This window comes from Schistocerca serialis, chromosome 2, assembly GCF_023864345.2.
Source record: "Schistocerca serialis cubense isolate TAMUIC-IGC-003099 chromosome 2, iqSchSeri2.2, whole genome shotgun sequence".
NCBI lineage: Eukaryota > Metazoa > Arthropoda > Insecta > Orthoptera > Acrididae > Schistocerca > Schistocerca serialis.
The window spans coordinates 700,142,963-700,287,141 of NC_064639.1; positions in this window are offsets into that span (position 1 = coordinate 700,142,963).

Here is a 144,179-nt window from a genome sequence, read left to right on the forward strand (position 1 = left end):
CTTGACCATCGACCTCGTGTAAGTAGGAACGTGATTCATCCGATCATGCAACAAGTTTCCATTGATCCAAGTCCTAATTACGATGATCCCGTGCTCACTGAAATAGTAGTTGACGATGTTATTGGGGCGACAATGGAACACGCCGGGGTCGTCTGCTACGTCCCTCTATGATCAACAGTGTGCCCTGAACGCTTTGCTCCGCAACACCTTCTTCAGGTGTACTGCAGATCGCTACCTATCCCCACTTTGCAGAGAGGTCAAGCCTTCTACCTCCACGTTCTGCAGCAAGGCTAGAACGTCCGACACCCCTGTCGCCTACTTGTGGCTTAACATCACTCAAGCAATTTTCATAGATGCTCGCGACAGCATCACGCGAACAGCTGACCAGCTTCTCCATTTGCGAGATGCTCGTTCCAAGGTGTGAGACCATAGCCATCTGTCCTTTGTCAAAGTAACGTAAGTCAACGGTTTCCCCGATTTGAGGCCAGTATCGTCGCTGGAATGGTTTCCCATTCATCACTGCTCCATGTACACACTTTTGTCTCGCGTCACGTGGTCGTAGCGCATCCAGGCTGCACACGGCTTATATACACGCTCGGCAGGCCATTTTACTTTGCGTGGCAGAGGAAGCTTCTCGTACAGCTATCTGATCCTCCCTTCTCAGCTCCATTCACGAATGGTGCGGGGAAGTATTAACTGTCGCTAAACCTCCGTATCCTCGCCTTTTATCATTGTCATCATTTTGCAAGGTGTACGGGGTGGTTCCGTGATGATGTCACAAACTTTCAGGGATGATGGAGAAGGCTAAATGTATCAGTATGAGGTAATGGCCCTGATGCAGGAACGACTGCGTCGTAAGTGATAAGCGAAATCGTTCTGATACTGCTGACAGGGGAAAACATGTATCGGTTCTCGTGTCGCTAAAAATGTAAGGTAAGCTACTTTCAGAGGTGGCAGTACCGACCAAAACAAACACGGGCACAAAATTTCATGCCTTAAGAGCTACGACAACGCGTTCATCTTCGATACTGTGAAACACATCTCCTCTACTACAAGCTCTTTGCTTTCCATACTTTTGGAAGAGGTTATATGGACCAAATCAAGAGAAAAATTTCCAGTAAATATTGGCTCTAAAATGCATACCTTAAGAGCTATGGGCATTTGTTCAGTACTTTCGCTGTAGCGTAGTTAAACCTCTAAAAGCTGCCAACCCTACAATCTTAGAGACAACAGCACCTGCAGATGTATTCCACTGACAGAGGTTTTAGAAGGATTTTCCCTTATGACTTTAGACTCAGTCGTTTCTGGACCAGGGTTCCTAGCCTCAGATGGATACATACATGTTTAAATGTGTGTGAATTTCTAAGGGAGCAAACTGCTAAGGTCATCGGTCACTGGACTTACACACTACTTAAACTAACTTATGCCACGAACAACACACACACCCATACTCGAGGGAGGACTCAAACCTCCGGGGGGAAGGGCCGCGGAGTCAGTGACATGGCGCCTCTAACCGCGCGGCCACTCCGCGCGGCAGATGGATACATTTACCCTTCTCCATCGTCTCCGAATGTTTGCATCATCATCACGGAATCACCTTCTGAAATGAAGTGATAAATTGTCCGACTCTTCCCCGAATGTATTCTATCGGAATTTCAATACCAAATTTCTCAGTGATGTAAAAGGCCTTTCTAGTTCCATCTGCCAGTGGAGTGTGTTGAGCACCTCTGTAACGCTCTCGTGTCGATTAATCCATCCCGTAGCAAAACTCGCCGCTCGCCGCTCTCCGTTGGGTCATGCCTATCTCTCTGGTTAATCCAACATCCTAGGAGTCCCAGACGATTGAGCAGTCTATCGAACAAGTGTTTCGTAAGTCATTCCCGTTGTAGATGAAGTTCCTGAAGATTCTTCCTATCGATATCAGACTGGTTTATGATTTGTGCTGTTTGTTTTATTTAGTCATTCCACGTTAGGTCGCTTCGGCAAGTTAATCCTAGGTATATTATTATCGTTACTGTTTCCAGTGATTAGTTACCAACAGTACAATTGTAGGGTAGTGGATTTATTCCCCCGTTTACGAGTATATTATATTTATTTATATGCACGGTCAACTGCCAGTCCATGCACTATTCATAAATCCTCTGCAGTGAGATGTTGGCATAATGTTTCAGCGAAAGAATGTAGGTTCATCAGCGCTCCATCAAACTTTTCTTGCAGTATCATATCTCCCATCTCAACTGCGTCTACTTCCTTTATCCTTTCTAAAATTTTATATTTAATTTTGTTCACCTTGTGAGCCTTTCCACATATTCCTTATACTTTGACCCTACTTTATTTGCTTTTCATGGGCCTGTCATCTAGGCTCATAATATTCTTTTCTTACCTGATCTGTGAACACGCTTTTCTCCAAATGTATCTTTAATTTTCTTAAAGACGGCATATGTCTTGCCCCTACTCATGTGTGCCCTCACAGATTTGCATTTCTCCCAAAGCCATTAGATTGTTTTGCACTTTTCCTCACAAATTTCATAAACGACTGTATTCTATTTTACTTGCTTTATTTGCTGTATTGTAACATGTTCTTCTTTCGGCGATTAAATTCCATATGTCGTGTGTTATTCAGGGACGTCTGCTGGTCGTTGTCTTTTCTCAGAATTGATCCCATGCTATAATCATTATTTCATTTCTCATAGCTACCCATTCGTCTTGAAGTACATTCTTCTTCCCTGTCTCAGTCAATCGTTTCCTAAAGCCACCTTTGAAACTCTGAACAACCAGTTCAAATGGCTGTAAGCACTAAAGGACTTAACATATGAGGTCATCAGTCCCCTAGACTTAAAACTACTTAAATCTAAGAAACCTAAGGACATCACACACATCCATGCCCGAGGCAGGATTCGAACCTGCGACCGTAGCAGCAGCGGGGTTACGGACTGAAGCGCCTAGAACCGCTCAGCCACATCTGAACAACCTGTGTTTCTTTCAAAATACTCCGATCTCACCTTTTAATAAATTTTGTTCTCCGCCCACATTTTCATCTGGAAATGTTTTTCAGTTTAAAATCTCGTATCGAAATCTGTGCTATACCATTACAGAATGATTAACTAAAACACTATGACCACGGCTAACAACGAGAATGAAAGCTTCCTGGTAACGCTGCAGGCACGCAACGCGCTGGGTAAGCGTACAGAGTGCTCAGGAACAGTCTTAAAAGCTTGTAAGGACGTTTTAGAGAATGTTGTGTTCAGAAATAATTGTTCAGAAAAAAAATCGATTCGTTGCAAGGTTTCAGAGTTAATTAGCATTGAAGTTAGCCAATCAGGGCGTTGCACGCGTAAATTCAAGCGACCGCCCAGATACAATTGCTGTCACTTGTTCTCATAACGTAGATGACAGTGCAAGAGACTGATCAGCATTTGATGCTGCTTCGATCCTTACTACTGTCCTACATCCAATTTTTGTATCCCTCTCTTGTTCGGTGTAATGAAACCTAACCAAGAACACCTTTGGCGACATTGTCTCTGGTGGACCGCTTGAATCTGCAGGTACAACGTCCTGATTGGCTAACTTCAGTACTCATTAATTCAGAAACGGCGCGAATTATTTTAACAATCATTTCTTAGCACAACGTACTCCGCAACAGCCTTACAAGCTCACAGACTGTTTCTGACCACCGTGTATAAACGGAGCAGAGACGAATGGGGAAAATCTCAAGCGATGATAGGGGGCACAAACGAGGGAATCCACAGCCATGGGAAACTTTGACAAAGGACTGATTGTCATGCCCCGGTGCCTGGGAATGAGCATCTCGAAAATGGCGGAAGTTTTTTGTGTGTTCGCGTGCTGCTATCATGAGCATTTATAGAAAGTGGTTAAAGGGCGATGAAACCACGAGCAGGCGACAGGTTCTTATACATCTATGCTCCATCACAGAACGTGGAGATCGGAGAGATGCACCTTCTGTTAATAATGTTGGGCAGCAGTTGTGGCCGATCTGATGTCTGAGTACAATGCTGATGCTGGTAAAAGTGTTTTGGAAAACACCAGTCAGTGAACATTGTTAATCATGTAGTCACTTACAATTACAGAGGGCACGAGATCGTGCAGACTGGCCCACGGGTCAACGGACTCGCGTCGCATGATCGGATGAATAACGATTCTCGTTACATCAGGTCGACGGTAGTGTGTAGGTACGCGGTCGCCCAGGCTAACGGATACTCGAAGTATGCACCACGCCAGGGACAAGGTCCAGTAGAGGCAGTATTATCCAATGCGGGACATTTACCAGGGCATCCATGGAACCTATGACAGAAATCGATTATACATGATAGCTTTGCTGTGTAAAATTCATCTTGGACGCTGTCGGGCACAGGCCCATCGCTCACACACCATCACCCAGTAATTCGGGGAACTGTGTGACTTAGACATCTAGTACTAAATATCTCCGGAAAATTGCAGATGCCTTGTCCATCCACGCAATGTAGAATTGTCGCTGCACTGCTTGCCACATGTGGGCACATGCTATTAAGCTGATGATCGAAAATGTTTAAGGTTATCATTGTATAATCTGTCCGAAACCCTGCTTTGTTTCCAGGTCTCTTCAGGTGTACAACCTTTTTCCTCTTCTATAAATCAAGTGCTACCAATGACTAAACTGTACTCTGAGAAAATTTCTTCCATTCAAATTCCCATTTCATTCCTTTCCTCCAACCTACTTCCTCCTATTAAATCTCTTCCTTCCTTTTTATACTACTGAATTACAGGCCCATCACCACAGTTATATTTTTGTCTCCCTCAATGATCTAATATTTGTTTTCATTTCATCGCACCTTTCACCAATATCTTTGCCGTCCTGGGAACTACAAAACACACATACACACATCAAAAATAGTTTCTCATCGTCCCGGTTCCCAGAACTCCTGATGATGGACGCTGATTGTGGATATTGTATCACAGATACAGTCCCTTTGACTGTTCAGAGATGTCACTAAACCTGCCCGAAGACGTAAACAAGCATGCGTGTGCAGCGCCTATTACACGGAGGGGGACCGACACGCGATCAATTCCAGTCATTCCACCAGGAAAGAGGTACATTTCTCGTGTTGTCTGTACTTCAACCATGCCTAGACGGTCAATACGGCAGTCCGATCGCGTCCGCATTGTTACATTGAGGAAGGGCTCCCAACATGGAAAGTGTCCAGGCATCTCGGAGTGAACCAAAGCGATGTGGTTCGGACATGGAGAAGATACAGAGAGACAGGAAATGTCAGTGACATGCCTCGCTCAGGCTGCCCAAGCGCTATTATTGCAATGGATGACTGCTACCTACGCATTATGGCTCGGAGGAACCCTGACAGCAACGCCACCATGTTGAATAATGCTTTTCGTGCAGCCGCAGGACGTTATTTTACGACTCAAACTGTGCATAATAGGCTGCATGATGCTTAACGTCACGCCTGACGTCCATGGTAAGGTGCATCTTTGCAACCACGACAGCATGCAGAGCGGTACAGATGGGCCCAACAACATGCCGAATGGACCGCTCAGGATTGGCATAAAGCGTTCTCTTTGCCGATGAGTGTCGCATATACCTTCAACCAGACAATTGTCGGAGACGTGTTTGGAGGCATCCCTGTCAGGCTGAGCGCCTTACACACACTGTCGAGCGAGTGCAACAAGTTGGAGGTTCCCTGCTGTTTTGGAGCACTATAAGGGGCCAACGTACGCCGCTGGTGGTCATGGAATGCGCCATAACGGCTGTACGATACGTGAATGCCATCCTCCGACCGATAGTGTAACCACATCGGCAGCATATTAGCAGGACATTCGTCTTCATGGACGACAACTCGGACCCTCATCGTGCACATCTTGTGAATGACTTCCTTCTGGATAACGACATCGCTCGACTAGAGTGGCCAACATGTTCTCCAGACATGAACCCTATCGAAAATGCCTGGGATAGACTGAAAAGAGCTTTTTATGGACGACGTGACCCACCAACCGCTCTCAGGGATCTACGCCGATTCGCCGTTGAGGAGTGGGACAATCTGGACCAACAGTGCCTTGATGAAGTTGTGGATAGTATGCCACGACGAATACGTGCATGCATCAATGCAAGAGGACGTGCTATTGGATATAGGAAGTACCGGTGTATACAGCAGTCTTGACCAGCACCTCTGTATGGTGGTACAACATGCAATGTGTGGTTTTCATGAGCAATAAAAAGGGCGGAAATGATGTTTATGTTCATCTCTGTTCCAGTTTTCTGTATAGGTTCCGGAAGTCTCGGAACCGAGGTGTTGCAAAACTTTTTTTGATTTGTGTACTTGTACTACTGTGATGGGTCTTGGTTTTACAGTAATAGTTTACAAATTTGGATTTCTTAGTTTTCTAGAATAAAAAAGATCCGAAAAGAAAGTGTATTCTGAATATAGAAAACTGGAAAGAAAGATTACTGGAGCAGAATATGTTTGGTTATATCTAGTTACAGCCATATAAGCTGAAAGCCAGTTGGAAAAGATAGGTAAATTAATTCTAGAAGTTATAGTACATATAATTCGCAGATAGCGTAGGTCATTTACATTCGTAGATACGGAAGACTGTGTTACTGAGGAAACTGATTAGCATCGGGTCTATGAGTTCAGTGAATCTAGTTTCTCCTAAGAAAATTCTGTCTGACAATAAATTTGTCATATGGACTTTCTGTTGTAATATAATTCGTTGTATGAAGGGACTATAAAGAATCGTGTTACACATATTGCAGTGTATAATTCTTCAAGTTTTCGAAGATTATTGTGGAGTCTATACATATTTTGCGACGGTCAATTGTGCGAGACAACACATTTGATGTATTAAACTTGAGATCGTGAAACGAAAGTACACGGTTGTCGTATCTCATTTTGCTACGCAGAGAAGATCCCCTAACGAACATAAATCACTTTCCTGTGCATGGATCAGCGGTGGTGTCGGACTATTCTAATTGTCCTGCTACTCCTAGAAACAACCGTTCTGTAAAAGTCGATATCAAAGTCCGCTGCTGTAAAAGTCTCGAGTTATTTGGGTTTGTTAGGGAAGTGATCTGCAATCCGCAGTGTATGCGGCCGTATCTGCGGTTCACTGCGCCGGTTGGTGGTTGTCCAGCGCTCCCTGGTAGAAGCTAGCTGCTTCGAAAATCTGTTCAAATGGTTCAAATGGCTCTGAGCACCATGGGACTTAACTGCTGAGGTCATCAGTCCCCTAGAACTTAGAACTACTTAAACCTAACTAACCTAAGGAAATCACAAATGTCCATGCCCGAGGCAGGATTCGAACCTGCGACCGTAGCGGTCGCGCGGTTCCAGACTGAAGCGCCTAGAACCACTCGGCCACTGCGACCGGCGAGAGTCTGTCTGTAAAAACAAACAAAGACTAATTGTTTGAGAGTCAGGTCACATACAACGGTGAAAAGGAGCTCTCTAAATGACGTAGCTGTATTGCATGCGATGTATGGATAGCCATTGCCAACCTCAGCACTGTATTCTGCCTGTTTACACATCTCTGTATTTGAATATAGATATATGTAAACAGGCAGAATACCGTGCTGCGGTCGGCAACGCCACCATACGACTCCAACCAAGTATCTGGCGCATTTGTTACACCGCCTACTGCTGTTACAATATCAGTTTTCCAAGATTTAAGTGAGTTTGAACGTGATGTTATAGTCGGCACACGAGCTATGGGACACAGCATCTCCGAGGAAGCGATGAAGTGGAGATTTTTCCGTAAGACCATTTCACCAGTGTACGGTGAATATCAGAAATCCGATAAAACATCGAATCTTCGATGTTGCTGCCGCCGGAAAAAGATCCTGCAAGAACGGGACTAACGATGTTTGAAGAGAATCGTTCAACGTGACGGAAAACAAAAGTCTAGTATTATTTAATTATTTTCGGAGCGGTGAAGACATAATATCAGAGTTATCAGGTACAAACTGTCGGTATACGGACAGATGCAGATAATTTCACAGGGGTTTGCCTCAAGTTGCTACATAATCTTGACTTATTTAGTTTCATAATCGAAAACATACCTTTGACACAAATACATCGATCGAAATATTGGAGCACTGTAGCAGCCTCATTCTGGAGACTTGGAAATTCTACCTGAGGAATATATTTAGATATCCTGGACAGTCTTAACGTAGATAGATCTGACATTAAAACCAGAACTACTCTGAAGATCAATCAGTTACATCTGCACACCGCAAGAGCGCTTTCAATTTAAAAAGGCAAATGGTCTTGAAAGCAGCTTGGAAGAAGGTGTAAGACTGACAGTATTCTCAAAACCCTTATAAAACTATGCTTGTAATTCTTGCAAGGCCACAATGAATTCTTCAGACCTCGTGTTTTCTTGAATTCCAGTGATCTTAAGGAACTGGACTGTGTTTGTCAGGTTACATCCCTTCTACGAAGTGAAGCATCCCCATCAAATCATAAACAAGTTTGTTTGCAATGTCTTACTGCAAGCAGTGTGTAGTCAGGTCCACTTAACATAGGAAGTCGGCAATCCATTCCAGATGCTCTAATTTTCGTTCCTGCCATCCTTTTTCCTTCATAATTTCAACAATTGAGAGTTATGAATCGAAATATCGTTGCAGGCATGCCCCTTGACTTAACCTAAGTGCTTTGCAGTAATATATAAAGTCTCCACACTCTTTGTTCTGTTCCGTTGAAAACTGTTGCAACTGACATTGGAATAATCCGTGCGACTTCAGAGATTTTATTATTCGTACTACCAACGTGCTCCAGGCCCGTAAATTCGGCACAACTAAATCTTTTAATTCTTGCTGCATGGTATTGTAGTGTTTCATAGCAAATACGCAGTGCCTGTCGCTTATGCGAATTGAGAATTCTCATTCGTCTCTTCTGTCATTCCCATTCGTTTTAAATGATTTTGATGATAGACTGCTAGAGTGCTCCCTTTTGTACAAGCAGCTACTGTACCTTTGAACCTGTTTCATATCACAAAAAATAGAGAAGGGTAAATGACGCGGACAACACAGTTCCGCCAAACTCAAAAAGTTATTCCGACCGAAAAATGCCGCAACGCAGTGCTAAATGAAATGTTGGGCTGTTTTAAGTATTTCGGAGAAAGAACGAGCAAAGCCGAGTGACAGACCGTGCCTTGTTCCGTCCGAAGTCCGCCCACGCTGCTGTCGTGAAGTTCGACGCGCTGTGGCCTCCCCTGCACTACAGCTTTCTCGCGCGAACACAGTCTGCAGTCTACAAATGTTATCTCAAAACAGAAATCATTTTATTAATCTATAGGATATTGCACATGGAGTAATAGCGCAGGTTTTTTTTTAGTTTTACAAAGTAATAAAATGTTAGACGTTTGAAACAAAGATTTAATGTAGTCACTTGTTTGTGGTCACTTTTTCTTCAATGGTTAGTAAATAAACTGAAATAAAAAACATAGGCTGTTACTCCTTGTGGAATTTGAGATGTTGTACTTTCACACTGCCACAACACGTCACATAAAACACTGATCTGAGCAATGAAAGAGGCGAAGAGCCATTTATTTGCTTATGTAGGCTATAATATTTAACTACGCATTGTAATGATGTATTTTGACTATTTACAAGATGAAATGAATCAAGCGCCACTGACGCGCCTAAGAAACTATAGACTTATGTAAAAACATCGATATTAAAGACAGACTCTGAAGACATCTGAATATCTCCTGTATAATACGGACGCACCATTACATAAGCGTCATTATAAGATTTGTAATTTGTTTAGATCTACAGAGATATACTGTTATTTTGTTGCATGTGAGACTAGTATGTGTGAAAACCGCAGAGTGGTTAATGAATGAAGATTTATACGTGATTTAAAAACTTTCCAACCACTCAGGCTCTGTCATTGTTATTGACGTAAGTGTTAACATGTCATATGTATTTTACATTCAAGCTCGTAATTATAGTATCAATTACTCGAAATTTGTGTTTGCTTTGGTTGTTGGAAAACCTTAATAATTTGCTTTCTATGTGCCAAGATTTTTTTCACAGAGCCAACCATGTCCGAAGTGTCATTGTGTGGGCAGAACAGTTGAGGCCGACGTTAACATACTACTTATATTCCCCCCTTGTAATATTCTTTGACCTCAGTTTTAAACTGGCACTTAGGTACATTTCCAGCACGAGTGATGTCCGAGGATTTCTTAGCAAGCTTCACTTCTCAAATCGCACATCGCTCACACAAAGCCTCGCTGTTTTACAGTGGTACGTGGCACTTTCTAAACGGGACAGAGAGCCACACAAGTATTTGTTGCTTCCCCTTCTCAATCTGATGATTAATAATAATAATAATAATAACAACCATATTTCCGCCTGCTGTGTGGAGAGCGAGAACTCCTACTGGATTCTCGTGATCCACACGTAATTCCAGTGATGTTGTAGTTGTACACGGTACATGCCTTCATGTAAATTGTGAAAATCACAAATTGCCCAAAGAATATTCAGCCAGATTTCAAAGAGATTAAGGAACCAGGTTTTAAATTGTAGGACATTTCCAGGGGCATATGTGGACTCTGACCACAATCTATTGGTTATGAACTGTAGATTAAAACTGAAGAAATTGCAAAAACGTGGGACTTTAAGGAGATGGGACCTGGATAAACTGAGTAAACCAGAGGTTGTACAGAGTTTCAGGGACAGCATAAGGGAACAATTGATAGGAATGGGGGAAAGACATACTGTAGAAGACGAATATGTAGCTCTGAGGGATGAAGTAGTGAAGGCAGCAGAGGATCAAGTAGGTAAAAGACGAGGGCAAGTATAAATCCTTGGGTAACAGAAAAAATATTGAATTTCATTGATGAAAGGAGAAAATATAAAAATGCAGTAAATGAAGCAGACAAAAAGGAATACAAACGTCTCAAAAATGAGATCGACACGAAGTGCAAAATGGCTAAGCAGGCATGGCTAGAGGACAAATGTAAGGATGTAGAAGCTTATCTCACTAGGGGTAAGACCTTTCGAGAAAAGAGAGCCACTTGTATGAATATCAAGAGGTCAGTTGGAAACCCAGTTCTAAGCAAAGAGGGGACATCAGAAAGGTGTAAGGAGTATATAGAGGGTCTATATAAGGGCGATGTACTTCAGGACAATATTATGGAAATGGAAGAGGATGTAGATGAAAATGAAATGGGAGATACGATACTGCGTGAAGAGTTTGACAGATCACTGAAAGACCTGAGTCGAAACGGGGCTCTGGGAATAGACAACATTCCATTAGAACTACTGACGGCCTTGGGAGAGCCAGTCCAGACAAAACTCTATCATCTGGTGATCAAGATGTACACGACAGGCAAAATACCCTCAGACTTCAAGAAGAATATAATAATTCCAATCCCAAAGAAAGCAGGTGTTGACAGATGTGAAAATTATCGAACTATCAGTTTAATAAGCCACAGCTGCAAAATACTAACACGAATTATTTACAGACGGATGGAAAAACTTGTAGAAGCCGACCCCGGGGAAGATCAGTTAGGATTCCGTAGAAATGTTGGAACACGTGAGGCTATACTGACCTTACTACTTATTTTAGAAAAAAGATTAAGGAAAGGCAAACCTACGTTTCTAGCATTTGTAGACTTAGAGAAAGCTTTTGACAATGTTGACTGGAATACTCTCTTTCAAATTTTAAAGGTGGCAGGGATAAAGTACAGGGAGCGAAAGGCTATTTAAAATTTGTACAGAAACCAGATGGCAGTTATAAGAGTCGAGGGGCATGAAAGGGAAGCAGTGGTTGGGAAGGGAGTGAGACAGCGTTGTAGCCTCTCCCCGATGTTATTCAATCTGTATATTGAGCAAGCAGTAAAGGAAACAAAAGAAAAGTTTGGAGTAGGTATTAAACTTCATGGAGAAGAAATAAAAACTTTGAGGTTCAACGATGACATTGTAATTCTGTCAGAGACAGCAAAGGACTTGGAAGAGCAGTTGAACGGAATGGACAGTGTCTTGAAAGGAGGATATAAGATGAACATCAACATAAGTATAACGAGGATAATGGAATGTAGTCGAATTAAGTCGGGTGATGCTGAGGGAATTAGATTAGGAAATGAGACACTTAAAGTAGTAAAGGAGATTTGCTATTTGTGGATCAAAATAACTGATGATGGTCGAAGTAGAGAGGATATAAAATGTGGACTGGCAATGGCAAGGAAAGCGTTTCTGAAGTAGAGAAATTTGTTTACATCGAGTATAGATTTAAGTGTCAGGAAGTCGTTTCTGAAAGTATTTGTATGGAGTGTAGCCATGTATGGAAGTGAAACATGGACAATAAATAGTTTGGACAAGAAGAGAATAGACGCTTTCGAAATGTGGTGCTACAGAATAATGTTGAAGATTAGGTGGGTAGATCACATAAGTAATGAGGAGGTATTGAATAGGATTGGGGAGAAGAGAAGTTTGTGGCCCAACTTGACTAGAAGAAGGGATCGGTTGGTAGGACATGTCCTGAGGCATCAGGGGATCACAAATTGAGCATTGGAGGGCAGCGTGGAGGGTAAAAATCGTGGAGGGAGACCAAGAGAAGAATACACTAAGGAGATTCAGAAGGATGTAGGTTGCAGTAGGTACTGGGAGATGAAGGAGCTTGCACAGGATAGATTAGCATGGAGAGCTGCATCAAACCAGTGTCAGGACTAAAGACCACAACAACAACAACAACAACATCTTTATTAGTGTGCTCACAATCCACTCCATCTGCTTGACATGAATCTCAAGTTGATAGAATGCTGACTGATAAGCATATCTATGTGCTGTTACTCCGAACACAATATGCTATGGATTAAGAAAATTGTTTTCTTTTTGATTTCAGATAAGATTTGCAGGCTGCCGGATTTCCATCACGGTCACTCCTCACTTTGCGTAGAGCTACTTTTAACTCGTCAGATTGGGGTTAAATAATGACTGAATTTCTGCTATGTTTGGTCGGTATCTGATTTTTTCTTTTCAAATTGTTTCCCAGATAACATCCGGAGTTTTATTGATAGGAAACAAAGTGAAATGACAGAAATAGAATCACTACAATAAAAGTAAACAGTGTAATAAAATTCATGTACATAAAGAAAAATATTGCTTCAGTGAGTCCACTTAGGAATGAAGTGTTATTCTTTTACACTTTAGACCATAATCAGAAAAATTAGTACAATCGTAGATGACGCAAGCTTGCATTTTTACAAAAAACACGTCCCACAAGAGCTAATGCTTGAGCAACTGACATGGCAGAAGTTGATTTCAAGTTTCAGACATCACGACAACACCCCCTATTATAACTTCCTTACCCAAACCGTCAGCCATTGTTAAGACCATACAACCTACGCAAATCTTTGAAAAAGTTGCTTTGGATGAAAAAAGTCAATCTATGTCGAAGCCTAAAAATTCTATACAGTCACTAGAAACCAGCAGACACAGAGACCAACATATTAACTACACTACACGAGGTGGTAGTGCATACTACCTAGAGCCACCTGCTCGACTTGGGTGTCAGATAGCACTCCGTCTTCAGGCCACAAGTGGCCCATCGGGACAAGCCGACCGCCGTGTCATCCTCAGCTGATAATGCGGATAGGTCGTTATGATGGTTTTCTTTGACCGGAGCCGCTACTATTCGGTCGAGCAGTTCCTCAGTTGGCATCACGAGGCTGAGTGCACCCCGAAAAATGGCAACAGCGCGTGGCGGCCACGATGGCCACCCATCCAATTGCCCTCCACGCCCGACAGTGCTTAACTTCGGTGATCTGACGGGAACCGGTGAATCCACTGCGGCAAGGCCGCTGCTCTTGTGTGTCATATAAGCAACGATAAATGGCACCGAGCACTCGGTAAACGATTGTTTGTGACTGGGCGCCGTCGACACCCCTCCCGACAGCATACATGTCAATGGCTCATAAAGACACCACTGACAATGAGACTCCAAAAAGCTACATCTGGGCAGAAGATGCAGAAGTTGAATCAAAAATTCAAATCTGGAAGCGATTTCACAATTCACGGTTATAATTTTTCTACACTTCAGCACACTGGCTGTTTCGTTTTGTTTAGTACGACTCCTTATATCAGGGCCTGCCATGGCGTGCCGAACTTCACGTGTCCAGCGTGTGCGGGCCGCAGGCGGGCCGAGGCCTTGCCTGTCACACGGCGTTGCTCTGTCCGTCTCGCAAGTGTCCCGGACAGCACGGCGTTCCACTTACCGCTGTGGTACGGCATTCTGCGATCGGTGCAGGTCTCTGAGTTCGGCAGAATCGTGGTATCAGCGCTCTTTACCCTTCATCATTTGTTCGTGGTTTAAGGACGCTCTCATGTCCAGTGGCTAATTCCACAAAAAATGGGAATGACAGAAGAGAGGCGTGAGAACTCTCAATTCGCATAAGCGACAGGTGCTACTTCCTTGCATGAAGCTACGTTATAGTACCATGCAGAAAGAATTTGAACTTTTAGGTAACATTGAAATTAAAAAGTTACAACGATCGACACGTGGGATTCACTATTCTGAACATCAAGAAGCACTTTGTGCTAAACTTGGAGGCACAGGTTACTTGAAGAAACTGATGATACAAATAGTAACATCTGTGAAGCTGCACCCATTATTCGATTTTCAGCTGCAACAGTTTTCAGTGGAAATCAACAAAGAGTATGGGAGAACCGTATATCACTGAAAAGTACATTGGTTAAGACAAAGTGTAACACGCCAGGGGGTGCAATGCGTGGGGTGGTACCTTTAAACTGTTTGTCGTTTCGGACTGTTGCTTGCCCGTGCGCCCTGTACACTCCATGTACCTGATAATCCCGAGACGGTCGTACTGTTCCACACTGCTGCTGGCTTGCGTGAAATTATCTATCAAAACATGCAAGCGGGTTTAGGGGAGCCACTCAACGTCAAGCACAACACTGTCCTACGTCTGGTATGAACATCTATATTCTGAGACGATAAGGAATCACAGGTTGCACTGTTTGCATTCTAAGTCGTAAATGTTTATCCCAATTAACAATCTTGATGATTATCTGTCCACAATATCACTCGAGACGAGCGTACGCGTAACCGACACGACGCTGGTGATTGTTGATGATGCGGAAGCCGAATGATCGATCGAAAGTTCTTACGCTCGTCACGCATACACAGATATTTGGTAATAGTCCTCCTTGACACTAGTAATGATATAACACTGTTCGTAAAGTTAATTTTTTAGTTTCTTAGTTCTCACTTGTACGGGCGTCCGCGTAACCGTCCCGGCGCGGCTGATTGTTGACAAATGCGGAACGCGAGGACCGAACACACTTTCTCACGCTCGCTACAACACACTAGCACTTGACTGCACTCTTTTATGGTAACTAATTTTTACTGATTCACATTAGTTCATTCCGGGAGACCGAAGACGGCGCGGATGATCGATGCTGTGCGACACGCAACGAGAGGATACATAAATACATTATTGACGGCACTGCTCATTTTCAATTACTTCTTGACACACTTTCCATATATCATCACTTTACTGTAATAGCACTTGTAGCAACACTTCAACTTCCATGCTAACAATGCCTCTCACATGCAGAGCTACCCACTACACAACATAACACTTCCGTGTCCCGCGCTTGACTCTACAGACGCGGCTACCCGCAAAGATACTCCACAACTAAGCCAGCGTTATGACAATACGCTTACAAAAGGGCATGTCTGGAACGATTTAGATCACGCTATTGCACAATTTACCAAGGAAAAGGAGTGCGGAAGCGAAAATTGGAACATCGAAAAAGGATTGCAGACTTCACATTTTGCGTGGACTTGACTGCACACCGACCACTGTAAGACACTGCCAGGTAGCTTCTTTCTAATTTGATGGAGAGACATTTAAAAAGAAAATCTGACAAAGACAATCAAGTTCTGCAAGCTTACTGGTGTTCAATAAATCGCAAGGTTTGAAGATTTCATTGAGGCTTTGCAAGAATTATGACGATAGTTTTATAAAAGTTTTGAAGACACTATCACACATCTGTTTCCGAGTGGTTTTCGAGGCCATTTGCTATTTCATTTGAAAGCACCCCTGAGCATGTGGGAATGTATCTGATTGACCTGAAAAGTAATTCCACTTTTAAGTACAAATCTTTTTTTTTACGTTAAAACTGTCCAATTAGACGTAATTGATTTTATCAGGTATATTTTAAAGGTCTCCATAATGAGATTGCAAAAATTCTACAATATTTCGATCGACATATTTGTGTGAAGGACACTTGCTCCATAATGAAACTAAGTAAGTTACGACTGCGTGGAAACTTGAGTGCGGAACTCTGTGAAATTGTCTGCGTCTGTCAGTATGTTGGCCATCCGTACCCGATGAAAATTACATTGTTTCTTTATGGAACCTAAAATAATTAATTAATCCTGAAAACCTATTTTAATTGTGATCTATGTTGTTGAGAAATGTGAAACATAAAACCAAGTTGTACACAGTACGACTGTACTGCCGTTTAAATTCGGTGAGTTCGCGGCGTTCCACTGTACCCCTCCCCTCGCTAAGACAGCGTGCGTGGCGGTGGGGGAAACGTGAAGTGAAAGTGAGCGCTTTGGCACTCGGGCCTGGGTATGACCCCCAAGCCCAACCTTGGTCACCCTTGCTTTACATCGTTTGTGTTTTACTTTCGAGAAAATGTACGGATTAAAACAATCATATTAATCTGAAAATGTGAAGTCACTACTAAAAATGCATAAATAAACCACCTCCATCAACTCTACATCTAAATCTACATCTACATGGATACGCTGAAAAACACATGTAACTGCCTAGCAGAGGGTTCATCCAACAAACTTGACGATAATTCTCTGTTATTCCAGTCTCGTACAGCGTGAGGAAAAAACCAATATATATATCCTTCTGTCCGAGGTCTGATTTCCCTTGTTTTATTATGATGAACGTTTCTCCCTATGTACGTCGGCGTCAACAAGATATTTTCTCATTCGGCGGAGAGAAATGGTGGCTGAAATTTCGTGAGAAGATTTTGCCACAATGAAAAACGCTTTTGTTTTAATGATGTCCACCTCAAATCCTGTATTATTTTAGTGACATCCTCTTCCCTATTTCGCGATAATACAAAACGTGCTGCGCTTCTTCGAAATTTCTCGATGTACTCTGTTAATACTATCTGGTAAGGATCCCACACGGCGCAGCAGTATTCTAAAAGAGGACGGACAAGCGTAGTGTAGGTAGTCACTTTAGTAGATCTGTTGCAGTTTCTAAGTGTCCTGTCAATAAAACGCAGTCTTTCGTTAGAATTCCCCACAATACTTTCTATGCGCCCCTTTCTATTTAAGTTGTTGAATTTATGGCATCTAGATTTGACTGATTTATTGTGTAACCAAAGTTAAACGAATTCCTTTTAGCACTCATGTGGGTGACCTAACACTTTTCGTTATTTAGAGTCAACTGCCAATTTTTTCACCATACAGATATCTTTGCTAAATCGTTTTACAATTTGTTCTGATCTTCTGATGACTTTACTAGTCGATAAATGACAGCACCACGTGCAAACAACCTAAGATGGCTTCTCAGATTTTCTCCTAAATCATTTATATATATGAGGAACAGCAAAGGGTCTATAACACTGCCTTGGGCAATGCCAGAAATCAAGTTTGTTTTGCTCGATGACTTTCCTTCAACTACTACGAACTGTGACCTCTATGACGGGAAATCACGAATCCAGTCACATAACTGAAACGGTATTCTATAAGCACGCAATTTGACTGCAAGCCGCTTGTGAGGTACAGTGTCAAAAGGCTTCTGGAAATATAAAGGTATGGAATTAATTTGAAATCCATTGTCAACAGAACTCTACACTTCATGTGAGTAAAGAGCAAGTTGTCTTTCACAAGTACGATGTTTTGTAAATCCGTGTTGACTATGTGTAAATAGACTGTTCTGTTAGAGGTAATTCATAAAGTTCGAACACAATACGTGTTCCAGAATCCTTTGCATATTAACCTTAATGATATGGGCATGTAATTTAGTGGATTGCTCCTACTACCTTTGTGAGTATTGGTCTAACCTGTGCAACTTTCCAGTCTTTAGCTGCGGATCCTTCGTCGAGCGAACGGTTGTGCGTATATGATTGTTAAATACGGACCTACTATATCAGCATATACTTAACGGAACATAACTGAAATACAGTCTGGACCGGAAGACTTGCTTTTGTTAAGTGAGTTAAGTTGCTTCATTACTCCTAGGATATCTACTTCTACGTTACTCATGTTGGCAGCTGTTCGTGATTCAAATTCTGGACTATTTACTTCTTCTTCTCTTGTGATGGCATTTCGGTAGGCTGAGTTAGTAACACTGCCTTGGCAGCACTGTCGTCTATAGTATCGCGCAGAGAAGGTACTGATTGTGTGTTGCCTCTAGCATACTTCACAAACGACCAGAATCTCTTTGGATTTTCTGCCAGGTTTCGAGACAAAAATAAAATTCGGTGTCGAAATTATTGTAAGCATTTGGCATTGTACTCCATTTTCTCGTTGTTTCTGCGACAATGCTCTGACCCGTTTTGTTTATCAAAGAGGATCAGCTCCGCCGTTTGTTAATTTATTTGGTATAAATCTCTCATTTGCTGTCGGTATTATTTCTTATATTCAAGCCACCTCTGGTCTACACTTACATATTTGATTTGGAAGGAGTGGAAATTATCTGTCAGGAAGGTGTCAAGTGAATTTTATCTGTATTTTGAATAGGTGTATTTTTCGTTTATTTTTGGAGGATTAGGAGGTTACAATATTTAGTCTTGCTAAGACAGTCCTGTGTTCACTATTCCCTGTATCCGGTTTGATGCTTGTTATTCGCTCAGGATTATATTTTGCTAAGATTTTGCGTTCTTTTAGATTTGCTATGCTTTCTTCGTTGTTTCGGAAACCGTGCTCTGACCCGTTTTGTCTACCAAGGGGTGTCAGGTCCGTCGTTAGTTAATTTATTTTGTACATCTGTATCAATTGATAGTATTTCTTTGAATTCGAGTCACAAATGAGCTACACTGACAGTATTAATTTGGAATGAAAGGAGTTCTTCTCTCTGGAAGCCATCAAGTGAAGTTTTAACTGCTCATTTGAGTAGATATATTTTTCGATTTTTTTTAGAAGATTTTGGATTTATAACATTCAATCTCGCTCGACAACCCTGTATTCACTAATCCCCGTATCTCTTTTGATGCTCGTTATTAGCTCGGGAGTATTTGTTGCTATGGGGTCAAGTACGTTTTCACAACCGTTTACTATTCGCGTGGACTCATGAACTAACGGCTCGAAATAATTTTCAGAGAATGTATTTACATAATTTCGGATGATGTTTTATGCTTACCTCCGGATTAAACATGTTTCCGCCTACATAACGATGATACATTAAAGTCACCACCAAATGTAATTGTGTGAGTCGGGTACGTGTTTGAGATTAAACTCAAATTTTCTCTGAACCGTTCAGCAAGTGTATCATCTGAATTGGGAAGTCAGTAAAAGGATCCGATTATTATTTTATTCCGTTTACTAAGAATGACCTCTGTCCATATTAACTCATGGGAAATATCTACTTCAATTTCACAACAAGATAATCTAGTGCTAACAGCAACAAACACCCCATCGCCAACGGTTTTTAACCTATCCTTTCGGAACACTGTAAGATTTTTCGCAAAAATTTCGCCCGAACTTATCTCCAGCTTTAGCCAGCTTTCAGTGCACCAAACATAAAAACTGTACGTAGCTTAGACGTATGTTGTAGAATTTTGATGCAGTCTTCAGTTGAAACACGCGAGTGTAAGATTCCTTCTAGATGTTAAAAAAAACGAAAGCGTATTATAAAACTTTAAAATTAGCGTATTTAATCGTTTTTACCAGACTTGACGTAATATTATTAGAGGAAGTCACAAATGCAGGTATAGAAAAGATACCGGGCTGTTGCACTCACCGAAATGTACACCCGGAAATTAAATATGGAACTGGACCCGTGATTTTAGTGGAACTGGAGCTAGATGTTGCACGTGTAACCTACGTAACTACTGGCAGAGCGACTGCGCCTTGTTAACGTCCTTGCGCCCTCAGCACAGAGCAAACAAGCTCGAGATCGTTTCTTCAGTAGAGAAGTCTGCAAACTGCTTCAAAGCCACAATAAGCGAGCCATCGAAGGAGACGACTTTAGCTGTATGCCGTCTGAGGAAGACCAGAAACAAAAAGCATACAAATGTCGCGATCTGCAAACTTTGGTGGACAGATTGCACGTGGCATACAAGTGCCGACAGCTCCTCCTACACGACACAGAGTTCACCTTCCAGTACCCACAAAGGCGAAGCAGAATCGACCATTTCTAGGTATCACAATGGTGTTCCCGAGAAACATCCCACTGTCGTATATTACCAGCTAGTACCTCAGATCACTGCCCACACTTCTGTCGTGTATACGTTCCTAGCACTATAAATACCGCGAGCATGGAGTCTGCACAGTAAACATTCGACGTCATCAAGACGCTAATTTCCACAATTTGATTTTCTGTTCGTGGGAACAGACTTTTTTTTTTAAAAAAAAGAGTGACATATGGCAGCTCTCTGAAGTGGTGGACTTTTTGTGCGAATCTGGCCATACGACAAACTATTACCAACGGCAGCGAAGAAAAAGCTTTTCGCGGAGATACACTTAAGGGTTGCACATGCAATGCCTGCGAGACGTACTAAAGACCCAAGCAGAAGCAAACACAGTTATGTTGACACAAAATAGAGACGGCCAAAGCAAAACTGATACACGATAGAGTTGTTTAAAAAAACTATCGCAGTCTTCTAAAAAAAAAACAACTTTTCGTAGCCGCATTAGTTGTCGTTAGTTCCTTTATGAAAGGATCGTACACAATTACTGTTGGTTTCAGGATCTTTTAATCGCACCCCTAGGTGCATACATAGCAAATTTAACATTGGTTCCTTAAAAATACACGGTCTCCCAACGTCCGGATGGCGTTCGAATGGCTAGAACCGCCTAAATTGAACGGTTACGAGAACTTCGGGGACCGGTATTTTTAACGAACCTATGTGTAATTACTTACGTATTCTCCTGAGGATGCGATTAATCATAGCGAAACCGGTTTTGCATGAGGTGACTACTAACAGCCAACGCGGCTAACAAAAGTTTCTTAGACGGTTTTAATAGTTTTTCAAAAACTTTTTAAAAACATTTAGGTATCTAAACTGTAGGTGCCCAAACCGTAAAATCAAGTGAAACTATTCCATGTCAAACAATCGGATACGTAAGGGACGAGACTTAGAAGTGTATCGCTCAGTTCTTTTGACGAAGAAGACAAATGGATATACCACTTAGATCGCGAGAGAATGAGGCAATGACGGAAGAAAATCAAGAAGCTACGCAAACAGAACTGGGGAAACATCGAGACACTGTATGGTGTTAAATATTAAATACAGCAGTAATTTCCAGAAATCTTCCGGTGGAAGACCTATGAGAAGGAGGCGATTGCTCGTCTCCTTCGGGGCATGCCACCGATCCATTATGGACACGGGCAGGCTTCAACTCAAAGAAAGTTTCATTGGCGTGACTTTCACCAAGTACTGAAGGCTAATCTAAAACGAAAGTCACCCGGTACTGACAGCCTTCCAGTGGAATCGTACGTAGAATTCTATGTCAAAATACACTCCTGGAAATTGAAATAAGAACACCGTGAATTCATTGTCCCAGGAAGGGGAAACTTTATTGACACATTCCTGGGGTCATATACATCACATCATCACACTGACAGAACCACAGGCACATAGACACAGGCAACAGAACATGCACAATGTCGGCACTAGTACAGTGTATATCCACCTTTCGCAGCAATGCAGGCTGCTATTCTCCCATGGAGACGATCGTAGAGACGCTGGATGTAGTCCTGTGGAACGGCTTGCCATGCCATTTCCACCTGGCGCCTCAGTTGGACCAGCGTTCGTGCTTGACGTGCAGACCGCGTGAGACGACGCTTCATCCAGTCTCAAACATGCTCAATGGGGGACAGATCCGGAGATCTTGCTGGCCAGGGTAGTTGACTTACACCTTCTAGAGCACGTTGGGTGGCACGGGATACAAGCGGACGTGCATTGTCCTGTTGGAACAGCAAGTTCCCTTGCCGGTCTAGGAATGGTAGAACGATGGGTTCGATGACGGTTTGGATGTACCGTGCACTATTCAGTGTCTCCTCGACGATCACCAGTGGTGTACGGCCAGTGTAGGAGATCGCTCCCCACACCATGATGCCGGGTGTTGGCCCTGTGTGCCTCGGTCGTATGCAGTCCTGATTGTGGCGCTCACCTGCACGGCGCCAAACACGCATACGACCATCATTGGCACCAAGGCAGAAGCGACTCTCATCGCTGAAGACGACACGTTTCCATTCGTCCCTCCATTCACGCCTGTCGCGACACCACTGGAGGCGGGCTGCACGATGTTGGGGCGTGAGCGGAAGACGGCCTAACGGTGTGCGGGACCGTAGTCCAGCTTCATGGAGACGGTTGCGAATGGTCCTCGCCGATACCCCAGGAGCAACAGTGTCCCTAATTTGCTGGGAAGTGGCGGTGCGGTCCCCTACGGCACTGCGTAGGATCCTACGGTCTTGGCGTGCATCCGTGCGTCGCTGCGGTCTGGTCCCAGGTCGACGGGCACGTGCACCTTCCGCCGACCACTGGCGACAACATCGATGTACTGTGGAGACCTCACGCCCCACGTGTTGGGCAATTCGGCGGTACGTCCACCCGGCCTCCCGCATGCCCACTATACGCCCTCGCTCAAAGTCCGTCAACTGCACATACTGTTCACGTCCACGCTGTCGCGGTTTGCTACCAGTGTTAAAGACTGCGATGGAGCTCCGTATGCCACGGCAAACTGGCTGACACTGACGGCGGCGGTGCAAAAATGCTGCGCAGCTAGCGCCATTCGACGGCCAACACCGCGGTTCCTGGTGTGTCCGCTGTGCCGTGCGTGTGATCATTGCTTGTACAGCCCTCTCGCAGTGTCCGGAGCAAGTATGGTGGGTCTGACACACCGGTGTCAATGTGTTCTTTTTTCCATTTCCAGGAGTGTAAGTACGAAACACAAAAATTTCTGTCCTTCACATTTCTAAATTGCGACTGTAAAACCGTAGCCCCATGCTTTTCCCGACGTCTCAAGACTGCCATCAATAAAATCAACAAATACGAGCGAGGCTTGTGCTCTACTCATTAATACGCAAAATTTTCCTCATCCTGCACGGGTCTGAGTGAGGGAAACTCACGCACAGGCTCTACCTTACGCAGATGATGTGGGGATATTTATTACGGATTTCCATGACTTTGACAAACAAAAGTAGGATTTAAACAGATAATAAGAGCATCATTTATAGAGATAAACCGTACGAAAACTGCGCTCATACCCGTAGGAAGAGAAAAAAATTCTAGCAGCCTTGGTAAGTGATAAAAGAGACTCATAAAATCCCGTATATGTCCTACCAAATGTTTAACAAATGGCTGCTTAAAACTGCCGAACAATATTATATTCTTCCAGAGCACTAACCAAAGGAAACGCAACGAGGAACCTAACATTGACAGAGAAGTTAAATTTAGGAAACCTATATTTAATATCAGAATCTCGATTTATGGCCCAAATTCTAAACCTACCCAAAGAAATGGGTCTAGCTGTAATACAAGTGGTCTCCAGGCTACTGTGGCGTCGAGAAATATTTAGAGTTGCATACACCATATGCGCTCTAAAACCAGAGGCGGAACGACTCGGCCTAATCTATTTGTATGTCAAAGTGCTCTGCTCTGCTGATACAGAGGAGATACAAAATCAAAGAAAACCCCCACCCAGTCCGCCAGCGGTCTTGTTCCACAAAAACAGACCAGATTCCGAACCTGCGTCAGTGTACCACACAAAGATTACATTTACAGTCGGCTACATGCGACATTACTATACACAGTAGAGCTGCAGGACATGAAGTTTCCTCACTCTCTTAAAGGAGACTGCAAAGAAAGTATATCACACAACCAGATGCACTCCATTCAAGAATACCATTGAGTGCAAAATTTCCACAATAGCGGTGGAACATCGTATGGCAAAAGTTCTCAGAGCAGTCACTGGAAGTCTGCAACATGTGGTACGAGGTTATTAACAGGATGATCCGACCAGTGAAGAACTAGCGGGCATACACCTCATGAAGACAGACACCTGCGGCAGATACAGTGAATCGGACACTCTGTAGCAAATTATGCGATGAACAGTCGCACACCGGAGTTTAGAAAACTAGGATACTAACACTCAGTCTTATAGACAGAATTGCGCCGAAGTAGTTCGCCGCAATGAGAATACGGGCACCAGACTTTATAAACCCTACATTGCCTGCAAGAGATGTGCCGTCACATAGATAGTCGCCCACACAGCGCACTCCATCTTCCACCTGCGACACACTGAGAAATTACAGTTTCTAACTTGTCTACGGGACCAACATGAGAAAACAAGGAAAATGTCAAAACATTTAGTGAATTTTTGATTCATTGCATTAGACCCAGTCTGTAGAACAACTGAAACTTTGTTGAACGACGGTAATCAGGCCGGTCAACATACTGTTTGACAACAAGAACAAACCGACGGGAGCTTATCAACAACAAGACACAGCAAAAAATTGCATGCAGACTTGGGAAGGAAGGAAGCTGGACGAACGAGTCACCCCTTTACACGAAATCGTCCCCTCAGTAACATCCAGTACAAAGAACTGTATCAAGTGTCAGTTTATTTCCGGTATATAATGTTATACTATGCAGGTGCGGCTGATTGATTTCATTGTTTAGGAATTCTGAGAGCGGGCAAAACACAATCTGTGTTCCCTACATGGAAATCAGCATTGTAATCCGTATTGGAATCTAAAAACCAAGCAACAATGTAACCACAGGAAGACTGCCTGAGCACACAGATCGAGGAATTAAAAATCAGCAAGAAGCAGCGCGAATACGGTGCACATATGTTTTTCGTCTTGGAAAAGAAGTTCAGTATTATTTCAAAGCAGTAGACTGGAAAAGACCATATGTGCACTGGTTCCGTCAAAGCAGTGGCTGCTCCAGCGCGAGAATACTCGCGGCTACACAGCTAGTGTGCTGGCTGATATGACAATGGATAGGTGCACTCACCAGATCTGTTTCCCTGTCTTCCATTTTCCATAGAATGAAAAGGAACCACAGTAGGGAACTTTCTTAGAACCTGAAGAGGTTTAACAAATATCGCTGGCGGAATTAAGCAGCATATCTTCAGAAGGATTTGCAAATTGTTTCCATCATTAGATGAGACTTCAGGATACATGCATTGCGTCAGATGGACCATATTTTGAGTATGATGTTTTATACAGGTTTGTCTAATACAAAATGTGTAACTGAATATCCTTGTAACAGTTTAGTGCCAACATGTATTATCCAGAAAACTACGGACATTGCGGTATTTTACGTTTTCGACTCGTACCTATACAAGTACCATAGGCCTGGAAACCTTCCTCAATAAAACAATTTAGAAAATTACTTACATCGTTACCTTGTCAAAAGTCAATCTGTCTTCCACAATACCCAGAGCTAACCAAATTTTCCAACAATTTTGGCACTACTATCCACAGATGACTATGAAGACCGTCTAGGCATCAGGAAATAACGCCCTACTCCAGTTCGATATTATTAGAAGCTCTCTTTAAATGCAGTGTGATATTCTTTAATACTAAAGACGATATAGCCATTTATACACGGATTTCTACTAAAAGCGACTGCCTTTTATTAACAGAATCTGGTATGCTAATTACTCGCCCGCAGGACAGACTGAAATTTGCATTAATTGTAAATTCCTAACCGTCGTGTAATCAAATTTCCTCCGTGTGTAAAGGGATTTGCAGTCTGCTTCCCCGGTAGTGAACAAACTGATTTCCTTTGCCGCACCCAGACGGAAAGTATATTCTTCAAAGCAAAATCTAACTACATTTACATACGAAACTACGTGTTTCACTGTTGACGCGGATCTCCATAATACAACCTGTACTCGCTGTAACTAACAAAACAAGGCCATAAGTCTGTTACAGCTAACTAAATATACTTCTTTAGGGGAAGTTGAAACGAAATGAAATATACATATGACTGAAATGTATTTAGTAACACAAATTATTAAATGACCGTACACAAATGGTTATAATCATTAAAGTCTAGCATCTATGAATTTATGAATTCAGTACGGTATGTAGAATTTGGAATCTGTAAATGTTGTGGCTTATAATTAGAGAACGCCAGTTAAAGATCCTGGGAAATCTTCAGTCAGGTAAATTGGTTTCAGTTAGCACAGGAGCACCACATGTTACTGTGATAAACTACAAGGTACTTAAAAATAAGAGATCTTATTTCTCAAGCCTATCTGTTCTTTATGAATAAAGACAAAAACTTGAACTTAGGCATAAGACTACTTTTTTTTGTTTTTGTTTTCTGTGGAACCATTAGCTTTTACAAATGTATCTCTTTTCATGCATGCCTGTATAAGGTTGAGGTACTTTTTACTGTAGGGTTTAAGATCAAAGTTTTCATTTACCATTCGCATATGTTTAATGCGTGTTCCACACACACGACGTACACCTAAATGATAGTATGCGGCGCGCCAGTTGTTGGAATGGGAGGCACACACACGGAGTCTTCCACGAAGTCTCATAAGAAAGGCAGATATACGGAGTTTTCCATATAGCGTCATAAAAAAGGCATATACTAGTACCATGGGATTAGGCAAACGTGAAGACTGAAGATGAAACGTGGTATCAGTATTCAGTACACTCCTTAGGGCCAGTGCGTCGCCAAGGCAGTGCACTGTTACAAAACGCTCTTGCATGCAGACACCATTGCGTTTGGTCGCGTCGATATATGAAATTTTCTGTATGTTCTCGCAAATTTGAATCGAAAAGAAAATATTTGTACTAGTTAAAAATATGAAATTTCGTTGCTCTGACGCAGAACGGAGTTTCTGCGGAGATTAGGACACGCAAAAACAAATACAATATATGTCTAAGAAACAGAGTTTTTTTCAAAGTTACGAGAAGTTAAAACCACTTTTCGTACTGTAGGTACCTTACTCTTAAATAATAGATTGTTTAACACTTCTGTCTATCCCATAACTTTATGTGTCTTATGGATCACTCTTACATTAGAAAACCACCAGCTACACGCTAGTGGGAACGGTTGTTGTTGTCGTCGTCAGTCTGAAGACTGGTGTGATGCACCTCTCCAAGCTAGTCAACTTTCTGCAACGCTTTTTATATCTGTACAGCTGGTCTCCTTCTACGATTCCTATCTGCATTATTCCTCCCCATTACCAAAGTAATATTCCTTGAGACCTCGGATTGTGGTCTATCAACGAAGCATATAAAATATTAAATCATTTCGTTGATTTATTTACTTTTCTTGCTCTCTTTAAATAATGCTTCACACGGTGGTTCGCAGCAAATCTAGACCATTTATATGTTACGTTTTTCACTTCTGAGTGCTACATGATAGTGCAGACATTGTAGGGGTTCTACATGCTATTATTTCTTCGTTTGTTGATTGTCCTCGGTGTCGACGTACTGCATTGTTACACTGGCTGAGAAATGGGGTTTGCAATTTGGACGCTAACTACGGTAAATAATGTAGCTGAGTGATACACAGTTACGATTCACAGTACTTTACTGTCACTGTTCACTACCCCCACAATAATACACAGTTATTTGGCCGGTGAACTGTTGTTTAGCTATCCATTAGCCTTATTAACAGTTAGCAAGTGAACCTCCACATACTGCTACAATAGTTTACCATTGAACATCTACGAGCAGTGAAACCTAGTGACAAAGTTCACAGTTCCTGAAGAATAATCAGGTATGTATGGAACAGACACTGTTACTGTTTTTACACACAGCCTAATTGTTTAACACTCATTCCATTGTTCTTGTTGTTCAAACAAGCACAGATTACATGTCTGAAACTCGGCTGTGGACTGACTGTCTCGGAACCAAAAATCGGGCCCTTATATATCATCAGAATAATAGGTACTGAAACTACACATTGTTCAAAGTTTAATTTACAGAAATTACAATTAAAACTTAACTCTTTAAATTACTTGTATACATCGAAAAATTCTGTCTTTTTAAGTTTTTACTGCTCCAAGAGGTAAGCCGAATTATTAGTTTAAGTCATGAAATTAACAATACGAGTATGCAAACAATACTTTGCAAAAACTGTTAATTACTTCCGCATTAATTAGGGGCTATCTCTAACATTTTTGTGAAGAGAGTCAAATGTTTGCAATTATTACAGAATTTGTATTTGTTTATATGGTAATAGTAGAATTTACTGATTTCACTCTATAACAGAAGATACTAACTAAGAATAGTCGAAATAAATTAGAAGATTTATTACATACATACTGCTAAGCACTAAATTAGATCTGGTGTTATATTCTTTAAAACTGAGTGCCAGCCTTGCTCTATTATGAAACTTTAGATTATACTCACGTATGTTAATGGTAATTAGTTCAAAAATGAAGGAAAAAAAAAACGAATTTAAGTAGGCAGATGACAAAACAAGAGGGGAATTAAAAGTATCTCAGCTTGCTTCGTCACATCACCCCCTCATTGGACTGATCAGATAAATATTGCAAATAGCTAATAGGGCGATTCAATGACCACAAGTGACACCACAAACTGGGTATAAAATCTAGACACAAAAAAATTTACATAAGAAATCTTATCAAAACTACAGTATACGTTTTTTTTAAATTTATACTTATACTAACTGGCCATATGATAATCCTCACGCAAAATATTTACATGCAATGTATTGTACATTTACACAAAAATTCTACAAGTTACACTTTCATTAAAATCTAGGCATCTTCGTCATAAGCGATGAACTTTTGGGTAAACAAAGATTACATTAGAAGATTCGTATCACTTTTTATAAGTCCTGTCTTGCTTAACAAAAATTAATCCTCATGTGTAGCAAAGAAGTTAAATTCCACTGCATATTGCAGTTCATGTTTCGAAAAAAAATTCACTTGCTCAATGTTTAGTATTTATCACAAGCACTTTAGCTTTCTGAATGAGCTTTAACATATTTTCTCACCAAGCCGTCCATGCCTTCAACAGGTCCAAGTGGCAGATAGTTAGGAAATGCACTGTGATCATTTCCCTTGGAGGCGGTTCTCCTGCGCCACAGTACATGACAATATGATATAAAATGTCCTACTTTAGTACACTTACTTTTTTCTTCTAACTTAAGTCTCAGAAGAATGTTTTGCTAATGGCAAATGATAGTCGTTACTTCATAAATGTATACATTACATAGTTCTTATAACATTACAATACTTAGCACTAAAATTGACTATAGTGTGAAAGGTGTGGCTAGTCAATTTCAAAATCTAGTTCACCTTACACTACAAAACTTTACTTTAAGTCATAATTGTCTGTGACTGTTAACCTTGAAAGACTTTTGTTTCTTCCCCACTTGCAAAATATCACCTAAAATATGTACATTATCTCTAGTAAAAACTATAGATATTCGGTAGTATTTATTTACTAATCATTACATTATGAAAAAAGAATAGTCACCATTGCAAAGCTTAATTACTATTCAAATCAAAATTAAGGGGATGAAAGGTGTATCAAATCATAGCTGTATTTCTCTACTCAACTCTGAACACTACTCTTATTCAACTAAAAAATTACAGCCTCACCAAACCCCAAAATGTTGCCAAACAGCTGACCTGTCAGAAATATTCACTTCAGTCTAGCACAACAGTTATCAGATAATCAGCAAAATTATTGTTCTTCATCCCAGTGTTACCACTTCAAGCTCGTAATTCCTCAGAACACAAAAAGAAGTTATCTGATAACATATAGGTCCAATGATGCATCATTATATGACTTGTAAATATTGCTCTTTCTGTTAATCTCTCACTTTAGCTGCAGTGTCATGAATTGCACAGTATAAACAGTTTCTAATGTGGCCCAGTTGAAAATTTAGATCTTCAACACAGTTATACCACATTTGTTTGTATACAATCATCTTTTACATTAATCATGTCTCTTAGTATCATTATTTCATTTACATTTCTTACCTTGTTAGGTAGTGGAGTGCATTTTCAAAAAAAATCGCTACTGCAGAGACAGGCTCCCTAACCATTAAGACCTTAACATTATTCATAATTTTATTATTTTATTACTGTTTCACTATCTAATAAATAAACAGCTGCCCTGCTTATCTAACGCAAAATTGACTCTACTGAAAACACTTCACAGTAGTAGATCCTCATGCTAAGGCAAACTTAACTCTCATCACAGATCAGACGAAATTATCACATAGAAAAAATATTATTTCACTGTATTCTAGTCTGAAGGGTGATATACATACAAACTGTGTGTTATTTCCACACACATTACTCCAGGCGACTATGTTTGAAGTTGCAATTCCTTTATGGTAGGACAGGATGTACCATGACAGATAGTTATCTCCATGTAGTGAGTGCACAGAACATAAAAAAATCTATTATACCACAATTAATATTAAGATGTCATATTTATGATGGTTTTTTATTGCATATTGCCGCTGCTACTACAACCATGAGCTGATTACAACAGATGCTACGTATCCTCCACATATGCTGACACCTTTCATTTTCTGTTTACCTCACCTCTTTGTTTGACCGAAATTCTTTTTAATCATTGTACCAGTTGACTTTCTTCCATCCTCTTATGATTCTATTACTAATAATTAACACAATATATATATATATATATATATATATATATATATAAAACACTAGAGAAACCTTTTCTACAATATTTCATACTAAATCATCCAGCTGTACAAATCATGTGACAGTCAAGAAACAATGTTTCAGATGCGTTTATAAACTACAGAGAGGGTAGGAGAAGAGTTTAAATGCCTCAAGAAACACGAAAAATGAGACAGACAACTGGGGTAACCATTATCACCACATAATGAATCCATCACAGAATGTTGAACCCCTACTTGCGAATTGCACAAGAAATTAGTCCCAAGCACTACATCACTGCTGAAATTTTGAATCACCAACAAATTGCACTCTGACAGCTGTTCTGCCAATTTCACAATTAATAGTACTTCTCGTGTCACACACGGTACTAGCTTACCAGTAGCACTAATAATTCTTATTCCAGAAACATGCATTACTATTATACCCTCAGTGTTCTTAATAGATTCCAAATTTGCCTGTGAAATACCATTCAGATCACTACCACTTTCCAGTAAACGCTTAACGTGTATACATTGTACACTTGCTGTTATTACAGGGTGATACACTTCCTTTTTGTTTACCATATGATCTAGTTCATACATCAAATACTCATTAAACTTTTTCCTGGAAAAACTATCATCCTGCTCATAAAATTGATTATCAGACACAGTAAAATGACAGATAGCATGGTCCTCTTCCTTATTACCACTATTAAACTTTAACTCTTCATTAGGGCTAACATTATCCTAATTTATTCTTTCCTTACTTAATACACAGTACTCATTATCAATTATAAATTCAAACATCTCATACGTATCACTAATGGAATCGTCATTGCTATCATCATTACACTTATAGTCAGTATTAGACACACTTTCACTTACGCTATGCTCTAGATTTGGTACCTCTTCCACTCTTTTCCTCTATTTCAGTCAATTTTGAATCTACAATTACACTTACATTTTCCAGTTTTTGCTCTACTATTACTGCACACTTGGTTTGTACCTCAGTTTCTGAATCATTTTAATCTGATCGATGTGTTTTTCAAGTTTAACCCTATTTTTAGCACACTGTTTCTCGTAAACCTCAACCTTCATACTATTGTCATCACAAAGTTTCTCTCTCTCTTCTATACCTTTACTACTCAATGTTACTCTCTCATTAGTGTTATCACAATCTTTCTTTAGACTATTTTCTCACATCTTCATACTACTTCCCATTCTATTGGTAATACTCCCAATTTGCCTCTACATCGCTTCCACCTCTCCGTATGTCAGAAAATTTTGCCCTTGACGATTCTCGCTATTAGATTCCTTCTTTCTGTCCATTCCGCTCACCTCACCATACACTGTAGATGATGCTTTTATCATTTCATCTACAATACGACTTTCGTCCCCATCATTCAACGTTACATTCATATCAGATTTATAATTACTAGCGTCTACAGAACCAGTTGCAATTACGTCCTTCTATTGATTTAACAACTTAACCTCTACAGCTTTGTCCTCAGTTTTGTTCGTTAAGGTCACTCATTATTCGTCACTTAATAGAAAACAGCTTTTGCAATGAATTACCTTATTTTTAATTACTCGTCTTCTGCCGCTCTGCAGCCGCTGTTGTTGCAGTTGTCATCTCGATTTTTCGTCTGCTGCGCGTTGTAATTCTCTCGGTGAAGCGTCTTGTCTATCTCGGTCAGCTGTATCCACCTGTGCGCTGGTTGGCTGCTCCTGTACTCAATGGCTGCTTCCATAGAACCCGCTCGCTGATTGGCTGCTGCACCTTCTTCGTTGTAAACCGCTGTTGATTTCACTATTCAAAGTTCACAAGTCCTTGTTTATTGCGGTTACGTACAATAATCTTCACCCGCAAGAGCACCACCTGTAGCGGTTCCACCTGCTTTATTTCCTCGTTTGTTGATTGTCCTCGGTATCGACGTACTGCGTTGCTAACTGGCTGAAAAATTGGGTTTGTAATTTGGACACTGACTACGGTAAATAATGTAGCCGACAGATACGCAGTTACGTTTCACAGTACTTTAGTGTCACTGTTCACTACTCCCTTATAATTCAGTTATGTGGCCAGTGCACCGTTGTTTAACTTTCGTAAGCCTCATTAATACTTAGCAGGCGAACCTCCACATACTGCTACAATGGTTTACTGTTGAACATCTACGAGCAGTAAAACCTAACCACAAAGTTCACAGTTCTTGAAAAAAAATCTGGTATGTATGGAGCAGATATTCTCACCGTTTTTACACACAGCCTAGTGGTTTAACACTTATTCCACAGTTAATCTGGAGCATTGTTGTTGTTCTAACCAGCTCAGATTACTCGTCTGAAACTCGGCGTTGACTGACTGTCTCGCGACCTAAACTCGGGCCATTATATATCATCACAACAAAAGGTACTGAAACTACACATTGTTCGAAGTTTAATTTACAGAAATTACAATTAAAACTTAATTCATTAAATTACAGTACACATCGAATAATTCCGTCTTTTTAACAGTTGCTTCTACTGCAATAGTTAAGCCAAATTATTTGTTTAAATTACGAAATTAACATATATAATTACAGAAACAATATTTAGACAAAATTTTTAATTACTTTCGACTTATTGAAGGCTGGCTTTGCTAACATGTTATCGAAGAGAGCCAAAGAGATACATTAAGATGACTAGTATTTAGTCTTCCAAATGTCTACAATTATTACAATTTAAATTTGTTTGTATGTTAACAATAGAAGTTAAGTTACCAGACAATTACTGATCTCACCCTATAACAATACATACTAACTAGGAATAGTAGAAATAAAATAGAAAATCAATTAATACATAAAACTAAGCACAAAATTAGATCTGGTTTTATATTCTTTAAAATTGAGTGCCAGCCTTTCTCTGTTATGAAATTCAGATACACATATGTCAATGGTAATTAGTTCAGAAATTAAAAGACAAATTTAAGCAGGCAGATGGCAAAACAAGAGGGGAATTAAAAATATCTGAGCTTGTTTCGTCTCAATATCGGTGTGCGTTTGGGACGCACCAAGCAGAATTGCCCGCCGTGCTTAGCATCATGTGGCACTAAGCGCTACAGTGCCTGCTGCGCTGAGACGTTATCATCGCGGGTTCGTCTTCACTTATTGCCACCAATAAGTTATTAAAATACACTACATTTGAATTTTTTTTTATTGTTGAAGTTCCTAAACCTAGATAACATTACAAAGGAGCACATTTCAGTGTTTTCTTTGTTTTTTATGTACGAAGACTATCCAGAAAGTAACACACATTTTGAAACAAAAAGTTAGCAATAGAGATCAATCAAATTTTACTATAGACATTTTAAAAGTACACTCTTAAGGTATTTTTCTAGGTAATAGGTGTTCAAATTGAGGCAAAAGTTTTTCAGTACTCTCTGCGTAGAAATCTACCACCTTGCTACTGAAACTACTGGTTTTTACCGGCATGCAATGCGGCGTCTGTAGCACAGTGTTGTGTAGCGAGCCATGTATTCGTTGCGGAAAGAGGTGATAGTCATTCGCTGCCAAATCCAGACTGTGTGGTAGACGAGCAAACACCGTAGGCCCTGTCGGTTCGATTGTCCATGTTATCCTGGAAAACCAAAAGTTTTGCACTGAGTTTCCCCCGATGCTTTTTTCGTATCGTCCGGCTTAACTTTATCAGTGTTTGACAATACCTCACTGAGTTAACTGCTGCGCCTCGTTCAAGGAAGTCAACGACAATCACTCCCTTGGAGTCCCAAAACACAGCAACCACGTCCTATCTTGCTGACAACTTTTGCAAACACTTCCTGGTTTCTTGGGAGATGTTGTGTGTACCCATTCCGTCGACTGCCTTTATGTTTCACAACTGACGCGCTTCACCTAGGTCTTGTCCCCACGTACAATACGATCAACAGCTTTGTTACCACTTTCCTCTTAATGTTCGAGGAAAGTCAGTGGTAGCCAGCCTGTTCTTTGTGGTCTTCCGTTAGGATTTTGGGAAACCATCTCGCACAAAATATGTGATAAGCAAGCTTCTTCAGCACAGTTTCATGCCCCAAACTCCACGAAATTTGGCGAAAATGTTGTGAAAGCTCTGTAATCATGTAACGACGAATTTCACGAAATTGGTAGTTGATTTTCATCACCAGTTTTGACAGTCACAAGGCTAGGCCTACTACTGTGATCCTCGTTGTGAACAATGGTATGGACTATTAAAAAGAAAAAAAAAATCTGTGCACCGTTGCCTCACTCGGCTTCCACCGATTATTCCTGTTCCGTACACATCACAAATGTCACGATAAATTACTGCTGGTTTGCAGTTTTTTCCAACAAAAACCTAATCACAGAACGAATCTCATAATTGGTCACAAACGTTGCGATTTTCTATGGCAGCGCACATTTGAATACGTTTCAGAAAGCAAATTCGTAGGGACACAGAACATAGGCTACCACCACAGCTGGATGCATTCTGAGTGTACGAACGTTAAAGATGGCGCCTGCAGGCCCACGCACTGCCGCAATGGACCAAAATTTCTGTTACCTTGTGGACAGCCCTCGTATTTTGGAACAATATACATCAAACAGTCCCACATCATTATGTTTGCAGCAGTGACGCTATTCTTTGTTTTTTTGTTTTTACTGCATTTGGTCCCTACAGGTCCTTGTTGTTTTACTGACGATTCGACGGCGCTTGGAATGTGCCTTTCTCGAAGCTGCAATGTCTCATCAACTGCTTCTGATGCTTTTTTAGTGCCATGAGTGATAATGTTACGAATTCGCTGAGATGAAATTCGGTGACTGAAGTATTCTTTCCGGTATGAACTTCCTGAATAACGTGGAAATTAGCACGAACATGACTAAGGGAGTAAGACAGGGATGTAGTTTTTCTATGCGTAGAAAAAACAATAATGGAAGCAAAAGAAAGTTTTAAGCGCGGAATTTAAATTCAAGGTGAAATGGTATCAGTGATATGGTTCGCTGATGACATTGCTATCCTCAGTGACAACGGAGAAGAATTACAGGATCTGCTGAATGGAATGAAGAGTCTAATGAGTGCAGATACCGACTGAGAGTAAATCGAAGGAAGACGAAAGTAATGAGAAGTAGCTGAAATGAGAACAGCAAGAAACTTAACGTCAGGTTTGATGGTCACGAAGTAGATGAAGTTAAGGAATTCTGCTACCTAGACAGCAAAATAACCATTGACGAATGGACCAGGGAGGACATCAAAAGCAGACTAACACTGGCGAAAAGGGCATCCCTAGCTAAGAGAAGCCTACTAGTCTCAAATATAGGCCTTAACTTGAGGAAGAAACTTCTGACAATGTACCTTTAGAGCACAGCATTGTATGGTAGTGAAACATGGACTGTGGTGGAACCGAGAAAAAAGAGAGTCGAAGCATCTGAGACGTGGTGCTATAGACGAATGTTGAATATTAAGTAGACTGATAAGGTAAAGACTGAGGAGGTTCTGCAGAGAATCAGCGAGGACAAGAATACGTGGAAAACACTGACAAGAAGAAGGGACACGTGGACAGAACATCTGTTAAGACATGATGCAATAAGTTCCATGGCACTAGAGGGAGCTGTAGGGAGTGAAACCTGTAAAGGGAGATAGAGACTGGAATACATAGAACAAAAAAATGGGGGCGTAGGTTGCTACTCTGAAATGGAGAGATTGGCACAGGAGAATAATTCGTGGCGGGCCGCCTCAGACTAGTCAAAATTCTGACGAGAATTTTTTTTGATCATTTAAGTGCTTTACGAACACATTCCGCTGAGCTAATTTGAATATCGTGTTTGACAACTGCACTCACATACTCGCTGTAGTCCAGCGAAATTTTGTGAGAGACATTTTTTATCGCTGGCATGTGAGGAGTCGCGCTGTCAAGCCCGAGTGCGCGAATTTCGCTTCACCCTGTATACGTTGCCAGTAGCTGAAGGGTTACTGGCTGCTGTATTTCTTCTGTTTCTTTTTTCTTTGTAACTTTCACACTCCCTGACGCGGGACCCTTTGATCACAGAGTAGTAGCATGCTCACGAGCGCATTCCCCTGTTCTGTCAACTGAGAGGGCGTGATCGCCAAGCGCGCTCTGTGCAGAGCCCGGAAGTCGGGCATCACAAGGGAGGAGGTGGCTCAAAACGCGGCCTACGGACGTCAGTATTCGTCATGTTCACACCGACAGCATTTTGCTGACAGACGTGAATGTGGAAGTAGGAGGGCAGGAGGTGGCCGAAATGGACTGGAAGCACACGATGCGGTGTGGTCCACGCTCCTGTGTGTCCGATGCGAAAACATACTGGCACCTAGTGAACATTCCACAACTAAAATCACAATAGAAATTGGGTGAAGCATGATAGCTGTGCTGTTATCACATGAAAGATCTCGACGAGACAGAACAGATAATCCTACGCTGATCTTCGTAGTACAAATGGATTAGGAGAGTCATAAAGAGTACGTATTATGGTTATTTAAGAAAACTAATAACCTTTATATTATTAACGGTGCAAAGCTGAACGACGGCTCAAAGTAAGAGCAATGCAACACGTAATGCCGCTACAGTACCAAATGGCAGAAATTAGAATTTATGTTTAAGTTATTGGTATTGTCCACATTTTGAATAAAATTCGAATAAAAACGTTGTTAACGTAAATAAGAAATTAGAAAACCGCTGCAACATGGTAAAGTAAAGGTAAAAGACAATTTGATTGGGATGCGGCAATCTATATTGCAATCCCTCTGCCTCGAGAAAAACGATAATAAGGCGCATCCAAAATAGCCTTATACGTTATTTGAACAAAAGTACCCGAGCACTCCTATGTAATGCAGAATTGACCACTAGATGTCACAGGAGGCAGAGCCACCAGAATAAAGGGATACGGTGGGTATTATGTTGTTTGTAAGAAACAGTGACAGCAAAATGTATCTTTCAGGAGTACTCAGTGACTTCGAACGGGGACGAGTTCTTGGACGTCACCTGCGTAACCAAAGCTTCAGGGACATTTCAATCCTTGTAATGCTTCCCGAGTCGTCTGCTGACGATATGATTTTGGAGTGAAGCTCCGTAGGAACAATCACAGATAGTGGTCGTGCGGTAGCGTTCTCGCTTCCCACGCACGGGTTCCCGGGTTCGATTCCCGGCGGGGTCAGGGATTTTCTCTGCCTCGTGATGGCTGGGTGTTGTGTGATGTCCTTAGGTTAGTTAGGTTTAAGTAGTTCTAAGTTCTAGGGGACTGCTGACCATAGATGGTAAGTCCCATAGTGCTCAGAGCCATTTGAACCAACAATCACAGATAAACAAAGACGGGTAGACCTCGTGTAGGCTTGGGTAGATCGAACATGGTGGAGGGTGATTGTAATAAAATGCACGAATTGAGCAGAAGGAATCACTCCTGAGTTCGAAAGTATCACCAGCAGTCCAAATAGCGCCACTGCTGTGCGAAGGGAGCTACAAATGGCGGGGTACTACGGCCGAGCAGCTACCCACAGGCCACACATTCGTGCAGCCAGTGTTAAGCGACGTTTAGGATGACGTAAAGAGCGACACCACGGACAGTGGGTGACTCGAATCGGATGATTTGGAATGATGAATCACGCTAGATCCGTATCAATCTGATGGAAGGGTTTACATTTGGTAAATGCCTGCCTGTAGAACATTATACAGGGTGTCCCAGCTATCTTGTCCACCCAAAATATCTCTGGAACAATAACAGCTATTGGAAAACGACTTTCACTGGTATCAGTGTAGGGCTGGGGCCCATGAATGTACATATTTGGAAACATTCTAAAACGAAAGCATATGTGTTTTTTAACACAAACGTATCTTTTTTTAAATGGACCTCCTATATTTTTTCTTCAGCAATCCATAGCATGACAAAGCACATACACAATGGCGTTGATTGCATCGCAATATTCCCATTACATCCCGAGATATTGAGACGCGAAGTTGACGCTTGAAACACCCGACATGCGCTGCTAGCGCACGTCCTGAGGCTCAGGCGTGAACCCCATGCTGCCCGTAATCGCGAGGTGATCGAAATGCGTAATCACACTTCCATACTTATCAAGAGGTCCGAAACGAATAATACGGTCTGCTGCCATCCTGCATTAACGTCGTACATTCCAGCAGGTATTTATCCCATAGGCTAGGGGTGATGTGGTTCTGTAACATATCTGTGTACCGCAACGTTAGTCACAAAGTTAACTTCGCTTATCGTTAATCCGTTACTAAAAAGGTAATGCCGTTCAACGTTAAAACTTTACTTTACTGTAGATCTAGTGCAAGTGACAGTTAATCATTCACTCGTAATAGTAAAATTCATGTTGATGGTTTTAGTGAAACGAGCAAGTGGACTAAAAGTTTTACCGTTGTTTAGGTAAAAATGTTTTGATTTGGGAAGTTCAGGTAGAACACTGAAGATGAATGTAAACATGTTTAACCAATTAGTTTTATTATCACGTAATTATCAATGTTATGTTAATCTAATGCGTTAAATGACAAATTGTTGCAAACAAATGTTTCTTAACATCACTGGGTAAAATGGCCCTTTTTAGAAACTTCCACTGTGATACCAGCACTACATACTAAACATAGCGTTCACATCTAATGCTCAAAGTGATGCCCATTGGCTTGCACACATAGGGTCACTCTGCGGTTGAAGGATGCCCTACTTCGTGCTACTGTTTCCTCTTTGATGGCTGTACAAGCATCAATAATGCGTTGCTTAATGTCCTCTGGTGTTGTTGGTTCATGTTGGTAAACAGCATCCTTCACTGCTCCCTAAAGAAAATAATCCAGCGGTGTAAGGTCCGGAGATCGGGCAGGCCACCTAACTGGGCCACCTCGTCCAATCCACCTACCAGGGAACTAACGGTTCAGAAGTCGTCGTGCTCGTAAGGCGTTATCTGCAGGGCGTCCGTCATGCTGATACCACATGACCATTCTCCGGTTCAGAGGTACGGTGTTCAAGATAACAGGAAGATTGTGTCGTATAAATCTGGAGTATTGTCTGCCATTTTGGATGCCATTTATAAAGAAAGGTCCGATAATGGTATCTCCAATAATCCCACACCAAACATTAACTTTCCACGGACGTTGATTCTCTACCTGACGGAGCCATTTTGGATTGTCTGAGGACCAATAATGCATATTCCTCATATTGACAATTCCGTTGTTGGAGAACGATGCCTCGTTGGTAAAGAGAACATCTGCAAAAAAATTTGGATTAATCAGAAGTTTTTGCTGAGCCCACCGACAAAATGTTACCCTACTGCGGAAGTCATTTCCATGAAGATCCTGGTGTAAATGAACGTGGTAAGGATGAAATTTATGACGTTTAAGAATACGCTGTGCACTTGATTTCGACACACCAACTTCACGTTCAATTTGACGTGTGCTGATTTGAGGATTCACAGCTATGGTAACGAGCACAGCAACTTCAGCACGTTCATCTGTGCGTGTTCTAGGACGACGTCGAGGTCCTGGATTTAAGCTTCCCGTTTCACTTAGACGAGATGTGAGACGACCAAACATCCGGCGCGAAGGCGATGCCTTGGCCTTGTCAGGGAATCGTCTTCTGTACAGTCGTCCTGCCTGAACAGCATTTCGTCCACCTACAACAGGGTACAGGACAGGTATGTAGAGTAGGGTAGAAAACAGACATATTAACTTAATAATCATAATGTTCGCTAACAGTACTATCAACAAAAAAGCAATCTCATAACGTATTTCCCGTCAACGTACTTTCTCCATAGATCAGCAGCATTTCTACCATATCTTCATGTGTGTACATTATACTGTACAGTATAAGTTCCACAACACATCGTTTATTCACAATGTGTACTACCTCCGTGCCGTCACTAGATTACTCTGATGCACGACTACACTGGCAAGCGGTGTACTGCACGCCAAAGCAACAACAAGTGGGATGCTCGGAGGGTGGTGGAGTACAGGAGTTTGCATGGGTCGCAAATCATAAACAAGGCGAAGTGGTAACTGTGGCAGTAGTGGGAACTACGTTGGACACTTGACTAGGTAGAGCCAGGCCCTGCGCGACAGGCACAATGGGTCATATAACGCAAATGGTTCAAATGGCTCTGAGCACTATGGGACTTAACACCTATGGTCATCAGTCCCCTAGAACTTAGAACTACTTAAACCGAGCTAACCTAAGGACAGCACACAACACCCAGTCATCACGAGGCAGAGAAAATCCCTGACCCCGCCGGGAATCGAACCCGGGAACCCGGGCGTGGGAAGCGAGAACGCTACCGCACGACCACGGGCTGCGGACTCATATAACGCATTAGATAAACCTTATTTTGGGTGTGCAGGATAAATAAGACAAACTGACGGGTGTACATCGATCTGTACTGGTAGATACGTAGATACGTAAAACGTGCAAGAGGGAAACCATTATGTGCTTATGGAGTTGATGGCAGCAGGCCGTATTATTCGTTTCGGACCTCTTCATAAGTATGGAGGTGTGATTACACATTTCAATCACATCGCGATTACGGGCAACATGGGGTTCACGCCTGAGCCTCAGGACGTGCGCTAGCAGCGCATGTCGGGTGTTTCAAGCGTCAACTTCGCGTCTCAATATCTCGGGATGTGATGGGAATATTGCGATGCAATCAACTCCATTGTGTATGTGCTTTGTCATGCTATGGATTGCTGAAGAAAAAATATAGGAGGTCAATTTAAAAAAAAATAAGTTTGTGCTAAAAAACACATATGCTTTCGTTTTAGAATGTTTCCAAATATGTACATTCATGGGCCCCAGCCCTACATTGATACCGGTGAAAGTCGTTTTCCAATAGCTGGTATTGTTCCACAGATATTTTGGGTGGACAAGATAGCTGGGACACCCTGTATATCATTCTGGTTAATGCCAACAATGAAGCATTTAGGAGTTGGTGCTACGGTAGGCGAGTATTTTCACGTCTACATCTACGTCTACATCATTACTCTGTAATTCAGAATTAATTGTCCGACAGAGGGCTTGTTGAACCACCTTCAAACTATTTCTCAACCGTTTCACTCTCGAAGAGTGCGTGGGAAAAAAACGAACACTCAAATCTTTCCGTGCGAGCGAAGATTTCTCTTACTTTGTTACAATGATCATTTCTCTGCATGTATGTGGGCGACAAAAAAATATTTTCACACTCTCTAGAGAAACCTGGTAATTGAAATTTGGTTACAAAACTAACTGCCCTTCTTTCAACTTTTTCTATGTACTCCGTCAATCCCGTCTGATGCGGATCCCACTCCACACAGAAATATTCCAAAAGAGAGCGGATAAGCGTAGTGTAATCCGTTTCTTGAGAGACCTGTTGTGTTTTCTAAGCGTTCTGCCTGTAAAGTGTAGTCATTGTTTTGCTTTTCACACAATATTATCTATGTAATCGTTCCACTTTAAGTTATTCGTGATTGTAATCTCTAAGTATTCTGATGAATTTTCAGCCTTTGGTTGGTGTCGTTTATCGCATAACCGAAATTTAGCGGATTCCTTGTAGTTCTCGTGCGAATGAGTTCACATTTTGTGTTGCTTGAAGTCGATTACCACTTTTCGCACCGTACCGTTGTCTTTAACCAGCAGTAAATAAACCAAACTCCGTATTTTCGTCTTTGTTCTTACAGAGGTAACCAGTTTCGGCATTTCATTATGCCATCATCAGGCCCTCAATGATGACACAGTGTCTGAGCTTGTATCGCCAGAGAAAGTATCATGCGGACGCGAACAAGCAGCCGCATCAGCGAATGTAACACGGCTGTACGCTCGTAAACATTCTGAGGACAAGGAGAGAAACCGGAGAGAAAGCTTTTCGTGAACGTTAATGTCTACAATGCGGGGCAACAGCACAGATAAATTTGCTGCACCGCAAGGTCAGCGGTTGTCAGAAGAATGAATAAATGACGCAATCTCACAATCGACGATGATGTGTTTTAGGCCCTAATGTGCTCAGATCCTTATTTGTAAGTGCTGTATTGTATATTGTCATTTCTCACTTGATTTTACTGGTGTCTCGTAAGTTGCATTCACCAGTAAAACTGAGGGAAGTAGGCCTACGGTAGTCGGCCAGTATGCAAGATACCTAAGAAAGAAGTCGAAAACATCAGTTATGGGGTCCCAATGGATACTAACTTATGTTTTACTAGTGAATATCGCTTGAGTTTGCAGTGTTAATCACTTCGTTAATTCGTCTGAAAATGAACGGGTGCCAGTAAGGTTACAGGAAGCAGCAGTCAGTGTCACTTATCAGATATGTGGTTGGTCGCCTCTGTCTTCTCTGGGGCGATAATACCTATCCAAGCTGAACTATTCTGGCGGGTACGTTTCTAACGGATGGAAATATCCATGGAGTGGTATCTCCACATCTGGCTACCATAGCGCACATATCGGGTTCATTGAAAACATGAATTGCATAGAAAGTCTTGCTGCAGTACAGTACAGAAAGTAATTGAAGGAAATACACTATGAGACGAACAAAAATGACTCTTTTACTCAAAGACAATTACTACCCTGCAATCACCGCGGTTCATAATGGTCCCTGTAAGCTATAAAAGGCGGGACTTGGTTTCCTTATAGACTGTGTTACGCTCTGCTACTTGCATCTATGCTGGCCTCAAGGTTATTAAGGGGTTGCTGAGGTTCGGCGTTCCGTACCTCCACCACCGCTGTTGACAACTGCTGGACAGCCGCAGCTGCGTGTGGGCGTGCTAAAACACGTCTGCCCAATGCATTCTACACATGCCCTATGAAATTTAAGTTAGGGAACGGGCAAGTCAGTCAATTCGCGAAATATTCTCTTTCCTAAGAGTTCCTCCACCTGCAATGTTCGACGAGGTCACAAGTTGTGATCCAGAAAAAGAAAGTCAAGGTCGAAAGGTAACTAGACGATGTACATGGGGAAGCAGTACAAAGTCACAATTACGCTGAACAGTTAGTGCACCGTGTTCAAAGACTGAGGTCAGCACGCCCATGGAACATTATGCCTCCCCACACCAGAACTCCTGAACCATCATAATCAGCATCTTCGACAATTATCTTGGGTGGATAACGTGTTCTCGCTGCTCACCATACGTGGGTACTTCCAGCTTTGTCGAAAATAATCATTTTGAAGACCCAGCTGTTATGGTGCGGGGAAGCATAACACTGCACAAACGTACTAGCCTCCCAATCTTTGAAGACACCGTACTCAAGGGTAAACGTTGTTGTGACACTGTACTATTTCTCTGAGTAAGTATTTTCATGGAAATACTCGGCACTGGTTTCATTTCTCTGGATGACAATGCGTTCAAATGGCTCTGAGCACTATGGGACTCAACTGCTGTTGTCATAAGTCCCCTAGAACTTAGAACTACTTAAACCTAACTAACCTAAGGACATCACACACATCCATGCCCGAGGCAGGATTCGAACCTGCGACCGTAGCGGTCGTGCGGTTCCAGACTGTAGCGCCTTTAACCGCTCGGCCACTCCGGCCGGCAGAAGACAATGCGTGACCGCATCGCACAGCGCAGGTGAAAGAGATTTTGAAAGGGGAGGATTATCGGGGAATGGACTGGTCTGCCCGTCCCCCTGACTTAAATCCCATCTCACTGTGTGGGAATGCCTTAGAAAGAAGTATTTTACTAGGTCTACAACTTTGCTTCCGCCGTTTTTTCTCGAAGTTCGGGGCTTTATTGTGAAAAACTTACAATAAAATTATGATTCATAGTATTGCCCATCGCTGGCTACTACATACTCCCATCTTTCGGATAGCATACGAATCCAGTGGCGGAAGAACTGGGCGTCTTTTGTGGGGATCCATGAATCGATTGAATTTGGCACTTGAGCATATGGTCGGAAGTGCTGCTCAGCCAGACTGTATGCCGCAGATTGAAAAAGGTGGTAGTCAGAGGGAGCAACGTATGAAGAATACGTCTCCATGTATATTTTGACGTGTTTTGAGACATGGGATCGAGCACTGACCTGCTGCAAAATTACCTTTAGGTGTCTATCGCTGTACTGTGGCCGTTTGTGTTTCAGTGCTGGGCTCGAACGCATCAATTGCTTTCGATAATGATGTCCTGTGACTGTCTTCGTCTGTTTCAATAGCTACGAGAACGTTCTGTCTTTCAAAGCCGTGCCGGTCTTCGACATCAAAATCACCGTTCTTAAGGTGTTGAAAACATTCTGTGCACGTTCTTTCACTAATAGTTCCCTCACCATTGGTCATTTTAAGAGCCACAGCCGCAGATTTCTTCATGTTAAAGCAGAAAATTAAAACTTCCCGCAAATGGCCAGAAACGGGTACGTAAGTTGACGTACTTCATCGAGAATAACCTCATGATTCAATCACAAATCGACTAATATTTTTATGGCATTATGTTTACAGGAGCCTAAACTTCTTGTAATACAAATTTGACCAACCACCTGAACCCCACTTGCCGCTACTGTCGTCTGTTGCAAAACGGCGGGAGCAAAGTTGTAGACGTAATAGCATATCTACATGTACAATCGACCATCCATCTGTTATCAACTGCACTAGCTGAGGAATGGGACCCTACCACTAGAACTCTTTACTATATATGTGTCAAGTGTGGGAGGCTGTTGAAGAGCCTTCATTGCCGTCCGACAATACCTTTCACCACGGACAACATGGTAGCCGACGACCTTCACTTAACGCCCGGGAGCAGCGCCCTTTGCGAGGAGTTTTCAGTGCTAACAGACAGGCAACAATGCGTGAAATAACTGCAGAAATCAATGAGACGTACAACGAACGTATCATTGAGGACCATCCGGCGAGCTGTGGCGTTAATGGGCTATGGCAGCAGACGACCAACGCGAGTACATTTGATAACAGTCCACCTGCAGTGCCTCTCCTGTGCTGGTGGCCACATTGATTGGGCCTCAGACGTCTTGAAAACCGTTTCCTGTCAGATGAGTCCCAATTTCCGTTGGTAAGAGCTGATGGTAGGGTTCAAGTGCGTCGCAGATCCCACGAAACCATGGACCCAAGCTGTCAACAAGTGACTGTGCAAGCCGGCGGTGGCTCCACATTGGTGTGGGCTGTGTTTACATATAATGGGTTAGGCCCTCTGGTCCAACTGAACCGATCGGTGAGTGGAAATAGTTAAGATCGGCTACTTGGAGACCATTTGCAGCCATTCAGGGACGTCTTGTTCCCAAACAACGATGGAACTTTTATGGATAACTGTGCACCTTGTCAACGAGCCACAGTTCTTTGCTAGATGTAAATTAAAGAGGATCACAGCTGTCAGCTGCAGCGAAACATTACGCGGAATCAGCAGCGACGAGGGAAATGTGTAACGGACCGGGATTCGAAGCCACGCATCCAAACTCATACAATTCTTTGCTACTGGTTTGAAGAATATTTTGGACAGTTCGAAGGAACCACTTGGCAGCACATAACGCCTGAAGAGAATCTCATCGGACATCTAAGCGACGTAATCGAGAGGTCATTTGGTGCACAGAATCCTGCATCCGCAACACTTTCACAGTTATCGAAGTCTATGGAGACAGGGGACTTCCAATGACTTTTCCGCGGCCATCATCACAGTCCATAAAATTTTTCTAGGTTTGTGACCGCACTGTCAATATGTAAAACTACTGAAGTTTCGGTCACTGCTGCAAGTGACTTTCTACAGAGTGTGTTTGTTTACTGATACTATGTTTCTTGTATACCTGCAGACGTGATTGTTATCTAATTCTGATTCTCTGTTAAGAATGAAGGGGAGGGATGTTAGAAGTTATTCATTGGTTTTTTATTGTTTCTTTTCATTGGTGGGAACCCGGCGTTTTGATTGGTGTTTGCGTTACTGCTTGTGACTACTCAAAATGGTGGTGGTGGTGGTTAGTGTTTAACGTCCCGTCGACAACGAGGTCATTAGAGACGGAGCGCAAGCTCGGGTTAGGGAAGGATTGGGAAGGAAATCGGCCGTGCCCTTTCAAAGGAACCATCCCGGCATTTGCCTGAAACGATTTAGGGAAATCACGGAAAATCTAAATCAGGATGGCCGGAGACAGGATTGAACCGTCGTCCTCCCGAATGCGAGTCCAGTGTGCTAACCACAGCGCGTCAATACCTATGAACCTGCGGCCGTTGCGGTCTCCCGCGCGCCTGTGTGTATTGCTTCACGTGGCCTGTCGTCCCGTAACGCATTCAGACAGCCATGACGTCGGACGTCGGACGTCGGTTCAAAGTGGTTCAAATGGCTCTGAGCACTATGGGACTGCTGAGATCATGTCCCCTAGAGCTTAGAACTACTTAAACCTAACTAAGCTAAGGACATCACACACATCCATGCCCGAGGCAGGATTAGAACCTGCGACCGTAGCGGTCGGGCGGTTCCAGACTGTATCGCCTAGAACCGCACGGCCACACCGGCCGGCTGGGAAGTCAGTACCCGTCTTCTCTGTTCATGTTGGCGGATGGCTTGGCTATTTCTGTTGTCTCTCTAATCTTCCTCCTGAAAGCAAGAGGCTGTATAGCCAGTACGCGAACTTCACCAAAATCATTCTGTTTGCTGCACTCACCCTGGTGTTCTGCCACCGCTGACTTGGTGTGTTGTCTTAGATGGATACATCTTTTGTGTTCAGATATCCGTGTGCTGATGGGTCGCCCCGTCTCGCCTACATACACTAATCCACATTCGCACCTTATTTCGTGAACTGCCCGCTACGGTCGCAGGTTCGAATCCTGCCTTAGGCATGGATGTGTATGATGTCCTTAGGTCAGTTAGGTCTAAGTAGTTCTAAGTTCTAGGGGACTGATGACCTCAGATGTTAAGTCCCATAGTGCTCAGAGCCGTCTGAAGCATTTTGTAATGTTTTGGAAATTATTCTAGCAGTAAACATTTGCATTAGTCTCAAAGTAATTCTTTGAGAGGTGGAAGCCAATGTTATCAGTAAGAAACACTCCCATGATCACACGTCTCTTGATGTCCATGGAACACAAGACTAACAACAAGTTTTTTAGTTTTTTTTTTTGTTTAAATCAAGTAATCTCTTTTCGATGTTGAAAATTTTCTCCCCAGCAAAATCTCACTATCTTCCAAAGTAACAACAGTTTCGTTACAACATTGAACACACGCTAATAGAGCGATATTTTGTGCTTTCGTCTGCTCTTCTCTATTGGCTACATTCTTTGTCGCCATGGTTTTCTCATTCAGCAGTAAACGAAAACAGTCTGAAGAAATTCACTTGAAACAGTGATCGTAACGTCGGTAGTTTTACGTATTGACAATGCAGTAACAAACCCTAAAAAAATGGCCGGCCCGAGTGGCCAAGCGGTTCTAGGCGCTACAGTCTGGAACCGCGCGACCGCTACGGACGCAGGTTCGAACTCTGCCTAGGGCATGGATGTTTGTGATGTCCTTAGGTTAGTTAGGTTTAAGTAGTTCTAAGTTCTAGGGGACTGATGACCTTAGATGTTAAGTCCCATAGTGCTCAGAGCCATTTGAACCATTTTTGAACCCTAAAAATTGTTGTTGACCGATTCCAATGACTTGTTGAGTCCATGCCACGTCGGGTTGCTGCACTACGCCAGGTAAAAGGAGTACAGACAAGATATCAGGAGGTACCCGATGACTGTTTTCACGAGAGTGTATGAAATGCTCTTTCTTTAAAAGTGCTGGATGTAATTGTTGCCTTGGCCTCACCAACACGAGCGTGAATCGTTATGGGGAAGGCCGTGATTTGCAATACGTTTCCGGTGTTGACAGAGAACCGCGGTCCTTAATTGGCCCCGTTGCCGCGGTATCGGACACGGCGGCCCGTGTTTAGCCCAGAGGGAGCGGCAGCGGTCGCGCTGTCCGGCAGAGCCTGGAGCTGGCTGCTGCCGCCGCCGCCGTAATGGCCGGCCGCGCGTCCATTAGGGCCGGCGCGGCGGGGCCCGGCCAGGGCGGCTAACCTTGTTACTGCGCCTCGGACGCCCCTGGCCGGCCTGCAGTCGGCAAAGAGCGGACCGCGGCCCGCCGCGCTCCCCAGCCTCCACCACCCACTGCGGGCCGCTCCCAGCTAACTTCGGTAATTTGCGCTCCAGGTACACAACCTACACACGACTTCCGGAATCTGCAATGCGCTACCCACCCTCCACACCTCCCTGCGAGGTCACTGGTCTAGGCTACTTGCTTCACGTTCCCGGGGTCAAGGATGCAATTTCCAATGTATCGGCACGAGCTTCTGCCCAGAGACGCTATGCAACAACGTTAACTGGGAATTCAGTTCAGTCACACTGTAACGGGACATCCCCCACTAGCATTACTTCACATCTACAGTTGTTTTTCGAATTTTGGACATGTCAATATTATATCAGTTACTTCTCTGAAAACTTTCATATCATTTTATACACATTATGTTATATTTCAAGGTAAAATTTATGAAAAGGGATTACTTTATAAAATATTTTAGTTTTGATGTCATACTCGTTAAGTATTAGTTCTGAATGTACAGTTAAAATTACTTTTTTTTACAAACATTTGAAATTACGAATTATTAGCACACATATAATTTCTATTATTAATTACACCTGTTCAGTTCACATTGTTTATTTCTGAATTCATTATGAAATAATAATCTAAATTAATAATGTAACGAAAATTGGTTGGAATTTATTTGTTAAGAAAAATTGTAAACCGTTAGGAATATTGTTATTTCGGCAGAGTGTGAGAGTTGTAAGCTTGCCACTGATGTGATCGGACGTATTCTTGGTACAAACAATGTAATTTCGGCTTTTTTAATGTGAGAAATCAAAATACTGTATGATATACTAAAATGTGAGACTATCAGTAGAATATATGCTTACGTAAAAAAGTCTCCAACAACAACTTCCAATCTATTTAGTTCAGAAATGTGAGACTATCAGCAGAAAATATGTTTACGTTAAAAATTCTCCAACAATAATTTCCAATCTATTAAGTTTAGACCAGCAGTGACCACCTTACTTTAGAATTTCGCCTTCAAGAATGAGACCTCTAGAAAAGAAGAACTGGAGGCATCTCAACATGACTAGCTATGTAAACTTCCAAATTAATTCTAATCTTTGCTCCTCTCAAACCTTCATAAAGGACTTTGCTTATTAATTACTTGGACTGGCCACTGTTTAGTGTGAAGAATAGATGGAAGAAGGAAGGAGGGGGAGATTACAACATACCAACTGAGCTTGTAAGTATACTGATAGCTATTACAATTGCAACAGCAGGAAGGATAGCAAAAATTTGAAAAGTGCTTTTGCCTGTATACAGTACAGCAGAAAGAATATGAGGGATGTCCACAAAGTAGAACAGCATTCCCTTTCTCAGCTGAAAGCAGTACAACGAATGTGAAATGTTACACTTGTATTACTTTAACTCTCCTGACTGAGTGCACCAAGTTTCCGTCAACTCCGACAGATAGCATAGGTGCAGGACAGTTTCAAAATTGTAGTGGGAAGAAGTAGAAGGCACTGTATTAAAGCTCGGCGAGAACTTTCCAAGTGATTTATTGTTTCCAACTACAGTGCCCTCGTTACTGTTGGTCTGTGTCACAGGGCCCCACATTGCAACACAATGCTGTGTCGTGCCAGCCTTGGACAGCTGCAGAATTGTGACGGAGTCAGGATGCTCTGACAGCTGGCTCAGGGGTCTGCATCCCTGCCAACTCAGCACTGCTCGGGGTGACCCGCAGGTGGCCAGCTGCTGCTTCTTCTCACCGGCATGGCGGGGATCACGGCGACGACAGGTGCTGGCATCCAAATCTGTGGCCCCCGCCTCGGAATGCCTCAAGCGTGTGTTAGAAGCCAGGACAACTGCGCGCAGTAGCCAGCCCTGGAATGGCCCGCTTCTGGCTGGCTGTCTACAGACCTTGCATCAGCCCCAGGGGGTTGAACCACGACCTGCTGTGGACTGGAACGCTGGCGCCCCATCTGCTGCTGTGTGTAGCCAGTGGCGTGACACACCCCAGCATCCAGGAGAGCTGCCACACTTAAATGAATCTCATTAGAAAATTGCACCTATTTATACTTCGCTTTGCGCCTCTGTTTTGCCAAGTGTACCGCTTCATGTCATGTACTCATAACACGCTAGGTTGGCCAGTGGGCCACTTCTGCCTGCGACTTGCGACATACAAAACAGCTATGTATAGTTTTTCAGCACTTTGAACGCCCTGTGGCCTATATTCTACTTCGCAACTGTTGGTATGCTTAATTAATTGCAATCTGGCCTGCACCTGTCTGTAACTTGTGCTCTGAATACTGCACAAAACTAACTTTTCCTATCCTAAACGGTGATGCCGCTACAAAATGGTGTCTGTAGGTCATGTACGTTACCAGCAACGTGCTGTCATTTCATTTCTCACTGCAGAGAAAGAACCCACAAGGTATATTCACAAACGCTTTTGCCAAGTCTGTGGGCCATCTGCTATCGACAGGTAGTTGCTGGGTATGGAGGGTGAATTCATCAGAAGGCGGTTCAGCAGAGCTTCAAAATTTGCAGTGGTCAGGGAGACCATCCACGGCTGTCACATTTGACATGTGCAGCGATCTGATGTTGTGATTTGCGAGGACAGACGCATTACGACTCGATAGTTGGTGCTGCATCTGTCAATCAGCAATGGAAGTGTGGGTGTAATTATCCAGTGTCTTAGATATTCAAAAGTGTGTTCAAGATGGGTCCAGCGGTGTCTAACGATGGACCACGAAAATATCATTTGTCTTAATTTGTTGCAACGTTTTGAAGCTGAGGGGGAGGCCTTCTTATTCCAGACTATAACAAGTAATGAAACCTGGGTTCACCATTTTGAGCCCAGGTCAAGGATTGGTATCGAAAGGGCATACACGCCCTTGTTTCGCGCTGGAGGAAGCCCATATAATGGGATGGAGATTACGTGGGAAAATACAGTGTGTAGGTGAAAAAACATTCTTTTGTGTGTGTAATTCTCATTATGTTCAATAGAGATTTGTTGAAGAAAAAATACGGTGCTTTACTTTCTGTGCAACCCTTCTACGTGATACATAGGGTGAAACGTCTGAGATGTCAAAAGATTATTATGTTATATTTATTAAATTAATGTATTGATCTCGGAGTAATTTTCTGTAACGTATGTAAAAATCATGAGAGTTAACAATGACTGACCATACTCTGGGGGCTAAGACAACAACGTGTAGTTCACAGCCCAACACCAGATGTCACAAACAAATTTTACTGGGGGGGGGGGGGGGGAGGGGGCACAAGCAAGCGTGCTCAGTGTATCTCGATTGTAAATGAAAACTGTCGTTACGCCACAGCAATGGGCTCAGTATGTTATATGGTATACGAAATTCTCGAATGTCGTAGAGAACCTCATGTTTCATACACCTGTACGACTTTATCAGCACATTATTTTCTGCAGAGGAAAACGTTCGTGCCGTCGGTTACCTTGAAATGGACGAGCAGTATGTGGTCCTCCAATTACAACGAGATGGGATACTAGACATTGGGCTCTCATAGTGGAGTAACAGTTAAACCAAATATTCCTCGACCGCTGATGTGGGCATGGCCTTCTAATAACCCGACTTAACGCCAGCAGATATTGCTAACGCTACAACTCAACAGTCTATGCTCAGAAAACACAGAATCTGGCCAAGTTACGGAGGCAGATTACAGCGGCCATTCAACAAATCACTCTAGAAATGCAGCGAACACATAGCACAACATGGACACGAGATATGGTATGTGCCTCTTTCGTGAATGGCGTAGACTTTGAGTGCTAATGTTCTGTAACTGAAACTTCGCACACAATGTTCGGGCTCTCTCCTACACATGGGTGTATCACTAACCATCAATAAAATTACCTTGTTTGTTGTATATAGTGGTGCACTATTCTCATATCTCAAGCAGATCACCATGTGTTTCGTAGATTTGGGGGAAAGTACTGTGTGTAATTTAGTCCATAGTGTCGTGAGCGCTGGCAGCTTCGACTGCTCTAACGTGGTGGGATATGGAACGTAACAGATCTTGGTGACAGGTACATCATCCCATGCTGCCTCAACTCTGTGCCATGGTAGTCAGCGAGTAGTGGCGTGTCAGTTTACTGGCAACAAATGTTTTCATTCATTGATAGTTCTGGAGTATACGATAGGGAGAGGGGGGTGGAGGGCAATAGTCAGACATTCTCTTTCTCCAGGTAGGCCAGGACAGGACCCATAAATGCAGCCTTGCGTTATTTTGTTGAAAGATAACCACAAAGGGACCTCGAAGATAAAGAACAGCCATTAGGCTTAACATCTACATCTACATACATACTCCGCAATCCACCATAAGGTGCGTGGCGAAGGGTTCCTCGTACCAAAACTAGCATCTTCTCTCCCTGTTCCACTCCCAAACAGAACGAGGGAAAAATGACTGCCTATATGCCTCTGTACGAGCCCTAATCTCTCTTATCTTATCTTTGTTGTCTTTCCGCGAAATGTAAGTTGGCGGCAGTAAAATTGTACTGCAGTCAGCCTCAAATGCTGGTACTCTAAATATCCTCAGTAGCGATTCACGAAAAGAACGCCTCCTTTCCTCTAGAGACTCCCACCCAAGTTCCTGAACCATTTCCGTAACACTCGCATGATTATCAAACCTACCAGTAACAAATCTAGCAGCCCACCTCTGAATTGCTTCTATGTCCTCCCTCAATCCGACCTGATATGGATCCCAAACACTCGAGCAGCACTCAAGAATAGGTCGTATTAGTGTTTTACAAGCGGTCTCCTTCACAGATGAACCACATCTTCCAAAAATTCTACCAATGAACCGAAGACTACTATCCGCCTTCCCCACAACTGCCATTACATGCTTGTCCCACTTCATATCGCCCAAATATTTAATCGACGTGACTGGGTCAAGCGCTACACTGCTAATGGAGTATTCAAACATTACGGGATTCTTTTTCTTATTCATCTGCATTAATTTACTTTTATCTATATTTAGAGTTAGCTGCCATTCTTTGCACCAATCAGAAATCCTGTCCAAGTCATCTTGTATCCTCCTACAGTCACTCAACGACTACAGCTTCCCGTACACCACAGCATCATCAGCAAACAGCCACACGTTGCTATCCGCCCTACCCGAAAGATCATTTATGTAGGTAGAAAACAACAGCGGACCTACCACATTTCCCTGGGGCAATACAGATGATACCCTCACCTCCGATGAACACACCATCGAGGACAACGTACTGGGTTCTATTACTTAAGAAGTCTTCGAGCCACTCACATATCTGGGAACCAATTCCATATGCTCGAACCTTAGTTAGGAGTCTGCAGTGGGGCACAGAGTCAAACGCTTTCCGGAAGTCAAGGAATATGGCATCCGTCTGATACCTTTCATCCATGGTTCGCAAGACATAATGTGAAAAAAGGACAAGTTGCGTTTCGTAGGAGCGATGCTTGCTAAAGCCGAGCTGATGCATGGATAGCAACTTCTGTGTCTCAAGGAAATTCATTATATTCGAACTGAGAATATGTTCGAGAATCCTGCAACAAATCGATGTTAAGGATATTCGTCTGTAATTTTGAGGATCCGTCCTTCTACCCTTCTTATATACAGGAGTCCCCTGCGCTTTTTTTCAGTCGCTCGGGACTTAACGTTGGGCAAGAGATTCGCGATAAATGCAAGCTAAGTAAGGAGCCAATGCAGTAGAGTACTCTCTGTAAAATCGAATTGGAATCCCATCAGGACCCGGCGATTTATTTATTTTCTACCCATTCAGCTGATTCACAACCCCAGGGATGTCTATCAGTATGTCCTCCATACGGGAATCTGTACGAGACTCAAACGGCGGTATGTTTGTACGATCTTCCTGCGTGAAAGATTTCTCAAATGCTAAATTTAAAATTTTAGCTTTCGTTTTGCTGTCTTCCGTTGCCAGGCCAGACTGATCAGTGAGTGACTCGATGGAAGCCTTCGAACCGCTTACCGATTTTACGTAAGACCAGAATTTCCTCGGGTTTTCAGCAAGATCTTTTGCTAAGGTATGACGGTGGTAGTGGTTGAATGCTTCGCGCATCGCTCTTTTTACAGCAGCACGAATCTCTACTAACTTTTGCCTTTCCTCATTCTCCCGATCTTTCTTGTACCGTGAGTGTCCTTTCCTTTCCGGAAACGTTTACTTAACAACTAAGCGCTCTCTTACCTTTCTAAGTTGGCAAAGCCTCAATAATTAGCGACCATTTCCGACTCTACAGAAGTGTTTACAGCCATTGTAACAGCTGTGCTTTCTTTTCTCATGGAACAGCATCCGATACCCCATTTAAGCTCTTCTTTTTAGCACTGGTGAACCATCATCATTAGCGCTACTTTCAGCAGTGCTTGGGCCAACAAACTCCATGGCCTGGTGGCAGAGTGTCGCACACCAGCTTTCTACAAACTGTGGCCGACATTCCACAACTTTCTTGGACAACCAAACATTATGAGTGAAGACAGAGTGTTGTGAATGAAACTACAAAAAGGACAACTTTGTTTCCGCAGCTTTTTCCCCAACATTTGAGGCCTAAAAAAAAAAAAAAAAAAACAGATTGGTTACACATGTATCATTCAAAGTATTTTCCATCGCTGGCCACTACCTGCTCCCATCTTTCGGGCAGTGTACGAATCCTGCGTCGAAAAAGTTGTTCTTAGTTTGAGCTATCTACGAATCGATCTAATTTGTGACTTCTTCAAGAGATCAGAAATTTTGGTCAGCCAGGCCATTCATCATTGATCTAAACTGGAGATAGTCAGAGGGAGCAATGTCTGGTGAATACGGCGGGTAGGGAAGGACTTCCAATTTTAACCTTTCCAAGTACGTTTTGACCTCTTTTGCAACGTCGGGTTGAGCGTTGTCGGGCTGAAAAATCACTTTATCGTGCCTCTCGCTGTATTGCGGCCGTTTTTCTTTTAATGCTCTGCTCAAACGCAGTAATTGCGTTAGATAACGAGCACCTGTGATTGTTTCACTTGGTTTTATGTCCTCGTAGTACACAACGCCCACCAAATGCAGAGCATCATCTTGGAGTCGTGAATATTTGGTTTGGCCGTCGACACGGAAGCATGGCCGGGATATTCCCATTATTTTTTAAGTTTAGGGTTATCGTAATGAACTCATTTTTCGTCCCGGTCACAACGCGGTGCAGAAATCCCTTCCGTTTTTGCCTCTGAAGCAACTATCCACAAACGCCGTTCAACGTCTCATGGTTTCAGCTTACACGGGACCGAAGTTCCTTCTTTCTAATTCATGCCCATAGCCCTGAGACGTTTCGAAATGGCTTGCTATGTTTCTCCCACTAATCGTGCCAATTCTTCTTGAGTTTGACGTGAGTCTTCACTCAGCAATATCTCCAGTTCTTCATCTTCGAAAACATTCTCTCTTCCACCACTACGCCGGTCTACGACGTTAAAGTCACTGTTTTTGAAACGTTGAAACCACTCACAACACATTCTTTCACTAATAGCGTCCTTACCATACGTACTTGAGAGCATTCGATGAGACTCAGCCGCTGTTTCTTTCATATTGAAATAAAACAGTAACACCTCCCGCAAATGACGAGAATAAGGCTCGTAAACTGACGTTTTCAATCAAGAACAACTTTATGATGCAGACACAAATCGACTAATGTTTGAATGAGGTTATGTTGACCGAGGTCCAAGCTAACTGCCTGACGTCTGCGATCTCTTTCTTTCGACCGCTACTAACCGTTGTCGCCACCTATCGGCAAACGGCGGAAGCAAAGTTGTACACCTTGTAGTTTCTTAACGTTAAAATTATATTTTGCACCATGGAAAATATTAAGTACAATAAGTAATTAAGGTACACAACATTACAGGTCTTTAGCGCCATGCACATGTAATATAAGGAAAGGCATGCAATAATCTTCCTTGAATTTATAAGGTCAATTGTATTAGTGACATTGTCCGTACAGTGAAATGTAAATATTCACGGCCAAATATGTCACACACATTAAGATATTCTTGAGCATTACGCCACGGTTTAGTGAACTGCTTGGAGTAACACAACAGGTCGTCCCTTTCAGTCAGCAGCAAGCCAGGGTGGTAGTTGGATCTTCATAGAAGCTACAACGTCTCCTCGAAAATTCATTCGTGTGAGGGGCAAAACATTTGATTTCTCCAAGAAAAACATTTGGCTGCAGTGTGATAGCCACTGATATTTTATAAGTGATCGTTCATGCTAAAAAGTTCGATCTATTTTAACAACTGCAACTGATAATTGAAGGGCGATGCACATTCTAAGGAAAAACAAAACTACGCACCACGAAGGAATCATCCGAATGGGACAGAAATCGGTAGATGCGCTGTACACGACGGAAGGCCAAGACGTAACTGGAGACCTCACGGATAGCGGTGGGATATCATCCTCACTGTCGCCCACCATATGGCCGGACAACCAGGAGAGACGTTCTGGGTGGATTTTTTTTTTTTTTTTCGTAGCAGCATCTCTTTGGTTGTCATCCGCGACACCACAGTAGTACGTCGACTATATTCTACGCTCATTTTTGTTGCCCTTCGTGATCAGCCATCCTGAGCTTACATTTCAGTAAGATAATGCCCACCCCCAAACGACGAAATATTCTACAGATTTTTTTTGTGCTTGTCGAACCCTTCCTTGGCCAACAAGGTCGCCAGATCCCTTCCCACTTGAGAAAGTTTGGAGTATTATGGGTAGGGCCCTCCAACCACCTAGGGATTTCGACGATCTATTGCGCCAATCGGACAGAATTTGACACGACATCTCTCAGCAGCACATGGAACAACTTTGCCAATCGGTGCCAAGCCGAATAACTGCTTGGTTAAGAGCCAGAGATATACCAACGCGATACTGCCTTTCTCAATTAGTGAAACTCTTTCTCGTGCATAAATCATCACATTTTCCGGAAACTGTAATCATTTGTTTCTCTGTAAATGTGCGTCACAGCTACCAACTTCAGTCTCACTCGGATAATTCTTCGGTTGCGTCTTTCTTTTCATTTTTGACGAAAGTTACACCACGCAGAGAGAAGTTACCACAACGGTTCATAACAGTCAGAACAGTCAGAATGAGGAGTTCTATGTGCCATAGAAGACGGGGTATTGTACTTCCATTCACATCAAAAGTCTCGAATAACTTCCGACGTGTAAAGTATGGATGACAGTTTTCGTTATCTGGAGCAGCTACTAATCTGTCAAGTAGATTCAAAACTGGCATCATAAGGCTGAGTGCGTCCCGTTCCAGTCCTCCGGCAATGGAAACATCCCTGGCAGTACTTTCAACATTGCAACACAATCAGCAATCGTGATAATCTAATATACAAGAAACTATTTCGAGACCACGCTCTCTTAGACAATCTATAGTTTCAGGTATATCTTCTAAAGAAGGCTCAATTATTTGGGCTGAAACCTACGTAAAGGTTGGTTTCATTACAGCAGTCGAGGCTGATAGTTTCTTATATATCTCTGGCAGTACTGGGAATCGAATCCGGATCCTCCGCAAGACAGTCAGCTGCGCTAACTGCTCAGCAATGGAGGCGGGCTGACAATGGCTAGAGTGTGGTGTGCTGACCTACACTCCTCCATATCGCCTCCAGTGGCACCACTGGCAGAGGGTGACACGGCGATATTTCGGTTCCGATGAGTCCGTTACACAGAGAGTTTTAATACATGGGAGACGGTCTCGTTTTCTTGGGAGACGTCATCCGACGCCAGGAAAAGTCTGCTTCTTTGAATAAATGTGATCACCTGAAGTAGATTAACAACGTTTGAGACTCATTTACCGCATCGTTGTGCTCCTAGGACCTATTAGAAATCAGAAGTTATCGAAATTAGATCCGAAAAATTTGGAGAGTTATGACGTTAATGATGTGAAGTACGATTTCAGAATTTATAAGAAACTGTCTGTGTCCGGTTGATTATGAAGCAATAAATAAAGTCCTTGTGCAGTTATGTGTCTCTATTTTCTAAGATAATATATCCAAATTAATATAATAAAAAGCTAAATCCGGAAACTGTAGCTTCGAATTTGAAACTGAATATTACACGTTGCATTTAAGTATCACCACTGGATGTTGTGCGATAAAGTACAGTTTTCCAAGTGATGTTAAACAACCTACACTCTAGGAAAATGACGAAACGCCTCTTAATATAAGTCGAGGAGAGACGTTGGCTGCACTATACAATTTACCATCGCTTCTGGAGTCAACAGTTTCCTTTATTGCTGACTTTGAAAGCTGAAGGCACTATAGACCATTGCTTGCAAAAGGGGATCTGATGAGAGAGGATAGTCCTTTATGCTTTAGTGAAAGCCGTGTACACCCACTGCAAGGAACTTTGAGAACTTCCATACTTGTCCACCCAACAGCGTCATCTGCAAATTACTGATAACAGCTGTGTGCTTGTGTGCGACTCCGCATGAATAGGTGGTTTAGATTTATAGTGAACTCACCTTCCGTGCTGAAAGCACGTCTGAACCAAAAAGATAAGAGATAAAGCATAAGTACGTGCATCATTCAAAGTCTGCTTCGTTATCTGATTCTTATTAAGCGAAACTGCACTGTAGCACCAAATCTGAGGCATTCATGTCACGAAAGAGTTACATGTATCACTTTTAACATAAAAAATTAACAGCTTCTTTTCTAATGCACTTATTGTGAAGACAATTTCACCTCATTAAATATCATGTGATATATAATAGATAATTATAAGGTGAACTATACCATATTATTACTGATAGACAAAGTTCCATAGTGAGTCTCATATTTGCGACTAGCATGTTTCTTGAAACCGTATTCATAATAGATGTCTTAATGCATTCAGCAAATTTAACCAACCTCCCACTCCTGTCTTTTCCTTCATCTATTCCATATTTATCTATAAATGAATCATCTTACTTGTACTTTCCAAGTTCGGCATTAAAGTCACCAATTATTAATTTAGCTATCCCTTTTTCTTTGAAAACGATTGTACCTCCTCTTCAGCTATTTGGATTTTATACCTTTCTGGTATTTTTAGAACCAAACGTGGAATTCTGCCTGAAATTCCCTCTAGTACTGCTGTTTTGTCTACTATGATTATTTTTTACTAAAAATCTGCCTCCATTGAGTTTGCCATTTGGTTCACCACAGATGTCCTGAATTCAGTTGAAGACAGTCTTCACCGTTACCACCTACATCACTTAATCAATGCTCCAGTTATTTTACTCTCTTCCATTTCCTATTCTATTTCTGTCAATCTGTAGTTTCCCGATAGCGAACAACACTGTAAGTGCTTATTTGAATGCATTTCTTTTGTCGTTTTCAACATTCTGGATTTTGTGATACTAATGCAACTCCCAACCCGAGATTCAAATGTGGGGTTAGTTTATTTTTACTTTACTGTCGTTTGTTATGACCAAAAGGTGAGAAGCAGAAGCGCCACATTTGCTTCAGAACGGATTGCCGCTCTAATTTTCCAGATTACCCCTAATGTGGAGTACAGACGCCTCTGGTCGGCCGCTCCTCTGGAGTACACAAACCGCCTATGTTGCTAGTTTCGTTCCTCAGCGGGTGTTTCATTTCGTCGGTGCCAACCATATCTGGCAGAATTTCCTCGATCCGCCACCTACGTTGGCGGCCGATGGGCGACTAGCAGCACCGCACGAGAAAGAGGGATTTCAAGAAACAATTCACAGAAAATTAAAAGAATGTGAAATAGAAAAAGTAACAAATGTACTGGTACTGATCTAAACAGCTGAAGAAGTGGATGGCCTGCGCATATCTCAAAATGAACCGAAGAAGAGGAAAAATAAAACGATAACTATAATCGACAGGAGAAGAAAAATGAAAGTAAAAATAGACAAGTTAAGTTAGAATATACAGAACTGTGCAAAGCTCTGAGAAACAGCGTTAAAGAAAATATCAAGAAGTATGAAGAAGATACGCTAAAAGCCAGTCCTGACAATAAACATGGTTTAAAGATGGCCAAGTGGAAGTTTATGGTAAGAAAGAATCATGTAATAGCGTTAGGTACACATCAAGGGCGAATTACAGATAAGAAATAAATACTCGAATACATTGGGAATTTTTACAGTAACTTGTACATTATGGTAAATAATGATACCTTGATCCTTGACACGTTGGATGCTTCTGTATCCCATATCCCCGAAGTGCTCCCCTCAGAGGTCAAACATGCGACAGATAAGATGAACAAGAACTGCTGCCAGGTAGTGATGACTTGTCAGTCGATATTTTGAAGCTCGTTGATCAGGAATCTCCAAAACATGTATCTAAAACATTTTCAAGTGATCTGTAGAGAGGTAAAATACTAAGAGACAGGAATAAAGCCAAAATAACAGTAAAATATTAGTAAGGTAGTATCAAAGACATAAAGAACTATCGCCCTAGAAAACATTTTGTCCACTCTGTAGGAAGTTTGTACAAGAATTTTGACTACCAGTTTAAAGACTCTGGCTCAACCTACTGAGCAAGCTGCGTTCCACTCGTGATTTACCACAATTGACTATATCCTACCCGCAAAAGTTAGTAGAGCAAGTCTCTTTGTCTCGCCTTTACAGACTTTGGAAAGCATCCTCTTCGGTCAGGCACTTTGCTGTGTCCGGGGTTTTGACTGAACAGGGAATAGAACAGGGCTATATTAAAGTCTTATACAACACCTACAAAACCTCCAAAGCATTTATGAGTGTTGTTGAAGAAGCCAATATATTTCCCATTGAAATGGGTGTAAAATACTTGAAAACTATTTTTCAGCAGTCCTAGAGAAAGAAGTGTCTAAACTGAGTTGGAAAACAATGGGAATTCTAGTGCTGAAAGAGAGATGAAATAACCTGAGGACATTAATTGGACTGTTAGAAAACCAACAGTAATCCAATGAGGAATGGAGTTATCAGTGTTTAGCTACACAAAGAAAGACGGAAAGAAAGCAATTCGTATCAGACCTAAAACAAAGGTCTGTGACATAATGGAAAGAGTGAATATCTTGAAATTGCAGTGGGATGGTTATGTCACTGGCGCAAAAGAGGCTGATGGTACAAAAAGAACATGATTTCAGCCCACAAAAGACCAAATACCAATTTGAAGACAGATGAGATAAGAATAACAGTCGGATTGTGTAGGCAAGGGGGAGCTCTAGATCGGTTGAAATGGAAAGAACCTGCTGGAATCCTAGGTTGCACGTCGCAACGGAATTCACAGATAAGCACTTACTTCTAATACACAGTCACCGAGTCCTTTTATCTGACAACCATTGCGCGAGTTGGAGAAATGGCTAGCACACTGGATTCGCATTCGGGAGGATGACACTTCAGACCCGCGTCCGGCCATCCAGATTTAAGTTTTTCGTGATTTCCCTAAATCACTCCTGCCAAATGCCGGGATGGTTCCTTCCAAGAAGCACGGCCGATTTCCTTCCCCATCCTTGACACAGTCTGAGCTTGTGCTCCGTCTCTAATGACCTCGATGTCGACGTGAGTTGTACCTAGGCTGATGAGCGCATTGACTAAGTGTAATAGCTGAGCATAATTTTGGCGAAACTCTTATTTGCAACCGAAGTAATGACTGTTTCTTAGGATTCCTCTAGGTATCAGAGATACTGCTCATAATGTGGTGGTGTGACCATCTCAAACATTAGCTACCACTCAGCAACAATCTCTATGTACTTAGCTCCTAAGCTTAACTGAACTGTCGCATACAAAATACATATGCCATCTATTTCAGTGTTAACAGAACTTGCTCTATGCGACTCTGAATCGGATCATTTGTCAACTGCCGGTCATGGTCAGCCTTTACAGTAGAGATGAATGTTGTATCTAGAGAATAGTCTAGCTAGGAATACATGATGTAGGTTTCGCCAGTTCTTCAGTATAGTAACTGGTTTTAAAATCGCACGAAGAAACGCGAAATAAACGCCCCCACAAGGGCTTTCCGCCATTTTCTACAGTTTTTGTTATTACTAGTCATGAGGTTATCTTTCTTGCACCATTTTTATATTTTTCGCGTTCTGCACATGTATGTGTTATATAATATGTTACAGTTGTTAATTCTCCAGGTAAAGAGTTTTATGGTGAGCTAAATGCTGTGTACTACGAGAAATGTTTATATAACACATGGAAAATTTAACTATACATACTTTGTAGGTCGTGCACCTTTTGGTACTTTGAAACGGAAGGTCTATTACCTTCGATACTTACAAATGAAGAGAGTTTCTTTAAACTCTCAAAAGTTTCATGTGTCTTTAAATTAAAATCTGTCCTATTTTATAACAGATTTTCTTTCAAAATTTGTTTTAACTCTGTTTTTGATAATACCTCTCTTTAATTTGATTTCACTCACAGACTAATGGAGTGCAGCAGTGGTAATACACTGCGGTGACAAAAGTCATGGGATAGTGTTATACGCAGACACAGATGGCGACAGTATCGCATACACGTGGTACATAAGGACAGTGCACTGGCGGTGCTGTCACTTCGGGAGAAGAGCTTTCCGACGTGATTACGCCAGCACGACGGGAATTAACAGACACTGAACACGGAATGACAAACGGAGCTAGACGCACGGCAGATATAAACTCGGAAATTTTCAGCGACTTCAGTACTCCGAGATCCACAGTGCCAACAGTGTGCCTGGAATATCAGAATTAAGGCAGTGAAACTCACTACGAACAACGCAGTGGCCGGCTGACTCCACTTAACAACCAAGAGCAGTGGCATTTGTGTAGGGTTGTTTATTCTGACAGAGAAGCAACACTGCATGAAATAACCGCAGAATCAATGTGGGACGTACGACGAACATATCCTTTAGGACAGTACGGCGATATTTGTCATTAATCGGCTATGGCAGCAGTTGACCGACGCGCGTTCATTTGCTAACAACATGGCATCGCCTGCAGCGCCTAGTATGTGCCGTAATGGGCCGGTGACCACATCGGTTGGACTCTAGACGACTGTAAAATCGTAGACTGGACAGATGAGTTCGTAATGCATTTGGTAAAGGTAAAGGTTCGAGTGTGACACAGATCCACGAAACCGTGAACCAAGTTAACAACAAGCCACTGTGCAAGCTGCTGGTGATTCCATAAAGGCGTGGGCTGTGTTTATACGGAATGAACAGGGACCTCTTGTCCCACTGAACGGATTATTGACTGTAAGTGGTTATGCTAGGCTACTTGGAGACCATTTGCAGCCATTCATGGACTTCATGTTCCCAAGCAACACTGGAATTTTTACGGGTGACAAAGCACTATATCACCGGGCCACATTTGTTCGCTATTAGTGTGCAGGACATTGTGGACCATTCGAGCGAATGAATTGGCCACTGAGATCGGCCGCCATGAATCGTATCTAGCGATTTAGGGGACATAATACAGAGTTTAGTTCGCACGCAAAATCCTGGACCGGCAACGCTTCTGCAATTACTGACGGTTATAGAGGCAGCAGGGGTCACTATTTCTGCAGGGGACGTCACATGGTTGGTTTAGTCCATGACACATCTTGCTGCTGCATTAAACCTGGCAAACGGAGGTCGGACACGATATTAGGAGGTTTCCCATGATTTTTATCACCTAAATGCAAAAAGCGAATACCATAATTTAAAAATGGAATAACGTAATATATTAAAGTTCTACTTCAGGGTGAAATCCTGAAATTTTTATCAATGTAAAACACTCCCTTTATCAACCAAACTATTCCTCTGGATACCATGTCCTGTTGTCATCCTTTCCTGCCACTGGGAAAAGAAACTGAACACACTGCCAGACGATGGTGTCCACAGCTGCATAGCCATGGTTCGTGTCATTCATTGTTTCTTCGAATTGCGCGGCTCCACGGCGCTATCTGCAGCGCTCGTTCCTTATAGCTTAACTGCGGCTCCCTGCGTACTGTTAATCCTGCCATACCCATGGCATAACGAGAGGGGCATGATATCCACAACAGACCAGGCGCCACCTCCAGAGTCGTCAGCTGGTATCACCATAGTTCCCGGCGGAGGCTGTAGTAGTCGTTGCCGCATCGCTTGCTCCACTTCCCAACACTGCAAGTCCAGCCGCTTCCGCAAACAACCTCGGCCTTCGACTCAACCTCAGACACCCTGCGAGTTATCGTCCAGCGACATGCTGCAGTTTTCACGGCCGCTCCACCGCAGGAGATGTTGATCATTCGTAGTGCAGCAGGTTATTGACTTTCCTCCATGCAACAAACACCACCTCAGCTCAGCTTCCTAGCTGACGACCAAACACCGCCGCTCAGTGGCGCCGAATCCCCAAAACGTTGCCACAGCCCCGAAAAATGAGTTTTCGATTCTGGGAATTTGGAGGGGTGAGTTGGATAGGGGAAGGATTGGTGTACCTCAGCTCAAAAGGATAGGTCCCTACCTCCCATGCTTGTCGAACTAAGTCAGGTCAAAGGCGACCTTGGTCGACAGCACACGCATCGCTGTGACAACTAGGCAAATTTAAGCTCAGGTACTGAGTGGATATTTACGTAGTGAAGTGAAAATCTTCAGTTCTACAAGATGGAAATGATTATTACTGGTATGTAGAACATTTCCATACACTAACGTAGTCCAAATCTCATGGTTATCCGATTTATATTATATCTTTTTCGACACTTGTACAAAACGCCCATGCTTTGCCGAACTGCATTTTCAAAGGGAGCAAAAGTAGCATATACCACAATATATCTACATCTACATTTATTCTCCGCAAGCCACCCAACGGTGTGTGGCGGAGGGCACTTTACGTGCCACTGTCATTACCTCCCTTTCCTGTTCCAGTCGCGTATCGTTCGCGGGAAGAACGACTGTCTGAAAGCCTCCGTGCGCGCTCTAATCTCTCTAATTTTACATTCGTGATCTCCTCGGGAGGTATAAGTAGGGGGAAGCAATATATTCGGTACCTCATCCAGAAACGAACCCTCTCGAAACCTGGCGAGCAAGCTACACCGCGATGCAGAGCGCCTATCTTGTAGAGTCTGCCAATTGAGTTTGTTAAACATCTCCGTAACGCTATCACGGTTACCAAATAACCCTGTGACGAAACGCGCCGCTCTTCTTTGGATCTTCTCTATCTCCTCCGTCAACCCGATATGGTACGGATCCCACACTGATGAGCAATACTCAAGTATAGGTCGAACGAGTGTTTTGTAAGCCACCTCCTTTGTTGATGGACTACATTTTCTAAGGACTCTCCCAATGAATCTCAACCTGGTACCCGCCTTACCAACAATTAATTTTATATGATCATTCCACTTCAAATCGTTCCGCACGCATACTCCCAGATATTTTACAGAAGTTACTGCTACCAGTGTTTGTTCCGCTATCATATACTCATACAATAAAGGATCCTTCTTTCTATGTATTCGCAATACATTACATTTGTCTATGTTAAGGGTCAGTTGCCACTCCCTGCACCAAGTGCCTATCCGCTGCAGATCTTCCTGCATTTCGCTACAATTTTCTAATGCTGCAACTTCTCTGTATACTACAGCATCATCCGCGAAAAGCCGCATGGGACTTCCAACACTATCTACTAGGTCATTTATATATATTGTGAAAAGCAATGGTCCCATAACACTCCCCTGTGGCACGCCAGAGGTTACTTTAACGTCTGTAGACGTCTCTCCATTGATAACAACATGCTGTGTTCTGTTTGCTAAAAACTCTTCAATCCAGCCACACAGCTGGTCTGATATTCCGTAGGCTCTTACTTTGTTCATCAGGCGACAGTGCGGAACTGTATCGAACGCCTTCCGGAAGTCAAGAAAAATAGTATCTACCTGGGAGCCTGTATCTAATATTTTCTGGGTCTCATGAACAAATAAAGCGAGTTGGGTCTCACACGATCGCTGTTTCCGGAATCCATGTTGATTCCTACGTAGTAGATTCTGGGTTTCCAAAAACGACATGATACTCAAGCAAAAAACATGTTCTAAAATTCTACAACAGATCGACGTCAGAGATATAGGTCTATAGTTTTGCGCATCTGCTCGACGACCCTTCTTGAAGACTGGGACTACCTGTGCTCTTTTCCAATCATTTGGAACCTTCCGTTCCTCTAGAGACTTGCGGTACACGGCTGTTAGAAGGAGGGCAAGTTCTTTCGCGTACTCTCTGTAGAATCGAATTGGTATCCCTTCAGGTCCAGCGGACTTTCCTCTGTTGAGTGATTCCAGTTGCTTTTCTATTCCTTGGACACTTATTTCGATGTCAGCCATTTTTTCGTTTGTGCGAGGATTTAGAGAAGGAACTGCAGTGCGGTCTTCGTTTGTGAAACAGCTTTGAAAAAAGGTGTTTAGTATTTCAGCTTTACGCGTGTCATCCCCTGTTTCAATGCCATCATTATCCCGGAGTGTCTGGATATGCTGTTTCAAGCCACTTACTGATTTAACGTAAGACCAGAACTTCCTAGGATTTTCTGTCAAGTCGGTACATAGAATTTTACTTTCGAATTCACTGAACGCTTCACGCATAGCCCTCCTTACGCTAACTTTGACATCGTTTAGCTTCTGTTTGTCTGAGAGGTTTTGGCTGCGTTTAAACTTAGAGTGAAGCTCTCTTTGCTTTCGCAGTAGTTTCCTAACTTTGTTGTTGTACCACGGTGGGTTTTTCCCGTCCCTCACAGTTTTACTCGGCACGTACCTGTTTAAAACGCATTTTACGATTGCCTTGAACTTTTTCCATAAACACTCAACATTGCCAGTGTCGGAACAGAAATTTTCGTTTTGATCTGTTAGGTAGTCTAAAATCTGCCTTCTATTACTCTTGCTAAACAGATAAACCTTCCTCCCTTTTTTATATTCCTATTAACTTCCATATTCAGATATGCTGCAACGGCCTTATGATCACTGATTCCCTGTTCTGTACATACAGAATCGAAAAGTTCGGGTCTGTTTGTTATCAGTAGGTCCAAGATGTTATCTCCACGAGTCGGTATACCGCGGAATTATAACTCTCAGACTATAGAATGGTCGGTACCTGATGGAATTGACAAGAATCAGCTTCCTAAATCTGCCTATTCTCTTGTGTGATGGATGTTCCCTCGGGCCCGATATGTTATGAAATGTTGAAAGACTTGCAAGCAATATTGGAGAATGGAAACTGCTTGTTAACCTACAGCTACTCTTTGGAAGACATAGTGTGTGAAGAGAACGAATGTGTGACAGACGAGTGGCGTCTTATCATTCAGAGTTGCTTCCACGATAGAAACTTTGTCTCCTCAAACCTTGCTGATATATTCGACAGTCGGATGTACTATGTGAATCTACAGTAAATCAACGACAATGATGTTGACGTATAATTCTGTACAACATTACCGTTGCTTCACAGGGTTTTCCAAAAATGTTGCGACATACATGGAGGGGTTGTAGAGGGTATCTTGAGGAACAAATCGAAGATAGGAACCCGTGTCTGGAACCGTCATCCAACGAAGCTACAGGGCGTCGAAGTTGTAGGCTCCGGTGCCTACTATTAGGGGATTCCTTCGGCAACAAATGCGACTTTGTACGCTGACGTATTGTAGACGGAACGTTTTGCAATGTTTTATGTTATTCAGTGATTGCGACTGATTACCAAGATAGTCAGTGGAGAAGATGGAGCTAGCTGCAGCATGCCTTGGTGAACGATGGTTACGGTCACGGATTTCCACCAGCAGTTTATTTTTCTTCTACATACCGGAAAACATTCGAGATTTTAGAGAGTTAGAGAGTTTCTGGATGAGGTATCGAATATATTGCTTCCCCCTACTTATAACTCCCGAGGAGATCACGAATGTAAAATTAGAGAGATTAGAGCGCGCACGGAGGCTTTCAGACAGTCGTTCTTCCCGCGAACCATACGCGACTGGAACAGGAAAGGGAGGTAATGACAGTGGCACGTAAAGTGCCCTCCGCCACACACCGTTGTGTGGCTTGCGGAGTATAGATGTAGATGTAGATGTAGATGAAGTAAAAACCCGTATACGAAACAATTATCCACCGAGGCAACAGAGCATCACATTCTACGCAGCAGCTAGCTCCATCTTTACCACTGGCGATCGTGGAATCAGTCGCGATCATTGAATAAGGAACGACGTTGCGAAACGTTCTTCCTCTAGCTATTTAGCATTCTAAGTCACGTTTGCTGCCAGAGGGGTGGCCTAGTGGCAGGCGCCTGCAACTTCGGTGCTTTGTGTCGTCATTGAATGACATTTCCGGCCATGGGTTCCTATCCTCCATTTGTTCATCACGACTCGCTTTACAACCCTCCTAAGTTTCCAGAACATTTCGGGGATACTTTGTCTATGGCAGTGATCTGCGATTCTTTACAGTTACACCGGCATATTCACTGAAGTAGAGTTTAGAATAAGATTTTCTGTTAATATATATATATATATATATATATATATATATATATATATATATATATATATATAAAAGGGGCTGGTGCAGAAGTAGTAGCCTTACCTATTGTGAGTAAACATTGCTTTATTGACTGTCTCGAGTGTCAGAAGTAGAATCATCTACGATTATCAGATACTGGTATTAGACGCGTATCCGACGCGTATCCGACGCGTATCCGACGACAGCGAAATGATGATTGATAAATTTTCGAAACTGTGTGGACGGTGCAGATGGGGCGGAGGGCATTACACACGACATTCTTTATGGAGCCATTCTAAAATTTACTGCGGTTTCTCAGTGCAGACGTGGGTGGGATGAATGAGGCCGACGAGATAGGAATCACAAACGAGGGCAGCGACACCTCGTTCGGCTGCGGGGAGCGTCCAGCCGCCGGCCACACGTCTGGCGCCGCTCAAGGGGCGACGTCGCGGCGGAGAGCCGATAAGGCTGTGAGGACGTGCCCAGAGTCGAAACGCCGGCCGGCGAGGCGCAGACTGGACCTCACCCCAACGTTCCCCGCAGCGCTGTGGTACGCAGTCGTCTCCAGCTGCCCTTGGCTGTCTCATCTCGATACACGGGCTGCTGGTGCTGCAGATGAGGCGTGGCCCGTTCGCAACACAGGGCATGCCTAATTGCGTGTCGTGTAATCTCGATAACTAGGCAGCCAACGCGTTAGGTACGATATTCGTATTTTATGATTACGGACATGAGCATTTCGACAGATATGTATATTGGCCAGCATTGCAACTTATGCTGAAAAGATAATAAAGGAATTTAAAAGAGTAATCGAATTATTACACAGGAAGAAAAAATGTTCAAATGTGTGTGAAATCCTCTGGGACTTAATTGCTAGGGTCATCATCCCTAAGCTTACACACTACTTAACGTAAATTATACTAAGGACAAACACACACACCCGTGCCCGAGGGAGGACTCGAACCTCCGCCAGGACCAGCCGCACAGTCCGTGACTGCAGCGCCCTAGACCGCTCGGCTAATCCCGCGCGGCTACACAGGAAACAAATACCAGTTCTACGATTTGAAGGCGATATGGCCCTTCTGGACTTACCAAAGGCAGAAGTACACAAAGTTTCTAACGACATGGATATCAAATACAGCATTTGGAATTAGTTGAGGTTCGTCGAAGTAAAGATTATGATGAAAATTAGTAGCAATAAGAAAGACTAATCTGTTACCATGAAAATGGGTAATGACGTAGAAGTAAAAGAAGTGAAATAAATCATACACTTTGAAAGTCAGAATTTGTAGCGATGTCAAAAGAGAAATAACAGCTGAATTCCAAAAGAAGGATTCTCAACAACTTATAAGGAGAAAACAGTTAGTGAAAATATACATTGTAGTTTGAAAGTGAATCGTGAGGCACAGGAACGCTAAACAAGAAGAAACATGAAGAGTTTTCAAAGCTGATAGAGGAATGTTAAGGTTTAGTGGACTGGTAAAGTATGAAGTGAACAAGTTGTGAGCGTGTGGATGCTATTCTATCATTCTGCGCAACAGATTAATCTGAGATGTACCCTTTACCCTGTGGCTCCTGTAAGATGCAATTTCCACCCACCCACACTACTACAGAAGTCAGACAGACGCTTCTAAAGTTCTAAAGAGAAATGCCTGAAAAACTTTCAGCAATAAATATCTTCTGGAGTCGTCCGCTGTAAGGAAATGACACAAAAATTCACAACATTTCTTACGTAACTAGTTGGATATTTGGGTACTGGAGTAGTGCTAGTTAGTGTAAGAAAAACATGAAACTAACGAAAATTATTATTTATTTTGAAAAAATTCTGAGAAATCACAATGGCACTTTTAGTTATGAACTGAACAGGTTACTTCCAGGTTCTTTTTGGGATGTGAAGTTACCTCTTAGGGATAGGATTCCCTAATGAAATTTCTATACAAAGTTTAAGATTGTTATTGATTTGGCAGAATGGCTGAGAGCTGCGCCTACTCAACTTGAATAATTATCCGTTAGAATGTTGCTAGGTATGGTCGAGGCTGTCGTGTGTGAAATGCAGTGAAGTGTACTGTTGTGGAGGAAATATTGGGATCGCAAGAGCTGTAGTGCACAATACCATAAGCTGCAATGACTGCTGTCTGTGCCCCTTGCTGCTGACAAATGAGATAACTCTCGTTCTATCTGGATTTACTTTCGCCAACCAAATTCTCCCTACGCCTTGACGAAGTCAAGGGCTGCTATTCGCCCCTAGTCCAACTGTTGGCGTGGTACACCAGTCAGATAACCAGTCCACCGCGATGCCACTCAAAAATCCACTTGCAGGCATTTAATTATAACTCTGTCCGTTCGCACCGCACAATAAGTGTGGTGGCCAACACAGTGAACAACGCTTAATCACAAGGACTCAATATAGTCGCACTCCGATTCGCTCTCAACAGAGGTGCTCTCCCAGTGAAGTACTGAGGAGAGACTTGTTCCTCGCTCTTTGAGTACATGTATGAGCGCACACGCTCTCGTTATTTGATCTCGCTCCAACAGCGACAACGGAACAGCCCCTCTCCATGCCAGACGTGAAGGGCTATACCTTTTGGTCTCTTCCATTACTCCTTCCGTCTGCCAATCAGCATTGCTCTTCTAAACTGGGAGAATGACGTTTCGTTTTTAAGTGACCAATCCAGAAATCTGTAACATCGGCGTTTGGCGTTTGCTGTTCCCCTGTGAAAACCTCTGAAACTGCATGCTATGTTTGTAAAGAATGCATAGGCTGGGCGCTACCACACAATGTAGCGGAATTTGCTTTTAAGCCAAACACGGGGTCGTTCTCCCTTTCACTCGGGCAAACGCTGTCTGCTCTACGGGCGGTCGCCAGCTGACCTAGATAGGTTGACTCATCCTCTGAAGGGACCTGAACTAAAGCTTTTGTGACAGTCATGTCTTGAATGTGTGTGTGTACGCCAGCCTCGAGTATTTCAATCTCGGTGCACACTTCCGATTTATTTGTTATTTGCATATCGTTTACATGAATTCATACAACATTGAGTTTATCTTGTCGACTTTGGGTTCGAATGAAGCGTCTTAATGTGCGAAATATGATTGTGAGGACGGAATATGTAAGCAATGAAGGTCAGGAGACCACGATGTCTTACAAGGTGGCAAAAAGCAGTAGACCAGGAATGAAGTCAGTGGAAAATTGTCACTGGAAAAGAAAGCTAATCTAGGACGAGTTTTATTAGGTCACCAACGAACTGTTTAATTTTATTTGGAATAGGAGAGGGGTAAATAGGTCATTCTTGATCAAACCTAGAATATTCAAAACAGATTACAAAAAATGTTGAGTGTAGTACCTATGGTTGCTTGAAGACAGCTAGTTCTAAGGATACTTTAAGTTATTCAAAAGATGATGACGAATAGTAAAAAATTCTTTTACTTTTATCAACGTGTTAATCCTAAAGATTTCTACTGGGATATTTTCATTGGATTCATGATAGAATACGTAACACAAGTTGGTGCTCCTAATGCAATTTAGTGGCCCCCAATGTACAACACTTTTCTAATTTACAAAAATTAAGGCCTTGAGATTTCGAATAGTTTTACTCAGTGCTCCATCTGCTCCTCTCATCCTTCTCTCCATATGTGCTACGCTCAACTTCGTCGACATATTGAAATTGTTATCTTAATCTTCAATGGGTCTCCTTCCGTAGGACTATGCGAAATGACAGTAGAATGGTGAAATTTTCCTTGTATGTCATAGTACGTTATAAGAAATCTTAAATTTTTCCCATCCTTCTGCTCACAGATCAGCTTCCAACAAGAGATTTTCTCACAGTGCTGGGGCACATACCAACTTCTTGATGCCATAGTGTTTTCCAGCGAACGTTTCTTTTTTATTGTTTCATTATGTTTTTCCGTATATATATTCCTTCATCTTATCTTGTCGCTTTGTCCGTCCACATAAATGCTAACATTCCGCAGCAAGACATCTCCAAAACGTTTTTATTTTTCTTCTTCAGTTTTCCCGTGCTTCCATATGATACCGTTTCGCTTATGGAAAGCTGTGAAGAGTTTTCGCGTATTTCATCGAAAATACAATTCAGTCTGAGAGAATTTTCGATTAAAGAAATCTTTATTCTCCAGCTTTAGTCTCCATCTGATTACTTCCTTGCTTCAGTTAACATATATACTTTTCCTTCCACAACTGTATTATTCTGTCAGTCTTAAACTGTCCCCCCCCATTTTTATCAAAATCGGTGGTCCATGTTCTACAACCCTCTATCAATTTCGTCTTAGTAAAATATACACTCCATTCAACATATTTTATATGTTCTCACTGCTGTAGGTGAGGAGATCTATCAAGCAGGTCTTTTCTTACATAGATATTTGTCTACATTTCGTTTTAATACCTGTCTAAAATTTTGCAACATTGCGTCTGTTTGGTTTTAGCCATGGACATTGTCTGCAGTAACCGTATACCGTACTACCGTCTTACATACTTATTGACAGTCGTTACAATGCACGATTAATTACCACCAATACAGCGTACGAATCCATCCTGCGTTATTTTCATATTCAAATTTTGAGACTAAATAACTACCTAGTCACAGTAAAGTACAAAAAATGGAGTTTTATTTCCTTTCTTCTCGTGCTCCAGTGTCATCCCCTGAGATCCATATAGTGTTGTGCTTATAAAAGGAACGTATATGAAACTACTCGTAACATGAGCCAGGTGCATGCAAACTAATATCCTTCAGTAAATAATACTAATATATGGACTTTATTTGCTTACAATATTGGATTGTAAGTATGCATTGTAAGTGATGGTCACTCCTTTAAATGTGCGTAAAGAAATTCTGTGATTTCACGAGTTAGAAGAAAAGAAACTGTTGAAACTACAGAGTATTTGTTGACAGCATATACATTCAACTGCGAAAACAAACTTCCACAGCAGGGGAAGAATTACTGTGGCAAATGCGCAAACACAACCGTAATAAACATACACGATAAAACATTTTAAAGGAGTGGTAGAAAATTGCACCTTTGAAAATTGATGCATAAAAATAGGAATAGCTCAACTCACATATTTCGCCTGGGAACATCAAAGCGCACATCAAAGGTGCTGGATAGATTGATGGAGAGCTTGAAACAAATCATTTCATCTATCAGTATGACTATAATTTCAAACGATCAAGCTGGTCCATAACAAATATCTATTTAAAAATGGGAGTGAGTTAATTTACCTTAGTTTACTTGATAATTCAAAACTGAGTGAGAGCAACACACAAGATAAGCTTGAATTGATGTTCACCAAGAGCTGTGAGAGGTGAAGCGAAGATTGCACATCAGTGTTACCCTTTGGTCATCTCTTAAATCTTCCGCTTTGTATTTAACTTTCCCTTGCGTCCCATCCGCAATATCTGTGTACTCAGTGATACGTCAGGCGATGTAAGTACTTCGGCCAACTGTGTTGCCTCTGTGGTATCGTGTTCCCATCTGATCGGCGACGTTAAGCGCTGTCGGGCTTGGTTAGCACTTCTGTAGGCAGCCGTCCGGGTCTGCCGAACGCTGTCGGCTAGGAGTGCGGTGTGCTAACCACTTGCCACTCCATATTCGCGTACGGTGACGCCTATGGCCTGAGGATCACTGGATGGTCCGTCTGTACCGTTGGGCCTCCAAGGCCTGTTCGGACGTAGTTTAGTTTTGGGTAAAACTGTTTCGAACAAGTAAGTATGACAAAAATAATGTTCTCACTGTAACAGCTCTAGAGCAGTTTCCTCTCTTCCAGATTGACTCTGTCGATACCGGCCACACTTTTAATGAATCGCTCGATACCATTCTTGTCAATACTCGCGCAATTCTCGGCTTTTGCAGGACGCTGCTTTTTATTGTTTTTAATCATTATATGTATTCACAAAGCGTTTTGGATAGTTATGGAAACATTCAGTGTGCTTTTGTACGAAAACAGGCGCATGCTGAAAAACTAGTCATCCCTATATTCAATTCAGAGAGAATTGGATAGAAAATAATTATTAATTTCAACAGAAGTTACATTTTATGATAATACCTGAACTTCTATTTGTCTAATGTACAAAATTAGGCCCACGTCCTCGCTAACATTAGTTGATGGGAGATCACCGAGCTTAAGCGCTGTGCGGCTTGGTTACCACTTGGATGGGTGATAACGCGGGTCTGCCGAGCGCTGTTGCTCAGCGGGCTGCACTCAGCCCTTGTAAGGCCAATTGAAGAGCTACTTGGCTGAAAAGTAGTTGCTCTGCTTACGAAAATGATAACTGCCGATAGAGCGGTGTGCTGAGCACATGCTCCTCCGAACCGTACCGTGTGATGCCTATCGGTTGAGGATGACACGGCTATCGGTCGGTACCATTGGTCCTTCAGTCGCCTGTTAGGCCTAATGTACTAATGTATAATATTATTGTCTTAGAATCGACCAATGTAACCTCTCCGTGTATCATTTTTGATATATGAGAATCCTTGGTTGTAATTTGACTTGATGTGCAACGGTTAGTGTTTTGTCTCTGGGTCAGTCTGCCTTAAGTTACAGTTATGGCGACACTCTGTTTAGTTTCTTCTCGGTGTTGTGAATCTGATTTGAAGAAACTATGTTACGAAAGGCTTGACAAGTATTACGTATGGATTTAAGAAAGTTGGAGAGAATTAAATCAGCTACAGCGAAACACAGTTAGTGTTTGCCATTTCATAAAAAGACCGGACCTCATTTGCCGAATATCTGAATGGACTTTCACTGCAACAAAGGTAAGCCGTAACGATTTTTTTGTCTTCCCTACCACTGCTGCTGCTACCATATTCACGTTATTGCAATAAATATGGTTAATAAATAACTCGCAATCCTAATAATTCTTCACAGCTGGTTACTAATAATAGCTCAGCATGTCCACAGTTTTCTGTCTCTGCAACGGGCATTGGTCTCAGAAACCTTCAGTTTCATGTTGGCACTTGTCATTTGCTTCGCCATTCCTTCCATAACAACCTTTCATATCTCGTTACTGTAACTACTTTCAGAATTTCCATTTGCATGTGTTTATCCTCAGTTTTACAGCTGTCTCCACATTTATCTACATTGCTTTTCACGTCTTTGTATAGAGTGAAATAAATTTTTATTGATTATTTATTTTGCACTACTGCTTTTATTAAGATCAAATTTCTCGAATAATCTTGATTGCTTTTCAGATTTTCAGTTTCAGTAAACTATTGTTTTGTGAAGATACCACAGAAAAAATTCTTTTGAAAGGAATTGGTAAGAAATTAATTCACGCCACTATTACACAGTTGTGACAATCGGATTAAAATACTTCTATACTTCTATAAAAACTGAAGAATACTTTATAGAGTGCCAAATTAAACCTAAAAATACTCTAAGAAGCGAATGTAACTCAGATTCCTTTTGTTTCCTGAGTAGAGGTTAGGAGTAAGAAACCCAGTTCCGTGTGCACAAACATTAACAATTTTCTTATGATGAAAGGAAGAGGAAAGCTTAGCACAAGGGAAACAAATAATTTAGTCCATTACTCGGTGAATCTCGAAAGCAAAATTTGTGTGATATTTTCTTATTTTTACCTATTCTTCCGGTATGTTGTTGTTGTTGTTGTGGTTTTCAGTCTATAGACTGGTTTGATGCATCTCTCCATGCTACTCTATCCTGTGCAAGCTTCTTCATCTCCCAGTACCTACTGCAACCTACATCCTTCTGAATCTGCTTAGTGTATTCACCTCTTGGTCTCCCTCTACGATTTTTACCCTCCACGCTGCCCTCCAGTAATAAACTGGTGATCCCTTGATGCCTCAGAACATGTATAGTTTCACAATTACAAACGAAACAGCAGGAGCTTTAGCGTTTAAGTCTATGGCTGCCAATACAGCTTACCTTATTGAATATTCATTAAGCTCGCTACAGAGCCGTTGCCAGTTAAGTGACACAGATCAGTGACAGACTGTGTGGGATGTTGATATTGTAAGGTACACCCACTGTCCACTGCAATACACTGAAATGGTGTCCACAAACGTTTTGTACTGTGCGACTCACACGTATCAGTAATATCAAATATGTCGAAGTGTGACATGTGTAAAAGATGTATTAGAGACAAAGTCTAATGGTGTTGACTCTGGGACGTTGTTATTACTTTCATCGCTCACTAAAACTGATTACTTATAGAACACTTACCATCAACTGAGTGAAACAGTCACTAAATTTTTAAAAAGGGCATTCGGTGATGTGAATTTAGCATATTTGTAAATGGCTCTAGAGAAAGTATGTAATGAGATGAGTGGGTTGCTAGATTTTGTGGAGAAATCTGTGCAATTTTTAAGAAGATAATGCGTCATGTCACAAGGCAAAGATTGTGATGGAGTGATTCGAGGAACACAGTGACGAGCTACAATTTATGTGCTGGCCCGCCCAACCCACCGCATATGAACCCGATCGCACAGATCTGGGAAATGTTTGAACGTGGCATCAGAGATAATTGCTACCCTCTCCGGAATTTACGGGAATCAGGTGACCTGTGCGTACAGAGATTTGGTGCCAACCCCCTCCAACGATCTACCAAAGCCTCATTGTTTCCATGCCACGACGAGTCGCCCCTGATATGTGTGCCGAAGGTGGACATACCGGCTGTTAAAGAGATTGTCACAACATTCTGGCTGATCAGTATACGCGTTTGTGCAGTAACAACAGTAATCAGTTCCTATACTATGAACAGGGCACTCCTAGAGAGTGTAGCTTTAGAAACGACTAGTTGCTAAACCAGCAGCTGCACAAAATGTAATCAGAGAATGGAAAAACTCCAGGAGTATGCACGCTGCGGCCCGTGCAGAATTAGCCAACACTGACGGCTTATTATATAACGCTCCGAAAAACGCAATTAGGTTGTCTCAGATCCAGTTTACAGCTACTTCGGGGCTGTAGTTTGTGCTCTGGTAATATACAAAGGCAGGAAAAGTATCATTTTCAACACATATCCTTTCTTTTGGCCTGAGTGGACAGACAGCGCTTTTTGCAGACTAAGAAAGCTATTGATATTTGCACAGAAGTTTACAGATTTTTTTGTATGATTAGTGGGAATGTAGGTCAGCGAAAACCAATGCCATAAGTAGGAGATATTTCTTTCATTTTGGATTAGCTGAAATAAAATAGTGTGCAGTCGTAAAATAGCCCTCGAGACGTTTATTTTAGTTTTATTTTCAATTTCGTCGTAGCTAGAACTTAGGGCGGTGAACGTTTAGGATTCATCATAAACGAACAACGATGCTTAGTAAAATATCTGAAATTGTATACTATTGACTAAAACCAATAGAAACTAAATACTTGTTGACTTCCAGAGGAAGAAGTTCGTCATTATTTACTAAATTAAGAACTTTTAATTTTGTTTCCGATAAAGGCATTATTATCAGGAGTTTAAACTCAAAATTATTTATCTCTCATAAATAATTATCGTAGTTGCTAAGGGACAAAACAACGTATTTAAGGCCATTGGTTAATGACTAGCCGTACACTGTGGCATTCAGCAGAAACAAAAGCAAAATTACGTGATCCCAAGGAGTATATGCGACAATTGCTAAAATCAATATCCCAACCTAAACATTACTGAAGAGAAAGCACTATTTAGATCACTGTCATAAGGACTGAAATAGAATAACGCCGTCACACACCACTTTTCTCAGATTTCCATTTAATTTTATATAAAATAACTGAGAATATTCATAAGGTACAGCCGGATGCGGAAATAGGACGACGAACAAAGCATGGAACTGCAGGGAACTAAAGAAATGCAACTAGACTGTTCAACGGAATTAGAGGATCACTTCTTTGAAGCCTCGTAACTTTTTCTCATTGCGACGCATAAGTTTGAAATTTTGTCCGAGAGTGCCTACAACTTTCCTCTCTAATGGTGCCATGGCGTGGCGCACTGCGACGCCACCCTCGGATTCTGTGACGCTTCAAACAGTAAGATGTTGATGCAAGAGAATAAAGGCCAAAGCTCACAAATTCATGTGACATGTAAAATGGGTTAATAATGTACCATTGACACCAAATGTCATCAAATTTCTACCCAAAGCCACTGTGGACGTGGCACTCGATGGGAAGGTCGATACACCCTGTCTTACCCACGTTTCACTCCTTCTTTTGACGCCTCTGCGACAGAAGTGAAAACCGCGACGCCCAGCGTTGAAATCACGTAGTTTTCTTATGAGTGGCCGAGAAAACTATTTCTGACACACCTCCGCTCAAGATCGACACGAAGAGGCTACAGGGGGGTGGCATAAATGGCACCAATGGAACCATTCCTTTCCTTGGGACGTTGATTCCCACACATTTTGCGCCCGAAAACAACAGTTTGCAGTGAAATGAGCAACAGAAAGGTCTCCTTGACAACCTTCGATACTGTTGATATCACTCTTACGCCTCAACACCTCTCTAAGGACATCGGAGTCTAGCAGTCACAGTGAACGTGATCTCACCATTTCGGAGTGCAGTATGACAACAGTTTCTCCTCTGACATACAGGGTGGAACCCCCGGGACATTTCAAAACCATTCGACAAAATTTGAACGTAATCCAAAGGAGCAAAGGATTCTTATGCTTTTTCAGTGCTCCTGCTCACGCCCTCGTGTGGTGTGGTCGCGGAGGGCTGCGACACTGGCATAAGAGCGAATAAAACTGCAAAGAGTCACTTTAAAGCTCCCCATTTCGACAGTAACCACGGTGGCACCTCCCCCACCCCAATTTTACTATCGAATTTTTAAAAAGTGTCTTTACCGAGAATACTTTCGATGTAGTGCTAGGCGCTACAGCAAGGCATCTGGGACCGGACGTGTGCAACATGGTTGCATACCTGCAGGCACCAACCACTATTTCAAAGTTTTTCTCTTTAAAGGCACATTTTTAAAATTCTCAATAAATATGGGCAGGTGCCACCGAGGTTACTGCCTGACTGGGGAGCCTTAACAGTGACTTTTTTGCCGGTTTATTCACTCATGTGTCAATGTGATTCCTCCCTGTGATCGCACCAATGTATGACGTAAAACATGAGCACTGATGACTGGGTGTTCTGTGATGTCCTTAGGTTAGTTAGGTTTAAGTAGTTCTAAGTTCTAGGGGACTGATGATCGTAGATGTTAAGTCCCATAGTGCTCCGAGCCATTTGAACCATTTCAACCATGAGCACTGAAATAGCATAAGAACCTTTTGTTGCTTTAGATCACGTTCAGATTTTGTCATATGGTTTTGAACGGTTCCTAGTGGTTCCACTCTCTACACCAGCGCAAAAATAGGGTCACACTGCACTCTGAAGGAGTGAAAATATGTTTATTCTGGTATCCAAACCACAATGTACTTAGAGATGGGTTGAAGCCTCAGGGAGATGTCAGTAGTATGAAAGAGTATCAAGAAAGTTTTCATGTTGTTCATCACAATGCAAACTGCTGCCGTTTTCGACAGAGAAATGCGTGGCAATCAACGTCCGAAGAAAAGCAGTGGTTTCATTGGCGTCACCACTGAGGCCTTTTCACGTCGATTCTGAGCGGCGGCGTGTTTGAAATAATTTCCTTGGCCACTCATAAGAAAACCGCGTGATTTCAACGCTACACGTCGCTGTTTTCACTACCGTCGCAGAGGCGTCAAACACAGGAGTGAGATGTGGGTAAGAAGGGCTGTGATGAACTTCCTATCGTGTAACGCATCCATGGCAGCGTTGCGTAGAATTGTGTTCAAATTAGATGCCACTGTAACGTCATTAACCCACATTACATGCTACATTAACTTCTGATCTCTGATTTTTTTTCTCGCTTTTGTTGACACCTTGCTATATGAAGCATCTTCGGGCCCAGGGATTACGTCGCAGGGCGCTACACTTTGGCGCCGTTACAGAGGAAGGTTGTAGACACCATCGAGCATTTCAAACTTACGCTTCGCAATGAGAGACCATTATGCGGTTTAGAGAAAAAATGATCCTTTAGTTCTGTTGCGCCGTGTAGAAAAAGAGGAAATACCAATTGCATTCATCTCAGAAATAGAGAAAAGATCCTAAAGGCACGAAAGAACTTGAAAAGTAGACGATTTTGGTTGTGTTGCACAGGGTGTACAGACAACATCTTGGAGAGCTATATTTTTAACAAAAGTTGACAATAGAGAACAGACAATTACAAGTTCTTATATCAGAGGCTTATCTCTGTGAGACTAAGCCTAAGTAGAGGCCAAAACTAAAGTAAACTCAGTCCGAACAGGCCTCGGAAAGCCTAGTGGTACCGACCCACCACTACGTCGTCATTGGATGTAGATATTGAGGGGCATGTGGTCAGCGTACCGCTCTCCCAGCCACCGTCAATTTTCGTGACCAGAGCCGCTACTGCTTAACCAGGCAGCTGCTCAGTTGATCTCAAAAGGGTTGAGTACACTCTAGCCGACAGTCCCAACGGTAACTCATCTAAGTCGTAGCCAAGCCCGGCAGCATTTTACCACCCAGGAAAGACCATTTGCGCATAAGTAGAGGGTACCTAACTATAATAGGCAAAGATGCTCCCGAAGACGGGAAGAAAGTACAAACTGAAAAACTCTGTGAAAAACGCCGATGGGAGAAAAAACTAATATGAATAGCCACATAAAAATATGTGGAGATTTTAGTACATTAGTGCATGGGCGCCTAGTGTGGATAACCCAGATTCCCTGGACAAGCAGCTGGCACATTTTTACGAATTATTAAAACGCAGATAAAGGCCATTTGTTTGCTGAATTCACAGATGTTTTATCGCAAAATGTGGATTCACCAACCTGTTATAATATCAGATTGAGTTGACACATGGTGTCACCTTTAAGAAGGCCACAAACAGTCTGTCAGCCCATGGGATGAAGATATTAGAGGTTCTTGTGGATTTTATGGTAAAATAAGCAGTAATTTGTCCTTACAAATCTCCTTACGCTGTACCGAAATTTCTAGTTCCAAAATCTAATCAATAGAATTTCTCAGTGGTGGACTATCTAAAACCTAACAAAAGAGTAGTGTTAAGATTTTTTCTGCTGCCCAATATGCAACCACGTTTGACTTGTTTAATGGAGTGCACGAATTTACCACCCTTGGCCTCAATCAAGCACACAATCAGATTCAGTCTGAGGAAGGTTCGAAGCCTGTTGAAGCATTTTTAACATATTGAAACATTTTTTAATTCAACCTGAACCTCTTTGGTTTGCTCACAGAAGCGGCTATGTTCTCCCAGTTAATGGACAGTGTGTGTCTAACGTTAAATTCCAGTACATCTATCACTGGATTGATGACTTGCTAATACATAGTAGATATATATGTTCAGGAACATACACAATATGAGGATTCTAGGGAGTTAACGTTTCGTACAGCTGTCCACTGCAGATTTTCAACAGTGACCGACAAGTGAGCGTTTAAGCACATGAACAACTCATGAAAAAATTCATCAACAATTTGTGAGCATCCAGTTGTATTTGTGCTGCTATTAAACTGGCCCAAAATAGTGACAAAGGTTATTTAGCTTCCAAGCCGCTTCATAAGGCCTTTCAAAAGATGCAGGTCCGATGCCTAGATCAAAGTCACTACACTTTAAAACTGGGTACCGGACCGAGACTCGAAGTCGTGACCTTTGTCTTTGACGGACAAGTGCTCTACCATCTCAGCTACACAAGAACGACTCACGACCCGTCCTCACAGGTTCAATTCAGCCAGTACCTCGTCTCTAACCTTTTAAAATTCACATAAGCTCTCCTGCAGACCTTGCAGAAGTATCACTCCTGGAAGAAAGGATGATGCGGAAACATGGCTTAGCCACAGACTAGGAGATGTTTCCAGAATGGAATTTTCACTCTGCGGCGGAGTGTGTGCTGAAATGAAACTTCCTGGCACATTAAAACATGCCAGCGAAGGGCAAAGGTCCTGAGTTCGAATTTCGGTCCAGCAAACAGTTTTAATGTACCCAGAAGTTTCATATCAGCGCACACACTGCTGCAGAGTGAAAATTTCATTCCGGAAACATCCCCCAGGCTGTGGCTAAGCCACGGCTCCACAATATCCTTTTTTCTACGAGTGATAGTTCTGCAAGGACCGCAGGAGAGCTTCGTCGTGCATCGGTAGCTCAGATGGTAGAGAACTTGCCCGTCAATGGCAAAAGTTCCGAGTTCTAGTCTTGATTGAGCACAAAGTTTTAATCTGCCCAGAAGTTTCATATCAGCGCACACTCAGCTACAGGTGAAGTTTCCAGAGACGATGAGCTCTGACGCCACATTCAGTCACATCCGAGATATGTTCGATCGTGTTCAGATCTGGGGAGGGGGAGGGGGTGGCGGCAGCACGTCAATTGAAACTCGCCACTGTGCTCATCGGGCCACTACATCGCACTCCTGGTCTTGTGACATGGCACATTATCTTGCTGAAACATGCCACATGATTGTCATGATGGAGTCTACGTGGTCTGCAACCAGTGCGTGGTACTCCTTCGCCTTCATGGTGCCTTGCGCGTGCGCGTACTGAACCCATGGATGCCCATGTGAATGTTCCCCAGAGCATAATGGAGCCGCCACTGGCTTACAGTACAGGTATTAAGGAATGTTCCCCTGGGAGAGGACGGACTCGCACCTTCCGTCGACATGATGAAGAAGATACCGGGATTCGTCAGACGATGCAACTCTCGGCCACTGCGCCAAAGTCCAGTACCGATGGTCACGCGCTCATTTCAGTCGTAGTTGCCAGGTAATTGTGTTAATATTGGCACGGGCATGGTTAGTTGGCTGCGGAGGCCCTTCGTTAGATGTGTTCGGTGTACTATGTGTTCAGACACACTTGTACTCGTCCAGCATTGAGGTCTGATGATAGATCCTCGCAGTTCGCCGCCTGTCCTGTTTTACCACCTGCCAATCCTACAACGTCCGACATCTGTAATGAAAGTTGGCCGCCCAGACCACGCGTTGAAAACACTCACCACAACACTCCTCGAACACACGACAAGTCGCGTACTTTAAGAAATGCCCGTGCTAAGCCTTCGAGTCATCATAATCTTCCCCCAGTCAAACTAAGATGGATCGTGCGCCTTCCCCGTTCTACAAAAAAATGGTTCAAATGGCTCTATGCACTATGAGACTGAGGTCATAAGTCGCCTACACTTATAACTACGTAAACTTAACTCACCTAATGACGTCACATACATCCATGCCCGAGGCAAGATTTGAACCAGCGACCGCAGCAGCCGCGTGGTTCCTCACTGAAGTGCCTAGAACCTCTCGGCCACAGCGGCAGGCCCCGTTCTACACACGGACAGCACGTTGACTGATGTTACATGTACCGTGCGTGTGTTTGACTAGCAGTCATTTGTCACCAGATGACGCTGCTGGCGCCTGGAAGAATTTATATCGATAGCTGGTTTTGGTCATAGTATTCTGGCTGATCAGTGAATGTCTCACCAAGCCCGATGTTTGGATTTCCAGTCTAGGCACTATCAGATCCCGAGTAGCAGTCACCTCCTGTAGCTTACCAACCAGCTATACCCTTAATTTGTACTTTCGATTCTCTTGATGTTTTGGCTTCCCTTCGCCATTGGAGCTCAATCCACCCCTATTAAAAGCTCGGTGAACAAGGAAAATATAGGAGGGTGAACGACAGCCGGTCAGTCACTCAGTACATCCAGTGGCTCCTATGGAAAAGGAACTGGAAAGCGACTGGTAGCGTCCAGACTTATCTGAATGGCACCTGGGAGGAAGCTCGTGCGGCAACCGAGACCCTACCTGTACTACTAGCTATGCTGCTGCCGGCATAATCTTCAGCAGCTCCCACACAAAGTTATCCTCTTGAACAGCAGTAACGTATTACGTTCTAGCATATATGTACCACAATTCATCGTGGTTCGAAAAATGTAGTTCATGCCATACTCTATGGTTGTGGAAACTTGACTGTCCCTGCAAAATATTACGAAAGGTTCGAGTCACCTAAAGTAAAACCTTGAGAAATATTTTTACAGGCATCCACATTGCATCATATCAGAAAGTATTGTTTAACAAACGTAAAATCCATCGGAATAGCAGACAGATAAGTATACGGTCAAAAGGCGAACTATAAGGGTCAATCAAATGGAGATCGAAAACCTGCCTAAATGGGACCATTTATTGGATTCATTGAAAAGTATTCTCTACACACGTTAAGACATGTATCCCACTGGGAAATGAGATGGTCAGAACCTGTTTCGTAGAACGCGGTCGGCCTCTGACAGATCCACAACCACATCCACACTTGCACGTCTCCTCCAACTGAAACCGACGTCTACGCATGCCTTTCTTCACGTCATCACTTAGTGAAAGATTCGGGCTGTACAGAGGATGTTGTGATGTTTCCTAACGATTGGTGGTGTGGGGATGGGCGTTATTGTGAAACAATATCATTCAGTCCGACAGTGTTTCTGGACGTTTTGACTTTAAGACGCGTCACAGTTTCTGCAGAATGTCTCATAGCGCTGCGTTTTGACTATGGTTTCACGCTTGAGGAACTCGATGAGCAGTGGGGCCCTGTAGTCAAAGAAAATCTTATCCTGACCAGATCGGAACTTGTGTGAACAGTTTTGGATTTCATTGGCGCGGGACATGTGGGATTTTTCCACTATTGGCTTTGTTGTTTGATTCGTTCTCACGAAGGTGGTACCACTTAAGGTCATGAAGACCTTCTTCGACTGCAACAGCCCTTGCTCGTCGATTTCCTCGAGCGTGGAACAACAATCAATGCGCAGGGCTATGAAGACACTTTGCAGAAACTGTGATGCGCCATGAATTCGATACGCTCAGGAATGCTTTCGAAATGGATCATCTTGTTATACAATAATGCCCGTCCCACATTTCCAACCGGACAAAGACTATGCTTAAACAAACTTCGTTGGCAAACACCGCAGCCTGGAACTCCCACCATGTGATTTTCACGTCTTTGGTGACATGAGGAAAGTCATGCGTGGTTGTCAATTTCAGTCGGACGATGAAATGAAAGTGTTGGTGCGGTTGTTGATCCGTCAGAGCCCGACTCCGTTCTACGAAATAGGCATTTATCGTCTCATCTCCCAGTGGTAAAAATGTCTTAATGTGTGTGATGATTACTTTTGAATGGTTCCATTGTGGTGGGTGTTAGGTTTTCATTTGACTGCACCTCATATTTGCCGTTTATAGAAAAGCATAGCCATCGGCTGCCGAGCCATGGGCTTGGGCGGTTAGTGCGTTTACGTTCCAAGTGCTCGTAGTACATTCAAGTGCCTTGCACAACTTATGACAACTGTCATTGAGACCGCCACCTAAAGTCCAAGAGTATTTCACAAAATTGTTGTGTCCCACCAAACATTCCACTTTGGCCTAGACAAGGTTGCCTTGGCCAGACTGACTGTTAGGAATGGCAAACATAGGGATTGATACGTTTCGCTGATGACAGTGTTATCCTGAGTGAAAGTGAAGAAGAATTGTATGATATGCTGAATGGAACGAACAATCTAATTAGTACAGAATACGGATTGAGAGAAAATCGAAGAAAGACGAAAGTAATGAGAAGTAGCAGAAATGAGAACAGCGAGAAACTTAGCATCATGGTTGATGGTCACGAAGTAGAGGTTTGATGGTCACGAAGTAGACGAAGTTAAGGAATTCTGCTACCTAGGTAACAAAATAACCAATGACGGATAGAGCAAAGGGGACGTCAAAAGCAGACTAGCCCTGGAAAAAAAGGGCATTTCTGACCAAGAGAAGTCTACTAGTATCAAACAAGAAATTTCTAAGAATATACTTCTTGAGTACAGCATTGCATGGGAGTGAAAGATGGACTGCGGGAAAACCGGAACAGAAGAGGATCGAAGAACATGAGATGTGGAGCTACAGGCGAATGTTAAAAATTAGGTGGACTGATAAGGTAGGGAATCTGGAGGTTCTGCGCAGAATCGAAAAGGAAGGGAATACGCGGAAAAATCAACTACAAAAACAAGAATATTTTCAAATAGAAGAATAAGGCGATGACTATGGAAATAAAGAATCAGACGGAGATACCCAAGAAATGGAAAAAAGAAGTAAAATCAGGCAAGACACAATAGCATTGGCATCAATTGGTGAGGAATTATTTACCATAGTCAAATACAAAAATCAGCACAGAGCATGCGTACCAACATTTCCAATGAACGAGAGTTGCAGAAGAATAGGAAACAAGCGACAGGCTAAAACTCAGAATGTCAACTGCCACCTGAAAGAGGAACCAATAAAAGAGTAACACAAAACTCATATCACCAGTCACAAAGCAGAAGATGAAAACGCATCACAAAGTCGTGCAAGAGTACTATCAATCATACACTATTATACACAGAGATATACAGAACTCAATGGAAGACTACCAGTCCATATTGAAGATCTAGTCAATGCCAACTTTCAAGGAGACAGAGTTGAAAATTACTTTCTCTGTTATCATGACCAGAAAAATGTGATTAAATTATTGAAACACCACAAAATCAACTGTTTTACGTATCAGCCACTGTAAGACAAATAACATTTTGGCTTAAAGGACGTCCAGTAGAAGTCAAAGTGGATGAAGTAACTGCAGCAGCATGAGAAAAGGGATTCCACGAAGCATCTGTACACCAGTACAAAAACAGAGATGAACAAACAACAGAATTAGTAATGTTGCCCATATAGGCCCATCTCACAGTCCTACCAGAAAAGAAAAACAATGATAAAATCTACAGAAAAAGATAAATACTGTACACATGGGTATGGGTGTAAGACTACTTATCTAATAAGCGATCTCCACAAAGTAAGAGATGCCAACTGCATGGACACACAAAGAAATTTCCAGCGCAATGTGTTCAATCGCTGGATAAGGAAGAGTGTTCTACCTCAAGGATAGTGAGCCAAGTAACATATGGTGTTTTCTGGTTAGTGTTTCAGTCTGGTGACCGATTTTGGGATCACAAGTAGGAACGCACATTAGAAATCCCCATAAGCATTTTCACAAAAGAAACCCGTAGAAATGCTGTTTTTGTTGTTGTGAGATATGAGGTTGTGGATGTGTAGCATTTGCAGGATTTACGAGTTCTACATATTTAAGTCGTGTATAATTTATTACAGCACACATCTCTGAGGGAACAGCTACTGCTGACCTACAGCTGTACGAAATAAAATAAAGAAATGTATTCGCAGTGCATAAACGCATGTCTAAAGGACATTTCATAGTAGACCTTTAAAAAAAACACAGCAAATAAAACAATATTTACATGATTAGGTAAAAGCCACGATAATAATAAGTATTTAATGTAGATAGAAGGTGGAGGGTGAGAAACGAACTGGTGATGGTCAACTGGAACGGGACTTTATGCGGAGTCAGTGGCAACGAGTCAAAATGTGTGCCCACCAATGTTCGAACCCAGGATCTCCTGTTTAAGAGGCAGTTGCGCTACCTGGAGATACAGTCTTTTCTTTTTCGAACTGCACCGACTACCTCCACACGCCTCTTGTTGCCACTAATCCTCAGTCACTGTCCGTATCCTCCACGCTCGCTACTTTGAGATTCCCGCAGGACGTCAAATATAATTGTGCATCCACAGTGAAAAAGATAGATTCGTTGTCCACCGAGGCTAATCAGTTACATAGGATGAAGAAAAATAAGAGCACTCGCACTTCGCAGCGCAATTCCTCACATTTAGAAATATAATATCTGTAAAATTTCGCTTTCGCATATTTCCGGGAGTAAATGGACGTTAAAAACTGACAATCTGGCAACATTGTAATCACTTGTGTGGTACCTATCTTTGCCAGCATACAGTAGTAGCCCCTTGCCGTTGATGCAATGGATAGTGTTTTGGGTTAGCATGCAGGAGGTCGAGGTTTCGACTGTGTTTCGAAGCGTATTTGTTTTTATTTTGTAAAGAAAAATATAAGAGCGTGGGACAGTGCCTGGTGTCTGAAACGTGACACAACGATTACAGTAGGTCTTCTACAAAACATTTGCACATTCATGCTATGAACACAGAAACATGTTTTCATTGGTCACCTTTTAAAGAAACGAGTCACTGATGCGAATAATTTCGTACTACTGCCCTTACTAGATTAGAAATATGTTTTCTGTGTACCATTCCCCAATAGTCCCATCGATTATTGTTAACTATTATCCTTGCCAGTTTGCTCGTTGTAACATTTTTCATTGCGTTAGGCAAATGCTTTGAGACGAATAGGTGATACCTTCGTGCAGTCAACCGGTCAGGGAACAAATAGGGACCCAAACTCCTGTCTCCCAATATTCCGACCCAGACGTTGGCGCCAAAGGAAACGTGGTATCCACGGTCGCGGGAGACATGCGGGTTAACGTCACACCACTGGTGGGAATTGTATATATTGAAGGCACCCTCACGAGTGAACCCTGCTTCAACTGACGATATTACAGTGTTTACGTAGTCGTCATTGCCCTGCTGTTGTTGTTGAAACCAGACGGCGGTCTGCAGGACGCAGGCGTTGCGTTAAAGAGTAATGATAGAGGTGCAGCCCATGCTCGTGCAGTACGCCAACGGTGGTGCATTCCGAGACAAGCAGCTGCCTCGCTATGCTACGTGTACTTTGCTGGGAATCTTGCGTTTTTCTAAAAACTGTGGCAGACGTATGGCATACACAGACGATGAATATACTTGTGGCCTTTGTTCCATCTGATAACTGGGCTGGTGTCGTTTCTCGTGAATATGCTGTTAGAAATTCCGATCGACATCATCCAGATAAAAATATGTTTCGTCATATGGAGCTTAGCCTTCGGGAAACAGTTTCTCTCCTTCCACCATCGCGTGACACAGGTCGCCCACGAACTCACCGTGCTCCAGCTACTGAGGAAGCTATTCTGAAGCTCATACACCATACATCATAGGCGCAGATCTCGAAAGTGTTCCATGATACATCCTTCTCCCCTTCCACCTACCATGAGACGGCACGATGCCAGTGACAGAACGACCAAATTCCAAAAACTTCGAACGAAATCGGCCAGTCTCTTGGGAAGGCTCCTCAAAACAACAAGACCTTCTGATATAATAACAACGTCAAGCAAGCATGTAAAATCAAACATAGCAAAAGATGACAATAATACCACCAAACTGCAGAGAAGCATCACCAACAACCGAAGAGATGATGTAGCAAACTCAGCCAGTGCACAAAATTCAACAACCCCAATACCATCACAGACTGTGTCACTACCACACCCCACGACCACGAAGGATATATGAACGTATAGTGAAAACCGAACAATATATAAGAAACTATCAGCCTCGATTGCGGTAATGAAACCAACCTTTACCTAGGTTTCAGACTAAGTGATTGTGCTTTCTTCAGAATATATACCTGAACGTATAATATGTCTAAGAGGGCATGGTCTAGAAATAAAACTAAAATAGCCTGAATAGGCGTAGTGACATTTTAAAAATGCGGTACATAAGTACTAACTCAACACCAAGACTTAAGCTCTGGCGTGCACCTTTCTCCATCTACACCGTGCGGTGGGCCTCGGGAGCCCTCTTAGACATATTATAGATTTAGGTATGTCTTCTGAAGACGGCTCAATTACTTGGGCTGAAACATATTTAAAGGTTGGTTTCATTACCTCTATCGAGGCTGATAGTTTCTTATATATTAGATTATCACGATTGCTGACCGTACTGAAATGTTGAAAATACAAAAGTGAACAACACCAACACACAGCAAAACGTTACTTCACAAATAACATGGAACATTTCACACCAGAATTATCAGACATCACAGACTACTCATCAAGCCCCAACGGAGGGTTTCAAGTACGCTAGCAGTAATAACAGGTATTGCGCCATTAAGTGGACATCAAAAGACGCACCGTCCTCTGACGTTTCCCCCGAACAATAGTACCGCTACAAGGTATGTAGGTGCCTAACCACCAATAAGATAAAATAAGAACAAAACCGAACAAACAGTAAACACGTATACCCCATCAAAAGCGAAAATGACCCACCTGCGAGGCTGTCTGCAGTGAAAGTAAAGTAAACATTTTCACAACCAGCCATCCCAGAAGCACAGACCGCAAAGCGGCATCAGCAAATGCAGTGCAACACAAAAAAGGTCACCGTGTGTCTGGGCAAGCCAGTCAACAACGACTGGCCAGTGACAGCGGCAGGCAGAAGACGACGGAACTGTCAGCTCCGCTTACTCCGTAGGCGCCGCCAGGAGAGAACAGCTGATCCCGAGTCCTCGCCAGATTTCTTGCGCCCACTGTTAAACTTGGTTCACACTGAGGCGATACGATATGCGATGCGACACGTCATGTGACTCACGATACGACGCAGAATGTGCCCGCATCGGCGGAACGCATAGAAGCGCAGTTGAAATGACTTAACCGGTTCACACTGAGACAAGATCGATACATATTTCCGTCCTACCGCCCGTGGCTGCCGGGACTACTGGTTGCTCCACATAACCTGCGTCGTACGATACATGAAAAGGGAAATTTCAGGTCATCACATTTCCCAAAAGAAAATGGCTTTTTGTAGATGAAGCAAAAACACATTCGTCTTTGTAGTTAGTTACTTAGTAAAACTAGTACTTTTTGAGAAAAAAGATTTTTGGAATCTCGAATGTTCTCCGCTATCCAGTCTTCCTCTTTTGATTTTGAAGAATTGATTCGGTACAAAAAATTATTTTGTCATCTTATAGTCTGAAATCACATCTTGATAATGAACTTGTTTCCATTTCGTTATTGCTCATAGTTATTTTGATACTTCGCAAATAAGTTGAAGACGTGAACTGAAGTTTCTGTTAGGGAGGGCACTGGACCAGAGTAATCCGTGCAACTGCGTCAGCTCAACCGCTGCGGCGATGTAATGGCTAATACAACCACCAAGTAAGCAAGGAGACCAAGGTTCAACTCCCGGCCGTAGTACAAACTTCATTTCATTTCTTGAGCTCGTATCATTATATTTTCTAAAAATTTGCAGTGAATAACGTAATCGGCTGGCCAGTTTACATATGGTGGGTTTTAGGTCTTATAGAACTGCGTGCGAAGTGTAGATAACATACAGAAATTGTTTTTAGCGGCGGACGGAGAGCGATACGTCTTCCCATTCTCTAGCAAATGCGTGAGATATACTTGAGGTTTTTCTCGACGAAGGTGGCCTCTACCCGTCACACGCAACGCCATTTCCACCTTTTACGGCCTGATATGAGAAGTGTGAAGCTACCTCGTATTTCTCTTCCTCGTATGCTGCCGATGCATGCCGAAGCTGGAAACGAAAAACGCACTAGAACGAAAAGACACCAAAATTCATCAGCTGATAATACTGACTGGATGATTTTACAGTCTACTGTCCCTGATTCCAGGAAACTTTTTGACAGCCGTAAAAGAGATCTGAAAGGTAAATTCCTGTTACTGCTGAATGAAAGCTGGGCGTAGGCGAGAGGGACACATCGGAATTTTACTTGTCATCATGTGCTTCTTCCGTTTCTTCAAACCTATAGTCTACGCCTACACAGAGCTCATCACCCACTGCTAGACCATCGATGATGACTGATCTCACTTCGAATCCAGCAACATTTCTTCTGGAGAATCCTCAAATTGAATCATGTACTACTTTGAGAAGTGGAACAGATGCAGAAATACTGTCCTAGATTTATTAATTTCTAGTCATAATTTATATGTAACGGACGATCAAAATTTTCTGTTCGAAGGTCACACTAACAAGTTGCCTACGTGTCAGTGCTTATATGCTCCCATCGGAATCCTGTCGGGTTGCATATATGCTGCGGTAACGCTCCCAAATCGAAATCTTTTGGTCACCACTTATATGGTCCATTTTAGGAGGTCTTACAAAAACTAAACTTTTCATGAAGGCAATTTTAACGCAATTCACACATTTTCACCAACTTACTTTTCAGAAGCAGAAACAGCAATTTTGAAAATCTCTGCCGTGCTTTGTAAGAGTAGCTGATATTAGTTGCTCCGAAAACAAGAAAGTATCCACTAATTCTGAGGAATGAGTGGACCTCACGACGAACTACAGCCGAACTGTGTTTCACATTTATAGCTTTGTATGGATGCATCCAGGTTCTTTTCCACTTTTTTGAGCTTTAAATATGATCACAATAACGCCCCCTTTAGAAGAGCTCTAGAGTGAAACTGAAACACAAATACAGTTCGTGTTGTATTGTTGTAGCGTCACACTACCTTTCCTGCAACGTGTCATATCGCATATCGTACCATCTGAACGTGATCCGCGCCTTAAGGATTCTACGAGACCGCAGCTTTGCATGTCGGCCAACTCCAGTTTCAAACTCCACTTCGCCGTCGGACTCTGCTGTGAGACGTTCCCTGGCCACTAATCTTATTCTTTTTCTCGTTCCACTGTCTCGCATTAGCAAAGGGTCAGCATGGTAATTGATGGGTGCATCATGCCTAATTTAAGGGATGCCCGGATGCTTTTCCTGTCTCCATCCCGTTACTCCTCTGGACGGAACACAAGTCCCCCGATAGGCGGCAAATAATACACTACTGGCCATTAAAATTGCTACACCACGAAGGTGACGTGCTATAGACCCGAAATTTAAGCGACAGGAAGAATATGCTGTGATATGAAAATGATTCACTTTTCAGAGCATTCACACAAGATTGGCGCCGGTGGAGACACCTACAACGTGCTGACATGAGGAAAGTTTCCAACCGATTTCTCATACACAAACAGCAGTTGACCGGCGTTTTCTGGTGAAACGTGTTGTTGTGATGCCTCGTGTAAGGAGGAGAAATGCGTACCATCACGTTTCCGACTTTGATGAAGGTCGGATTGTAGCCTATCGCGATTGTGGATCACTGTATCGCGACATTTCTGCTCGCGTTGGTCGAGATCCAATGGCTGTTAGCAGAATATGGAATCGGTGGGTTCAGGAGGATAATACGGAACACCGTGCTGGATCCCAACGGCCTCGTACCACTAGCAGTCGAGATGATAGGCATCTTATCCGCATGGCTGTAACCGATCGTGCAGCCACGTCTCGATCCCTGAGTCAACAAATGGGGACATTCGCAAGACAACAACCATCTGCACGATTAGTTCGACGACGTTTGTAGCAGCACGGACTATCAGCTCGGAGACCATGGCTGCTTTTACTCTTGACGCTGGATCACAGACAGGAGCGCCTGCGATGGTGTACTCAACGACGAACCTTGGTGCACGAATGGCAAAACGTCATTTTTTCGGAATGAATCCACATTCTGTTTACAGCATCATGACGGTAGCATCCGTGTCTGGTGACATCGCGGTGAGCGCACGTTGGAAACGTGTATTCGTCATCGCCGTACTGGCGTATCACCCGGCGTGATGGTATAGGGTGCCATTGGTTACATGTCTCGGTCACCACTTGTTCGCATTGATGTCACTTTGAACAGTGGACGTTACATTTCAGATGTGTTACGACCCGTGGCTCTACCCACCATTCGATCCCTGCGAAACGCCACATGTCAGCAGGATAATGTACAACCGCTTGTTGCAGGTCCTGTACAGGCTTTCCTGGATACAGAAAATGTGCGACTGCTGCCCTGGCCAGCACATTCTCCAGATCTCTCATCAATTGAAAACGTCTGGTCAATGGTGGCCGAGCAACTGGCTCGTCACAATACGCCCGTCACTACTCTTGATGAACTGTGGTATCGTGTTGAAGCTTCAAGCTCTGTTTCACTCATTGCCCAGGCGTATCAAGGTCGTTATTACGGCCAGAGGTGGTTGTTCTGGGTACTGATTTCTCAGGATCTATGTACCCAAGTTGCGTGAAAATGTAATCACTTGTCAGTTCTAGTAGAATGTATTTGTCCAGTGAATACCCGTTTATCATCTGCATTTATTCATGGTGTAGTAATTTTAATGGCCAGTAGTGTAGTATTCATGTAAAAGTGTGAGAATGTTTCCTAAAAGTTTGCAAATTGTGTAACAGATGTGACACTGGGTACCAACCCTGTATTCATGGAGTTGGATGTGGAAAACTGCCTAAAAATCACATCCAGGCTGGCCGGCACACCGTTTCTTGTCGTCAATCCGCTGGGCCGATTATACCAGGGGCAGGCGGACCTCCCCATCCCGGAAGCGACGTTTCAACGCGTGCGGCTCTCCAGTGGGGTCTCTACGGCTGTTAATATACCACGAATCAGGATATCTAACAAGTTTTGAGTTAAACAAATTAATTTGGCAAAGTAAGCTTCCTATGTTGCCCGTCAGCAAAGGCAATTTTTTGTTAATAACCGGAAGCTGACTTTGTAAGTTTTGTTATTTCTGGACACAGCATCATACATATTCCATATTTTGTCCCCAATGGTCTTCATCTCGGGCACAGACCACCTGAAAACTGTCGTTTTCAAATAGATTAAACTACAGCTGCTGTTCGACACAAATGTATTGAATTTCATAACTTGTTCAGTCTTCTAAACATGAGCATTCATCTCTCATAGCTCAAAACTTGTTGTGCTTGACCACCTGGTAATGAGCAAATGGGCCGCGCGGGATTAGTCGAGCGGTCTAGCCGCTGCAGTCTGTGACTGTGCGGCTGGTCCCGGCGGAGGCTCGAGTCGTCCCTCGTGCTTGGGTGTGTGTGTTTGTCCTTAGGGTAATTTAGGTTAAGTAGTGTGTAAGCTTAGGGACTGATGACCTTAGCAGTTAAGTCCCATAAGATTTCACACACATTTGAACATTTGAATGACCAAATGGGATGGTACATTGATAACACGCTGTACTGACATTTGGGACAGAGGCTGTAACTCACTCCTGATGATATGGAAATGCTAGTTACAAACCCCCTACTGCAGTAGTCTCGATCGTGGATACTGCTTCTCTTTTATATAGTTTCCTCAGGTATGACTCGCTATGTTGAACACAACTGAATCGTGATTAACTACGAAAGCTTTACCATGAGCGTAGCAATTCAGAGAGTATGTACTTAAAAGACAGATTGGAGCGCTCCAACATTTTATGACATCAAGATGTTTTCAAGCAACTGCAGCTGTTGTTTGATTACATCTCTCTTAACTCACGAGGGGTCGAATTACGGGAAGAACTACAGTCAGAGAATTGGCTACTAAACAAGTCTATAAAACCTAAAATAATTACAAAATCAAAATATAAAATAATGAACTAAAACGTAATCTTAAAGATAGTGGTGTGAAGCCTACTATTATATTTCAAAAGGCAAATTATAGGTTAACGGAAATTGAAGGTTGGGTCACCAGTACGAACGACGGAGGACGAATAAAAAAAGATCTTATACGTAGGTCGTTAAATTCAAGAAAGCAGAAGAAAACATTGAAATATTTTGGAAGGCAACTTATGGGTCAGCTCAGAGTTTGAAACAATATTGTACCATTTTACTGGCTGTGCAGGAGGATAAATTTATCGTCATGTTTACACTGCTAGTGGTATAACGTGAGGAAAATAACACGTTATTTTGCCACTGCCGGTTGAGCGCTTGTTTGCGAGCAACTGCGATGCAGCAGGGTTTGCAAACAGCCGCGGGTTACTTTGATGTAGCGAGCGCACTGACGTAATATCGAGCCAACACGAGGAACGTAGCATCACCCGAAGCCTTGGTGTTTTGAAGTCTGCGGGAGCACTGCTGCCCCTTCCTGAGATTCGAAAGATTAAACTTGACTATGCAGGAAGAGCATCCAAGTGCCGTTTCGTGATATGATGCTGACCAAACTGCTGTTTCCCATAACTTTCCCCTTGAAACTATGTAAGGTACGGCCGAAAATACAGTGCCATAAACTAAACAACACAGTGCAGTATTCTTGAACGAAACGAGTAGCAGCATTGCGCTGTATACCAAGCATCAAACTCGACGAGCAATCAGTTATACGCAGACAAAAGCGTTGCTCTATGTCTGTCATTGTGTGCCGATCTTACCACTAAATATTTCCCTCACTTAGTTCCTGCAATAATCTGAGCTACAACATTATGAAATTACATTTATTTTGCTGCGAAATTCAGTTATAAAATAAAAAAGATAAAATAATTTGCTTCCCGATGTGCTGGAGACGAAATTTATATGAAAATTACAGAGGAAATTTCAGGCCAGAATAATTTTAACGCAACGCCTTTCAGACTGTAATTATTGGAGGTCACAGAGACAGCGGTGAAAGTTATAGATGCTCATTGGTTCAAAGATGAACGCCAGGAACGCAGGGATATTTTACTGAGAGGTCTTTGGCGGTTAGGACCAGTCACGAAATGACAACCTGAGAGATCTGAAGAGATCCCTCAGAACCTGCTGCTAAGACGGACATAGCGTTTTGTAGAAACGCCGCTTAGGTTCCTTACTGATTCCAAGTTCACGCACACCCTCAGTTTCGTCGCATCTTGGAGCAGTCATCATGTAGCGTCTGCGTAGTCACTGTGCTTCAGGCAGGACTTCTTGGTAGGCGCCATGTTGTTGCAAGTCAGGCTCTATACCCTCACACACTTATAGGTACAGAGAGAACCTTATTAAACTGAGTATAGCCGGTGTGGCCGAGCGGTTCTAGGCGCATCAGTCTGGAACCGCGCGACCGCTACAGTCGCAGGTTCGAATCCTGTCTCGGGCATCGATGTGTGTGATGTCCTTAGGTTAGTTAGGTTTAAGTAGTTTTAAGTTCTAGGGGACTGATGACCCCAGATGTTAGGTCCCATAGTGCTCAGAGCCATTTGAACCATTAAATTGAGTACGACGCTTTCTATTCGTGAGATATAAATGATGTGCGTGGTACACGCGATCTGAAACAATCACGGACCGTCGTCTCCATAACACGGTGAGAAACTATGGCCAACAGGCTAGGTGACACGTGATCACGTTACAGTGTTATTCCTCACTGCCGACATTTCTCTCGCTCATCCTATAGTGACCTCTTTGATATCATGTTCTAACTTTTAATTTTAACTGATACTTAATCGTATATGAAACTTATTATGTAATATTAATTCACTCTTTCCTCCAAATTTGAATCTTAAGTGCAGAATAAATTACGGTTATGAGACGAATTTTGGCTCCTCCCATTCTTAGGATTATGGTTGGTTGGCTGATTTGGGAGAGCGGACCAAACAATGAGGTTTGGGGAAGGTTGCCGAAGGAAGTCGGCCGTGCCCTTTCAAAGCAGCCATCCCAGCATCTAGGGAAATCAGACCAAAACTAAATCACAATCGCCGGAAGCGGGTTTGAATCGTCGTCCTCCTGAATGCGAGTCCAGTGTGCTAACCACTGCGCCACCTAGCTCGGTTTGTGATTATGGTACGACTCTTCCTGTTAACCTATATCTACTGTTTCACTGCCCGATTGACGCCTGTCTGTACGACAGAGTCAGATGCTTCTCAGACCACACGGTAAGGTATCGCCTTCTTATGGTAGCGCTTGTGAGAGGACGCGGAAGGCAAGCAACGTGTACCACCACAAACGCCACTGTCTACGTAGTATTATCAGCTATTTATCGACCAATGTAAGACAAACGTCTCATCCAGACCTATTACATGTTTTACTGTCTTCAGTTGTACACTTTCATATTCTTCCTACCAAGTTTTATAACGTCGTCTACTACCCTTCCATTACGTCGTCTTGTCGATCTTTCGCTGTTTCTTGGAAATACAGCTAAGGTCCAGCATCAAATCCTTTCATCAGTGTATTTGTCCTACCCACCATTGCATCATTTTCATTACTGAAATAATTATGTCTCCCACTTCAGTCTGTTTCTGTTGTTTGTTTCCTCATGTCTCGCAGCAACTCCCAAGTCTTGTCTCTTCATTGCTTATTGAACAGCCCTGAATTTTTGTGCAGTCTTCACATTTAAATTGTGCGTCTGTCATAATAATTCAAAAATGATGATACACTCGTACAGTAAAGTTACCGCTTCAGCCCTTATGATACCTCAATTTTTTAATCTTAATTTAGCAAAAGCACCCAAGGCTAATTTTGCTCCTCTATTTATTCTGCTGCCCACATCCAGTCCATCTATCCTGCTGCCCTAAGTACACTAACTCCTCAAACAGCTCTTCGACCTCACCGTCGTTTTGCACTATTTTCTCTTCTATGCGTTAACTGTGATTTAACTTACTCCTCCGATAATCGATTTCCTGGCCTTCCTTCAAACTTGTGTTATACACTCCTGGAAATGGAAAAAAGAACACATTGACACCGGTGTGTCAGACCCACCATACCTGCTCCGGACACTGCGAGAGGGCTGTACAAGCAATGATCACACGCACGGCACAGCGGACACACCAGGAACCGCGGTGTTGGCCGTCGAATGGCGCTAGCTGCGGAGCATTTGTGCACCGCCGCCGTCAGTGTCAGCCAGTTTTCCGTGGCATACGGAGCTGCATCGCAGTCTTTAACACGGGTAGCATGCCGCGACAGCGTGGACGTGAACCGTATGTGCAGTTGACGGACTTTGAGCGAGGACGTATAGTGGGCATGCGGGAGGCCGGGTGGACGTACCGCCGAATTGCTCAACACGTGGGGCGTGAGGTCTCCACAGTACATCGATGTTGTCGCCAGTGGTCGGCGGAAGGTGCACGTGCCCGTCGACCTGGGACCGGACCGCAGCGACGCACGGATGCACGCCAAGACCGTAGGATCCTACGCAGTGCCGTAGGGGACCGCACCGCCACTTCCCAGCAAATTAGGGACACTGTTGCTCCTGGGGTATCGGCGAGGACCATTCGCAACCGTCTCCATGAAGCTGGGCTACGGTCCCGCACACCGTTAGGCCGTCTTCCGCTCACGCCCCAACATCGTGCAGCCCGCCTCCAGTGGTGTCGCGACAGGCGTGAATGGAGGGACGAATGGAGACGTGTCGTCTTCAGCGATGAGAGTCGCTTCTGCCTTGGTGCCAATGATGATCGTATGCGTGTTTGGCGCCGTGCAGGTGAGCGCCACAATCAGGACTGCATACGACCGAGGCACACTGGGCCAACACCCGGCATCATGGTGTGGGGAGCGATCTCCTACACTGGCCGTACACCACTGGTGATCGTCGAGGGGACACTGAATAGTGCACGGTACATCCAAACCGTCATCGAACCCATCGTCCTACCATTCCTAGACCGGCAAGGGAATTTGCTGTTCCAACAGGACAATGCACGTCCGCATGTATCCCGTGCCACCCAACGTGCTCTAGAAGGTGTAAGTCAACTACCCTGGCCAGCAAGATCTCCGGATCTGTCCCCCATTGAGCATGTTTGGGACTGGATGAAGCGTCGTCTCACGCGGTCTGCACGTCCAGCACGAACGCTGGTCCAACTGAGGCGCCAGGTGGAAATGGCATGGCAAGCCGTTCCACAGGACTACATCCAGCATCTCTACGATCGTCTCCATGGGAGAATAGCAGCCTGCATTGCTGCGAAAGGTGGATATACACTGTACTAGTGCCGACATTGTGCATGCTCTGTTGCCTGTGTCTATGTGCCTGTGGTTCTGTCAGTGTGATCATGTGATGTATCTGACCCCAGGAATGTGTCAATAAAGTTTCCCCTTCCTGGGACAATGAATTCAAGGTGTTCTTATTTCAATTTCCAGGAGTGTATGTTCTTCCTTGAGTTGCCTCTCACTTGACAACTCCTCCATACTTGGTTATCTCACTATCGTGTTGAGGCTCAAGAGAATCTCTGACGCATTGTTTACCTATATTGCTGACATATGCAGAGCCAAAAGCTTGCTTCTCGAGACCTGTTAGTGGATTTTGTAGAAACTGAATTAAATTCCTTCAAATTGCATACAAATATAAAGGAAAGTGATAATACATATTCACTGATCCTTTCCTAAATCTCTTTCACAGTTTCCAAATGGCCAATTTTGCTACAGCCTCTTCTCAAGTCAGATTGTTCCTCTACTTGATCAAAATGCGGTGTTAGTGCCGTTCAGATGACAGTTCTTTTAGTGACTCTCTTGTTCATTAAAGATGGCAAGTTTGATAGATCTATAATTTTCCTTGAGTTTTTTCTATCTACCTTCTTCGGGCGACAACTGCAGCATTATTGCAATTTTGGGAAATTTTCTACTCTCGCAAATATTCTGTGAATAAATTTGTTTTGTATTTTGTTTCCTCATGCTTTCATTATTTCTAGCGGAACGTCACCTCGCAGTACTTACCCTTTCTATATATAAACATATTTTCGAGCCCACAGATCCAAAAGCTCTCAAATAAAGTAATTTAGGCTCCGCTAGTGAATGTCGAATAACTTTGTTTTCACATAAAAACAACTCACGTAGCCGTACCGCAAAACCCAGCAGCTTCACGCACTAACTGCGACATCTTTGGATTGGATGGGCTCACGGCCGTCAATGCCGGCTTCAGAAGTAAGAACTCAAAATTCTTCTTCATATATCTCCTCGGTGGTCTTCACTCATGTACTATCATAACGGAAAAATCTTTAGCTGTACCAGTCGTCGTATCCGTGTCCTCCCTCTCTAAATCAGGTACGTTATCTGATCATAAATATTATTATTAAACGTTAATATCGTGTGTTTCAGTCCTCCCCCTTTATGATGGCGTGAACTACGTTGCGAACACTTGCAGTGAGTGTCTGAACATCTGTGGATTAATGGCAGCCAGGTCCTTCTCAAGAGCCGAAACCAGGGAAGATAATGTCTGAGAGCTGGTGTTAACTCGACGTTCTGATTCATCCCGTATGTTTTCCTGTGGATTCAGGTCGGGACTCTGGGCAGGTCACTCCATATCAGGAATGTTGACGTCCACCAAACATTGCCTCACAGATGCTGTTTTGTGACAAGTACGATGTCATGCTGATACAAACAATCATGGCCTCCGAGCTATTCTCGTACAGTACGCAATGCATAATTCTATGCTGGTGTCATTCTACAATGAGAGCTTCTTTAAGAACAACGAGGGGACCACACCAAATCCACGAAAAACAACCCTATTCCACAACATCACCTCCTCCGTACTTCACTGTTAGCGTGACACAGCGCTAACCTCCAATAATCAGCATAAAGTATGAGGTGGCTCTCCGTTGTTACCTATGGTTGCCCACCTATACCGACTGTAGTGGCTGCGGAATGTGAGTATGAAGACGAAGCTGCTGGATTTCATTGATGTTGACCTTGTGCTGCGGAAAATCATCTTCAGTCTTTCACTCACCACTTCAACCCTTCGCCATCCAATAGCTATCATGCTTTATGTCGTGTAGATGCGACATCTCTGAACTTTATTAGATTACGTATTTATAATGTTTCCACAAATATTGTGTTTTTGTTGACTTTTGTTATCTATGAATATGGGCATTTTCCCCTCTTATTTTTACATCTACCCTTTGACATGAGGCAATGAACATAGAAATAAAAAACATGGAACTTCACCCAAAATTTGTATATGAAAGTATAAAGGGTATCAGAGGTTAAATGGTCAATATTCAGGGTATGACAGGAAAGATCATTCGAAGCAAAACAGGCTACTTAACACTGGTTCTAAAATGCTCACTTTAAGAGCCATGACCACTTGTTCATCTTCGCTACTGTGAAACGTCCCTCTTATACTGAGCAAGTGCTCCTAGTTCTTAAGGTATGCATTGTACAGCCCATGATTACTAGACAGTTTGGCTTTGAATGATCGTTCTTGTCATACTCTTGAACATTGACCATTTTTCCTGGGATACTCCGTCTTCCCGTTCTCATTAGTTCTTCTTTTTCTGGCATGTTTGTCCCATATCTGCGCAGGGTCGGTATGCTTACTTGCGATTTGGCATGGTTACTTTAAGGAGCCTTCGGATGCCCTTCTTGTCGGCACCGCTGCCGAACGCCTGTACTCCAACTGTTTATATGTGGTGATATTCAAGTGAAAGTGTGTGAAAGTTTTCTAAGTATTTGTGAATTGTGTAACAGAAGCAGGCTTGTGTACCAGCCCGGTATTCACCTAGTCGGATGTGGGAAGCCGCCTGTAAATCATATCCAGGCTGGTCGGCACGGCGAACCTCGTCGTTAATCTGAAGGGTGGATTCGAGGTGGGGCTGGCGCGCTTCACACTCCCAGACGTGTCGCTTTCATACGCATGACTGCCTCGGCTTGTTCATTCCCACCAGTTCATTGCCATGAAATTGTACTAAAATGACCATTATCAGAATCCAGGGTGGTCACCTCGAAGAGTAGCTTTGCCTCTTCGTAAAGCAGAAGTCAAGATCTCTACAACAAGCTACGGCATGTTGTATATACAAAGTAGGTGATTAAAAACTATAGCCTTTAAAGTGGCAGAACAGTAAATTGGTTGTGATCATGTGAACAGCACTAGTCATGTAAGCAAATGGTTCAAATGGCTCTGAGCGCTATGGGACTTAACTGCTGTGGTCATCAGTCCCCTAGAACTTAGAACTACTTAAACCTAACTAACCTAAGGACATCACACACAGCCATGCCCGAGGCAGGATTCGAACCTGCGACCGTAGCAGTCGCACGGTTCCGGATTGCGCGCCTAGAACCGCGAGACCACCGCGGCCGGCCATGTAAGCAAATTACAGTAATAACGTGGTACTGTGAACACGGATGGAAAGACTATATGACAATGCAGGCAGACGCCAAATAAGGACAAATAGAGATCAGTCGTAAAAATTTGTTTTCTACACAGTTATGGGGGGTGACCATTCATTTTGTGTAAAAATGTTCCTGTACCATGCCAACTTCTATAGCTAGGCAATATGTATTAATCATTTGTGATTAAATGGGTGAATGATGAAGAAATTCAAATGTCAGGTAGGCGAGAGGCTACTTCTTCGTAATCGACACTTGGTGTGGTTTTAGTAAATCTTAAATCTTTCAGTTATGAAACGCAAGAGGATGCAGTACTTCTCCACTGTTAGAGGTTTTCCTTGGACTGTGGTAATAGGAGAAAACTGAATCCACAGTCACGAATATGCACAGCACCTTGTGCCACCATGCACCTAAGTGTTGTCACATTCTACTTTCAAACATTGTTCCTCCCCTCCCCCCATTCAAAGATACAAAGACAGTGACTTCGTCACCATAGTTGTTCTTCATTCTGAAAAATGATGTGCTATAGGTCTCCGTGCTAGTCTATCTCGTACAGGCCTGTTAGTCTCTACAAAACTAGAGCACCCTGCGTGCATTTGAACCCACCTACTGCAGCTAACGTTTGGTCTCCAATTATAATTTTTACCTCCCCCCCTTCCCATTTTTCTCCATAGACAAACTAACTATTTTCTGATCCTTCACGATATCACCTAAGAGCGGATGTGTTCTTTTAATCAAGTTGTACAATACATTTCTTTCCTCCACATTCGATTCAGTGCCTCGTAATTAGTGACCTTATCTGTCCACCTGTTCTTCAACATTCTTCTGAAGCACCACACTTCAACAGGTTTCATTTACTTTAGTATATTGACGACATCATCAATCTTATAAGTGATATCATCATAGCATGAAAAGCCACGCCCCCTCCTCTTTATTCCCTTCCCATTTCCCCATCCCCTTCCCTTCTTCAACGAATAACAGTGTTGCATTAAAAAGAGGCAGCAAAGAAATGCAACCGTGGCCACTCCCAATCACTGAATTCGACCCACACGCACCAGAAAGCGAACCGTGTAGCCGCAACTGGGCAGAACATGTTATACAGGTATGCGGGGCTGTCCAATCACCGCATTATTTATTTATTTCATTAACAGTACAGAGTAACCCAGCGCCTTGAAATGTAAGGCAGGGTGGATACTTCTGAATCCATCAGCAAACATTTCTAAATATTACAATGTTATTGGTAAACAGTTGTTAATGCTTTTTTAAATAATATAAAGAACACAATATAAAAATTTCCCTAACGTTACAGCGAACTGAGTGCGTAACAATTGTTAAAATGGTTCTATACAATTTGTTTCTGCCTAGGTGATGAGAATATAATTTATACATGCAAATGTCAAAGAAAATTGAAAGAAAAATGTAATACAATGAGTGTGGTTCAAATAACTTTCATTGTGTAGGGGAAGTGATATACTCTATCTGTATGTGTAATATAGCCTATGTAGCATGTTGGTTGGTAATGGCCTATTTCTACCTATTTCAGGCAAGAAGATCTCGGTAGAACGTCGAGTTATTCTCATCTGAAATAGTTTGTGCTTACGTTTGTTTACTGTGTTTGTGTGTATTGGTATATTACTGGGAGAGTTACAAGTCAGGGCACTGCACGATATTCATCTCTTTGTTTGTCCTATTGTTGTTAGTTGCATTATATTCTATGTGATACCTCAGACACATACGCCTGGTATTATACAGATAAAATACTGACAGCATTTGATACGTGGAATAAATTAATTTTAGCTTTCCATGAGAAATACACTTATGTTTGTAAATTTGTTAGTAGAAAAAGAGTGTAGTTCATTGCTACTTCAATGCATTAGTCCTGAAATAACTTAATAGATTACATTTTTAATTTTATACGTACTTTATACAGAAAATACATTTGACGTAGAATATTAATTCATTGTAGCTTTAAATAGATAAGAGAATGTACTTCTGTCTACACATAATAAGGCGAACAATACATTACAGCTTGTGTGCAGTATACTTTAAACACTTTGCAATATGTCGTTGGGGAGTAGGAACCTCGGAATAAAAGTTCTTCGACCCTTCTCCTACCAAGCGACGTTACGTTATTGCTAGAGTCTTAGTAAGTAGTGTCGGTGTTTGTTTTTTTTATGATTGTTACTGCCTGTTGTGCCTTTTGTGATTGTGTTGTGGCATGCAGTGTCATGCGTTGTTGGTTTGGGTCCCTTAGGTGCTGATCCCTTTTATGTCGGTTCCTTCCTCAATTTCAGAATCTCTGGTCGTGCTTGTGTCCTCCCATGTGGTTTGTTGTTTGTGCTTGTCTACGCCTCTTTCCGTGTGGGTTTTGGCGCTTGTATTCTTTATGCAGTGTGTTCGATAAAATACTGGCTACGCTATTTATTGTGTTCCAATCATCGGGATTACGTATTATTCTGGCGATGTCACTGTCGTTCTGTATAGGTCTCACTTGTGCAAGCGTATTGCATAGCAGTGTGACATGTTCTGGTGTCCTTGTTTCTCCACAAACGCATTTTTCATCGTTAGTTAGTCCCATGCGGTTTAGATGTACCAGATACGGCCCGTAGCCTGTCAGTAAATGAACCATCCCCCGGCTTGGGTCGACATGTTTCATTTGTAATCTTTCTCGTATGTCAGGAAAGAAAGAGTGTAAAAATTGTTCAAATGGCTCTAAGCACTATGGGACTTAACATTTGAGTTCATCAGTCCCCTAGACTTAGAACTACTTAAATCTAACGACACCACACACATCCATGCCCGAGGCAGAATTCGAACCTGCGACCGTAGCAGCAGAGTGGTTCCGGACAGAAGCGCCCAGAACCGCTCGACCACAGCGGCCGTCCAGAAAGGGTGTACTCGACGACCCTCGTGGGATGCGTCCCACTCTCTCTGCCATGTTTGATTCTGCCATTGTTTCATTTGTGTTTTGTTTATAATGTTGGTTCCTGTAACTTCGGTGACCTTATCAAGCCTGTCCCTCTTAAGCCAGTAAAGTGCAGCTCTATACCGTATTGTTATGTCTATAGGACAGGTCCCCATCACAACGAAAAGTGCCTCTAGTGACGTGGTGTTGAAGGCTCCGCTCATTCTCAGGAGTACGCCACGTTGACCTCGTCTTGCAGTTGTCTTGTTAGTCTGTATATTCAGTCTGTGAGCCCACGCACTTTCGGCGAAGCATGCAATGGATTCAGATATCTCAATGTGGAATGTCCTTATTGTGTTAATAGGTAATGTACTGAGTTGTGTCGAGTCTTGCTAGTTTGTGCATAATTTTGGAGGCTTTGTCAGTTGTCAATTTGATATGATAGTTAAAAGACTGTTTTTCGTTAAGATGCTGTCCGAGATAACTTATGGCTTGCTTCCTCTGTATGCTTGTATAGTCTAATTTTAGAACTAGATTTCTCTGTATTGCCCCTCTGAGCAGTAAATATACAGTTTTGTTGGGAGCGATTTTTAATTTATTTTATTTGCACCAATTGTTAATTTTCTGAACCAATTGCGTGCATTTTGTCTCTAGTGCTACTTTCGGGTTGGCTGACATCACTACGAGCAGGTCATCTACATACACCACCACACCTCTTAGCCTATCGCCACCGTCCAGAGTGTTCAGCAAGGGCTCAATTGCGATATACCAGAATATTGGTCCGCAGATGGAGTCCTGTGGACATCCCTTCGTTATTCTCTTGACAACCTTGTGTGTAAGAGCCCTACACTCCGCCAGTCTGTCTCTGCAGTAGTCGAGGAGGCTATTGTAAAGAGAAGCTGACAGCCTCATTTCCCTTAACCTGACGTAGAAGGACGGCCACCACAGATTGTCAAAAGCCCCGGCTATGTCGATTAGTATGGCGGCCACGTATTTGTCAATACTTGGTTACGGCGTCTTTTATTGATTTACCTTCCCTGAAGCCGAATTGATGGGACGTTAGCCCGAGGAGGTTCTGTGCGATTGTAAGCGGTCACCCAAGAGCCTTTCCTGTATCATGGCGAAAGTGTTTAAGAGGCAGATGGGTCGGTATGTTTTGGGGTCTGTTGGCTCTTGTGATTTCCTGATTATTACTAAATTAGCAGTTTTCCAGAGGTTTGGAACTCTGTCTGTTAGTAGTGCTTCGTTGAACATCTTAGTAAGAAATGGCGTGATTTGTGTTACTGTATGTTTTAATGTTTATGAAAGTATTTTGTCTGGGCCGGGTGCTTTTCGGTTTTTAAGCCTCCTGATTGCCGGCGCGACTTCTTCTTGCGCGAATGGCGTGGTTACACTGTCACTGATGTATGGTTGCCTCATGCTCTCTCTTAGGTCAGGGTCGTGTCGCTTGTTTTGTGTGGGGTCGTCACCTGGGAGGAGCCTTTTCGGAAGATATTCTGCTGTGCTTCTCCAACCTCTGGTCATTGTGCCGTCAACTTGTTTTAGTGTTGACAGAAATGTCGCTGTCTTAACTCTTTCTGGTTCTATTGTCTTTAGTTGTTTTTGGTATTTCTGTTTAGCGTCATGATAAAGGCCAAGTCACATCTGTCTTTCAGGAGCTGTCTTTGCTTGTTGGTAGTTCTTTTGTCCCGTGAATCCTTCCTTAGTCTTGCCAGTTCTGTCAAGCACGGTTGTTTTCGTCTCCACCCAATTTTAGCCCGTTGTGTAGCTGCTTCCTGTGCTCTTTGTAGGACCTCTGTCAGTACTTGAGTTTTGTAATCTATACTGCCTTGAACAGTACGTAGCGACGACCCCTCAACAATATCTGGAACTTTTTACCAGTCGGCTCTTCCTGTGAGTAAGTGCTGCTGCTCATGATCCATATTATGTCTATTGACATATCTGTCTGTGGTTATAACGGTTGGGTTATGGTCACTGTTTGTGACTATCCAACACTCTCCATGTGTTGACTAGTGGAAGAGATTTTAAATTCACTAGATAAAGGTCTACGTAAATTATTCCACCGGCGTCTCGGTGGTAGGTAGATGGCTGGCCCTCCCTATTCAGTATGAAGAGGTTGCATTCATTTACCACGTCAACCACTAGTTGTCCTCTGTCGTCAGTTCTACCTGAATTCCACAATGGGGAATTTTGTGTTGGTTTCGGTTAGAATGAGTAGCCTTATTCTTTCTGGGTGTCGGGCAATGACTTTTATTTTGTCTAAGAAAGGTTCTATATCATTCGAGTACTGAGGGTACATAGACGGCATGAGCCATATCCTGACCGTCTATTATTTCTGTTGTGGCAATGTGTTGGGAGCAAAACTGGGCGATCTGTGTTACTATGAGGTTTTTATTAACTACTACTATCGCGACTTTCACGTTTGTTGTGTCTGCTATTGAGATGTAACATGAGGCGAATCCTGAAAACTTCCCTCTCAGCAGAAAAGGTTCCTAAACGTAGGCGATGTCTAATTTTGTTTCTTCTAAGAGCCTACCTAGTTCCATGTATACTAGGGTACTGACCTGGCAGTTTAGTTTTATTACCTTCATAAGGGATGTCTGGTGAAGGAGAACCACTTGGGTGCGGTTTCTTTACAGTCCAGAAACACACGTCCATGTGCTCTCACGAAGTTCTTGTATACCTTCCCTAGGTTTAGGTACTTTCCCCTTCGCGCACATGCCTTCCCTAAAAGTTTATATAGTTCTTTGGGTTCGTTGGCAGATTTTCAACTCTTAGGATCATCCTGTCAGTTTGTGCTGCAGTTGGGAAACATATTTTATCCCCGCGATACACCCTGCTCAACCCGCAGGACAGGACAGGTAGTTTAAATTGTGGAAAGGAGCCAAAATAACAAGCTGTCAGTCACACTCGAACATACAACTTCATTTATTTGGACAAACATTACAAGAGCCAAGAAAATTTTTTAAAAAATACAGCATTAATTTCTGGAACTTAATTACCGACTGAATGCCTTAATGGCAACACCACTTTAATTTAAAATCGGCTGAAAGCCAAAAACTTAAGACTCAAACCAAAATCAGAAATCTAAAAGGCAGAAGGCCTTATCTTAAATTAGTTCTTTCAATTAGGCTCAAGGCCCAAACAGCCTCACATCTTAAGAGCAAAACAACTTCAATTTTTAAAAAAAGTCGGCTGAAGGCCCATCTCTTAAGACTCAAAGCAAAATCAAATTTTTTAAAAGGCAAAAGGCCTTATCTTAAAACAGTTCTTTAATGAGGCTGAAGGCCCAAACAATCTGACACCTTAAGAGCAAAACTAATTTAGAAATAGGCTGAAGGCCCTTCACTTTAGACTCAAATCAAAATAAATTTTTAAAAGGCCAAAGGCCGTACCTAAAACAGTTCTTTAAATTAGGCTGAAGGCCCAAATAATCTTACACCTTAGGGGCAAAACAACCTTAATTTTTTAAAAAGGTTAGAAGCCATACAAATACAAACAACAAGAACAAATAAGAAAAGTCAGTACACGCAAAGGCACTCAGAAATTTCTGAGGGTTGGCCTGGAATTCAAACACTAACACTCGCTTAGGTGAGACAGGCAGTCGGCTCAACCATCCTCGATCCGACGACAACCCAACCGACAGACAGTGAACTGACCCACCGACAAGATAACTTCCAATCGACCCAACCAGAACACAACAGTGAGTTCAGTGCAACAACGTAGGAAGTATTGGCGCCCACAACCAATTATACATTGAACTGTCAAACTACACACCTTGCTGGACAGCGACAACGCCATGAGGAACAGCGACAACACCATGAGGAAAATACACTTCCTGAATTTATGTCAATGGCCAGGGCAGGTAACCGGAACGTTAACGGCCACGAGGCAGAAGATCCCGCTGGTGCACTTCAATTCAAAATAACCAAGTACAGTTAAACTCCACGCGAAGGGTGGCAAAATATGCCAACTTGAAAACACACGTTATTGCTCGCAGGAATGTCCGAACAGCCGACAACGACACACTGTGAACAGTCGTGACTTGCTGGTAGATTAAGTCAAAAGTCAATTTTCGTGTCCAGCATCAGTGAGCCACGGACCTCCTAGGAATGGGAACAGCACCACACACTCCGACCGCACGTAGACGCCGTCAGCGGCCCCAGCGAAACCACGCGCCGCAGAGATTTCCTCGCTGCTCCACATCAACCGACCAACTTCCCAGACCTGGAAACGGTGAAAGGACCAAATATACGTCGGCCGATGAGACGACCAACTGAACGACCAACCAACGGCCGTCCCACTCCAATCTCCCTCCGTCAGACATATTATGTGTGTCGCCAGCGGTCGGCGAGCACTGGCTGTCGGCGCCTCACCGGCGCTCCGTCCACGACTTCACTGCTGCTGCGTCCCGACTGCACTGCTGGTCCGTCTCCAACTGACTGCCAGACATGCGACGACACGGAAATACTATCGGTTGCTGCAGAGGTGGTACAACAGTGCACTTATCGATACGCGCTGTTGCTGCCGCTCACAGGCAAGTGAGGCAGGAAGTTAGTGTCGCCAGTAAATGGAGTAAGAAAACGAGGTGGCAGTACGGTAATAGAAGATGACAAACAATAAATGGCACGAACATGAGCCGTGCACAACTCACCCCGTTTTCGTGCTTAATTCGTATTACATAGCGAAGAGCTGTTTGAAATATATCCTTGTGTTCTAGGCTGCTAAGCCATAGGTTAGCTTCTGGGTTTTCGTAGTTTACGTGATTTACGGTATTCAACTGGGGGTCCTTGGTTGTGTCTGGCTGGTGTTCTTGACTGTTTGTTTGTTGCTCCGTTTTCGAGTAATTCTGTAGTGCAACATGTTTTCCTGTCTTATGGTTTCTGGTAATGTGGAGTTTCATGTGTTTTCGCTGAGCATTTCTCCTGATAGTGACTTGCTGTTTTTGATCTCTTCTGTTAACTTGTTCGTGAAAAGTGATTGTTGAATGTCCGTTTCTGGGGTGGTTGTGACTGGTGTTGTGCTGGTGCAGGATGTGTCTCTCTGTTCAGCTATCTTACTGTTTTATTTTTCGTAGTGACAGTGTGTGCTACCCCTATAAACAAAATGAAATGGTGTAATATAGGGTCTAAATTTGGTTGTATCATATTCTACTTGTTATGCGAGTAGTACACAGTTGTCTTTGTCTGTGTTTGCTTGTGGTGTTGGATTTCTTGTGAACTCTGTGACATCTTCATTCTCAGAATGTTCAAGGATGTCGTTACATTTCTCTGAACTATTTCCTACTATTTCGTCTTCCAGCTCAACTCGCATAAGGAGACTAGCCTGGAAGATGGCCCAATCAAACATGTGATGTTTCAGGCGACAGGCCACTTCATATTCAGTTGCTCCCTGCATGCGCATATCGTCTATATAATCGGTAATGCTGAAGTACCTAAATTGTATTGGCCTCCCAGAACTGAGGCTCTACATTAGTATTAGAACCTGCGTTTGGTTTTTGTAATAACCCCATGCGTTGCCACCAGGCAGCCTCTCATCCTAGTCGACGGCGATTTGTACCTTTGCCTATTTGCGTTATTAGTTATGTCTGTCCCTGCGTGTGTTAGGGGGGTGGGTTTCTGACAGTTATGGTAGCACTCTTTATTAATGTACGTTGTCCAGAACATCATACTCGGTGCGCCCTATTTGTCTTTCGTAGAGCTGTTTATGTGTAGGACTCTCTGCCCCTCCCCCTCTCCCTGCCTTATCGCATGTTCTGTTTCTTTGTTTGCGTCGTATACGGCCTACAGGATTCTCCTGCCTGTATTCTGATTTTTTGTGTCCCGGTTTTGCATATCTCGCGCATACTAGGTCCTTGTTGCAACACTTCGACGGGTGACCAAAGCCACATCAGTTAAAACATTTTTGTACAGCAACAAAGTCATTGATATACAAAGATTCAAATTGAAAAAAAAAGAACTTTCTTTTTGAAGCAGCAATAAGTGTACTTTTGGCGACATGTCTAAAATATTGTTTACTTTCCTTTTGCGCTTTGGTCCTGTTTTAAATTTTATTTTAACCTCGCTATCGAACTCGTCTTTAGTTATGTGCTCACTCAGGTATATTTCGTAGAGCTCTTTAAAGCGTTCCTGGTCAGTTTAATATTTTCAGACATGGTGCACTGAACTTCCTGGGTTCTTCTCACCTAATGTCCTTGAGCTGTGCTGTTTTTTTCTATTATCTTTTTCTTGTCTACTTGTGATTGCGGATGGCGGAACCGGAGGCGTACTCCACTCCCACAGCAGATAAAAGGCCAGGCGGGACGCAGACATCGCTGAAGGCGGCGACAGCAGCCATGCTGAAGCGCCTGGCATTCACAACTCGCCGTCCAGTCAGTAACATATATGCTGCGAGAAGTGATACATCAGCACCCTGGTCGCTCACAGGAATACTCGAACATAAAATTTGCTATTACTACTACTACTACTACTACTACTACTACTACTACTTTCGCTGCCAGGCCGAGAAAAACACACTTTTCTCTCTTAAGAAGCTCTCCTGATCTTGTGACGTGGTGCATTATCTTGTTGACAAATGCCACTGCCGTCGGCAAACGTTATTGTTATGAAAGTGTGTATGTGATTTGCAAGCAGCGTACGATACACCTTGGTCTTCACTATGCCTTGCAAAATCGCCTCTGGACCCATGAATGCCCAAGTGAATGTAATGGAGTTGCTGCCAGCTTGTCACCGTCCTACTGTACAAATGTGAAGGAGCTATTCCCCTGGAAGACAACAGATTTGCGCCCTCCCATCGGCATGATGGACCAAGTATCGCAATTCATCAGACCACGCAACGCTCTGCGACTGCGCCAACGTCCAATGTCGATGGTCACGTTCCCATTTCAGTCATAGTAGCCGATGTCGTGGTGTTAGCATAGGCACATGCATGGGTCGTTGATTGTGGAGGCCCGTCGTTAGGAGAGTTCAGATACGCTTGTACTCTGCCCAACTTTAATATACCATGTTAATTGCATCACATTTCGCGCATCTGTCCTGTTCTACCAATCTGTCCAGGCTACGACACCCGACACCTGTTGAGGGATGGCCACCCCACCCCACGACGTCTGGACATGGTTTCACCGTAGTTTCACCACGTGTTGTATACACTCACCACAGCACTCCTCGATAATCCGACAAGACGTGTACTCCCCGAAGTCCATGCACGTCTTCCCCTACTTCATAAAAGTAGGCACATTACGTTGTTCTTTATTCAAGGGTCAAATATACAAAAGGGAATACGTTCAGGACGTATTGCTGGAGTCATAACTTTCTATGCACGAACAGGAAAACTCATAATGTATTGCTATGTTTCAATCTGGAAAGCAATATAATCTAAAAGTTTCAGATGTGGTGTTACACAACGATACTGAAACTTTGGAGCATTGAAACAAAAGAAAACGAAAAGGCTCTTTGCAGGATACTCGAGGAATGGAATATGTGGGAAACACTGATTAGAGGAAGGCATATGATGGCAGGCCATGTGCTGGGACGTCAGGTTATAACTTACATGGTAGTAAAATGAAGACGAAATATTTAGGTGATGACTGGAATATCTCCAACAGATAATCGAGGAGATTGGGAGGAAAGCTACTCTCATATCAAACGAAGTCGTGGCCGCCCACATCAAACCAGCCAGAAGGCTGATGATTGAAAAGTCGATTGCTTTTCATAGTAAAATACTTTCTATAGTCTAAAAGTTACATCATTATTTAAGGTGAAACGAGTGGTTGACTAGCTTATACTCCAACATGGTTGTTGCTCTTCTGGACATCGATTGCGTTACCACATCTTTAGTTGCGCATTTAGGCAGCGTACAGTGGCTCGTCGGCACTCTTTCAGTAAGGATGATTTTCTTTATTTCTTAGCGGGTTTATTTACAGAGTCATGTAAAATCAGTGACTAATGCAGGGTACTCGTACGGCACACGGTCTGCAGTCTGCTGACAGCAAATCGCTATACCGTGAGCTGCCGCAGAGCCTGGAAGCGATGACGACAAAGCGCACAAAGCCGAAGCGCAGCCATGCGCTGTGTGGCGTGTGCACGTAATGCAGGTCAAAGGCAAACTGAATACTGACAAAGGCGATCGAAAGGCTGCGAGGAATCTGGCACAACACGTGTCAACATACGAGATTAAAGCGCATCGCGACTCCAATGAAGATGGATTTTCTGGTTTTCGAAGCACCAGAAGCCAATTATAACACATTCACGTACGATTTTGTGACAGGAAATAGTACGAGAAACAATTAGGATCCAAATCTACCTATAAATAAAGTTTACATTTTACCATTAGTAACACCGTCTTTTGCGTTACGTATTGTTTGTGAAAATTTGTTCGACATCAAAGAGTACTTTACATCAGTGTAGATACAACACCTGCTGCTTTCTATATCATACAGGATGACATAGATGAGACAGGCCACCACAAATATATCCAGGAAATAAAAATGTGTAGTGGTACGGTTTTCAACACGTTATGGAGGACAATGTGACATAAACCGAATTATAACAACGCCTAGTCTTAGTAGAACTATTTTTTTTTTTTTTTTTTTTTTTTTTTTTGTGGCACCAGAAAGAGCCTTCGATCAGGAACTTCAACTACATTAAGTTCTGTTGCTTGATCGAATAGTAACTAAATATTCATGCTTCAAAGTACTGTCCCAAATTCAGGACAGGAAATCCCATATCGGACTGCCATACAGTAGCAAATACAAGCAAACATGTGACAAGAACGCTTCAGGTGATTATTATGACTGTCATACCAAGTGCTCAAAATGTGGGCCTTGAGCTGACTTAAAACTATAAAATTATTCCAGCACACCATGCTCAACCTTGTATTCCATTTGTACTTACTGTAGTACACGCAAGTGTCATATGTTATTTCATTTTTTCAGGACAATTGACAGTTCCTGAACACCACTCGTTTTAAGATCCCACACGGATGGAAGTCCAAATGCGTTATGTACACTACTGGCCATTAAAATTGCTACACCAAGAAGAAATGCAGATGATAAACGGGTATTCATTGGACAAATATATTGTACTAGAAATTACATCTGATTACATTTTCACGCAATTTGGGTGCATAGATCCTGATAATTCGGTACCCAGAACAACCACCTCTGGCCGTAATAACAGCTTTGATACGCCTGGGCATTGAGTCAAACAGAGCTTGGATGGCTTATACAGGTGCAGCTGCTCATGCAGCTTCAACACGATGCCACAGTTCATCAAGAGTAGTGACTGTCGTATTGTGACGAGCCAGTTGCTCGGCCACCATTGAGCAGACGTTTTCAATTGGTGAGAGATTTGGATCTGGAGAACGTGTTGGCCAGGGCAGCAGTCGAACATTTTCTGTATCCAGAAAGGCCCGTACAGGACCTGCAACATGCGGTCGTGCATTATCCTGCTGAAATGTAGCGTTTCGAAGGGATTGAATGAAGGGTAAACCCACGGGGCGCAACACATCTGAAATGTAACGCCCACTGTTCAAAGTGCCGTCAATGCGAACAAGAGGTGACCGAGACGCGTAACCGATGGCACCCCATACCATCACGCCGTGTGATACACCAGTATGGCGATGGCGAATACACGCTTCTAACGTGCGTTCACCGCGATGTCGCCAAACACGGATGCGACCATCATAATGCTGTAAACAGAACCTGGATTAATCCTAAGAAATTACGTTTTGCCATTCGTGCACCCACGTTCGTCGTTGTGTACACCATCGCAGGCGCTCCTGCCTGTGATGCAGCTTCAAGGGTAACCGCAGTCATGGTCTCCGAGCTGATAGTCCATGCTGCTGCAAACGTCGTCGAACTGTTCGTGCAGATGGTTGTTGTCTTGCAAACGTACCCATCTGTTGACTCAAGGATCGAGACGTGGGTGCATGATCCGTGGCAGCCATGCGGATAAGGTGCCTGTCATCTCGACTGCTAGTGATACGAGGCCGTTGGGATCCAGCACGGCGTTCCGTATTACCCTCCTGAACCCACCGATTCCATATTCTACTAACAGTCATTGGATTTCGACCAACGCGAGCAGCAATGTCGCGATACGATAAACCGCAATCACAATAGGCTACAATCAGACCCTCATTAAAGTCGGAAACGTGATGGTACGCATTTCTGCTCCTTACACGAGGCATCAGAACAACGATTCATCAGGCAGCGCCAGTCAACTACTGTTTGTGAATGAGAAATCGGTTGGAAACGTTCCTCATGTCAGCACGTTGCAGATGTCGCCACCGGCGCCAACCTTGTGTGAATGCTCTGAAAAGCTAATCATTTAATATCACAGCATATTCCTCCTGTCGGTTAAATTTCGCGTCTGTAGCACGTCATCTTCGTGGTGTAGCAGTTATAATGGCCAGTAGTGTACGATGAGTGTGCAGGCTATTCGTGTTTCCCTAGTGAAGGATCCAGCAAGATTCAAAAGTTCCATTAATAGGGTGTAATTATTCGTAGGAATAGGCGAGACATCCGTTTTTTGTGCCATAAAGATTGCCTTATGCCCAACAAAATCCAAGAACTATGGCAGCAGTCCGCTTCATTGGCTGGGTGATCATCTCGTCTGACTGCCATGTACTAGGTTCGGGTTCGATTCCCGTCTGGGTCGGAAATTTTACCAGCTCGGTGCCGGGTTCTGTGCAATCCACATCATTTCATCATCAACAGCACTTAAGTCATCCAGTGTGGCATCACCTAGAAAGACTTGCAACTCAGCGGCCCAACAACCACATGTGCGGACTCCTGGCTTCAATGCCCTGCGATCATTTCATTTTTATTCATTTGTTTTTCATTTCACTATGGTAGCATATCTGTTACAAATTGCAGATACTGTTCAGCGTCCCATCAATAAAACAGGGACGCGTTTCTTGACAAGATCTCACCAAGCGTTGGCAGAAGATGACTGTCATTTATCCGCCTCTCTCATCCAGGACGTATTATCAACCGGATACAGGCGCATATTGCCACAAATTGCAGTTCACACATGTGGCGAAGCAGTTAGTATCACGGGCTGGTATGTTACAGGTCGTCAGTTCTAACCCGACTACCTGTTATTCACAATTTATCATTTCTGGAAGTTTCTTGGAGTATCTAATGTCTGTAGTTTTTGTGTAATCTGGAATATTCGATGTATGTGGTGTACATAAGAGCATTCTGGAATATTAGATATTTGTTCCTTCCAAGAGGTAAATTTTACTTTGACTGTACGTTGAATGTGTTTCTAGTACTAAGTGTTGAACTTCATTGGTGACTGTTGTGTCTAGACAAGACAGCCTAGACACAATGAGAGGAAGCCGAAAGGCACGCGCAAAGCTAAAGCTGGATGGCGTGAGGTCTGAAACAGGATACGTAATGAATGCTATAAAGAAAAGTACGTAGCTTCTGGAATACTTAACTTTAATCCATCCTTTTGGTACATCTGGAGATTGTGGCGATACAAGTGAGACTCTTTAGATACATGCAATGTTACTAATGGCGCCTTGCTAGGTCGTAGCCATTGACTTAGCTGAAGGCTATTCTAACTATCTGCTCTGCAAATGAGCGAGGCTTCGTCAGTGTGCATCGCTAGCTACGTCGTCCGTACAACTGGGGCGAGTGGTAGTCCGTCTCTCGAGACCTGCCTTGTGGTGGCGCTCGGTCTGCGATCACACAGTGGCGACACGCTGGTCCGACATGTACTAATGGACCGCGGCCGATTTAAAACTACCACCTAGCAAGTGTGGTGTCTGGCGGTGACACCACAGTGACCCATACAGTGGCTTTGTTATGATGTTCCTCGATGGAGATACCGGCTGCTATCGATATCAGCGCCTCTTGCAAGCCAAGAAAGCGCTCTACCACCTGAGCTACGTCCCCTGGCGACTGCGACAGGAGTTCACACGGATGCTATCGATTTTAGAACAGGGGCAGTTCTAGGATAAATTCAGGGATGTGGTAAACAGCTTATGCTTCAATAGTACTCTCTGAGTTCGAAATGAACTACTCTACAGCCAAGATAGCGTGTGATGATGTTGTTTGGGCTATAAAAACGTTTCAGACCTATTTATTGGACAAACTGTTAACTGTTGTGACCCCCATTCACTCCGTTGGCTTCTTCGCCTGGAGGATCTATCTAGTCGATTGGTAATAATCGTAGTAGCAGCTTTATTTATCCATAGATCTCTTTTTACAAGGATATAGGACATGTCAAAGTATTTACAAGTTTAGACCAATTTAAAATAAGCTAATTCGTATACACATACATTTACAGACTTCTAGTTAGAGACAATCATTAAATTTACTCCTGGTATACAATACCTTTTTTAAAAAATATTTTATTAAATAATGTAATGCCACACTGTTCACTCGCATCTCACTATTAGTCACTGCACACTATACACGCATTGTTTCATAACACTTCACTCACTACACACAAAAACACACACACACACTGGTGATGTCTGCACCATTTTCTGTATCACAACTTCCCATTTGCTATCCTGAAAAACTGAGTCAGCATCTCTCTATAATGAATGAGATGTTCAGCTCAGAAAGAGGAAGAGGTGTTACTGTTGTGCTATGCATAACTTGGGGGTAAGTATTTCTAGACAGGAAAAAAAGGAAAAAAGCATAATGTGAAGGTGTTATGTGAAATAATCATTATCATTATTTATATGTAGAACAATTTTTTTATCAAACCCCTACTCTGTTTTATCTAAGTAATCCTTCAATGTCTAAAATGTATTGGATAACAGGTACTTTTTAGCTGCCTTTTTAAACAAGAGTATTTTTCCAGTTTCTTTAATCTCTTCTGGCAATTTATTGCATAGTTCTAGAAAATGCTGTTTTGAGTTTTACGTTTATTTTTTCTTGGTAAATGTAAGATGAGTCTAGCTCTTGATAGAGCTGTTTGTGTAGTAATTACCAATGTTATTTTTGATGTGTACAACTGACTGGTAAATGTATTCACATGGTACAGTTAAAATCCCCAGTGTTTTGAACAGATCTTTACAATGAAATCGACTAGTATTTTTGCCTATTATTATAGAATCTTGTGGTCGACTGTATCAGAGGCCTTAGAAAAATCCCAAAAATATGCCCGTGACAAACTCATCTTTATCATGAGCATCAAGTACAACTTTTGTGAATTCTACTATGGCTGACTCTGTATTGTTGTCACTTCGGAAACTAAACTTTGATTCGCTTAAAAGATTGTATTTTTTCAAGTAATTCATTAATGTGTCTTTCATAATTGCTTCTGTTATTTTTAAGAATGGTGACACCAGGGAAATGGGCCGGTAATTTTCTATGTCTTCTGTATTACCTTTCTTAAGCATAGGTACAAATCTTGCTGTTTTAACTGCTCTGGAAATGTCTCTGATGTGAAGGATTCATTTATTATAATTGTTAAGGGGCCCTGTATAACGTGATACTGAGGCTTCAGGAGTACGATGTAACGGTGGTATACAAACGCGGATGTAATAAGAAGGACGTTGACTGCCTTACAAGAAATCCTTTAATATTCAGTCGGTGTCCCCATGTTTCTGTTAGTTTTTATATGCCACTGCAGACAACGCTTGGGGGGAAGCTGCTATCGAACTGCAAATATTATCTTACCTAACTGAGGAACATTGTAGAGTGATAGCCCTTCTCTGTCAACTTTCGGACACTTTCAAATGAGGAGTCGAGGGGAGACAGACCAAGGACTCCTGGTAAAAGACCATATTAATAGCGCAGATCAACGACCAATTAGCTGGTCCTCGTATAACTTGGGTGCATCCATTCATGCTTTACTGAATGGTCGAGCAAAAGCCGATATGTAGGTTGAAAATGCAAAGAATGCCGTCAGCTGTAATTTTACCTCCAGTTTATTTGTTGCTGGTTTGAGCATTACAGTAGGTCATCACCAGGCCCTTAAATAAAATTATTACTATCAGGAATTACATCCAAGAAAGGTACAAACAGTAGGCACACGAAAACATATTTCTGATTAACGATTCTATCAGAGCAAGTCTGAAAATAGGATCATCACAAGCGTGCGCTTGTTTGGAGCTTGCGGCAAGATCGCCAAGTGCAGATATTCCACGAGCGATGTTTCTCATCGTCTTTTTACATAAGGAACACAGTTAGTGAAATATGCATACGTGGTGTCCTTATTTTCAGACCTGCTCAGATAGGATCATTAATGACAAGTATGTTTCCATTTGTATACTGTTTGTACCTTTGTTTTATATAATTCCTAATATTACGGGGAGACGGTGGCAGAAATAGTGAAAAATTCACAAATTATTTTTAATTACTTATTTGATAGAAAATATAATTGAGATTATTATCCCAAAATTTTTCCTAGAAATTCGAACTGCACACGGCATAAAAAAATTAAAACCCTAAGCAGTGTAATGCGCCAAGCCCGCTTTTCAATGTACCAAATGGAGGAAAAATTTTATTGCGGAATTTGGCCTGTGAACCTAGAAAATATAGCTTTAGAAGGCTGTGATTTTTTGTATACATAACAGCAGTGTTGTAAAGAAGGCTGTGGAGACATTTTCTGGTTCAATCAGTGTGGCATAGAAAGCTGTGAAGTGTTGCAAACACGTTTTGTGCTGTTCAGTGGAATCCGAATAATGCTTGATTTATTATGACATTCTTTGTGCAAGGTTGCATCTATTGATCCCTTTTTACAATGCCTAGGCCAGATAAATTATTTAAAAAATATAGTAAGTCCCATATTTCCAATATAAAGCGAAAAACTGACAATGAGATTAGGGTCAGGCCTGCAGATGCAAACATTAGCTTGTCTCCAAGTGCATCTAAAATAAAACTTGGAACAGGGATTGTGTCAGAAGAAACAAATCGTGACAGAAATACAGGTTTCAGAATTGTGGATCTGGAAATGGTGGCAGAAGCACTTAGCAAAGCCTGCAAGTGCTCTGTTTGTGGAGGAAATGTGAATTTGGTTGATGATGGAAAGAGAAGAGGTTTGGTTTGCACATTGCACATATTGTGTCAAACTGGTGATGCTGACAGACCATTCAAGACATCAAAGGTCAGTAATAGAATTTATGAAGCCAATATGAGATTTGCTTATGGACTAAGATGTATAGGAATTGGAAGAGCTGGTGGAAACCTTTTATGTGGTATTATGAACATGCCTGGTCCTCCCCTAAAATTTTCTGCGATGAATACTGCTCTCCTCAATGCAGCTGCAGAAGTAAGTGAAGACAGCATGAAAATGGTAGTCCTGTGGGCAATTCAAGAACATTGTGAAGCAACTAATAGCAACGATATAGCAGTTTCCTGTGACAGTTCCTGGATGAATAGGGGGCATACTTCACTGCATGGAGTTTCAACAATCATTAGTGTCGAGACAGGAAAAGTATTAGACTTCGAGGTGATGTCTAAATATTGTTCTGCATGTTCCTTTGCACAACAAATATATTGATGCAGGTAAAGAAACCGAATGAGAAGAAGCCCATAAAGCTGTTTGTAGCAGAAATTACGCAGACTCCAGTGGTGGGATGGAAGTTGCAGGTATGAAATTCATTTTCCATAGATCTTTGCAAAAGTATGGAGTAAGATACGTACAGTATTTAGGAGATGGAGACTCTAGGGCTTTCAAGAATGTAGCTGAAAGTCAGCCCTATGGAAAACATTGCACTATTGAGAAACTGGAGTACTTAGGCCATATTCAGAAGAGGATGGGTGCACAACTCCGACGACTTGTTGCAGACAATAAAGGCAAGCTACTAGAGGATGGGAAGCCACTGGGAGGTAAAAACAGACTAACAAAGAAGAGAATTGACAGCCTACAAGTCTATTATGGTGCTACAATTAGAAGTTACCACACAAGCTTGGACAGTATGAGGAAAGCAGTATGGGCCATTTGGTTTCATTACTTGTCGACAGAGACTACACCTCAACATGGCCTCTGTTCTAATGAATGGTGCACATTTTTGAAAAGTAAGCAAAGTGGGGAAGCTTATACCCATAAAAATAACCTTTCTTATGAGGTATCAATGGCCATTAAACCAACTTTTAGAGCCCTGGCTTCACCAGAACTGCTAGAAATACGTCTGCATGGGAAAACACAGAACCCAAATGAAAGTTTCAATGCTCTTATTCGGAAAAGATGTCCAAAGACTGTGTTTGTTTCCAATTTGGTGGTGAAGATTTCTTCTTTGGAAGCTGCAGCAGTGTTTAATGATGGGAATGTGGCAAGACTTCACATCCTCAGCAAGTTTGGCAGAGACTTCAGTCCAGAACATACAAAAAATTGCTAGGCAAAAGAGCAGAGAAGCTAAAAGAGCTGTAGAGGATGATGAGGAAGAAATAGAATATGGATATGGGCAGTTTTAGCTAAGGTATGATCTTTTTTTTTTTTTTTTTGCAAACTTTAAAATTATTTTTCTGCAACTTAAGGTTTTCTGCTTTCAGGAACACATATATCAGAAACTACTGGAAGGATTGCAATGAAATTTGGCACACATGTTCTTTTACATTGAAGCAATATTTAAGTGGAACAATTTTAATCGAGACATTATACACAGTTTTGTGGTTGATAATATATTGAAAAGTTTGCTTGTAACAATGTTCAAATCCAAAATATCACAGAAAATAATAACATTAATTTACCAAAAAGTTACTGCATTGTACACATATTAGTGTAGATTATTTTACCATTAAAAAAATTTGCCAAATTTGCCTTGAAATTATGAAAAAGTGTACCTTAAAATAATAATGCAATAAAAAATTCAAAATTTGTCTCACTGCATTAGATTGTTATTACAAATTCTGAATTTTTTAAAATCATATTGGATCTCTATACATAAGTGTGCAAAATTTCAATGAGATTGAACAAAAAATGGCAAAGATATGGATTTACAAAAATATCAGTGCAAGACTTCAAACGTTTCCCCTTAATATGGCTGGTAATTTTGTTGTTTAAGGGCCTGGTGTGTCGAACCGTAACGCTGATATTGGTAGCCAATAAACTGGGGATGGAATTACAGCAGACGACGTTCTTGTCATTTCTAACGAAGGCATACGTTGGCACCGCCTCAATGGCAGATACACAGGGAGAATGTGAAGTTAATAATGCAAGATGACATTAATCTTTCAGAGAAACCTTGATCCTCTCCTTTGGCCCTTGTGAAAAAGAAGGGCAGGATAGTAAGATTCTGTATCAGCTACCGACGGCTGAACAAAATCACAAAGAAGAATGTCTATCTATTGCCATATGTAAATGCCAGCCTAGACTTCTCGAAAGGAGCAAAGGATTTTTCTGCTATAGATATGCAGACGATTACAGTCGTACCTGTGGTAGGTTGCCCACCACTGGACGAGGTCACTCCCCCACAAGCCATAACGTTTACCTATCGCCCTATGTAAGTACCAGGCTTTCGCCAAGCCACCAACTTCAGGAAAACTAAGCGAGACGACTATCTATGGAGATGAGGCCTCCACAGATCGAAACTCTCCATGGACGATAGTCTCAAAGATGTAATGAAATCTCATTGCATTTGTCGTCGATGGCAAACTGTCCGGGTGCTAGTCGACTCAAGGGCTGCCTTTTCTGTAACGAGGCTTATCCTATTCAGTCAAAGAAGGATAAGTGACGGCGACGGTTTTGAAAATTGTGAATAGGAGTAGAAGAACATGTATTGCAAGAATAACTATCAATGGCAGAACACAGACCTTCGAATTTATCATTTTAACAGAACGCAATCGTAATGTTCTTCTCAGACGCGACTTCTTGGAGGCATCACAAGCTGTCGTAGATTGTGGAAGATCAGAGCTCCAGAGTGACGAAGAGGTATTCCAAGAAGCACACACAACACAGATTGCTATGGGTGGTTGTGTGGTTATTTGCCATTGAAGACGTTATACATCCATCACAATGAAACGTGTTCCAGGTTCTCTGTCAAACTGTCAATCCTTATACTTTGGCGAAAAGGTGCTCAAGCCCACAAGGGAAATCTACATGCCAGCAACAATCATAAGCACTGTAGACAGTCAAGGGGAGCTTTGGAACAGTAACTGTCACAAGCAGACAAAGCTCATCTCTAAAGCTATCTGGAGTGAGACAGCCGACTCAGTCCAGGAAGAACAGCTTGAAACGGGTGTGTTTACCTCTTGGTGGTGGTTATTTATCTTTGGCTGGTCCTCTACGATCGTTTGGGGTTGCATTTAGGTTCGTCTGTGTCACATTCAAAATCCTCCATTCCCCTCACATTAATTAGGTTAATGTTACTGAACTGGCCCATTAATAAAGAAGTTTATTATTATTTTCATGTGCAACAGATAATTAGCACAGAACTCATGGGGGAGAAGAAGAAATTGACACCATGGATGATATTTTAGTTTTAAGTTCATTAAGTCGCTTCTTAATCGTGACTGTTTCTCTATGCAAGGTACACACATGGGCATCACGAATAATGACATTTTGTGGTGTGCATATAGTACTGATTTGAAGTTCACCTTGTGCAAGATGGACATACAAAGGAGTATAAACTACTTTCGTTGATAACAATACTAATTTATAGTGCAAGAATGAGAATTTGAGTCAAAATGCCATCAGAAATTCACCTCTCTGCTCAATACCATACATTTTCAGGATTGAGGTGGGTATAAGGATCAACTAAAAAATGAATTCTATGACAAATTATTCTCTAAGTGGTCCCTTAATATGCACACTGGGAGGTACAAACACAGATCGGTTTAAAGAACTGAGAGGAAAACATGATAAGGGAAGCAGAAAACATACAGTCGACTTGTATACAGATGCATACGGAAACCAACAACATCCACATCTACTATTTACTACCATTAACTTAATCAGAGTGCAACTGAGATTGTCAGTGGCATGCATTAGGCCTGACGAGACGTGTCCATGGCCATCACGTAAAAGGGAACAAAAATATAGAAATGAGAAACTAAGAGATGTTTCTTGCACAATTAGTCAGTCATTATACTCAGGATTACACGTCTTATAATTTGATTTGCTCCATGTAACTGTAGTAACCAGTTTCGAGGCACATTGTGGGCTGAAGCCAAAACAATTTATAAGGAAAACCTGAAAACTTGAAAAACCCTATGATATCCTGTTCGTGTATAGGCATCAGTTGGCTTCATTTCTTTGTGATCTATAACTTGAACAACACCACCTAACCCTAGCACCAAAGAATGGGCCCCTTGGTGGGCTGAAAGCCCAGAGATACACTTTCTTTGAGATATTCTAAAATTGCAAAATTGACGAAACTTTGCATAAGTGTACCAATACACTAGATTTGTTGTTTTGTGATCTATAGTTTCAATAACACCACTTAACCATACAAACAATGTGTGGGGCATATAGTGAGCTGAAGACCAAGAGTTAAACTATCTTTAAGAGATTCTAAAATTTGAAAACAGACAAAAATTCCACGCAAATATAGATCTATATAGGATTTGTTACTTTGTGATCTACAATGTGAATGGCATTAATTAAGAGTAACAACTAAATTTAGGGCACATGATGGGGGGGGGGGGAGGCTCATGGGTAAAAGTTACGCCACCAGACACAAAGATAACTCCATAAAGATATCCTAAAATGAAGACTCATAATTCAGCACGCAGACTGGCGAGAAAATCAAACCAAACCACCAATATAATCATTGACGATACTTTAATTTTTGCTCAAGAACACACTCACAGTGGCTCCTCTACTGAAAAAAAAGTATTATTCGAACTTACACGCATGCCTACGAAATTACGAGGAAGTGCAAGTAAAGGGGATTTCGTATCACTTGCCAGTACACTGCCACTGAAATAAATTAAATTAATCATCGCCTTGAGTTAAAAAATCTTTGTCGTATTACCAGAGGAAGGTCGTTCAAGTGTCCAATTCTTACAGAGCCTAATGTGAGGGTGCTGCGAGCTGCTCTCGTTCGAAACATCTACTCTGTATTCAGTGGTAAGGACTGTTCTCAATAGAGGAGAGACATACAGCCAACCATGTTCCTCTAATATACAAATCTATCTTCTGACCATTCACAGACAAAAATTTTTTGGTTCCTGGTTTTCCTATCTACAAAGTTTGATTGGTAATGCTATCCCTCTGCTCTATAAACTCTGGACACACCAGAGGCATTTTTGAAATTCTCCCATCCTCATTTTCAGTCACTCGCTCACATTTACAGTGCAGAGTAGGAATTAAACACGCTGTGCAGAGGCGAATAAACAAACAGAACAGCTCCTCCCTTTTTCCAAAGGCTATGTGTAACTGCCACATAGTTAAACTTCAAGGGGAATAAACACTGTCACTATGCTACAGCGCCAAATGCACCTAACATTCATGAAACGGGTTCAGGTGACCTGTTTCAAGCTTAGTGTCATCGACAAAATACCGTTCTCCGCCAACCACTCTGCCACACTGCATGCACCACTGTTTGCGGTACGGTATGACCTCGAAGAAAACGATTTACCGACACACAGTCAGCACGGTTTCAGAAAATGTCGTTCTTGTGAAACCCAACTAGCTCTTTATATTGATGAAGTAATGAGTGCTATCGAAAGGGGGTGTCAAAGTTATTTCATATTTTTAGATTTCCGGAACGCTTCCGATACCATTCCTCACAAATGTCTTCTAACCAAATTGCGCGCTTAAGAAATATCGCCTAGTCGTGCAACTGGAGTAGTGATTTCCTGTCAGAAAGGTCACAGTTCGTAGTAACAGACGGAAAGTGATCGAGTAAAACAGAAGTAATACCCCCAAGGAAGTGTTTTAGGCCATCTATTGTTCCTGATCTATATTAACAACATAGAAGACAATCTGAGTATCCGTCTTAGATTGTTTGCAGATGATGCTGTCATTTACCGTCTTGTAAAGTCATCAGATGACCAAAACGAATTGCAAAAAGGTTTAGCTAAGATATCTGTTTGGTGCGAAAAGTGGCAATTGACCCTGAATAAAGAAAAGTGTGAAGTTATTCACATGAGTACTAAAAGAAATCCGCGAAGTATCGATTACGCGGTAAGTCACACAAACCTGAAGGCTGTGAATTTAACTAAATACTTAGGGATTGCAATTACAAACAACCTAAATTGGAACGATCATATAGGGCATCCGCATCAGGTGGGACTGACGGATGACATTGAAAAATTTAAAGGAATGGAAGCTCGTTTTGTATTATCGTGAAATAGGGGAGATAGTGCCACAGGCATTTTTCGTTGCGACGGGATCTTCTCATGAAATTTCATTCACCAGTTTTCTCCTCCGATTGCGAAAACATTCTGTTGGCACCCACCTACATAGGGAAAAATGACAATCACCATAAAATAAGAGAAATGAGGGCTCGCACAGAAAAATTTAAGTGCTATTTTCTCCCGCGCTCTGATCGAGAGTGGAACGGTAGAGAGACAGCTTGAAGGTGGTTCATTGAGCCCTCAGCCAGGCACTTTATTGTGAATAGCAGAGTAATAACGTAGATGTAGATGAATGCCGAGAAATACCTTCAAACCAGCGTTAGTGATTTTGGAATAGGGGGAGTTCTAGTGTGAGTTAAGGAAAATGCTGGGAATGTGAGAGAATATGCTTCCGTGGTACTCTCCAAGTATGAGGGAACAATTCTACTTGCAATTGTTTGTGCCACACCTTAGCTGTTTAGTGTGACGTGCCTCGTTATCTAATTGTAACAGATCAGCTTGGGCGATTGGCATCATAACATATTTTATGGCAAAAACGTAGCTAAAAATCAACTGTTTGCTAAATTTGAGTCTGGGTAGGGTATTTCTAGTATGCAAGGATTGCTTTGTGGAGAGCGAGCGTGCTACATGGCGCGCGATTCGCGGAAGCGCGTGGCGCGCCAGCGCTGGATTTGCTACGGTCGGTGGCCACTTGGTCCGCAGCATGGGGCATTGTTTGGTTTTCCACGCATTACACGAAAACTATGTAACTTATGGTGAAAAGCGATGCGTCAGTGGATTGTGGTCGGAAAAATGCACCTTCTGAAAGATCGATCTTTATTTCAAGTCACGAGACGCAAAAGTTATAGTAAACTCAAAATCTCTTAATATCACAAATACTGAAAGTTTAATAAAAATAGTAAATAACAACTTACAGGGATGAGCGAGCACTCATTAAAAACGTTTCGTCACAGCGGATCGAGTGTAGTAGTCATATGTTAAGATTCATAAATAATTAAGCCCGTAAAGAGCAATAAACGAAGTTTGAGGGGAAATTGTTTATAAAATTCAATACAAAATCCATGACGTAAAGAACGGCACTATATAATATTTTGGCTGGCATCACACGTATTTTAAACTAGTTAAGTTATACTATACACTTAACTTTCAATGGTTTTCATTGTTTGCAAATTATTATTAACATTTATCGTCCATAATTAATTAATTATTATAGATATGAAGATTTTGAGCAGTGTAATGTGTAGATCGCTATAGATTACGTCTAAAAACGGTGCTATATGCAGTTCTATGTCAAAACTTTGCAGCACGGATGTCAACAAACAGTTTTCCACTAAGTGGCGAAATTTTGCAAAAACTAAAAATTGATTTATGGATCATAGAATAATCACAGAAATTAATGTAAACACAGTAAATAAGATGTTCTTTTTAGCGCGGTTCCGATTTGTAACCTGAACTGGTGAGATTGGTACTTGCATAACCAGGGGGATAGACGTCCGAGCCTATACAGGCGGGTGGCCATCTTGGCCAGGGGTCAGTTATTGGTCAGTCGTTTTGGAGGGTGGGTGGCGAGCAAGCCCCACCTGAGGGTGGCCCATGTGCTCATTTAAAAATTTTTTCCGTCACCGATTTATTTCGACAAAGAGTATTGTTTAATAGTGCAAGTGTGCAAGCATATATTTGGTGAACTGGAAGTGCTACGATCATTTGTGTGAGTGCGAATTACGAGGTATACATCGGGGTAAGCGAACATATGGCGATCTGTGATTTCGCGCCAAAACTGCTAGATCAAAGAGGGCAGTGGGACTTGTGGTTCTGTTCGAGCTGATTTGTGTATAGCAACCTACATTACTGTTATTGGTGGTTCGGAGTCAAATTATTATTAAAGTAAAACTGTAAACCATCTCACAAGTGCTAATTTAATTGTGTGAACGAAAAGTACAACGCCAATAAATGGTGATTGAACTGTGTCAGGAAAAAACTGATTTTTCTATAATAATCGCCTAGCATAAACTGTACTCATGTCTGGGTGAATAATTAATTAAAAACCTATAACAACTGTGCGGTTGTGGAACAGTATAACTAATGCACCAAGTGTGGAAATCATCCCCTGAGACTTACGTGAGAGCCAAAATTTGCAATAACATCTTTTAACCAACATTTGTGTATGCACATTCGTGTGAACTCTGCAACCCCACTTCTTCATTATTTTACCGCCCCGTCGCAGGTTGTTGTTATGAAACTTTGTTTTTCCTTGCTGTAACTGCTGTTTGTAACATGTTCTAGAGTAAAGAGAGCTGAGAACTGCGCGAGTGAATGTGGTGACAATGTGAAGTTCCCGCAGGAGCCCCATATCTGCCGAAGGAATAACCGAACAGGAGTTTGTCACAGATAAAAGCATAGAAGACCGATTTTTACAGTATGGATATTGTTCAAGTACCAATAGCTGTTCGCTTGTCAAAATTTAATTGTTCTCTTTTCTGGACAGTGCGTATTTGAAGTTTGAAAAGAACAGATGAGAGCAAAGGTATTAAAGTAATAATGGAGAGTCACACTATTGAGTGCGCATCTATTAGCTGATCTCGTCATTGAACATTGAAGGAAAGCGGTCCATGGTTAATAGTTAAGTGGTAATAGAAATATAAATCTTAATGGGATTGAGATTTGAATGTGAAAGTTAATCAGTTGGGTCTGTAATTGTTCATTGACTCTGATAATATCCCACCATAGTGGAATGACTGGCAGGTTAGCTTCACGATTGATAGTGGTATTGTTACTGTGTTTAGAAATCCGTGAGCTGTCTTATATATCTTGATGTCTTAAGCATTTTGTTAGATTTTGGTAGACTGGATGTCCATTTTGTCGAACAGGGTTTCAGCTGAGTACGGGAGTGCAGTAGTTTGTGCCTTGACTGAACCACATTCATACTGAGTGCATTCTGTTCTCTGGGATGTGGTAGATTATTACGTGTTGCACTGGGTGCTCATAGTAGTCTCAATAGCTATAGCCTTCTACTGAGCCTACATAATGTTAGTTACTTTCTTATGGACTTTCTGCCGATATCTGGATGAAGACAGCTTATTGAACGAAACAGGTTTTTCCTGTATTACTGAAGCTATTAAATATATGAATACAGAACTATTAGTTTCTGTCATCGCTGGATCCAGACTACATTCTCAGTACTTACTTCACATACATTAGCATAGAAAAATGGTAAGAACTCGAAGTAACAGTCCTGTAATTATATACATGTTCTATTAGTATAATGATAAATGATACTGGATGGATAGATATGCTCAGTTGACATTAAAGCATTTGATTTTGCAACGGAAAGTAACCCATTATATATATATATATATATATATATATATATATATAGAGAGAGAGAGAGAGAGAGAGAGAGAGAGAGAGAGAGAGAGAGAGAGAGAGAGAGGGAGGGAGAGAGAGAGAGAGAGAGAGAGAGAGAGAGAGAGAGAGAGAGAGAGAGATGCAGGTGGTCGACTTTTATGCACATGAAATCCTACGATTTTGCTATATCATGTTAAAAGCCACTTGTCGACTTTTTTTACAGCCAGTAAGATTGTGCTTAGCGACAAGAATAGAAACTCTGCACTGGGATGAAAGACACAGCAACAGGGCATATCGTCCAATCTACCAGGACAGTATAGAATTTCGATCCTGCTTTTACAGGATGTTTTTAATTAAAAATACATTCTGGTGGTCTCCTTAACTGTCAGTAATAGGACTCAGTTAATTTAACCTTTGACTGCGTCATAAATACCAGTCTATGTAACTTTGAGAATACATAGATTTGCGAACTTTGCTGCTAGTATTTATACAGATATAATACAGTAAATATTTAGTTGTATTTTCTGATGTAGCTTAGGAGTCAAATAGCGTTTCCACAGTCATGTTATATACGAATTTAATGAATAAGTTAGGACCGAGATTTGTTTAAATAAGATATTTTGAGCTGAAATGAGATGAAACTATAAGTTTTGTCCTGGATGAATAAGAAGAGAAAATGGCACAGTACTTTCAGAGCGGTTAGAACATCGAGGCGTCACAACTGAGCACTGCAATACTACAACACCATGTATGGGAAGTCGAACGGACAAGTAATAATTATTCAGGAACTGGTAGGGGTATTTATCACATATAATAATTTTTCTATTGAACAGCTGATTTGATCTTGTTGGGAAGGTAGCATATAGATATTTGGGGTCATAATCTATTAGTTGGGAATTATTTATTAGTAGCAAATTAATAATAATGATTACATTTGTAGTTAGTAACTTTGATGGCGGAACGTGGAAAGAAGCATTTTTAGATTGAGAAAATTTCTTATAACAGTTATTGATAATCGTTAAGAATATATTAATCAGTAGAAATGGATGAAATGTTGATGGTGGAACAGGACAATGAGGATTAAAGAAAGAGCTCCAGGATGATATGAAAAAGGTTGCAGCTGGGATTCAGGACCAGACAGGAGGAAAAGAGAGAGAGGAAATTAGCAAATATTGTGATGTTGTTAGAAGTAACATTCTAGCTTCAGACGCAAAATTGTGAGAAATGGATTGCTGGCAGGAGTGGCTGAGCAGTTCAAGGTGCTTCAGTCTGGAACCGCGCGACTGCTACAGTCGCAGTTTCGATTCCTGCCTCAGACAATGACGTGTGTGATGTCCTTAGGTCAGTTAGGTTTAAGTAGTTCTAAGTTCCAGGGGACGTATGACCTCTGATGTTAAGTCCCATAGTGCTCAGAGATATTTGAACCATTTTTCGGAAATGGATTCACTTCCTGGTGAATGGACAAATGTCTAAAAGTCCCAGAATATGCCCATTGATCTAATGCAGATAAACATTACCAAGCCAACCGATAAACAGTGTAATATTTTAGCCCAAAATATAAACGTATCAGGAATGGAAGTTATCTCACATAGATGGGACTTAGAAACAAATGCAATCGCTTAACAACAATTTAGGTGATGTTGTGGAATGTTGAATAGAGGAATCCAATATGTGAATGATGAAGAGGATGAAACAAGGTAACATTTTCCTAGGTGAAGTTAATTTTTTCTGAAATGGAGAGTAATCCTCAATGTGATGATAATGCAAGTGGTGGAGATTATGTAGCTTCTACTCTGTGTAGTATAGAGGAACGTTGTCCTTGTAATAATAGTGCAAATAATTTTGCAGTGGTACACAGGTCACTGAATAGTAAGAGTGATCTGAATCAGGTAAACAAGGCTGAAAATAATAGATGGGACTAGGAGTAGGATAGTGGGAATAATTTCCCTAAATTCATATCGAAATGGTCAGTTCATCCAGTCATTTTATAAAGTTGTTACAAGAGCTCTTCTTCAGTCATGAGACACCAAAAGAACTGTGCAATTCGTTATTAGTCATTCAGAGGAAGATGTTTCTCAGTGAGCTTCATTAAACTTCAGCCACATTACCACTATTGAAAAACTTATTGGAGCCTTCAAGGCCAAATATTGGCCAGCAAACACACAGAATAAACTGAGTCTTGAATTATTTGGTCCTCAGAGGTCAAGTGGTAGTTGGAATCGTTACACAAACTTTGTTGAGAACCACCTGAATCAGGTGTTATATTTAGATAAACTTGTAAATAAATTTCAGCTCATTGAAGTATTAATAACCAAATTACAAGATACAGTTATAGAATGTTTAGCTGAGAAGAGATGGATTCAAGTTCAGGCTTATTTGGAGTTACTACCTCAATAACGCCAAAGATAATCCTGAGACCAAAGTATGTAATTTGGTGGAGGTTAATAGAATTCGTAGGACGTGAAGTAATGGGAAGAGTCGATTCAAAAGGAGAGAAGATACATGATTATAGTGGCTGCAGAGATTCCTACTAACTATGATGAAGAGGTAGAGGAAGCCTTAATCGATGAAAATGAAATAATAATAACCATAATATCTCTAATAATAGCGATAGAAGAGACGGTACTGAAGTGCTTAATACTAATGTAAATGCTGATCAAGCCAGTCATCAAGCTGATGAAGTAGTATTTCTGGAAGTTACTGACAATACAAAGCTATTCCTGAATCTAGTACATAATAAAATTATTATGGATTCAGAAATGATATTTTTTGAGGTGTCAAAGCAACAAACTTTAAATGAAGAGTTGCTTAAGAAAAAAGAGGAAACTAATAGTAAGATAGCAACAATGGTGATTCAAGGCTTTATAGAGGGACAGTAGGTATAATTCTTACTAGACACTGGTAGTTAGGTGAACCTTTTCTCAAAAGAGGTACGGGAAAGGAATAAAGGTACATAGATCTGTCTGTATTTCTCTGTAACTAATGCATAAGTAGTCTGTATAACAGAAACTAAAAATGGGAAAGTAGAGAGAGAAGCACTAGTAACACTTAGGATTTTTAAAATAACGATATAAGAATCAATGTTGGTTGTAGCCAATAAAAGTTTGCCTGTTCTTTTAGATTTGAATTAGATGTTAAGTTAGTGGGCTTTGTTTGACTTACCAAGAGGCAGGTATGAGTCAAGCTGAGTGGTGGTAACCTAAACCCTGATCAGGACAGTAGAGAGGGTAGTTAAAAAAATAAAGATAGAAAAAGCGGTGGAATAAAAAGGTTTTATTAAGTAAGTGTGGAATTATATGTAAACAGAAAAAACAACAGAAAAATCAAGGAAAAGTGTAAGAAATCACCTAGTATAAAGAAAAGAGGAATGGGATCAACTGGAAAATATTTTAAAGAGGAACAAAACAGCTTTTAATGAGAACCAGGAGTAGTTGAGGGATATCAGTGTAAACTAAAATTTAGACTTAATGTACTACTTTTAAACCTCCATATTCGATTGCATTGACTATTCATAAAGCGGTTGGAAATGAAATAAATCAAACAGTTAGTAGAGGAATCATGGAGATGCCTGACAGTTCTTACTGCAGCCCTCCTGTGGTAATGAGGAAACTATATGGTGACATTACATTGGTACGAAATGCTAGAACCTTAAATAGGATATAGAAATTGAAAGAGATCGTTCCTTCCTGTGGATGAGATATTGGTTCGATTTCACAGTACAAAATATTTCAGTACTCTTTATCTGTTAGACAATTCCTTCTAAGTTCCTCAAACAGTCAGATCACAGCAGTGTACAGTTTTCCTATTTGAAGGAAGATGCTACCAATTTAAAGTTGTACCACTTGATTTCAATATATCTTCTGCTGAATTCATACAAGTTCTTGATCTTGTGCTACCTGAAAAATTGTTAGAAAAGGGGACTGTACATGTAGACAATATATTAGTAGTATCTAAAGGCTGGGAAGATCACTTAGTACTTTTAGAATAGTTGTTGTAGAGATTAACGAAAATGCGGGTTACTACAAGGTTTCAAAATCATACTCTAGATGCAGTGAGATAAAATTCCTGGGACATATAGTTAGCCAACAAGGTATTTGTCCAGATTCAGAAAAGACTGTTGCAACCGAAAACGTTCCACCTCCAAAAAGCAATGGCAGTTAAAATCCTTTGTTGGATTACTTCGTTTTATAAGGAAGGAAATTCCATGTCAGGTAACAGTCTGCATCCCTCTTAACTCGCTGTTAAAATTCAAATCACGCTAGTCATGGAATAACAAATGTCAAGAAGGATGGGATGCAATTAAAAGAGAGCTTAATAGCCCACAAATATTCAGTCATCAGCACATCCTGATTCCCACTCTCCAGCCACTGGTGATGTGGATGTCTATATTCAATAATCCTTTTCTGTACAATTGACAGGGTCCAGAATTATTGCATTGGATGTAATTTGTGCCATATTTGTGATTCAGAATCCACACCTTCTCTGCCAAACACTTTTCTGTTGCAATGGAACATCATAGGTTGCTCTTTCCCTGTCAGATCTCTTCCTTTTGCCCTGGAACATTAGAGGTCGCTGTCTTCTTATGTGAAACATTGGGAGTCACGTTTTCCATGTTCTCCAGTATCACTCACATTCTTATGCAAATTCTTGTTTGTGGTCGCCATTTTTTTCCATATTCATCAGATTTTGCTATAAGATGTAAAAAACTCAGAAAATTTATCAGTAAGTTTATTAGTCTTTTATACTGTTGAATTCAGTTTTCACATTCCCTGGATTATGCATTACCTTAAATCTCAGTTGAAAATCAAGTTTAACGCAAGTTTTTGGTTTTCTTGTCACATTTCTCTATTCTTATAACTATTGTCATTACTGAAGGAAAACGCACCATGATTGTCTACAAAAAGTCCGAAAAATCGTCTGTGTTCAGAAGGTTAGGCAGAGTTTTTTGTTGCACTAGATGTGTTGGGATACGGAATTGGCTTGGAGGTGTTTCAAGAAGCTTATAAATAAGAAGGAGAAACAAAATTTAACGCTCACATTTACTAATGTATATTCACTACATGTGAACATAATTATTCTGGTACAAAAAAGGGGACCTTAGTTGTAACTGTGCTGTTAAGAAGGTTAGATATTTATTTTATAGACATGAAATCATAGTGGCTCAGAGCATCAAGCCTTATAGTTCTCAAAGACTAGACTGGATTGATGGATGCTCTTCTTATAGGATTATCACTTGGAGATCAAATGTATGGCATGTGACACTATTTGTATAGAGACAGGAAGAGAGATATCATTGTCCAAGGTGAACAGCTTGGAATATGAAACGAAACTGAAATGGTTAACGAAAAATATAGCAAAGGAACAACAAAATGGTCATTGGCTTGATAGCTTTCATTATAGACTGCTGTTGGTCAATGATAGTAGATACTGGAGAACATACTGCAGTTATTACAAAGGTGTTTCATTTAACAACTCTTATAAACACTCAGTTACATGCTGAGTTTGTGTACCTAAGTCGTATACCTACAAACTGATACGATATACTCATAATTCATATGGTCATTATGGGATTAAGAAGTGTTTTTCCATATACAGAATTTTGGTTTTTGTTGTGTGAAAGGAGTTAACAACTTGTAAAGGTGTCAACAAATGAACCATAAGTTTGACAATTCGATGCTACTATACTTACAGAATCTATCTTCAATTACACCTTTTGGATTTCACTCTGAGGAACTGGGGGTATTATTTATTTATATGGTCATTCTATTTGAAGTTTGGTCCACAATTGTGAAACTGTAACTGGTTGAAGCACCAAATAATGAAACAATCATAAACACATTAATTATGGATTATTTATTGGGCAGGGGTGGTTGCAAAGTTTGATTACAGAAAAGAGATAGCATTTTACATACATCTAATGTGCACCATTTGCTGATGTAAGATACCATCAACAAACGAATGTAGCTGCAAACCAAGGAAAGAGTTAAGACACATGGGAGGAACATACTGTTAGAACAAACATACCATGTGGTCCATATTTACAAAAGAATTTCAGATTACCCCACTCATGACGATACAGAGATTCTCCCCAGCGAGATCACTGAGGAGTTAGATTACTAGATAAGATCGAATATCTTCTCAAGAAAATGGTTTGGAGAGATAAATATATAAATTCATGAGCAGAAGTTTTAAGAAGAATGCTTTAAAAAGGTCAGAAATGTTCAGTGGATCACAAATCCTAATTTTCTGATAGGTGATCAGGTATTATGGTACTGAATGAACATTTTAAAAGAAAAAGGATGCTAAACGCTTCATTAACTTTTTATTTTTGTGATGGGCAAAAAAGATACTCCATATCCTACTACAGTCGTCTTATAGGTTCTTGATTCTGGTGAATAAGTAGGGATGTACCACGTGAATGACGTAAATTAAAAATAACGAATGTTTTGTATTGGGACTCATTCTATGTGTGAGGAAACTTGAAGCAAATCCTTTGTTGTAAGAGACGAATCCTTATCAGAACTATTTCAAATGGTTACTGGTACAAGTTTATCTAATGATGTGAACATATTGGTTTATGAGTATAAAGGATCTGTACCCATTATCATTGAAGAATTGAGTACTTCTATAATAGGAAAACCATTATGGTTATAGGTAGTGAAATTGGTGACAACAGTGTGAAGTGGTTTTGAGTTGAATCCAGTGAAATTACAAATAATTTCATTGAGCAACATTTACTTAACGACTTTCAGATCATGCGTGCACCAAAGACAAAATCAAAAATATACAATTATAAAAAAGAAAACCACACAACATTTAATACACAGAATCATCACTCAATTAAAAAACATAAGGTAACTGCATTTGCAATAAATTCAATTAAGAAATATTGAAAATGAAATATGATTACTTTAAAACTATACTGAATGACTGTAATATTAGCATGCATGAGGCTGGTGGTAGAACACCTTTACATTTATGTAACTTTAATTCTTCAAAAGGGTCTGTGATAAAAATGCCACAAACGTTTACTAACAGCAGATAGCCCCAAAAATTTGTCAGTAAGCATGACCTCTTATATTTAGGATGAAGTTCCTATTGTTATACAAAATCAACAGTATTTATGACTTCCACCAAGACAATAAACATAGAAAGAACCTACCAGAACAACCATAAGACCAGAGTATACAAAAGGCAATAAAAAGAAAACGAATCATAAAACATTATATTTGTAACTGAAGTTAATATATAATTACACATTTTCGTTAAAAGAAAGCAACAATTTTAGTCTGATGGCAAACAGCAATGGTCCAAATTATTACTCTAATAATTGTTTAAAAATTCAATACTTTTGGTTAATAGGATTTCCGACACAATAATTTCTAATCACAGCCCATTGGCCAAGATGGTACATAGCCACATTTGACATAAAATACAGCATACTGAAAACGATTAAAAATGGAGTATCATTTTCTAAGGCAGCCTTACTGGTATACAACATAATATGTATGATCAGTAGGCGAAGGTAAGACATTAAGTAGTACTGAAAATATTTGAAAAAATACACTTGAAATTTATGATGTAGTTATGAATTTTAATACAGTTAACAATTCAAGTGACATGATAGTTTAATTGGTGTGCCAAAATTATTATTATTATTACTATTATTTCTTTTCCACTAAAGTAAGATTATCAGATGTGCTTAAGTTTGACATATGGCAACAGTGCCAAGACCCAAAGATATTCATGCAACAATTTTGCCATGCTTTCTGTGCATGGACTAATTAAGTGGTAGTATCAATCATATTTGTTGTGCTCACTACAATAGGTCACTTTGGCAGCAGTGAATCAGTAAGTGCTATTAAAGCTCACACAATACAATCACAGAACCAGATGAATCTGAAGCAAAGAATCTTATAGTAAGTTTCATAATACATGACAAGTACATCTACATCTATATGGACGCTCTACAAATAAGATTTAAGTGCCTGGCAGAGGGTTCATCGAACCACCTTCACAATTCTGTATTATTCCAATTTCGTATAGCACGCAGAACGAATGAACAACTAAGTCTTTCCATACAAGCTCTGATTTCCCTTATTTTATCGTAGTGATCATTCCTCCCTATGTAAGTCGGTGTCAACAAAATATTTTCGCATACGGAGGAGAAAGTTGGTGATTGGAATCTCGTGAGAAGATTCCGTCACAACGAAAAATGCCTTTCTTCTAATGATATCCAGCCCAAATCCTGTATCATTTCTGTGACGCTCTCTACCGTATTTCGCGATAATACAGAACATGCTGCCCTTCTTTCAGCTTTTTCGATGTACTCTGTCAGTGCTATGTGGTAAGGATCCAACTCCACAGAGCAGTATTCCAAAAGCCGACGGACAAGAGTACTCTAGGCAGTGTCCTTAGTAGATCTGTTACATTTTCTAAGTGTCCTGCCAATAAAACGCAGTCTTTGGTTAGCCATCCCCACAACACTTTCTATGTGTTCCTTCCAATTTACGTTGTTCGTAATTGTAATACCTAGGTATTACAACTACATTCCTTCAACAATTGACAAAGAGCAATGAACCTAAATAGAAATAAGCTAATCACTCTTGCAGAGCTACAGCTGAACACAAGCAAGACTGCCTATGTCAAGGTATTCCACTACCACCAATAATAATAATAATAGTAAATCATATAGTATTGACACTTATCGCCAGGAGAGAATGTGAACAGAATGACACAGAATGACTGTGCAACATTCACCTTTTAATCGACACTGACTACCAAACTTCAGAGGAATGGCGAAGTTGGGCCAAGAGATTACTCACCATTACAGTCCTTCATTCTGTGGTGAAATTGTGGTGTCCGCTTTCTTATGAAGCCCTGCCCAGCGCCGTATTATAGAATAGTAATTATAGAGCAGGTTGGATGGCTAGTAACATGCACTGTCTCTTACGTTATAGCCAACAGCACACCGCAGATATCAAATGTGTGTGAAATCTTTGGGACTTAACTGCTAAGGTCATTAGTCCCTAAGCTTACACACTACTTAACCTAAATTATCCTAAGGACAAACACACACACCCATGTCCAAGGGAGGACTCGAAACTCCGCCGGGATCAGCTGCACAGTTTCTGATATCAACAAGCCACAGACCGTTATATAGAAATCAACTATTGATGGGTATGTAGCATTATGATATTTTTGTTATAAGTGTATTTATACTGGTATTTTGTTAAGTATTGGCTCAAATAAGTTAGGTTGCAGAGAGTGAAATCAGCAGTGTTTATGGTAGTGTATAAAATATTCAGCGGATAGTTGGAGAGAGGTAGCTGTATAGCGGATATCCAATAATGATGTAAGAGCGCTGCTTTTCGGATCACAGTGATGTGGAGCTGGTGATCATCATTCTGTGGGGAAGATGGTCATATTTACTCTCCTGCTCCAGAGAATAACATTCCAGGGAGGTAATCCTTGGAATGGGAGTAGGGATTGGAATCATTTTTTATGGAAGTATCATCTTTTCTTCTTCAGCTCTACTCTCTTCCTCCCTATATTTCATCTCTTTCTTCCTCTATATTTAGAGGAACTGGATTGAATTACTCACTTCCCATCATGCAAAGTGTTATGGAGATAGCCCTCCTATTCCCATCTATTAAAATATCTCATAGCGAAGCTAATTAATGGAGGCGAGGCAAATATTTCAGCAGAAGGGATGAAAATTTTTTTTCTTTGGAGATGGTAGTGGGAATTTTTGGTTGTCCAGTTAATCTAACATTTAGTCAAGGAGAAACCTTCTGAGGTCGAACATCTGAATCTTAGAATTTAAAGCAAGAAGTAGGGGTTGATGGAGGTCACCCATTGTTGGTAATTGTGTTTAAATTTTCGTATAATGGTAATATTAAATTTAAACAATCCGTAATATATTATGGTGGAGGCAGATATGAGGTTTGTTAAAATGTATGAATTTGTAAGATTTTGACCTCTGGACCTACTAGCTAAAAGTTGGCGTTAAAGGTGCTTCTTTTTCTTTCTAACTTTATTACTCGTTTTTTCATCAGTACACATTTTTCATATTCTTATCTCAAAATTTTTTTTGGGAAGAGTCAGTTAAATTTAATTGAGTATCACACAAAGTCTTCTTCTCAAACGGCTTATTTTGAAGAGAACAGTTGATATGAATAATAAAATTCATTTGATAAAGTCGATGATATGTGTATGTTAATGGCCTTATGGTCTGTTAAAATTAGGATTCATTGGCAGATGTTCCGTAATAAGTTGGGTTGAGGAGGAGGCTCTGTGAAAGTCTGAAATTGTATGGTCAGCATCACAAAACATTATATCGCCCAAACGTAGTTAAGCATCGTCCGTATACTCATTTTAAATTATAACAGGGATGGTGTTACGTAAATCTATTTTTCTTTGTTGTAATTGCTGTTTGTAATATGTTGTAGACAAAGCAGAGGCGAGAACACCGCGACTGAATGCGGTGACGAGTAGAAACATCATATGGACACCATGCCACTCACAGAATAAATAAACTGAAGCTGACCACAGAGAAAAGTTCAGAAGACCAAGGTTTACGATATGGATATTATTCGAGTGCCAGAAGTTATATAAAAATAAACTAATTGTGTTCGCATAAGGCTGATTTCCAAAATAACCCAGTTTTAAATCGAAAACACGGAAGAACGAAAAGAGGAGCTTCAAAATTTAGTAAAATGAGTAGTTATTTTGTTGCCAAAATTTAATGGTATAGATCTCAGTAGGACTGTGAACGAAGATGATATTTAGTCACCAAAAGGGAATATCGCCATATTGTGCACTAATCTCTTCGTAGCCGATTCATGTCATCTAGAAAGAAGCAGTGGACTCCCTGCAACGTTATGTGTCATTCCGCAGCACTGGTCGGAGGTCAGGGAGTTGCTGGGTCTAGCGTCGGCTGCCAGTGGCATCACAATAGAATCAGTTTTATCAGGGTGATGAAATGAATACAGTCGCTGGATACAAGTGTCTCCCTGTGGAATCAAACATAATGAAACTATTGCCCAGCTGGGCAAGTGGTACATACTATAAATATAAAGAATACTCGCTTTAAACGCTCTGGTTTAGTCTTTCTTGGTGTTTCAACTTACATTTTCTGCACTGAAGAAGGACACACAGTTACTGAAATGTAGAAATGTAACAAACAGCACTGCGACTGATTGCAGTACTCTTCACTACCTCATTTGGAGTGCTGCAGTGACAGAAAAGAACGCGTGCCTGTTGAAAGACGTCGCATTTTGTCCACCGAGGAATCGCGGTTCTGCACTACCCTGGATGACCGTTCGCAAGTATGGCAGCGGGCTGGGGAGAGGTTCCATTCTTCCCATATGTTGGAGAGGCACAGCTCGTAACTTCTCCTGGCGTCATGGTAGGGAAGCCATCGGGTGTGACGTCAGGAGACGGCTGGCGGTGACTGAGGAGGGAGCTGTGACGACACAGCAGTACGCCACGAACATCCTGCACTCTCGTGTGTTATCCCTCCTGTGGAAGTATCGTGGTGTCATATTTCAATTGGACAGTTCACTTCAGCACATAGTGCGTGCCTCTGTGAACAGTATATGTGATGTTGATGTACTCTTGTGACCAGCAAGATACCCAGACAGTTCCTGACAGAACACAAGTGGCACCATCTCGGATGTCACCTTCGTTCCGGTGACAGTAGTCGAGGAATCAAGTACGTTACAACAGTTGCGGGCCAGCTTCCCTCAGGAGAGAATGCAACAGCTTTACGACACGCTAACCAACGGAATCTGTGGATGCATCCAGGCTAGAGGAGGTGCAATGTCATACTGACAAGTCTGAAAAGTGGGATAATACTACCAAGTTCTCAAGTTCTTTTGATTTTGTGATCACTGTGCAACGTAACCTTCCAGTACTGGTGGTGGTAAAAGTCTACCTAAGTAGGTAGATTACCGTCGCTTTGACATGCCCTACCGCTCCTACAAGCTACCGTCTGTAGTAAATGGTTTCTCAAATTCGTGTGGTCCACGAAATTACTGTCCCCTGCGAGTTATTGCTGCGCGTTAATAATTTCTAGCGGAAGGTTTTAACGAACCGGTAAAAATTTGAACGCAACGGATATCGCATTTTTTTAACCACTACAGAAGGCACCTATACAGGGCTTAATAGGCAGTATATAGCTTTTATTTGCTTTCATGACCCAGAATTTGACAGTGGTACTGACTGCCACCTATTCTTTATGATGGATGGAGTAAATAATCAGTCGAGGGTAGAGATTAATTGATATTTACTCAGTACCGATGGTATTTCAACAACTAGTCGTGTTTCTCTTGCAATGTACATCATCAAAACCGGTCTCTAGTTAACATGGTTCAGTTTCACCACGTAATTATGGAATGAGACAGAGGAGCGCAGACCTGGCTCCAATGTAAATTTATACAACCGCACAATTATACCTAAACCCACGGTTATTACATTCAGTTGCTATAGATTACTCAGAACAAGTTCCGCAAAGACACTACAAGCAAAACTAGGTCAGAGTGGAAGAGTATTTCGCAAATCCTTATCAAATCAGTGGGCATTAAAATCCGATACTTTTCCTAGCGGCACGAGTATTTTACTTAACGCACAACATCGCCAACAAATCAAATCGTTATGGGGGTGCACAAGAAACATCACTTCAATGCTGTTCAACCCACATGGCCAAGTTTCAGTAGCCAACAGAAACCAAGAAAAATGTGGACACACATGATTATTCCTTCCCTATTTTACACTCGCTCACTATCGTATGATTATTCATCGTGTACAATATATTTTCAGACCGAAACTACAATTTATCAATGCGGCGGTTGCTCCAACCGACCACGTGGCGCGAAAGCAAGTTCACAAAGAAAACATATGGAAAATAAATAAAAATCACCAAAATATTACTGTAAATGGAGGAGCAGATTAAAATACATTGAATGAGTGGGTTTCCGTTAAGCACAGAGCAATAACGTGACCGTGAGCTTAAGGCACATGGTGCGTTGCCTGAACAAGGCACTAACGCAAGGTCTACTGAAA